Source organism: Ranitomeya imitator, chromosome 3 (genome assembly GCF_032444005.1).
Source record: "Ranitomeya imitator isolate aRanImi1 chromosome 3, aRanImi1.pri, whole genome shotgun sequence".
Taxonomy (NCBI): Eukaryota; Metazoa; Chordata; class Amphibia; order Anura; family Dendrobatidae; genus Ranitomeya; species Ranitomeya imitator.
Window position 1 is genome coordinate 714,541,576 of NC_091284.1, and position 144,179 is coordinate 714,685,754.

Below are 144,179 nucleotides of genomic sequence, written 5' to 3' on the forward strand. Positions count from 1 at the left end.
ATCCTGGTATATATATGTCCCTTATCCTGGGTCCCATCCTGGTATATATGTCCCTTATCCTGGGTCCCATCCTGGTATATATGTCCATTATCCTGGGTCCCATCCTGGCATATATATGTCCCTTATCCTGGGTCCCATCCTGGTATATATGTCCCTTATCCTGAGTCCCATCCTGGTATATATGTCCATTATCCTGGGTCCCATCCTGGTATATATGTCCCTTATCCTGGTTCCCATCCTGGTATATATGTCCCTTATCCTGGTTCCCATCCTGGTATATATGTCCCTTATCCTGGTTCCCATCCTGGTATATATGTCCCTTATCCTGGGTCCCATCCTGGTATATATGTCCCTTATCCTGGTTCCCATCCTAGTATACATGTCCCTTGTCCTGGGTCCCATCCTGGTATATATGTCCCTTATCCTGGATCCCATCCTGGTATATATGTCCCTTATCCTGGGTCCCATCCTGGTATATATGTCCCTTATCCTGGTTCCCATCCTGGTATACATGTCCCTTATCCTGGTTCCCATCCTGGTATACATGTTCCTTATCCTGGGTCCCATCCTGGTATACATGTCCCTTATCCTGGGTCCCATCCTGGTATACATGTCCCTTATCCTGGGTCCCATCCTGGTATACATGTTCCTTATCCTGGGTCCCATCCTGGTATACATGTCCCTTATCCTGGGTCTCATCCTGGTATACATGTCCCTTATCCTTGGTCCCATCCTGGTATACATGTTCCTTATACTGGGTCCCATCCTGGTATACATGTTCCTTATCCTGGGTCCCATCCTGGTATACATGTTCCTTATCCTGGGTCCCATCCTGGTATATATGTCCCTTATCCTGGGTCCCATCCTGGTATACATGTTCCTTATCCTGGGTCCCATCCTGGTATACATGTTCCTTATACTGGGTCCCATCCTGGTATATATGTCCCTTATCCTGGGTCCCATCCTGGTATATATGTCCCTTATCCTGGTTCCCATCCTGGTATGCATGTCCTTTATCCTGAGTCCCATTCTGGCATACATGTTCCTTATCCTGGATCCCATCCTGGTATATATGTCCCTTATCCTGGGTCCCATCCTGGTATACATGTCCCTTATCCTGGGTCCCATCCTGGTATATATGTCCCTTATCCTGGGTCCCATCCTGGTATATATGTCCTTTATCCTGGGTCCCATCCTGGTATACATGTCCCTTATCCTGGGTCCCATCCTGGTATGCATGTCCCTTATCCTGGTTCCCACCCTGGTATGCATGTCCTTTATCCTGAGTCCCATTCTGGTATACATGTTCCTTATCCTGGATCCCATCCTGGTATATATGTCCCTTATCCTGGGTCCCATCCTGGTATACATGTCCCTTATCCTGGGTCCCATCCTGGTATATATGTCCCTTATCCTGGGTCCCATCCTGGTATACATGTCCCTTATCCTGGGTCCCATCCTGGTATGCATGTCCTTTATCCTGAGTCCCATCCTGGTATACATGTTCCTTATCCTGAGTCCCATCCTGATATGTATGTTCATTATCCTGGGTCCCATCCTGATATGTATGTTCATTATCCTGGGTCCCATCCTGATATTTATGTCCCTTATCCTGAGTCCCATCCTGGTATATATGTTCCTTATCCTGAGTCCCATCCTGATATGTATGTTCATTATCCTGGGTCCCATCCTGATATGTATGTTCATTATCCTGAGTCCCATCCTGATATGTATGTTCATTATCCTGGGTCCCATCCTGATATTTATGTCCCTTATCCTGGGTCCCATCCTGGTATACATGTTCCTTATCCTGAGTCCCATCCTGATATGTATGTTCCTTATCCTGAGTCCCATCCTGATATGTATGTTCATTATCCTGAGTCCCATCCTGATATGTATGTTCATTATCCTGGGTCCCATCCTGATATTTATGTCCCTTATCCTGGGTCCCATCCTGGTATACATGTTCCTTATCCTGAGTCCCATTCTGGTATACATGTTCCTTATCCTGGGGTCCCATCCTGGTATACATGTTCCTTATCCTGAGTCCCATCCTGATATGTATGTTCATTATCCTGGGTCCCATCCTGATATGTATGTTCATTATCCTGGGTCCCATCCTGATATTTATGTCCCTTATCCTGAGTCCCATCCTGGTATATATGTTCCTTATCCTGAGTCCCATCCTGATATGTATGTTCATTATCCTGGGTCCCATCCTGATATGTATGTTCATTATCCTGAGTCCCATCCTGATATGTATGTTCATTATCCTGGGTCCCATCCTGATATTTATGTCCCTTATCCTGGGTCCCATCCTGGTATACATGTTCCTTATCCTGAGTCCCATCCTGATATGTATGTTCCTTATCCTGAGTCCCATCCTGATATGTATGTTCATTATCCTGAGTCCCATCCTGATATGTATGTTCATTATCCTGGGTCCCATCCTGATATTTATGTCCCTTATCCTGGGTCCCATCCTGGTATACATGTTCCTTATCCTGAGTCCCATTCTGGTATACATGTTCCTTATCCTGGGTCCCATCCTGGTATATATGTCCCTTATCCTGAGTCCCATCCTGGTATACATGTTCCTTATCCTGAGTCCCATTCTGGTATACATGTTCCTTATCCTGGGGTCCCATCCTGGTATACATGTTCCTTATCCTGAGTCCCATCCTGATATGTATGTTCCTTATCCTGAGTCCCATCCTGATATGTATGTTCCTTATCCTGAGTCCCATCCTGATATGTATGTTCCTTATCCTGGGTCCCATCCTGATATGTATGTTCATTATCCTGGGTCCCATCCTGATATGTATGTTCATTATCCTGGGTCCCATCCTGATATTTATGTCCCTTATCCTGAGTCCCATCCTGGTATATATGTTCCTTATCCTGGGTCCCATCCTGGTATATATGTCCCTTATCCTGGGTCCCATCCTGGTATATATGTCCCTTATCCTGGATCCCATCCTGGTATATATGGCTTTTATATATATATCCCATCCTGTTATGTATTTTCCCCATCCTGGTATATATATATCCCCCATTCTGGTAGATGTCCCTGCCGCTGTTGGAAAACAGAAAAAGACAGAAAAGAAAACAATAGACAGTCCCTAGTTCACCAATTTATTACCCAAAATGTTGCTCTGAAACTCGCATGTAGTCCACATTCCCCGATGTCTCCAGTGACTGTGATTAGCAGTAAATGACTGCTATTCACAGGCAGAGGGTAGGGATGACAGCGCTCATCAGCATGGCCGTGTCCACCATGGGTCTTCTCACTTCCCCCAATGGCACTACAGCCTATGGTGCAGCAGTCAGGTGTCATCTACACCAGAAAGAGAGTCTCCTTCCCTCTCTTCCAGCAGGGGAAATATTCTGAGGACATATTATTGTTTGTTTTGCTCAACATGTCATTTTTGGGACTTTATCATAGGTTTATTTTCAGTCTGAACACAAATTACATGAAAAAAGCTGATTCCCTAAACTTCACATCCCTTAGACTAATAACTCACTCACAGAGAATCATACTGAGCCAACTATAGAAGAGAACTGTTTAATATCACTTAACTTAGCAAACACTGTACACCTCCATGTTCTTTAGGAGTCTATTACTGCAAAACTTAGCAGATCAACAATGTCCAGGGTTGAGTTAACGAATGTCCTACATGAGTGCTCTCAACACACAAAAGAGGTGCGGCATCCTGTGTGCTGCCACATGATGCTCCATACAGCACCATAATATAGACATGTTCTCCCATAGAATCAGTGCTTCATCAATATGATATTTGATAGCATATGTTGCAAGAAAAATTTCTGTAAGCCTCAGGATGCATCGGTTGTATACCTTGCCCCCCAACTTCCCTGGATCCAATGGGATAGTCCTGGGTTTCTGGAAAGGTCCTGGGTTTGTGGAAAGGTCCTGATTTCCAGGATAGTTGTTGTTATGTCCCACTTTTAATTGTTTCTGCATCTTTAAGGCTCAGATATTAGAGTAGAATGAGGAGCTTTAGTTCCCCACTCCACCATTCAAGGCCAGTGCTATGGGGTAGTTATGGGGCAAACTTGTCAGCAATCACTCATCAAATGTTCACAATGCTCATTGGTCGGGTGATTGGATCTTTTATGCAGGAACAAATATCCTCAGCCCTGGGGGCACGTTGCTTGGTGTAAACAGGAGATATGTTGCTGATAAAATGATACGTGTGGGGACAGTATAATACATTAGTGATCATCTTCTGCATCATTGTTCATCAGCTTGTATAAAAAGGCCATTAAGCAAGCACTGAATGACTTGAATATAGTCGATCAGCACCTGTTTAATGGTCTGAGATCATCTCTTATAAATGCATCTCAAATGTATGTAGCAGAATTGCTGACTTGCTATTAGTGCCGAGCACAAGGTGGCGCTCATAACAATCCGGCAGTGACCACCATAGAGGTCTGCTAGAGACCTCTGGTTGTCATGCCAACCCAACGGCAACCGACGGTCATGTGACACGGTCGCCGAAAGGCGGGATTTTCCGGCGCCCTTGCCAGAAGCGCGTATTAACTGCCGCTGTCAGTTTGACATGTGCCAGAAAATATGTGGGTTCACTGCCGGAGCCCACATCAAAGGGAGGGAGTCCAACATCGGTGTATTATTATGCCCAATGTCAGAAAGGGGTGAATGGGCAAACCTAAAAGGAGTCCATCAGCACAATTTACTACACTAAACCTCTTACACAACTTCAAGTTTAAACAAATCTATGCTGCTGTGTTGCAGCAGAAAAAAGATAAAGACCCTGATTCATCAAACCAGAGATTTTCATGCCAGTTTTGATGATGGAATGTGCTGGATTCTTTCTGCTGGCCTCTGTGCGCCTCGATACAAATCTTACTCCAGTCCAGGGACTAAAGTATGTTTTCTGGAGTAAGGAATGCTATAGCTCTTCATAAATTAGATGAGCTGTGGCATTGCACCACCACAGTACACTTTTGTCTACCTCAGCTTCCCCCATTTTGGGTTGTGAAAGAATTGTGGCGTAAATGTTTTGATGAATCGGGGTCAAAGTTTCTTTCCATTTCAGGGGGTCAGACTATACAGTATTGGAGGGTGAAGAAGCGTACAGTGCGGGGAGGATTAGGTCAGTGGATAGGGAGATCCATGTATTATAAAAAGTGAACACAAATGTGCTCACAAAATTTAAGGAATTGCCATCTCTGACGGTAACTGGGGGAAAATAAATGGAAACCTACAGTGGTGTTCATAAATCCCAGGAGTCTAACAATCAAAATCAGAGAGCCTGAAGCCTTGGTAATGGAGGAAATTATTGATGTAGTTTTTATTCCGAAATATGGTTGGACACTTTACTCGATTGGGCTGTAAATGTTCCTGGTTTTGGAACTTTCGAAAAGACAGGGCAAATAGGAAAGGAGGAGTATGGCTACCGTCACACTATACGATTTACCAACGATCACGACCGGCGATACAACCTGGCCGTGATCGTTGGTAAGTCGTAGTGTGGTCGCTGGAGAGCTGTCACACAGACAGCTCTCCAGCGACCAACGATGCCGAGGTCCCCGGGTAACCATCGGGTACGCATCGCTAGATCGGTGTCACACACACCGATCTAGCGATGATAGCGGGAGATCCAGCGACGAAAGAATGTTCCAAACGATCTGCTACGACGTACGATTCTCAGCAGGATCCCTGATCGCTGCTGCGTGTCAGACACAGCGATATCGTATGGATATCGCTGGAACGTAACGAATCGTACCGTCGTAGCGACAAAAGTGCCACTGTGTGACGGTACCCTTAGTCTGTATGTGAGGAGTGATATGAAGGCGATGGTGATAGAGGCAATAGAAGAGAAGGTTGTGAGGAAATTGAAACCTTGTAGGGCCGCGGCAATACGTTTTTGTAGGATCCTTGTGCCATACATCACCCCCTCATATCTTCCCCTTGACATAAATGGTTACACCAATTTCCTTAGGAATGTTATTTTCAAGTATTGGTGGATGTTTTATGATTTATTGTCTAACAGATCATTTTTAATTGTCAGAATATTATTTGTAAAATGTAAAATGGTTTGTACGACCATTCTAAAATGTAGCATAGGCTGTAGCGATGTACTTCTTGCCATTGTTATAGGAGGTCTTGGTCCATTCGTACGTTTGTATGGCTATTTCATGTCCTCCCATGCTGATGGTACATCTGCAGAGGAATGGAAGAGAAGTTAGTTGATTTTTAGACCATTTCATAGTGTGTGATATTGTATGAATTTAATTACTAGGATATTATGTCATTATAAGACCTCATACCACAGGGGTGCAGTTGTTCTACACAACCTTCAATTTGAGGAGCTGTAATATGGTATCCATGGACTTACTTTAGACCCTACTGTACCTCTGTACGTCTTGGATTTCATACAGAGAAATGTTTTATCTGATATGTGTCCTTTTCAGAGGTATTTAGAATTTAAAAAATACTAAAAATACTTAAATAGAAATAATGTATATCTGCATGTAAGATCTATCTACATTACTTTTATTTTCTTTACTAAGGCTGGTGTTGATTAATAGCCACAGAATTCTAGAACTAGGCCATGAATTTGGTATTGGATAGTTGGACCAGTTACACCCATTGCCATTGTCACCCCCACTCCTCTTTAAGGCTACTTTAACACTAGCGTCAGGCTCGGCCCGTCGCAGTGCGTCAGGCCGAGGTTACCGACGCTAGCGTTGTTTGCGCCGCACAACGGGTGCAGCGGATGCAGATTTTCATCGCATCCGCTGCCCCATTGTGAGGTGCGGGGAGGTGGGGGAGGAGTTCCGGCCGTGCATGCGCGGTCGGAAAAAGCGGTCCGTCGGCTGCAAAAAAGTTACATTTAACGTTTTTTGCTCCCGGAGGTCCGCCACAACACGGCGCAACCGTCGTATAAAAGCGCCGAAATATAAAAAAATGATATAAATGAGGTATCGCTGTAATCGTTCTGACCCAAAGAATAAAACTGCTTTATCAATTTTACCAAACATGGAATGGTATAAACGCCCCCCCCAAAAGAAATTCATGAATAGCTGGTTTTTGGTCATTCTGCCTCACAAAAATCAGAATAAAAAGCGATCAAAAAGTTTCACGTGCCCGAAAATGATACCAATAAAAACGGCAACTTGTCTTGCAAAAAACAAGACCTCACATGACTCTGTGGACGAAAATTTGGAAAAATTATAGCTCTCAAAATGTGGAGACGCAAAAACTATTTTTTTTGCAATAAACAGCATATTTTAGTGTGTGACAGCTGCCAATCATAAAAATCCACTAAAATACCCACTATAAATAATAAATCAAATCCCCATTCATCACCCCCTTAGTTAGAGAAAAATAATAAAATGTAATTATTTCCATTTTCCCATTAGGGCTAGGGTTAGGGCTAGGGCTAGGGTTAGGGTTAGGGTTGGGGCTAAAGTTAGGGTTAGGGTTGGGGCTAAAGTTAGGGTCAGGGCTGGGGCAAAGTTAGGGTTAGGGTTGGGGCTAAAGTTAGGGTTAGGGCTACAGTTAGGATTGAGGTTAAAGTTAGGATTTGGATTACATTTACAGTTGGGATTAGGGTTAGGGGTATGTCAGGGTTAGGGGTGTGGTTAAGGTTATGTTTGGGATTAGGGTTAGGGGTGTGTTAGAGTTAGGGGTGTGGTTAGGGTTGCGATTAGGGTTAGGGGTGTGTTGGGGCTAGGGGTGTGGTTGGGGCTAGGGGTGTGGTTGGGGTTAGGGGTGTGGTTGGGGTTAGGGGTGTGGTTGGGATTAGGGTTAGGGGTGTGTTTGGGTTAGGGTTTCAGTTAGAATTGGTGGTTTCCACTGTTTAGGCACATCAAGGCTCTCCAAACATGACATGGCGTCTGATCTCAATTCCATCCAATTCTGCATTGAAAAAGTAAAACAGTGCTCCTTCCCTTCAGAACGCTCCCTTGTGCCCAAACAGGGGTTTACCCAAACATATAGGGTATCAGCGTACTCAGGACAAATTGGACAACAACTTTTGGGGTCCAATTTCTCTTATTATCCTTGAGAAAATAAAAATTTGGGGGGCTAAAAAACATTTTTGTGGGAAAAAATGATTTTTTATTTTCACGGCTCTGCATTATAAACTGTAGTGAAACACCTGGGGGTTCAAAGTTCTCACAACACATCTAGATAAATTCATTGGGGGGTCTAGTTTCCAATATGGGGTCACTTGTGGGGGGTTTCTACTGTTTAGGTACATTAGGGGCTCTGCAAACGCAATGTGACGCCTGCAGACCATTCCATATACCGTAAGTCTGCATTCCAAATGGCGCTCCTTCCCTTCCGAGCTCTGCCATGCGCCCAAACAGTGGTTCCCCCCACATATGGGGTATCAGCGTATTCAGGACAAATTGGACAACAGCCTTAGTCATCCAATTTCTCCTGTTACACTTGGGAAAATACAAAACTGGGGGCTAAAAAATATTTTTTGTGGATAAAAAAAGAATTTTTATTTTCACGGTTCTGCGTTATAAACTGTAGTGAAACACTTGGGGGTTCAAAGCTCTCACAACACATCTAGATAAGTTCCTTAGGGGGTCTACTTTCCAAAATGGTGTCACTTGTGGGGGGTTTCAATGTTTAGGCACATCAGTGGCTCTCCAAACGCAACATGGCGTCCCATCTCAATTCCAGTTAATTTTGCTTTGAAAAGTCAAATCGCGCTCCTTGCCTTCCGAGCTCTGCCATGCGTCCAAACAGTGGTTTATCCCCACATATGGGGTATCAGAGTACTCAGGACAAATTGCATAACAACTTTTGGGTCTAATTTCTTCTATTACCCTTGGGAAAATAAAAAAATTGGGGGAGAAAAGATCATTTTTGTGAAAAAATATGATTTTTTATTTTTACGGCTCTGCATTATAAACTTCTGTGAAGCACTTGGTGGGTCAAAGTGCTCACCACACATCTAGATAAGTTCCTTAGGGGGTCTACTTTCCAAAATGGTCTCACTTGTGGGGGGTTTCAATATTTAGGCATATCAGGGGCTCTCCAAACGCAACATGGCATCCCATCTCAATTCCTGTCAATTTTGCATTGAAAAGTCAAACGGTGCTCCTTCCCTTCCGACCTCTGCCATGCGCCCAAACAGTGGTTTACCTCCACATATGGGGTATCAGCATACTCAGGACAAATTGTACAACAACATTTGGGGTCCATTTTCGCCTGATACCCTTGGTAAAATAAAACAAATTGAAGCTGAAGTAATTTTTTTGTGAAAGAAAGTTAAATGCCTGCAGACTGTGAGCCCTCGCGGGCAGGGTCCTCCCTCCTTATGTACTCGTGTGCCTTGTTATCTGCTCATGTTTAATGTATTTGTCTATATTTGCCCCGTATTCACATGTAAAGCGCCATGGAATAAATGGCGCTATAAAAATGTATAATAATAATAATAATAATAATAATAAAATGTTCATTTTTTTTAAACATTCCAAAAATTCCTGTGAAACACCTGAAGGGTTAATAAACTTCTTGAATGTGGTTTTGATCACCTTGAGGGGTGCAGTTTTTAGAATGGTGTCACACTTGGTTATTTTCTATCCTATAGACCCCTCAAAATGACTTCAAATGTGATGTGAGCCCTAAAAAAAATGGTGTTGTAAAAATGAGAAATTGCTGGTCAACTTTTAACCCTTATAACTCCCTAACAAAAAAAAATTTTGGTTCCAAAATTGGGCTGATGTAAAGTAGACATGTGGAAAATGTTGCTTATTAAGTATTTTGTGTGACATATCTCTGTGATTTAAGGGCATACAAATTCAAATTTGGAAATTGTTTTTCACAATTAAACGCAGGAAATATCAAATAAATTTTACCACTATCATGAAGTATAATATGTCATGAGAAAACAGTGTCAGAATCATCAGGATCCGTTCCAGAGTTATAACCTCATAAATGGACAGTGGTCAGAATTGTAAAAATTGGCCCGGTCATTAACGTGCAAACCACCCTTGGGGCTTAAGGGGTTAATGGTTAAGATTTGGGAGGCTTGGGAGACGTTACCGACTTCCATTATGAAATTTACAGTGAACACTAATATTACAAAGGCTACACATATACGGCCAGGGTTGGACTGGCCCACCAGAGAACCGGAGAATCGTCCGGTGGGCCCTGGCTTCTTCTTCAGGAGAGTTCATAGTGCAAACCTTGCAGCTGCTATGGGTGATCTTGAGTGGGGGAGAAAGGTGGGCCCTCAGAATCAAATACTCTGCTGGGCCCAATATTCTTCAGTCTGACACTGTATACGGCTGTATATCAGCACACATTGTACCTACGACTGTGTGCGACAGAGACATCTGTAGTCGAGGTGTTTAAAAATTATTTTTATTAGGGGATTTTTACAATATATGGGATAATGGGTTAGGAAAGTAATGAAGGGAAAGGAATGAATGCATACAAAGGAAAAGAGGAGAGGGGTTAGGGAGGAAGAGGAGAGAAGGAAAATGAAGGGAAATGAAGATCATATTAACATAGTTGCACCATAACAATATATCAGGTGCAAAAAGAACATACCGTAACATAAAGTATAGATTAAAAATTTTCTGGCAATGTAATAAGACGTCAAATAAAGAGGCTTTTCTTGCTTGGAGAAAAAATTACGTTCCAAGAGGACCATTTTGAATTATATTTAGGTAGAGAGTTATTCCTTAAAGCTAAGGACATTTCAAAGGAGTTATGAGAGAACATAATATTAGGGTTGAGCGAAACAGATCGGTCATTTTCAGAAGTCGCCGACTTTTGGCAAAGTCGGGTTTCATGAAACCCGACCCAATCCCTGTGTGGGGTCGGCCATGAGGTCGGCGATCTTCTTATCGGGTATCGGAATTCCCAATCACAAGCCGCGACGTCATCGAAGGTCCTTCACTTGCTCATTCTTAGGAAGGAAGGCTGCCGGCTAGAACCAGGGCGCGTCCGAGGGTGAGTATATCCCTATTTTTTATTTTTATTCTTTATTTTACACATTAATATGGATCCCGATACCGATTCCCGATATCGCAAAAATATCCTCTCCTTCAGACCCTGGGAACCATTAGTATCCCATTGCATTGCATTGGGTTTCGTGTTTCGGCCGACCCCGACCCCGACTTTTCTATAGGATCGGCCGATTTCGCTCGACCCGACTTTTGAGAAAGTCGGGTTTCGTGAAACCTAACTCGACCCTATAAAAATAAAAGTCGCTCAACCCTACATAATATCAATTATATCAGAAATAGAGGGAGTATCCATCAATTTCCTCTTTGATGCAATACAGGTTTTTATGACAGAAAAAATATGTAGTAAAGAAACTTGTCTAGTTTTTTGAGGGGGGTCTTCAGCCTCCAGAAAAAGGAGAGCCAATTGGAGAAATTTTAACGGGAGACTCATTTATTTTATTCAATAGTAAAGACAAATCTTTCCTAAGTATTGAAAGTTTGGGAGATTCCCAGAATATGTGAAGAAGATAATGATTACTTCTTTGACCACAATTCCTCCAGCATAAATTTGATTGATCGGGAAATGTGTTTTGAAGTCTAGCAGGATGTCTTCCTGGAGCAGAACAATATTGTATCATACAATTATTAGGTTCTGTAGAAGGACGTAGATCTGGGTATTTATTATGATGGAATATAGGCTGAACTGGATGGACAAATGTCTTTTTTCGGCCTTACTAACTATGTTATGTTAGGAGTGTAGAACCACCGAGATAACATTTTTAAATTTTCATGTAAGATTTGTACGCTAGTTTCACCGATTTTTCCCATTTATCTAGGAGAAAATTATTATTGAGATATTTTTCCCATCTCCACATATAATTCAGTTTTTGAAAAGAGACATCAGAGTTAAAAATCGAATAGATATTCCTCATATTCCAAATCGAGTTATTCATAGGATTCTCTAAAAGAGTAACAATTTCTCTTGAAAGGGTCAAAGGTAAAGTGAATTTATTTCTAATATACTTCCTTAACTCTAGAAAGTTATAGAATTCTTCGTCAGGAAGATTGTAAAGGGTTTTCAATGACTGAAAGTCTAATTTAGGCCCCGTTACAAGTGAAGAACAGTCTATAATTCCAAACTTTTCCCATTTTTTACATGGAAAATTTGGTAGAGCTGTATGAAAAATTGAGATAGGAAGTTTGTTGGGATTAATGTTACATTTATTAGTTTTTGAGATATTATATGGCTTTTTCCAAAGTGAGATAGAAGATTTTATCAAAGAGTGATTAGGTAAAGGAAGAGATGGATCCAATAAATGGGATATTATCAATGATGATAAAGAGGAATTATTATTAGAAGCTTTTTCAAGTTCTGTCCAGCTAGGTTTGCCAGATTCAAGGAACCACTATCTACTTTGAATAATGATACTAGAAGCATGGTAGGCATAGATATTAGGTAGGCCGATTCCACTATTTTTCTTATGTTTAAACAGTGAAAGTTCTGAGATCCTTGCAGGTTTAAATTGACATATAAAATTGGATAACTGTTTCTGCAATTTATTAATCCAATGGTCAGGTATTTGGATGGGGATAGTACGAAATATGTATTGGAGCTTAGGAAGGATCATCATCTTAAAAAGAATAATCCTGCCTAACCAAGATGTATTGCATTTATCAAAGTTGTCAAGGTCATCATGTATGGAGTTCTGAATATTACGTAGATTTTCATCTAAGATTTTGTAGCTTGGATTAGTAATTTTTATCCCTAAATAAGGAATACAAAATGTCTCCCATGAGTAAAGAAATTTGTAGTCGAGGTGTTGTCACATGCGCTGCACTGCATGAATTATAAAGTTATTCCCATAGAAGCAATGCATCTAGGGGCGAATGGCTGCACAATACAGGATGTGATTGAGCGCTCCACAAGTTTCTAACTGATATAGTATGAATTTGGCTTTGAAGGTTTTATCATTGCCCTGCACCTCAGTGGTTGTAAAGTTCCAGAATTTGGCAGTATTCTTGATGTAATGTAAGTTTAATTGGAACATATACTTACTTTTTACCAGGACGACTGATGAAACACAGGCTATAAACTGCAAAGTCAAACTCAGGACTTGAGCCAATTATTTGGGTGCCAACTTCTTTATGGAAACCTTCCCAATTAAACTGCTTCCCCAACACATCTGGGTAATTAGTCCACTGTCAAGATAAAAATAATGATAAAAAAAAAAAAGAACACTGTATTATGCTTCATGATATAGTACTGTCCATTGAGACTATTTTCTTAGAACTTGTTGCTTGGATTATATTAGAAATAGTAGAGGCTGGAGATGTGTAAATATACTTGAGAGGAATTGAATTCTCTGAAATGTACAAAAATCTGTGCTATCTATATTCATTCCTTGTGGATTTAGCAAAATAGTGGCTAGCTCTTTGTCACTATTACCTTTTCACATTTTTCCGTCTTGCACATCTTTTTGGTCCAGCTTCACACTGGGCAATGGCTATCGGCTCCACTAGTTCTCTGTGTGCCACACTGTGGTGATATGAATCCCTCAATGTGTTGACTAGGCCTCGGGCAATTAACTTCATATAGCCATGATGTCACAATGTGCACCACGATGGCATGATGCACAGAGAAGTCAGAGGCCTAGTCACACTGGAAGCCGTGGCCCAGAATGAAGCAGGCCAAAGAAGATTTACGCTATGGTGGAAGGTGAACGGAAGAGGTGCCGTGAACTACACAGCAGCTTGTGAGGGTGGAAAGGCAAGTGAGTGGTGAGGTGAATAGTATTTTATTGTTTTTACATCCTATGTTTACTATGCTATGGAGTCTGGGGAGATAAAAAAGTGTGATTTGCTGACTTCAGATCTCTGCAGATTCAATCATCTCTAGTAGAAGCCAATCAATCATACACTTCCCTTCTTCAATAAAATGGTTAAATAGATAAAGCATAAAAGGCTGGTGGGTGAGCATTGAGGGTATGGGGGAGGATTTCATTGATGACCCCAGTTCAGCCCCCTGCAGCTGGTCAGGCATGTTGTCCTGTGACAATGATCGCAGTCTATGTAACCTAATTTGTCCTGCCAAATGACCATATCTGAAGTGTCAACAAGGCAAGGCGCCGGAGGTTCATAATTAGATTGTGTCTCCACAATTCGGGTCTAAATTCAATTGTCTTGTTTGCTCTGCTGCCATTCTCGGGGATATAGGAATAGTTTGTAGTGAAAGGAATTTGTAAGAGTTAATATCATTATGTAAAGTAGAAAAGACTGCGGGTTCTCTGCGTGACTCATGAGGAGGATACAACCATCATCTGAATAACTGATCGCCAATGAGGACTGGACGCACAGGGTGAGACCGAGCATAATTGTAGAGGCAAACAGAACAGATTATTGATAAGATAATGGATGTCACTAGCCGTTCCTTTACAAAGTCTGTCCAAATGCCCATTACATCCCCTCCCTGGATGACAGGTCTGTATCTCTCCTTTTCATCCTGTATCTCTTGTATACACTTTGCTGGATCACATGTATGATTAAGTATAAAACTCACCGGACCATCATAATTATGGCTGTGATAATTGATCATTCCTTTCTTTTCTAAGAGGTAGAAACAGATCCAACTGTGGAAACCAGATACTTTGCCTTTCTTCACTTCACCTGGACAAGAGGAATTGGTTTCATTTGTAAAAACTTTTATATAATAGTAGATAATAGCTTTACTGTATCTGGGTACAATAAAATACCTATTTTTATAACAAGCTAACCTAAAGATTTATTGTAACTAAGTAAGAGGCAGGCCACTGACATTGCTCGTTTTGTGAATGATCCTCATCTGGCATTACACATCATTCACAATTACAGTGGCGTGTAAAGGTTTGGGCACCCTGGTCACAATTACTGTTATTGTGAACAGTTAACAAGTCAAAGATGAAAATGATCTCTTAAAGTTAAATATGACACATTTCCCTTGAATTTAGGCAAATATATTTTCATATTTTACACTTTAAAACTTACAAAAAGGTTAATGGGTCAATGCAAAAGTTTGGGCATCCTGCATGGTTAGTACCTAGTAGCACCCACTTTTGAAAGTATCACAACTTGTAAATGATTTTTGTAGTCGGCCAACAGACTTTCAGTTCTTGTTTGAGGGATTTTCATCCATTCTGCTTTGGAATATTATTCTGTGAGATTCCTGGGTTGTCTTGCATGCACTGCTATTTTGAGGTCTAGCCACAGATTTTCAATAATGTTCAGATCAGGGGAATGTGAGGGCCATTGTAAAACCTTCAGCTTGCGACTTTTTGAAGTAGTCTATAGTGGATTTTGTGTTTAGAGTCATTACCCATTTGTAGAAGCCATCCACTTTTCAACTTCAGCTTTTTTTTACAGATGGTGTTATGTTTGTATCAAGAATTTCATTGAATCTATTCTTCCCTGTACCCATGAAATGTTCCCCGTGCCATTGGCTGTAACACAACGCAAAGCATGATTGACCCACCCACATGCTTAATGGTTGGCGAGATGTTCTTTTCCTGAAATTCTGTGCCCTTTTTTCTCCACCCATACAGTGGCATGTAAAAGTTTGGGCACCTCTGGTCAAAATTATTGCTATTGTGAACAGTTAAGCAAGTTGAAGATGAAATGATCTCAAAAAGACCTAAAGTTAAAGATGACACATTTTGTTTGTATTTTAAGCAAAAAATATATTTTTTTATTTTTTACATATTAAAAATTGCAAAAAGGAAAAAAAGCTGATTCTAAAGTTTGGGCACCTTTGGAGATTTATATGCTCTGATAACTTTTAACAAGGTTTAGGGTTATGGCTTGTTCACTATCATCGTTGAGAAAGGCCAAATGATGCAAATTTCCCAGCTTTATAAAAAACCCAGCCACCTCCAACCTTGTGACCAAAAATAGCAGCTATGGTTTCTTCTAAGCAGCTGCCTGGCACTCTGAAGATGAAAATGGCAGAGACCCACAAAGTAGGAGAAGGCTATAAGAGAGCAAAGCATTTTCAAGTTGATCTTTCCTCAGTTCAAAATGTAATTGAGAAATGACAGTTAACAGGAACAGTGGAGGTCAAGATGAGGACTGGAAGACCAAGCAAATACTCAGTGAGAGCTGATCATGGAATTGCTAGAGAGACAAAACAAAACCCCTGCTTGACTGCAAATGACCTACAAAAATATTTGTCAGACTCTGGAGTTGTAGTACATTGTTTTACTGTTCAGAGACACCTGCCTTCATGGAACAGTCATCAGAAGAAACCCTCTGATGTGTCCTCAACATAAAATTCAGCATCAGAAGTATGCAAAAGAACATCTAAACAAGCTTGATGCATTTTGGAAACAAGTTTTGTGGACCAGTGAGGTTAAAACAGAACAACAATAATCAAAGTAATGTGTGGAGAAAATTCAGGGCACAGAAATTCAGGAAAAGAACATCTCGCCAACCATTGAACATGTGCGTAGATCAATCAGGCTTTGGGGTTGAGTTACAGCCAAAGGCATGGGGGAAGAATGGATTAAATGAAATTTCAGCAATTTCCTTTTTGTAATTTTTAAAATGTAAAAGAAGAAAATACATACCGTAAATTTTTTTTTTACTAAAATAGAAAGGAAATGTGTAATCTTTAACTTTAGGTGTTTTAGAGATCATTTAATCTTCAAATTGCAGTTAAGATGACAATAACATTAATCTAACCAAGGGTGACCAAATGGTTACATGCCACTGTAATTGAAATTTTACAGACCCAGCACATAGACAAGGGTCAAGTACACTTAAGGTGGGAGTTAGGATTTAAAAAATGGTCATGGTTTAAATGTGTCAACTTGTGGCAGCAATGCTTCACAATTGAGGTGTAAAATATCGGCATAAACTAACCCACACAATAGGTGGAATAAAAAGAGAAAAGATGCCCTAATTTATCATCCAGCATGAGCCATTGTGATAAATGTGACACATGTTGTGTAGTCTAACATTATATGATCTGTAAATAAGGGTATAATGTAAGAGCAGTCATGGTGAATGATAATTATAAATATATTCTATGTGGTTATGGAAAAAAATATTGTTTCCAATCTTGGACAGCAACATTATTTTTCTGTTAATTTGTAATCGATTTCACAATAGACAACTCAATGTCTTCTTCTCCCTTCTCTGTACCATATATTTTTATATGTACATATTCCTTTTTTGGAAAATAGATCATACATACCTACAAACACATGTTCAAAGCCACAGGAGTCTTGCTCCCCTGAAGATCTTGAGTAAAGCCCAAACCACATCTTCTTCAGGTCATCAACAAACTCCTGCTCCTTACTGTACATTCCTACAGATATTATAAAATATACAGGCTCTTAAATATTGGTAATATACAGTATATACAATAAAATACTTGTTGATGCAGTGGAACTACTAGCAGATCTTTAAATGCATTTCTTCTTCATTGATTCTCCAAAATGTGAATCATTTTTATTCACTGCAATTATTAAGCCAATTTCACACACCCGTCATTCTTGTTCTGAGTAGTGATGAGTGAGTGTACTCGTCGCTCAGATGGTCTCCGAGTATTTGTTTCTGAGATTTAGTTTTCATCACTGCAGCTGAATGATTTACAGCTACTAGCCTACTTGATTACATGTAGGGATTCCCTAGCAACCAGGCAACCCCCACATGTACTCAGCCTGTCTAGTAGCTGTAAATCATTCAGCTGTATAACAAATACTTGGAGATCATCCGAGCGTGCTAGGGAAAACCCAAGCAACGAGTATACTTGCTCATAACTAGTTCTGAGTACAGACTGTGATCTCAGGAGCCTCATACATAGTAAATACATGTTGTATGAAACTGTCCTTAAACTGGGGCATCTTTGATCTCTAATTGCAATCTGTCTTTTTTGTATTGCAGGGTGTAGAAGAAAAACATGGAACCATTGAATACTGCTAGAAAAAAGGTGGCTCATGGGTAGAAGTACAATAGAGAGGGTCTCAATAACGTGACCGAACCTCTACCCATGAGCCATCTTTTTATAGTGACTTGTTATTCTTCTACATTGTGCATAACTGGCAAAAGGAGAATCAGCGGCGTGTCCAGTCTTTACAAATTCTCAGAAAGAGTTGTGCCTGTTGTAAACACATCTCACCAAGGTGAGCAGTTCCTCTTAAGGTACCGTCACATTTAGCGACGCTCCAGCGATAAAGACAACGATCCGACCTAAACTAGATCGCTGGAGCGTCGCTGTTAGGTCGCTGTAGAGATGTCAAACACAGCAACTCCAGAACGATGCAGGAGCGATCCAGTGACATACTTATCGTTCTCGCTGGTTGTTAGCTCCGTGAAAAAACATTGCTGGCATCGTTGCTTTTGCTGTCAAACATGACGAATCACGCCGACCTGACGACCAAATAAAGTTCTGGACTTTCAGCTCCGACCAGCGATGTCACAGCAGGATCCTGATCGCTGCTGCATGTCAAACACAACGAGATCGCTATCCAGGACGCTGCAACATCACGGATCGTTGTCGTTCTCGTTGTAAAGTTGCTCAGTGTGAAGGTACCTTTACTCTCAGAGTCACTGCATTTCCCAAAACGTCTACAGTATGGAGTGCCAGAAGAGAAGACCTGTATTTTGTCAATGTTTCCACAGAGCAACGGTCACCGCAAAGAAAAAACCTGTGTGACTGTACAGTTACAGCAGCAATGTCCTCTCCATCTCCTCCCCATGCCCATCGATATGATCAGTGCATAGAAAGAAAAGGATGCTGAAAAATCAGACTCATGTATAAGCCAAAATAACACTGGAAACTGGAGGGGTGAGTAACCCACTTGATTCAAGGTTTGAAGACCTAAACTGCCCTATGCAGCGCCCCAGAGTCCTGGTCGTTGCAGTAATGTCGTTCTTCCACCAGGGGGGAGTGATGTTACGTCTGATGGCACCAAAGGAGTTCACCTTACCTTATCACAGCCACACACACACTTCACACGCCAGTCCACCATGGGGAGCTAAGGGTTCTATCCACTAGGCCAGGGGTCCCCAACTCCAGTCCTCAAGGCCCACCAACAGGTCATGTTTTCAGGATTTCCTTTGCATTGCACAGGTGATGCAATTATTACCTGGGCAAGACTAAGGAAATCCTGAAAACATGACCTGTTGGTGGGCCTTGAGGACTGGAGTTGGGGACCCCTGCACTAGGCCACTCCTCACATAGGGCAAAACTGGTGGGTTGGTTAGAAAGTTAGTCAGAAAGTGGGGAGAGAGTTCCTGGCTGGAGGCCGACGAGGAAAGGTCTCCAGGTCGAGCTGGCTGGAGTGATCTCCAGTCAGATCCAGACTGCGGTCTGAGGAGGATAGAAAGTACACGGAGCTGCGCTCGCAACCCATGCGGCAGCATCCTAAGAAAGGACACAAAAGGAATTGTGTTGTAGGGAGTGAGCCACAAAGTCACAGCAAAAGGAGAACAAAAACCAGAAGGAGTCCTGTCCAAAGAGGGGCTGCCTCCTTCTGGAGCGCGGGCTGGTGGCCGGAACACCGAGGGAGTAATAGACTCTACGCTTTACTTCAGAGACCGGCAGGGCAGTCAATTCCAAGTTGGCTGTCTGACCTAAACACCTAAGCAGACACGGTGGCAATTGTGGAGGAGGGGTGTCTCTAGGGTCCCTATAAAATAGCCTCAGGCCATCACCATCATACGGGTTTGTCCTATCCTTTTGGGGGACAGAGAGAGAGAAAAACATAACATCCACAAAAGTTGTGAGGACATTACCGAGTTGCTCAGCAGGGGGGTACTACAGCGCAGAGCGCTTGAAGGAATGCTACTGATTTCCACCTGGATAAGGGGACTCTGGAATTGCCATTAGACTGGCCGGACTCTGCCTACCCTGTCATCCGGCACTCTAGACTTTGGATGCTGAAGCCTTCAGTAAAGGTAAAGAGACTGCACCCATTGTGTCCTCGTTATTCGCCGCGCCTTACATCATCCACCATCATCATCTACACTTCTGGGAAGCCCTGGGGAACTACTTCACCTGTGGGAAGGTATACCACCTAGCTGCCATAACATCACCCCAGCGGACCCCACAAGCAGCGTCGGTCACCCTGACCAAATACCACAGGTGGCATCACGAACATTACCGTTATCTACGAACTCTGTCTTTTATTGAGCACCCCTCATAGGGCCACGGTCCGGGTCGGGCCACCGTGACATCCCCGCTGAGGGAACTGAAGGACCCGGTACCGAGTACCCCATTGCCCTTACGTGGGGGCAACTCACCCTATGTCACCAGGAAAATGGAAAATAACCCTTCCTCTGCCCTGCACCAGAACGGGTACAGGTATTTATTTTTTCTTTGCACTACAGTATATCACCAGGTCTGGCCTTATAGGGGATTTATCATCATCTTAAATGAATAAAACTTTGCAATTAGCTTGTTAATAAAAATCCTCTTCATTTTCAAGAACAGAGATATTTTAAATGTAATAGTTTTCTGCTTATTGCATAGGTCAAGGACCACTTACTCTCTTAGTGGTGGCTGGTCTCCTATGCAACAAGTGCAGCACTTAACACTCTTGTCTATAGAGCTTGTAAGTGCTGCTATGAAGCTGGATGGATCTGCCCAACTTCCGTGCCCCTGTGTTCTGTGTGCATACCAGTTTCCAATTTCCTTTACCTGTATAGCTTTCTTGGCTGTTATGTAAGGAGATAGATCGGACTGCGGGTACCTGCATGCCGGGTCAGGAACTCAAAGGGCTGCATCCTCTGTTCCCGGGGGAAGCCTGAGTGGGGTTTACCTTCCACTAGAGCCTGGGGGAAGCCATAGTGAGACGGAGCTTCTTGCTGTCCCAAGAGGGTGGGGAGAGCCAAGAAAGGGTGCTCAGCAGCAGAGGGATAAAAAGAAAAAGCGCGTGCAGGAGGGGAGCTTGGTGCCAGGGCAGAGCAGCGTGCAGTCGGGTGAGCAGCGCGCTTCGATCCCCACCCTGAGACAAAGTACCGGTGCTGTGATGGACTGTGCTGCAGTTGGACAAGGGGTCCTGGAAACCATTCTGCAGAGAGAGCGGAGCAGAGCCGTGCAAGACAGAGGTGTGCAGAGCCGTGCACACAGAGCAGAGCCGGGTATCACAGTAGACATTGAGAGGAGTGCTCCGGCCGGAAGCACTAGCGCCAAACCGGAGTACCAGGGAGTACCAGGTGCTGTACACGACGTAACTGTGAGTACCGCACATGCGTTGCCCAAAGAGATCACACATAGGACTGACACTCGCACCCTGATGTGGACACACAAGAGTTGTCCTGACCGTCTGTTACCTGACTATCTCCAGCTAATATAGTTAAAGAGCCATGTTGGGCTCGCAGCGGACTGTGGCCCGTGCCTTTAATAGCCACATTAGTACAGTATATGGACAAGTGGCAGTGGGAGGTACCAGAGACCGACCATTGCCGCCACAAGATGGAACCAGTGACCTACAATATCATCTAGGAGGAGGCATTGTGCCCACCGTTGCCAGCGCTATTTAATGTGCAGTAGGATTTGCAGTGTGAGGACTACCTTATACTCTTGCCACCTAATTATTGTGTTTTGAACTGTTGCATTTTGCTGTACCTTTAACTCTTTACCTCCCTGCGTGGAGTATCACCCCTGTAAACAAACCTGTTAACCCTTGCTCTGCCTCCAGACCATCGTTGCATCCCGCGTTCCTGCTAGAACCTTACAGTTGCTCCAGTGACCCAGTGACATCAGATACCTTTGCATACGACACTACAACCAGTAACCCCGAAACAGCTGTCTGTGGATGGATACCATGCTTGGCATAGGTGGCTTTCCTTCATAGGATGCTGCCTTTCCCGTGGTTGTTCCTTCCCGGGGAAAGCCTGGCTATTCACTGCTTGCGTCGAGAAACACGTGATGGTGTCTCCGCAGCTTCTTTACATGCATCTGCATATTTCCCATAAGGGATGGGGGCAGTGTTCTGGAATCACTGCGTTGAGAAACACGTGATGGTGTCTCCGCGGTGTTGGATGTTTTGGTCTCCCCGAGGCCAATCATCTGTGCCTTTATAGCCTTTTTACTAGGCACTGCTCCTAATAGCCAGATTCCTACTCCACACTGATGAGGGGCAAAAACCCCGAAACAGCTGTCTGTGGATGGATACCATACTTGGTATAGGTGGCTTTCCTTCATAGGATGCTGCCCTTCCCGTGGTTGTTCCTTCCCGGGGAAAGGCCTGGCTATTCACTGCTTGCGTCGAGAAACACGTGATGGTGTCTCCGCAGCTTCTTTACATGCATCTGCATATTTCCCATAAGGGATGGGGGCAGTGTTCTGGAATCACTGCGTTGAGAAACACGTGATGGTGTCTCCGCGGTGTTGGATGTTTTGGTCTCCCCGAGGCCAATCATCTGTGCCTTTATATACTACAACCAGTAACAGCATTTAGTTACTTATTACAACCTTCAGCAATTTCCTCAATATTCCAACAAATGACTTCCATACCAGAGATTGCAAGAAGGAAAGACGCAAACTCGTCTCGTACAATCTGCAGTGTACCATCCTTTCAGAACACCATCCACAGAACAAAATCACCAGGAAACTAAGGAGTCACCTGCAACCTACTATTCTCTTTGACTACTGGGAATACTGTGAGAAGTTTCAGAAATTCCTCAATAAATGCTCTTTGGACATCATCATACTCATGGTGGAATTCCTTCAAGTCATTGCCAAGTCACAGCAAAAATTCTCTGTCATTGAGTTGCAACTCTCTCCTATTCTAGCCTCCACTGAGTGGACCATTCTGAAGTGACCGACTGCATCCTGCAGGAACAGAATTCTGCAATACACTGTGTGCAGAATTATTAAGCAAGTTGTATTTTGATCACATGATACTTTTTATACATGTTGTCCTACTCCAAGCTGTTCAGGCTTGAGAGCCAACTACCAATTAATTAAATCAGGTGATGTGCATCTCTGAAATGAGGAGGGATGTTGTCTAATGGCATCAAAGCTATATATTAGGTGTGCTTAATTATTAGGCAAATTCCTTTCCTTTGGCAAAATGGTTCAGAAGAGAGATTTGACGGGCTCTGAAAAGTCCAAAATTGTGAGATGTCTTGCAGAGGGATGCAGCAGTCTTGAAATTGCCAAACTTTTGAAGCGTGATCACCGAACAATCAAGCGTTTCATGGCAAATAACCAACAGGGTCGCAAGAAGCGTGTTGGACAAAATAACTGCCCATGAATTGAGGAAAGTCAAGCGTGAAGCTGCCAAGATGCCATTTGCCACCAGTTTTGCCATATTTCAGAGCTGTAACGTTACTGGAGTAACAAAAAGCACAAGGTGTGCAATACTCAGGGACATTGCCAAGGTAAGGAAGGCTGAAAAACGACCACCTTTGAACAAGAAACATAAGATAAAACGTCAAGACTGGGCCAAGAAATATCTTAAGACTGACTTTTCAAAGGTTTTATGGACTGATGAAATGAGAGTGACTCTTGATGGGCCAAAGGCTGGATCAGTAAAGGGCAGAGAGCTCCACTCCGACTCAGATGCCAGCAAGGTGGAGGTGGGGTACTGGTATGGGCTGGTATCATCAAAGATGAACTTGTGGGACCTTTTCGGGTTGAAGATGGAGTGAAGCTCAACTCCCAGACCTACTGCCAGTTTCTGGAAGACAACTTCTTCAAGCAGTGGTACAGGAAGAAGTCGGTATCGTTCAAGAAAAACATGATTTTCATGCAGGACAATGCTCTATCACATGCCTCCAACTACTCCACAGCATGGCTGGCCAGTAAGGGTCTCGAAGAAGAAAAAATAATGACATGGCCCCCTTGTTCACCTGATCTGAGCCCCATAGAGAACCTGTGGTCCCTCATAAAATGTGAGATCTACAGGGAGGGAAAACAGTACACCTCTCGGAACAGTGACTGGGAGGCTGTGGTGGCTGCTGCACGCAATGTTGATCGTACACAGATCAAGCAACTGACAGAATCTATGGATGGAAGGCTGTTGAGTGTCATCATAAAGAAATGTGGCTATATTGGTCACTAATTTTTGGGGGTTTTGTTTTTGCATGTCAGAAATGTTTATTTCTACATTTTGTGCAGTTATATTGGTTTACCTGGTGAAAATAAACAAGTGAGATGGGAATATATTTGGTTTTTATTACGTTGCCTAATAATTCTGCACAGTAATAGTTACCTGCACAAACAGATATGCTCCTAAGATAGCCAAATCTAAAAAAAAACCACTCCAACTTCCAAAAATATTTAGCTTTGATATTTATGAGTTTTTTGGGTTGATTGGGAACATAGTTGTTGATCAATAATACAAATAAATCCTCTAAAATACAAGTTGCCTAATAATTCTGCACACAATGTAAAGAAAGAGACAAAAATTCCAGAGGGACACGAAGGACTACATCCACAACAGAGTATATATTTTTCTCCACCACAGAGAGTTGGAGACAAAACCCTGGTTCAAGACAACAGGGCTCGTTCAACTCAAGAAGTGATTCATCAGTTGGTCAACACAGCAGAACCCATTTTAAAATAGACGTCCTTACGATAGTGGTGATACCAATTATGTTTACTCTTTTTGTCTGTCTGGTTATTGTTTTTATAATAAAGCATGATTTGGTAGATAGAAAATGATTTTGACCAGGGCCGGACTGACCATCTGGCAATTCTGGCAAATGCCAGAAGGGCTTGTCTGTTCGTGGGCCACCTTGTCTGCTTTCCTCCATCCAGGGTAATATTAGTAATACTGTATATCCCATCTGGTGCTTGGGGAAGAAGACAGCATGGGCCTGTGTGATTTCAAATGCCAGGGCTGAATTTCAGCCCCAGTCCGTACCTGATTTTGACCGACTGCAGATTTTGAAATTTCATCCACAAGTTAAGAAGAACAACAATGGCATGTGGATTTATACTGGAGTATTTGTACAGCACTTCACTGTATCTAACATTTGGCACCATAACATACAGTACATTTTCACTTCAGAAGATCCAACCCTTACAAACGTACCCTCACAATTTGGCGTTTTCTGACTTTCATATTGCATAGTACACTGAGCACGTTAGATTAGATCACTAACCCCTGATGGAAACTCTCTTATGCGTTGATAAATGAGGGACATTTGGCTATTGATTTAGGCACCAGTTCTGATTCCCTACAGGTATCAACAGTTTATTCCAATTTCATTCTAGTTGTTAGAGCTTTTTCTGCACACAAATTTTCCAATATAAATATATTAATCTTGTTAATTATTTTGATCTTCGGAATTACGGTACCTTTCTTGTGGAAAAACGTAAACAATTCCTTCATAACATTTGTTTTCATAATCTCTTGGAAGAATATATCCTGCTCCTCAATTTCTTTCTCTGTGAATGTTTCATCAGTTCCAGTCTTTCTGTTATAATTGTCCAGCAGGGCGATAAAAGCTTTGTATGTTGGCCTTTCAAAAATATTTTCATTGACAAATTGGTACAATCTGATAAAATCAAAGACTCTGTGTTATGAAACATCATCATCAACCACCAAAGGAGAAGTTGATTTGTCTTTTTTTCTTGTCAGTAGTTATTAGCAAAATAAAGCCTTAGAAGTAACTACAAAATATGGACTATCAGTGGCATATCCACCATCACCAGCAAGGGCTCAGCAAAAGGAGCAGTGATAGCAGTTGTATCTGGTAACTCATGGAACCCAATAGCCCAACTACCATCAATGTCATGTGATAGATGGGCAGCCCATCAGGCTTGGTTCACATGTATTAATTGGGCATGGTCACAACAGATGGCCTTTTGTGCATACCAGTTGAGACTCACATGACATCACTGGACACAAAACTATACAAACTAATAGAATCAATTTTGTTATTTTTCTTTGGTCTGTTTTCACTATACCTGTCATGGTACTGTTGCCATATATCCCAGAGTTAGGGGCTCCTTCCCCATCCCTAAAGCTAGGGGTGCCTTAGCTATCTCTGCTCCTCAGATTACTTCTAATGGTGAAGATGCCAGGGCCACATGGCTTGCTGAGCTCCTATAATAGCTTTAATCTTTCCCTCCCACACCCAGGGAAGTGAGGAGTTGTAGTGTAGAAGAAAACACAAACCAGGCTAACAAAGGAAAATGTACAGGGATAAGTGAAAATAACATTTTTTTTTTGCAAAAACAAGGTTTTGCATTGTCAGATTTCGAGCGCTATAATTTTTCTATATGTTTGCCAACAAAGTCTTACTACGGTTTGCTTTTTGCAGTACGAGTTGATGTTTTTACTGGTACCATTTTCAGGCACATAACATTTTTTGATCGCTTTCTACTTCGATTTTTGGGAGGCAGAATGAACCAAAACCAGCAGTTAAGGAATTATTATTATTTTTTTATGCAGTTTACCGTATGGTAAAAGTGATAAGGCATATTTATTCTTCGGGTCAGTACGATTACAGCGATACCAAATTTATATAATGTTTTTGATGTTTTATAGAAAAAAGAATTGTTTTGTGCTGCTCTATTCTGAGTGCTATAGCTTTTTTATTTCTCCGCTAATAGAGCTGTATGATTTCTTATTTTTTACGGGACAAGATGACGTTTTCAGCTATACTATTTATTTCCATTCAACATTTTGATCATGTTTTATTACACTTTTTATTTGGCACTATGATGAAAAAAGCATTGTTTTTTTTGTTCAGGTTTTCTATTTCTTTTTTTACAGTGTTCACTGAAGGTGTTTAACTAGTGTGATAGTTTTATAGGTCGAGTCGTTCTAAACCCATTGATAGCAAATATGTGTACTTTTTATTGTTTATTTTTGTTTTTGCGCAGATATACCAATGTATTGGTATAATATTATTTTCAGTATTTTATTTATTTATTTTGTGATATTTTTCCAAAGTATTTTTACAATTTCTTTTCACCTTTTATTTCAATTTCTTTAGTTAGTTCCTCTATGGGACTTGAACTGTTATTAGTTTGATTGCTGACATCGTGCATTGCAATGAACCAGCACTGCAGTGTATTGTACCTTTAAGTACTGCAGTGACTGAAGCCTCTTACACCACACTCCATGCGTCACAAGTTGGAAACCCCTACCCGACCATGAAGTTTGGATATGTCAAAGGTCATGAAGGGGTTAAAGTGTGACCATCGTTTTAACTTTTATTTCATAAATCAATATTACATGTAAAAAAAAACGCAACTTTGTAATAGATCTTTTTAGTGAAATCTATTTCTTTCTCCTCCAGGACTGATGTTTCAAAATTCTCAATTTACAGGTAAAATCTGTATTCAGTGAAGACAGATTGTTACATTACTAAGATGGAAGATGGGTGCCATGTCTCCAGCACCAACTGAAGCGTGGTAAGTTCCAACCATCCTCTTTTCTCCACCTTGAGGGGAGGATAGAAGAGTTAGAGACAGAGTTCCTCCTTCTCCCGTGTGCACCAGCTGCCATCTCCTATCTCAGTAATGTAACAATCTGTCTTCGCTGAATACAGATTTCACCTGTAAATTGAGAATTTTTAAAATGAATGATCTTCCAGGAGGAGAAATAAGCAGATTTCTCTGATAAAACATATTACAAAGTTTCTTTTTTTCTCATGTATTATATATTTATGAAATAGAAATTAAAACAATGGCTACTCTTGAAAGGTTTAGTCCCATGTTTTCTGTTCAGGAGTGTAGTAAAAAATGTTACTGTAATTATCAAGGAAATGGAGCAGAATTTTGATAATCAGTTGAGTGCAAAAGTGCCTGTGCTTTTCCAAGCCCTTTCCTATTAATGAAGATTGGACCTCTTTAAGATGCCCATAGACATTAAATCAAAATGTGCCCAATTCTGTAATTTTGGTGGCAAAGGCAAATTATCTTGTCTTTATTGAGCCTTCAACCAAACCAAAAGGAAAAAAAATCCGCACTGAACAGCTGCTGAAACACTGGTATAGGGTATACAAAGCTTGCTATGCGTTAAACAAGCCAGTTCATAGGATTCGGGTGCTCATTGAAAAAAGCCAAAGTCCAACACGATATGCAAAAACAAAAAGCAAAAAAAAGCACTCAGCATCCAAATGAACTCTTAGTCTTTATTGTGGCATTAAAATAACAGCAGGGTCCCACAGGGAGAACAGTAGTGTCAGGAGACGACGGCCGTTTCGCGCTGCCGCGCTTCTACGGGTCAGACCCACGGGGCAGCGCGAAACGGCCGTTGTCTCCCAACACTACTGTTCTCCCTGTGGGACCCTGCTGTTATTTTAATGCCACAATAAAGACTAAGAATTCATTTGGATGGTGAGTGCTCTTTTTTTGCTTTTTGTTTATTGAGCCTTCCCTAACAGATGATGTTGAGCAAAAGACGGATCAGGCATGAAGAATTTCAACGCTCAAATCTTTTGTTTGCTAGGTCAGACAAGCTGCCACCCGAGGCACCCGGCAGCAGTTTACACCACAAAATTCTGCTTGATCTGCTCATTTCTAGATGCATTACTAGGTGTGAATGAGCGGCTCGGGAGGCGACTATTTTTTTAAAATAATTTTTTAATATCCTGCAGAGAGCGCAGGGGTTAGTTTCTTGATGAACAGTCCCATCTTGGCTGGTGGGCAGGTGAAGTCACACTTGGTCATTGGGGTGGGACTTGGTAACATTTTGCCATAGTGCAGACAGGACGCATCACGGAGGCTTCTTCTGCAGTTGGTTGTCTTACAGTCACACACAAGAAGGTGAGAAGGAGGAGGAGGACATGGCCTAGCGCCTGAGATACATAGATAAGATTTATTTATATATCTCTCAGCTTTAATTCTAATATGAGACAAAGTAGGATCATAGAAAAGGAGAAGATTAAAATTAAGTGCTGGTTTTTCTTTTATGCATTTTCTATGGTTTGCGCTAAACCTTCATGGCCTACAAGTGTTGGACATAGTTTCATGATAACTACCCCCTACTCCCCTGATGATGATAGGACTTACGGCTTATCACACAGATCTTCTTTTTCTTTGGTATTTTGCGACATTTCTTGTTTATGTAACGTAATATCCGATTCTGCTGCTTTGTTCACGTCTGCCTTATACAAGATCTCAGACAGAGCCTTTATTTCATCTTTGCTGATATCGTTTCCTAGAAAGAGAAAATAAAAAATTAAACGTATTTGTATCAAAATGATCATATTTTGTAAATTTCTTGATTTGACACTTCACGCCATAGAGGCTCAAAGATTCCTCGATTTTTTTTTTTGTTAAGAATTGTGCTTCATGAAATGTCATTATTTCTATCAAGAGCAAAAAAGCCTCAGTGGAAACTGATACAATAGAAGCCATGGTTCCTCAGGCACTGGTGGTACTTGGAAGAATGACACTCTGCCATGGCCACTATCATATATGAGATGTGCAGTCTGGACCTTCTGACCCCTGCCTTCCTATAGTGTGAGAAGTATGTAGTCTCTCCATTGCTGATCCTAGTCTTTCTTTACTTAGCATCGTTTGAGAACACAAAAACACCAGAAATTAAAAATAAATTATATTAATAAATATACAAATAATCTAATATATAATTGCCTAGAATACTACTTCCTGCAATTTGTGCCAACTTCCGTGGCTTTGTCCGGAGCTAATGTCCGGAGCTAATGTCCGGAGCTAATGTCCGGAGAATAATTGCCTAGAATACTACTTCCTGCAATTTGTGCCAACTTCCGTTGCTTTGTCCGGAGCTAATGTCCGGAGCTAATGTCCGGAGCTAATGTGCGGAGATAATGTCCGGAGCTAATGTCCGGACCTAATGTCCGGAGCTAATGTCCGGAGATAAGTGACGTCAACAGTGTCCAGTGTCTGATTGGTTGCTGCCTGCTGCGAGCGACCAATCAGAAACGTGCCGTACTGTGACACACTCTGCCCGCCATTTTGGTGTGATTTTTGAATTTTTACCTCACAGCAAGTTTCTACTGCGTGGAGGCGGGCCCAGTGACGTTGCTCTTCAAGCTCCTGCCGAATTTCGTCAAAAAAATGATAATACCATTTACCAAAACTATATATATTTAGTTGTGAAGTGGTTCAGTGACATTTTCACACCAATTTTGAACTTTTGTTTGGTGTTTTCTCCATATACTGCCTATTATTCACTGACTGTTATACTGAGAGACTGCCGTTTATTAACCTCTTCTTTGCCACATTGGGTATATTGCTCTATTATTTGCCACATAAGGACATTGTCCATTATTGCCCAGCAATTTCTCTGCAATATAAACTGCCTATTTATTAATATCTGCATTCCTGCAAAGAACTATTGCCTATTATTAACTGGCTATTTTCCTACTACCTGACACTGCCTCTTATTAACCTGTTGTTTGCCACCACCACGCTTAAAGCTGTTTAGCTTAGCCAACATGAGCTCTAATAGTAAGGATACTAATGACACAGAGCCCAAAGCTGCTGATGGCGCACGTAAGATTAGGTCTGATAGAAAGTATACTAATAATGCAGAGCAAAAAGACGCCGATGCCGCACGTAAGCGCAAACAGCGTGCTAACAAGAGTACAGAGGATAGATGCAAGCGCATGGACACTGTTAAGTATACTAATGACACAGAGTCCAAAGCTTATGATGGCGCACGTAAGATCAGGTCTGATATAAAGTATGGTAATGATGCAGAGCGAAAAGCCGCCGATGCCGGACGTAAGCGCAAACAGCGTGTTAACAAGAGTACAGAGGATAGATGCAAGTGCCTGGATACTGTTAAGTATACTAATGACACAGAGCCCAAAGCTGCTGATGGCGCACGTAAGATCAGGTCTGATATAAAGTATGGTAATGATGCAGAGCGAAAAGCCGCCGATGCCGCACGTAAGCACAAACAGCGTGCTAACAAGAGTACAGAGGAGAGATGCAAGCGCCTGGACACTGTTAAGTATACTAATGACACAGAGCCCAAAGCTGCTGATGGCGCACGTAACATCAGGTCTGATAATAAGTATACCAATGACGCTGAGCGAAAAGCCGCCGATGCCGCACGTAAGCACAAACAGCGTGCTAACGAGACTACAGAGGACAGACATAAGCGCCTGGACACTGTTAATGCTGCTTGCAATAAACGCATTACTAATGAGTCTTTTGAGGACAAAACTAATCGATTAAGTAATAAAGCTGCTGCTGCACGCTCTCAACGTTGCAAACATAATATTTCCACGTCCTCAGTCATAGATTCTGCCCACAATACAGCTTCTTTGGTGCCAAGTGTGGAAGTTGTATTGTTTTTAACATTACTTCTGCAAATATCAGAAACATGCAGATGTGAAAGAGGTCTGAGTATTAAGAAATAGGAATCAGTTAGTTAGGACCCATCAGTTCAAAGGCTACCGTGATGTGGTTGATGGGCATGCTTATATTAGCCCATCGGTGTACTATGAACGTTGATTTCTTAAATTATACACTTCTGTAAAAATAAACACAAAAAATGTGGGTACACAAAAAGGCTTTTATTTCTGTTGTACCTATTAGAATTATTTAAAATGAAGGCTTAGCTAAGCCCAAGAGATGATTAAAAACGTTTCATACCAACCCATCAGATGTAAAATTACTGTGAAAATACCTGATGGGCACACAAGTATGCGCCAGTATGGGTACTAAGAGCCTTTCCACATAATAATGAAATATTTTAAAATGTCATAGAACATACCAATATACATAGTTATTGATACATATTATTTATTATTTACATTATTGTTCTTAAGCAAAGAACCGTTGTTGTGGCATTTGCCACAACACGCAAAGTTGTCGTCTGATGTCTTTCATCCCTCCCCTCATAAGCATGTTCATGGATCCTGTGTAACTGTACCTTAAATAACAAGAATTGTCAAGAGCTGGTGAGTGCAGCCATTTTTTGTTCTTTCTTACTATTATTTATTAATTGTATTATTCTTACATTTGAATAAATAAAGTATATATGGATTCTAGACTCCCGATTCTTTAGAATCGGGCTGCCATCTAGTTATTAATAAAGTGCTAATGGTGTATTGTGAAAGAGTAGTGACTAAACACTAGAAATAGAGAACCAGCCACAACTAAAACATGAACAGCAGAGAAAGTGTACCCACGCAAAAGATAATTATCAAATAGCCTTTATTTGCGGTGACAAGTGGCACAATAAAACAATAAATCAGTACGTGAATTATGACAGGACAATAAAAAAATATATGTATAAAATCAATCAGATATAAATAGGTGACCTCAAAAAATATATTTAAAGTAGTTCTTGCAGTTTATTGCCAAACTTAATGGTCGGGATAATTTAATAATAAAAAACTACCTAATATAAATAGATAAAAAAATATATATATAATAATAAAGTGCACGAGCAAAAAATCCACTGATTAAAAAAATAATTCCGTGAGAAAATAGTGCAAAACCAGTTAGGATATGTGCAACACCACAGGGCACATAAAATAAGACCTGCAGGCCGATGAATAATGCAAATAAAGTGCAAAGTGCAAAAGAAACCCGCAAATATCTGTAATCACTCACGGGACACACTGCAGATATAATTGGCCGTTTTGATTATATGGTCGCAACTTTTTGCACACCGCACTTTATGGGTGTTTCTTCACTGAACCGCTGGGATTATTCAGTGTGTCCCGTGAGTGATTACAGATATTTGCGGGTTTCTTTTGCACTTTGCACTTTATTTGCATTATTCATCGGCCTGCAGGTCTTATTTTATGTGCCCTGTGGTGTTGCACATATCCTAACTGGTTTTGCACTATTTTCTCATGGAATTCTTTTTTTAATCAGTGGATTTTTTGCTTGTGCACTTTATTATTCTATATATATGTATTTTTTTATCTATTTATTTTTGGTAGTTTTTTATTATTAAATTATCCTGACCATTAAGTTTGGCAATAAACTGCAAGAACTACTTTAAATATATTTTTTGAGGTCACCTATTTATATCTGATTGATTTTATACATATATTTTTTTTATTGTCCTGTCATAATTCGCGTACTGATTTATTGTTTTATTGTGCCACTTGTCACCGCAAATAAAGGCTATTTGATAATTATCTTTTGCGTGGGTACACTTTCTCTGCTGTTCATGTTTTAGTTGTGGCTGGTTCTTTACTTCGCATCGGCAGAGGCTGCACATCCGGCCACTCACATGGCTCAGCAGCCATACCGATGCAGGTGGAGTGAGAAAGTGGAGCCTAGAGTTTGGCTGCAGCGGTCACTACTGCAGCCATGTAAACCAACACAGAGGCCGCACTGGAGTAAGGCGGATTGTGTAGTTTGTACACAGGGCATTCCTGCAAATTTAAAAAAGTTAAAGGTGGAAAAGTCCTAATCAAATATTTACCTACCCTGTAACTTGAATTGAACATTTTTTTATAATGATTTTATGATAAATGAATTGTGTGATCAGCCACATGCATTTTATGGGAACAGGGAACCTGTCTGTGGATTCACAAACAGCAGGAATCAGACCCTAGTGGCACAGGTCTTACCCTATGTACAGACATAGGACAGGCTTGTCAAGCAAAGGGATTGGAGCAGGGAGAAGCCGACAATGCATCGGACTAGTCAGGTCTCTACTTTTGGTTCCTGGTCTTCAAATTATGCTTTCTTTGAAACACAACAGCTATCTATCTATCTATCTATCTATCTATCTATCTATCTCTCTATTAGAAGAAACATGAGCCCTCTGGAAAATTAGTGCAGGATGTGCAACATGTGCCATTAATGAGGAGAGGCTGCCCAATCTGCTGGCCAGCCAAAAACAAGCGGAACCAAAGTGTGCTGGAAGATTTGCAGAGGGACTGATGGACCTTGTGTGTAGGACTGGATCAGGTGACCATCTGTAAGAACTTCCCTGATATAAAAGTCCTGCACACCAAACCACTAGGAGATTTGGCGCCAGGGAAGAGAGTGGGGCAGACGTGCTTCAGAGACTCCGCTGAAACCAACGTGACAGGCCTCAGCGGGGAGTCTGTGCTACCCGGGTGTAGGTCACCACCTGGCAAGGTGCGGATCACCCGGAAGATATCGCCAAGTACAGCTTACGCTGGTCAGAGCCGTAATCTGCGCCCTGCGCTGGTCAAGCCTCCAAGGTCCGACTACGCCTGTCAAGAGTTGTCAAGAGTTGAGGCTCGGTCCTCTCCGCCTTCGAGCCTAAGAGACTTTCACCGACGGTCAAGCCGAGAAGAGCCGTGCAGCGACTGCGACACAAAAGGCATGCTTGTGAGAGAGGAGGAACAGTGCAAGTGAGTAGCACCATCACTTCCAGCTATCACCTGCGGTAACAGGGTTGGCTGGAACTAGGATCACAGGTTGGAGGGGACCGATTGGTGCGGGGGAAGCTCAACGGGATTTAACCCCTTAAACCCCAGAGCTTTTTTTGGTTTTGCGTTTTTGTTTTTCGCTCCCCTCCTTCCCAGAGACATAACTTTTATTTTTCGGTCAATATGGCCATGTGAGGGCTTTTTGCAGGACGAGTTGTACTTTTGGACGACACCATTGGTTTTATCATGTTGTGAACTAGAAAATGGGAAAATTCCAAGTGCAGTGAAATTGCAAAAAAAGTGCAATCCCACACTTGTTTTTTGTTTGGCTTTTTTTGCTAGGTTCACTAAATGCTAAAACTGACCTGTGATTATAATTCTCCAGGTCATTACGAGTTCATAAACACCAAACATGTCTAGGTTATTTTTTATCTAAGTGGTAAAAAAAATTCCAAACTCTACAGAAATGGTAAAAAAAAGAAAAAATTGCTCAATTTTCCAAGACCCGTAGCGTCTCCATTTTTTGAAATCTCGGGTCAGTTGAGGGCTTATTTTTTTGTGCATCGAGATGACGTTTTTAATTGTACCATTTTGGTGCAGATACATTCTTTTGATCGCCCGTTATTGTATTTTAATACAATGTTGCAGCGACCCAAAAAACGTAATTCTGGCGTTTGGAATTTTTTTCTCGCTATGCCGTTAAGCGATCAGGTTAATTCTTTTTTTATAGATTGGGCGATTTTGAACATGGCAATACCAAATATGTGTAGGTTTCATTTTTTTATTGTTTAATTTTGATTGGGGCGAAACTTTTATATATTTTTTTATTGTTTTCATATTTATTTATTTTTTTTACTTTTGCTATGCTTCAATAGCCTCCATGAGAGGCGAGAAGCTGGCATAGCCTGATCGGCTCTGCTACATAGGAGCGATGCTCAGATCGCTCCTATTTAGCAGATTTACTGCATTGCTATGAGCGCCGACCACAGGGTGGCGCTCACAGCAATCTGGCATCAACAACCATAGAGGTCTTTAGGAGACCTCTGGCTGTTATGACAAGGCACCAATGAACCCCGATCCGGGGTCACCAGTATGCGCATATCCAGCCGCATGGCTGGAAGCGCTTGTTAAATGCCGCTGTCAGCGTTTGACAGTGGCATTTAACTAGTTAATAGCGGCGGGTGGAATCGCAATGATATGTCCTGGCTTTGATATGGGCTCACTGCCGGAGCCCGCATCAAAGCAGGGCATCTGCCATCGGACGTACTATTCTGTCCAATGGCAGAAAGGGGTTAATACACTACGTCAGGAAGAGACTTGTGGCCTAGTGGTGATCCCTGCTAGGGCCAGAGCTTCAAGTGAGATCTCAGGTGATAACTCCCAAGACTGGGCGCACTACACTGGGTTCCAAATTATTATGCAAATTGGATTTAAGTGTCAAAAAGATTTAATTGTTTTGATTTTTCAAATAAACTCGTGGATGGTATTGTGTCTCAAGGCTCAATGGATCACTGAAATCAATCTTAAACACATGTGATAATTAGTTTTCAAGGTGATTCTAATTAAAGTAAAACTACTTAAGCATGATGTTCCACATTATTAAGCAGGCCACAGGTTTCAAGCAGTATAGGAAATAAAAAGGATCTCTGTGCTGCTGAAAAGAGTTAAATAGTGCAATGCCTTGGACAAGGTATGAAAACATTAGATATTTCACGAAAACTTAAGAGTGATCATCATACTGTGAAGAGATTTGTGACTGAAGCAGAGCACAGACAGTGTTCATGCAGATTAAGGCATAATGAGGAAGGTTTCTGCCAGACAAATTAATTGGATTAAGAGAGCAGCTGCCAAAATATCATTACAAAGCAGGACAGGAAGTGCTTTTCATTTACGGTGGTGAGTGGCTGACGCATGCGCTGATGTACCTCTTTGGGCTTCCGCTTTTCTTGCCCTCCACACTTTCGGCACTTCCCATTGGCTACTACCCTAGTTAAATAAACCCTCCTCACCTCCATAGTCACGCCCCCGGAAGAAGCAGAGGGCGAAACGCGCGTCGGGGCGCCAGAGGAGGACATCCACTAGACGGGCACTTTCCTGGTAAGATGCGCACGGCTTTATATATCATCTTGGGCTGTTAATACACCGTAGTTTAGGCACATGTTATGATCCCCGTCGGTCCAGTACTATGGAGATGCAGTTTTCTGCACTCATTATAGATTAAGTACCGATGGGCATGGTATGCTTATATGTATAGGTGCTTCGGCCTGTGTTTACCATATGTGATCGCTTTCTTTCCAGTAGATCTACAGACTATTCTTGTGTATATTTAGATGTGTATTGGCTTGTGGGTGGATGTTCCCCTCTGATATGGGGTTATTGTTTGTGTCCTTATATGTGGCCTTTTGGATCTTTTTAAATATTCCTTAATAAATGTTACATTTTAATAAGTAATTTTTGATTGGTGAGCTTCATTGAGTTGACCATATTTTACGGTCGCTCAGGTGTGTTTTGTATTGAGAAGTACCAATATCTCTATGTAGTAGGACATTTGTGGTGATTTATAACGTGTAACTTGGCCTGTTAGGAGGTTTTGGAGTTAAATAGCTTTTTTGTTCAGTGAATGTGACCTCCTAATGCTGCAAATTCCACAAATGAGCATTTTCAGTTCTATAAAACATAGCAAATGTTTAGAAATTCTACTGTGCCTAATAATTTGGAACAGTGCATTTTGAGTTTTTGTTCATTTTGGAGATTATACCGTTATCATTGGGAGGTTTCTTCAATAAAATTCGATGTATAATCTAACGGGTGATGACTTTTATTAGACTGACTGTCATTTGCACCGACCATTTAGGAAAATCCGAGAAAAATGTCATTTGCATAATAATTTGGAACATGGTGTACTAACGATAAGTACTGAGAGACTTTCCAGCTTGCTCATAACCATGCATATTTACTAACCCTAAGGCTATGTGCACACGTTCAGGATTTCTTGCAGAAATTTCCTGAGAAAAACCTGAAATTTTCTGCAAGAAATCAGCACAAAATCTGCATGCGTTTTTTGCGCGTTTTTACCGCGTTTTGGTGCGTTTTTTGTGCATTTTTTTTTGCTGATTTTTTCATACATTTCCCAATGCGTTATATAGTGGGAAATCCGCAACAAATCTGCAAAATTAATGAACATGCTGCATTTTTTTTTCGCGGAAAAAAACGCATCAGGTGCACAAAAATTGCAGAATTCATTCTAAATGATGGGATGCATAATGTATGCTGTTTTTTGCGGTTTTATAGCGTTTTTATAGCGAAAAAAACACGAAAACTCAGCAACGTGTGCACACATCTATCTATCTATCTCTGTTCTGTAGTTCAGCTTTATTACACATGTATCCGGTATATGACAAATCTTTTTTGCCTGCATCTGAAACAGTCCCATTAATTTGAGCAATGAGCTCACTAATATACATATGAATATGAGCTAATTAATTCTACATGAGACCACCCCATACTCCGAACTAGAATCCCACCTGTTTGGTGCTTGCTCTCACAGTTGCCTCCTACCACTTTGTTACTGGCGCCTCCACCACACACTTTATTGTAGTCATTGCAGCAATTTTCGAACTTTTCACATTTTCGGTTACAATGACAGGGATCTTTCTTGTTAAATCTTCCGCCACATCTTCCTTGACAGGACGTATCTGCAATGACGGCAAGGAGAGAAGTAGTCACTATTTATACCGCACCATAGGACTGCACACTGCTGTACATGGATATACATGAAATATCTGATTTCAATCGCGTGCCACTGACTTTGAATGTGACAGGCCTCATGCTCCATCTCAGTCGCATTTTATTTCCTTATAGCCAAAGTATTGTGATGTCTTTAATGAGTCGCCCCACCAGGGCAGGGGTACTCGGTACCGGGTCAGGTCTTAAAGGGGATGTCACGGTGGCTGCAACCCGGTCCGTGGCCCTAGGCGTCCAAGTAAAGGGAAAGGTCTTTAAGGGGATTTGTAATGTCTATTGTTGGTGATGCCACCTGTGGTATTCGGTCAGTAGGGACCAACGCTGCTTAAAGGGGTCCTCTGGGGTGATGTTGTTGCAGCAAGATGGTAACGCTTCCCATAGGTGAAGCGGGGTCCCCAGGACTTCCCAGATGTATGACAAGATGGTGTAAGCCAACGAATAAGTGGAGGACACAGAGTTTGCAATCTTTTACCTGGTTTACTGATGGTAGCAGTCCTCAGTCCAGGGTACCAGGTGTAGGGTAGTTGTAGTCCGGCCGGCTTGGAGGCAATAGGAGATCCCTCTCCCAGGTGAGGTCCATTAACCTTTCCTACTTGTGCCAAATGGCGAGGTCCCTGCGGCCTAAAGCTTGCTGACAGGGTCCCCTCTCTCCTGTCCTAAGACTGACATCTGTACGATAGGCAGTTTGAGCCTGTTTATAGGATCTCTTAGATGACCCAGCTCCTAGAGTTACTGCTTCACCTCATTCCTATGCCCTCCGGTTCTGCCACGCGTCCTGGAGAACAACACGACCTCGGGGTCCAGGTACCTGGCTTCTGCGCTCTGACTCTGAGGCTGTCCTTCCGCTGTTCCCCTCCTGAGCCCTTTCCTCCACTGTGCTTCTTCTCTCTCAGCTCCTTCACAATTCAACTCTCCTTCTGCTTCTCACTCTTTCCAGGGGTAGCAGCTCCCTCATGGCTGCTCGGCCCCCTACGTCTGCTCCAGACGTTCTTCTGTCCTCCTGGAGACCAACTGTCTCCCTAAGACTCACTACTAACTACCTGGCTCCTCCTCCAGACCAGGATACATATAGCTAAGTGACGCTCCCCTGAATCCGGGTCCTGAGCTCCCCCTCCTGGCCTAGACTCGGATGTGTTGAATGTAAGTGCCTTACCTGATAGAAAGAATCTCCCTTGCCTCCAAGTGTGACATTACCCTCCCCCAAGGGAAAGCAACATCACTGCAGCAAATGGCTATCTGGGGTGCTGCATTTAACCCCTTAACCCTCAGGCGATTTCCCGTTTTACATATTTCCTCACCTTCTTCCAAGGGGCGTTATTTTTTTTAATTTTCCCTGCCAAATAACCACAGATACCAAACATGTATAGTTTCTTCTTTATTTAAGTAGTGAAAAAAAAATCTGAAATCTTTGCCGCCATTTTCTGAGACCTGTAGTGTCTCCATTTTTCGTGATCTGGGGCTGGGTGAGGGCTTATTTTTTAACCCTGACCTGACATTCTTACTGATTGAATTATGGGGTAAATATGATGTTTTGATCGCCTCTTATTGCATTTTATTGTAATGTTGCAGCGACCCCAAAAAATGTAATTCTGGAGCTTTGATTGTTTTCTTGTTACGCAGTTTACCGATTGGATTATTTTGCTTTATATTTTGATAGATCGGACATTTCTGAATGCAGTGATACCAAATATGTGTATTTTTATCTGCTTAACTGTTTTATTTTTAATGGGGCAAAAGGAGGGGTGATGTGAACTTTTCTGTTTTTTTATTTTTTTTATATTTTTTCTACTTTTTACTGTATTTAATAGTCCTCATAGGAAACTTGAATCTGCGATCGTCCGATCACGTGTGCTATACATACCAGGGCTTCAGCACTACTATGTATAGCAGAAATCATAATCTCCTATGAACATTGGTCACGGGCCGGCGTTCACAGGAGATTCACAATGACAGTCACGGGGGTCTTCTGCAGACCCAGGGCAATCATGACAACCCATCGGTGCCAGGGATCACATGGCAGGCATGCTGATGGGCGGAATCAATGATGTGATTCTTTCCTGTCATGTTAAATACCACTGTCAGTCACTGACAGCGGCATTTAACTGGTTAACAGCTGTTAGTGGATCTCCGACCCACCGGCTCAGCATGTGAGCCCGCATCAAAGGCAGGCACACAGCCGATGACGTACATGTACGTCAATGGTCGTGAAGGGGATAGTCTGGTATTGTAAAGGTGCCCTGTGTGCCACTAATAAATTCTGATAGATTGGAGCATGGACTCCACAAAATCTTTGATGGTTTCTTCTTATATCTGGCACCAAGACATCAGCAGCAGATTCTATGGGTCATGTAAATTGTCTCGTGCAGTCTCCATAGATCAGACTTGATTTTCCAGCACATGCACAGATGCCTAATTAGATTATAAATGGATCCTGTCATGTCTCCAATTACTATTAGCCTGCAGATATAGGGTTAACCTGCAGGTACTGAAAGCGCAGTGAACTTTATTCCTCCAGGGAGCTGCCAGCTTTTAGTCATAAAGGTGTGTCCAGAGCGGCTACCACTCGGCGCACAGTGAGCGGCCACTGTAAGTTTGATTGGCTGCCATCTCTGTACCACTGCTATGCACACTGAGCTGTCAGACTGCCGGTGTGTGCTGACAGCGGCCGCTCACTGTGCGCTGAGCAGTAGTCACTCCAAACACACCTTTATGACTAAAAGCTGGCAACTCCCTGGAGGATTCAAGCTTATGTTCACTTTCGGTAAGGCAGCCGGATAGCATTGGTAGGTGGTATGTGCCAGCACCCAAGGTTACACAGCGCTATATTGCCCAGCGTATGACACTACCTTCACCTGCTGGAATTATTCCCATAGTGAATACTGGGGCCATCTCCTAGTTTCCAAGTAACAAACTTTGTTCCATTGCTCCATGGTCCTGATATGATGCTTATGTGCCCGGCTCCAGCATTGTACAGCGCTCAAGATATGGGCACCCTGGTCTATGGCTGTGCATTGCAATACACCACGCTGTGTGTTCTGATATCTTTCTATCATGACCACCATGGGCTTTAGCAGCAGTTTGTGTTACACTAGCTCTTATGTGAAATTGGACCGTATGGACTGGAATTTGCTGCCCACATGCATCACTGAGACCTGGGCACCCATAACATCATACAGTGTTAACAAGTCAGGAGGCAGCAGTACCTGATTTATCATTATTCTTATCAGTCTTGTGTAACTTAGAATCGGTATCTGTTGAAATAAAATGGCAAAAAAAAATGGAGCAAATATTTAATAAAATATATATGTAATATAAACAATCAATTTAGCTCAAGTAACCCAAGACCAGAAACACAGAATAGAAAAGTCATTGTGAGCAGGAATACAGCACTACCTGGACCGTCATCTATCTATCTATCTATCTCTGTTCTGTAGTTCAGCTTTATTACACACTAGCTGAAGAGCCCGGCGTTGCCTGGGCATAGTAAATATCTGTGGTTAGTTATAGCACGTCACTTCTCTTATTTTCCCATCACTCCTCTCATTTTCCCAATCACATCTTTAATTTTCCCCCTCACATCTCTCATTTTCTCCCTCACACCTCTCATTTTCTCCCTCACTCCTCATTCCCGCCTAACACTTGTCATTTCGACCTCACAGCTGTCATTTTCCGATCACTACACTATTTTCCCTCACTCCTCTCATTTTGCACTCACACCTTTTCATTTTCACCTCACACCTCTCATTTTCACCTCAGTATATACATGTTTGTCATCTCCCTTATATATAGTATACACCTGTATGTCATCTCCTGTATATAGTATATACCTGTATGTCATCTCCCCTGTATATAGTATATACCTGCTGTGTGTCATCTCCCCTGTATATAGTATATACCTGTATGTCATCTCCTCCTATATATAGTAAATACCTGTATGTCATCTCCTCTTATATATAGTATATACCTGTATGTCCTCTCCTCCTATATATAGTATATACCTGTATGTCATCTCCTTCTATATATAGTATATACCTGTGTGTCATCTCCTCCTGTATATAGTATATACCTGTGTGTCATCTCCCCTGTGTATAGTATATATCTGTGTGTCATCTCCTCCTGTATATAGTATATACCTGTATGTCATCTTCTATATATAGCATATACCTGTATGTCATCTCCTCCTGTATATAGTATATATCTGTGTGTCATCTCCCCTGTATATAGTATATACCTGTGTGTCATCTCCCCTGTATATAGTATATGCCTGTGTGATCTCCTGTATTAGACCTCGTTAATTATTTGCTCAGTATTTTTACCTCAGTATTTGTAAGATAAATTGGCAGCCTGATAAATCCCCAGCCAACAGGAAGCCCTCCCCCTGGCAGTATATATTAGCTCACACATACACATAATAGACAGGTCATGTGACTGACAGCTGCTGTATTTCCTATATGGTACATTTGTTGCTCTTGTAGTTTGTCTGCTTATTAATCAGATTTTTATTTTTGAAGGCTAATACCAGACTTGTGTGTGTTTTAGGGCGAGTTTCGTCTGTCAAGTTGTGTGTGTTGAGTTGTGTGTGGCGACATGCATGTAGCGACTTTTGTGAGATGAGTTTTGTGTGGCAACATGCGTGTAGCAACTTTTTGTGTGTCGAGTTGCATGTGACAGGTTAGTGTAGCAAGTTGTGTGCAGCAAGTTTTGCGCATGGCGAGTTTTGCACGTGGTGAGTTTTATGTCTGGTGTCTTTTGAGTATGTGCAAGTTTTGTGTGAGGCAACTTTTGCATGTGTTGCAAATTTTGTGCATGTGGCAATTTTTCCGCGTGTGCAAGTTTTGCGTGTGGCGAGTTTTCCATGAGGTGAGTTTTGCACTTGTGGCAAGTTTTGCGTGAGCCTAGTTTTTGCATGTGGCGAGTTTTGCGCGTGGTGAGTTTTGAGCGGCGACTTTTGTGTTTCGACTTTTATGTGGCGAGGTTGGTGTATGTGTGGTGAAATGTGTGCTGAGGGTGGTATATGTGTTCAAGGACGTGGTAGTGTGTGGCGCATTTTGTGTGTGTGTTCATATCCCCATGTGTGGTGAGTATCTCATGTCGGGGCCCCACCTTAGCAACTGATCGATATATACTCTTTGGCGCCATCGCTCTCATTCTTTAAGTCCCCCTTGTTCACATCTGGCAGCTGTCAATTTGCCTCCAACACTTTTCCTTTCACTTTTCCCCATTATGTAGATAGGGGAAAAATAGTTTGGTGAATTGGAAAGCGCGGGGTTAAAATTTCACCTCACAACGTAGCCTATGACGCTCTCAGGGTCCAGACGTGTGACTGTGCAAAATTTTGTTTCTGTAGCTGCGACGCCTCCAACACTTTTCCTTTCACTTTTTTCCCCATTATGTAGATAGGGGCAAAATTATTTGGTGAATTGGAAAGCGCGGGGTTAAAATTTCACCTCACAACGTAGCCTATGACGCTCTCGGGGTCCAGACGTGTGACTGTGCAAAATTTTGTGGCTGTAGCTGCGACGGTGCAGATGCCAATCCCGGACATACACACACACACACACACACATACACACACACACATACACACATTCAGCTTTATATAGTAGACTAGCTGAAGAGCCCGGCGTTGCCTGGGCATAGTAAATATCTGTGGTTAGTTATTGCACCTCACTTCTCTTATTTTCCCATCACGCCTCTCATTTTCCCAATCACATCTTTCATTTTCGCTCTCACATCTCTCATTTTCTCCCTCACACCTCTCATTTTCTCCCTCACTCCTCTCATTCCCCCCTAACACTTGTCATTTCAACCTCACATCTGTCATTTTCTGATCACTCCACTATTTTTCCTCACTCCTCTCATTTGCACTCACACCTTTTCATTTTCACCTCACACCTCTCATTTTCACCTCATCACCTCAGTATATACATGTTTGTCATCTCCCTTATATATAGTATACATCTGTATGTCATCTCCTGTATATAGTATATACCTGTATGTCATCTCCCCTATATATAGTATATACCTGCTGTGTGTCATCTCCCCTATATATAGTATATACCTGAATATCTGAGTGTCATCTCCTCCTGCATATAGTATATACCTGCATGTCATCTTCTATATATAGCATATACCTGTATGTCATCTCCTCCTGTATATAGTATATACCTGTGTGTCATCTCCCCTGTATATAGTATATATGAGTGTCATCTCCTCCTGCATATAGTATATACCTGCATGTCATCTTCTATATATAGCATATACCTGTATGTCATCTCCTCCTGTATATAGTATATACCTGTGTGTCATCTCCACTGTATATAGTATATATCTGAGTGTCATCTCCTCCTGTATATAGTATATACCTGTATGTCATCTCCTCCTGTATATATATGTACCTATATGTCATCTCCTCCTCTATATAGTATATACCTGTGTGTCATCTCTCCTGTATATAGTATATATCTGTGTGTCATCTCCCCTGTATATAGTATATACCTGTGTGTCATCTCCTCCTGTATTAAACCTCGTTCACACGTTATTTGCTCAGTATTTTTACCTCAGTATTTGTAAGCTAAATTGGCAGCCTGATAAATCCCCAGCCAACAGGAAGCCCTCCCCCTGGCAGTATATATTAGCTCACACATACACATAATAGACAGGTCATGTGACTGACAGCTGCCGTATTTCCTATATGGTACATTTGTTGCTCTTGTAGTTTGTCTGCTTATTAATCAGATTTTTATTTTTGAAGGATAATACCAGACTTGTGTGTGTTTTAGGGCAAGTTTCGTTTGTCAAGTTGTGTGTGTTGAGTTGCGTGTGGCGACATGCATGTAGCGACTTTTGTGAGATGAGTTTTGTGTAGCAACATGCGTGTAGCAACTTTTTGTGTGTCGAGTTGCATGTGACAGGTTAGTGTAGCAAGTTGTGTGCAGCAAGTTTTGCGCATGGCAAGTTTTGCGCGTTGCGAGTATTATGTGTGGTGCCTTTTGAGTATGTGCAAGTTTTGTGTGAGGCAACTTTTGCATGTGTTGCAACTTTTGTGCATGTGGCAATTTTTCCGCATGTGCAAGTTTTGCGTGTGGCGAGTTTTTCATGAGGAGAATTTTGCACTTGTTGCGAGTTTTGCAAGAGCCTAGTTTTTGCATGTGGCGAGTTCTGCGCGTGGTGAGTTTTGAGTGGCGACTTTTGTGTTTTGACTTTTATGTGGCGAGGTTGGTGTATTTGTGGTGAAATGTGTGCTGAGGGTAATACAGTGGGGCAAAAAAGTATTTAGTCAGTCAACAATAGTGCAAGTTCCACCTCTTAAAAAGATGAGAGGCGTCTGTAATTTACATCATAGGTAGACCTCAACTATGGGAGACAAACTGAGAAAAAAAAATCCAGAAAATCACATTGTCTGTTTTTTTAACATTTTATTTGCATATTATGGTGGAAAATAAGTATTTGGTCGGAAACAAAATTTCATCTCAATACTTTGTAATATATCCTTTGTTGGCAATGACAGAGGTCAAACGTTTTCTGTAAGTCTTCACAAGGTTGCCACACACTGTTGTTGGTATGTTGGCCCATTCCTCCATGCAGATCTACTCTAGAGCAGTGATGTTTTTGGCTTTTCGCTTGGCAACACGGACTTTCAACTCCCTCCAAAGGTTTTCTATAGGGTTGAGATCTGGAGACTGGCTAGGCCACTCCAGGACCTTGAAATGCTTCTTACGAAGCCACTCCTTCGTTGCCCTGGCGGTGTGCTTTGGATCATTGTCATGTTGAAAGACCCAGCCACGTTTCATCTTCAATGCCCTTGCTGATGGAAGGAGGTTTGCACTCAAAATCTCACTATACATGGCCCCATTCATTCTTTCATGTACCCGGATCAGTCGTCCTGGCCCCTTTGCAGAGAAACAGCCCCAAAGCATGATGTTTCCACCACCATGCTTTATAGTAGGTATGGTGTTTGATGGATGTAACTCAGTATTCTTTTTCCTCCAAACACGACAAGTTGTGTTTCTACCAAACAGTTCCAGTTTGGTTTCATCAGACCATAGGACATTCTCCCAAAACTCCTCTGGATCATCCAAATGCTCTCTAGCAAACTTCAGACGGGCCCAGACATGTACTGGCTTAAGCAGTGGGACACGTCTGGCACTGCAGGATCTGAGTCCATGGTGGCGTAGTGTGTTACTTATGGTAGGCCTTGTTACATTGGTCCCAGCTCTCTGCAGTTCATTCACTAGGTCCCCCCGCGTGGTTCTGGGATTTTTGCAGTTCAAATTTCGTGTTTTCAAGTTTGCATGTTTTGGCGCTGCAGTGTGCTGCCCTATTTACTTTACTATATACGAGTTGGCGACTCTGGGTTCAGCACCTGGTCACACTCAGTCTATGTTTGGATGTGCAGGTCAGGTTTTTGAAATGTATTCTTTAGCCTTCTGATCGTGCACTCCCCGCCTCCTAGCTTCAGGTGTTTTAATTATAGTAGGTCTAATACCCCTCCACAGAGAGAGAGAATTTGAGTCCAAGAAGAGGTTTCACATGTACCCATTCAGATGGAGACGTTTATTCTCAGCGAGGTAGGTCAAGCGTAGGACCTCGTATAAGAGAGATGCCGTAAAGTGGCTACGAGGTACACATAAATATGGCCATTTTTATGCGCTAAAAGCTCTCATTTTTCATATTTCTAGTGCAGTAGTGCAGTTCAAATTTCGTGTTTTCAAGTTTGCATGTTTTGGCGCTGCAGTGTGCTGCCCTATTTACTTTACTATATACGAGTTGGCGACTCTGGGTTCAGCACCTGGTCACACTCAGTCTATGTTTGGATGTGCAGGTCAGGTTTTTGAAATGTATTCTTTAGCCTTCTGATCGTGCACTCCCCGCCTCCTAGCTTCAGGTGTTTTAATTATAGTAGGTCTAATACCCCTCCACAGAGAGAGAGAATTTGAGTCCAAGAAGAGGTTTCACATGTACCCATTCAGATGGAGACGTTTATTCTCAGCGAGGTAGGTCAAGCGTAGGACCTCGTATAAGAGAGATGCCGTAAAGTGGCTACGAGGTACACATAAATATGGCCATTTTTATGCGCTAAAAGCTCTCATTTTTCATATTTCTAGTGCAGTAGTGCAGTTCAAATTTCGTGTTTTCAAGTTTGCATGTTTTGGCGCTGCAGTGTGCTGCCCTATTTACTTTACTATATACGAGTTGGCGACTCTGGGTTCAGCACCTGGTCACACTCAGTCTATGTTTGGATGTGCAGGTCAGGTTTTTGAAATGTGCAAAATTTTGTGGCTGTAGCTGCGACGGTGCAGATGCCAATCCCGGACATACACACATACACACACACACACACACACACATTCAGCTTTATATAGTAGATGTCTCAGGTATATGACAAATCTTCTTTGCCTGCATCTGAAACAGTCCCATTAATTTGAGCAATGAGCTCACTAATATACATATGAATATGAGCTAATTAATTCTACATGAGACCACCCCATACTCCGAAGGATCCCACCTGTTTGGTGCTTGCTCTCACTGTTGCCTCCTACCACTTTGTTACTGGCGCCTCCACCACACACTTTATTGTAGTCACTGCAGCAATTTTCGAACTTTTCACATTTTCTGTTACAATGACAGGGATCTTTCTTGTTAAATCTTCCGCCACATCTTCCTTGACAGGACGTATCTGCAATGACGGCAAGGAGAGAAGTAGTCACTATTTATACCGCACCATAAGACTGCACACTGCTGTACATGTAGACAAGGAAAATGGTGTGCACTCAGGTCCCACTAGGTGTCTAACGGCCCTCACCACCCAGATTCTGTGCTCCCAGGACACTTCTGCCCGGACTGGCTTTATTATAAGGTACAGCAAATGTTTACTCTGTCCCATGTGTTGCTAGTTTCAAATGCTCTTGTGGTTCCCCTTTATGGTACTTTATCCCAGTACCCTACACCTATCAGTTCTATGGCTGGACTAACTCTATTATCTCCTATCTGCCTGTTTGGGCCCCCATAGCATTATGATTCCTCTCCTATCTCTATATCCTAACACTACTCTCTAATATATGCCACACTGAAAACACTTGTCTGGATCCCACCCTCCTCCGTTAGGCTCTATCGACATTCCCTACTCTTCATTCCTATTTAATTATTATGTCATCTTGCCACTATGACAGGTTGTGCCTTCACAAGGGATCGGTCATACACCCCCTACCACTGCCACTATTATGCATCTATGTCAAAGGACTTGAGGTAATACACTGTACAGTTCATTACCATGCTTCTCTATTATTATACCTTGTTTATTATTATACCCTGTTACTAGAACCTTTTGTTGTTCCTGACCATACTACCTCGCCTTCTAGGTTGCTTTGTACATAATAGTTCTTTTCGTTCTCTTATTGGTGTTTTATTATTGCATGTACTGTTTTGTTTTCTTGTTTTGTTCTCCTCTTGTAATTTTCTCCCCCCCCCCCCCTTTTTTTTTTTTTCTTTCTATAATGTTGCTCTATGTAAAACATTGTCTTTTACAGTTTCTTTGCCTTTCAGTAACCCCATGAGTAAGACCCGGGAGGGTCGAAACGTCGGGTTTTTGTCTATTTCAAATGAATATGAATGTGGCAACCAGTTCTTTTTTGTTTTGTTTTCTTCAATAAAATTGGCATACACCTTTTGCATCTTATCAGTCTTGAGTGTGCGGTAATCTTTTTTGAATCAGTGCTGTACATGGATATACATGAAACTAGCTATTGAACCCATTCTACGCCCGGGTGGCGAGTATTTATATTGGTATATGGTCTCCATCCTGGTATGTGCTGCTCCCATCTTGCTCCCCCATCCTGTCATGTGCTGTTCCCATCCTGCGTCCCCATCCTGTCATGTGCTGCTCCATCCTGCGCCCCCATCCTGTCATGTGCTGCTCCATCCTGCGTCCCCATCCTGTCGTGTGCTGCTCCAACTTGCATCCCCATCCTGTCATGTGCTCCCATCCTGCGCCCCCGTCTTGTCATGTGCTGCTCCCATCCTGCCCCCATCCTGTCATGTGGTGCTCCCATCGTGCGCAACCATTCTGTCATGTGCTGTTCCCATCCTGTGCCCCCATTCTGTTGTAATGTGCTGCTCCTATTCTGCCTGTTCCTGTATCCATTTTGCCATATGTTGCTCCCATCTTTCTCTCTCCGGCTGTACTGCCCGAGTGTGGCTGTGCTGAGTGGGACTGTGCTGAGTGGGACTGTGCTGAGTGGGACTGTGCTGAGTGGGACTGTGCTGAGTGGGACTGTGCTGAGCGTGGCTACACTGCCTGAGTGCGGCTATACTGAGAGTGGTTGTACTGCCTGAGTGCAGCTACACTGAGCGCGGCTGTACTGCCTGAGTGCGGCTATATTGAGCGCGGCCGTACTGCCTGAGTGCGGCTATACTGAGCGCGGCCGTACTGCCTGAGTGCGGCTGAGTGTGGCTGTACTGCCTGAGTTCGGCTATAATGAGCGTGGCTGTACTGCATGAGTTCGACTATACTGAGCGCGGCCATACTGCCTGAGTGTGGCTATACTGAGTGTGGCTGTACTGCGTGAGTGCGGCTGAGTGTGGCTGTAATGCGTGAGTGTGGCTCTACTGCGCGAGTGCGGCTGAATGTGGCTCTACTGCGCGAGTGCAGCTGAGTGTGGCTCTACTGCGCGAGTGCGGCTGAGTGTGGCTCTACTGCGTGAGTGCGGCTGAGTGTGGATCTACTGCGCGAGTGCGGCTGAGTGTGGCTGTACTGCGCGAGTGTGGCTGAGTGTGGCTGTACTGCGCGAGTGCGGCCATACTGCATGAGTGCGGCTGAGTGTGGCTGTACTGAGTGAGTGTGGCTGAGTGTTGCTGTACTGCGTGAGTGTGGCTGTACTGCGTGAGTGTGGTTGTACTGCGCGAGTGCGGCTGTACTGTGTGAGTGCGGCTGCATGTGGCTGTACTGTGTGAGTGCAGCTGAGTGTGGCTGTACTGCGTGAGTGTGGCTGTACTGCGTGAGTGTGGCTGTACTGCGTGAGTGTGGCTGTACTGTGTGAGTAGCTGTACTGCGTGAGAGTGGCTGTACTGCGTGAGTGTGGCTGTACTCTGTGAGTGTGGCTGTACTGCGTGAGTGTGGCTGTATTGTGTGAGTGGCTGTACTGTGTGAGTGGCTGTACTGTGTGAGTGTGGCTGTACTGCGTGAGTGTGGCTGTACTGTGTGAGTGCGGCTGTACTGTGTTAGTGCGGCTGCGTGTGGCTGTACTGCGTGAGTGTGGCTGTACTGTGTGAGTGCGGCTGAGTGTGGCTCAACTGTGCGAGTGTGACTGTACTGTGTGAGTGTGGCTGTACTGCGTGTGGTTGAACTGTGTGAGTGCGGCTGAGTGTGGCTGTACTGCGTGAGTGCGGCTGAGTGTGGCTGTACTGCATGCGTGTGGCTGCACTGTGTGAGTGCAGCTGATTGTGGCTGTACTGTGTGAGTGTGGCTGTACTGTGTGGCTGTACTGTGTGAGTGCGGCTGAGTGTGGCTGTACTGCGTGAGTGCGGCTGAGTGTGGCTGTACTGTGAGAGTGCGACTGAGTGTGGCTGTACTGTGTGAGTGTGGCTGTACTGTGTGAGTGTGGCTGAGTGTGGCTGTACTGTGAGAGTGTGGCTGAGTGTGGCTGTACTGTGTGAGTGTGGCTGTACTGTGTGAGTGTGGCTGTACTGTGTGAGTGTGGCTGAGTGTGGCTGTACTGTGTGAGTGTGGCTGTACTGTGTGAGTGCGGCTGAGTGTGGCTGTACTGCGTGAGTGCGACTGAGTGTGGCTGTACTGCGTGAGTGTGGCTGAGTGTGGCTGTACTGCGTGAGTGTGGCTGAGTGTGGCTGTACTGCGTGAGTACGGCTGAGTGTGGCTCCACTGCATGAGTGCGGCTGAGTGTGATTCTACTGTGCGAGTGTGGCTCTACTGTGTGAGTGTGGCTCTACTGTGTGAGTGTGGCTGTACTGTGTGAGTGTGGCTGAGTGTGTCTGTACTGTGTGAGTGTGGCTGTACTGTGTGAGTGCGGCTGAGTGTGGCTGTACTGTGTGAGCGTGGCTGTACTGTGTGAGTGTGGCTGTACTGTGTGAGTGTGGCTAAGCGTGGCTGTACTGTGTGAGTGTGGTTGAGTGTGGCTGTACTGTGTGAGTGCGGCTGAGAGTGGCTGTACTGTGTGAGTGTGGCTGTACTGTGTGAGTGTGGCTGTACTTACTGCCTGAGTGCGGCGCTGGCTATAATGGATACAGCACCCCTGCAGCCAGCACAATGAGGGCTGACTCCGCCCACTCGCGTCACTGGTCACATGCTGGTGACATCATCGAAGGTCCTGGAGCTCCGCTGGGCTCTACATCTACCCTGATCGAAGCTGCAGAGCACGGAGCCCCCACGGCCGCTATATTATGGGGGATACACGGGTGTGTGGAGCCCCCATGGCCAGTATATTGGGGGGATAAGTAAGTTCGGCTGGGTCACTCTGGTCCAGACTGCGCAGGCACGGTGTGTCGCGCTTGCGCAGTCTATGAAGGCTTCGGACAGAGTGACGCTCCCACCGTTATATTATAGATATCAGATTTCCATCGCGTGCCACTGACTTTGAATGTGACAGGCCTCATGCTCCATCTCAGCCGCATTTTATTTCCTTATAGCCAACGTATTGTGATGTCTTTAATGAGTCGCCCCGCGAGGACACGGGGGTTCTCGGTACCGGGTCAGGTCTTAAAGGGGATGTCACGGTGGCTGCAACCCGGTCCGTGGCCCTAGGCGTCCAAGTAAAGGGAAAGGTCTTTAAGGGGATTTGTAATGTCTATTGTTCGTGACGCCACCTGTAGTATTCGGTCAGTAGGGAACGATGCTGCTTAAAGGGGTCCTCTGGGGTGATGTTGTTGCAGCAATATGGTAACGCTTCCCATAGGTGAAGCAGGGTCCCCAGGACTTCCCAGATGTATGACAAGATGGTGTAAGCCGACGAATAAGTGGAGGACACAGAGTTTGCAATCTTTTACCTGGTTTACTGATGGTAGCAGTCCTCAGTCCAGGGTACCAGGTGTAGGGTAGTTGTAGTCCGGCCGGCTTGGAGGCAATAGGAGATCCCTCTCCCGGGTGAGGTCCATAAACCTTTCCTACTTGTGCCAAATGGCGAGGTCCCTGCGGCCTAAAACTTGCTGACAGGGTCCCCTCTCTCCTGTCCTAAGACTGACATCTGTACGATAGGCAGTTTGAGCCTGTTTATAGGATCTCTTAGATGACCCAGCTCCTAGAGTTACTGCTTCACCTCAGACTTGTTAGAGGCAATCGACATATAGTCCTATGCCCTCCGGTTGTATCGCGCATCCTGGAGAACAACACAACCTCGGGCTCCAGGTACCCGGCTTCTGCGCTCTGACTCTGAGGCTGTCCTTCCGCTGTTCCCCTCCTGAGCCCTTTCCTCCACTGTGCTTCTTCCCTCTCAGCTCCTTCACAATTCAACTCTCCTTCTGCTTCTCACTCTTTCCTGGGGTAGCAGCTCCCTCATGGCTGCTCGGCCCCCTACGTCTGCTCTAGACGTTCATCTGTCCCCCTGGAGACCAATTGTCTCCCTAAGACTCACTACTACTCGGGCAGGGTCCTCACTCCTCCTGTACCAGTTATGACTTGTATTGTTTAAGATTATTGTACTTGTTTTTATTATGTATACCCCTCCTCACATGTAAAGCGCCATGGAATAAATGGCGCTATAACAATAAATAATAATAATAATAATACTAACTTCCTGGCTCCTCCTCCAGACCATGATACATATAGCTAAGGGATGCTCCCCTGAATCCGGGTCCTGAGCTCCCCCTCCTGGCCTAGACTCGGATGTGTTGAATGTAAGTGCCTTACCTGATAGAAAGAATCTCCCTTGCCTCCAAGTGTGACATCACCCTCCCCGAATGGAAAGCAACATCACTGCAGCAACCGGCCACCTGGGGTGCTGCATTTAACCCCTTAACCCCAAGTGATTTCCCGTTTTAAATATTTCCTCACCTTCTTCCAGGAGGCGTTATTTTTTTTAATTTTCCCTGCCATATAACCACAGATACCAAACATGTATAGTTTCTACTTGGTGAAAAAAAATCTGAAATCTTTGCCGCCATTTTCTGAGACCTGTAGTGTCTCCATTTTTCGCGATCTGGGGCTGGGTGAGGGCTTATTTTTTTAACCCTGACCTGACATTTTTACTGATTGCATTATGGGGTAAATATGATGTTTTGATCGCCTCTTATTGCATTTTATTGTAATGTTGCAGCGACTCAAAAAAATGTAATTCTGGAGCTTTGATTTTTTTTCTAGTTACGCAGTTTATCAATTGGATTAATTTGCTTTATATTTTGATAGATCGGACATTTCTGAATGCAGTGATACCAAATATGTGTATTTTTATCTGTTTAACTGTTTTATTTTTAATGGGGCAAAAGGAGGGGTGATGTGAACTTTTCTGTTTTTTTATTTTTTTAAATATTTTTTCTACTTTTTACTGTATTTAATAGTCCTCATAGGAAACTTGAATCTGCGATCGTCTGATCACGTGTGCTATACATACCAGGGCTTCAGCACTACTTTGTATAGCAGAAATCATAATCTCCTATGAACATTTGTCACGGGCCGGCGTTCACAGGAGATTCACAGCAGACCCAGGGCTGTCATGACAACCCATCGGTGCCAGGGATCACATGGCAGGCATGCTGATGGGCGGAATCAATGATGTGATTCTTTCCTGTCATGTTAAATACCACTGTCAGTCACTGATTGGGGCCATGTCCTAGTTTCCAAGTAACAAACTTTGTTCCATTGCTCCATGGTCCTGATATGATGCTTATGTGCCCGGCTCCAGCATTGTACAGCGCTCAAGATATGGGCACCCTGGTCTATGGCTGTGCATTGCAATACACCACGCTGTGTGTTCTGATATCTTTCTATCATGACCACCATGGGCTTTAGCAGCAGTTTGTGTTACACTAGCTCTTATGTGAAATTGGACCGTATGGACTGGAATTTGCTGCCCACATGCATCACTGAGACCTGGGCACCCATAACATCATACAGTGTTAACAAGTCAGGAGGCAGCAGTACCTGATTTATCATTATTCTTATCAGTCTTGTGTAACTTATAATCGGTATCTGTTGAAATAAAATGGCAAAAAAAATGGAGCAAATATTTAATAAAATATATCTACTATATAAAGCTGAATGTGTGTGTGTATGTGTGTGTGTGTGTGTGTGTATGTCCGGGATTGGCATCTGCACCGTCGCAGCTACAGCCACAAAATTTTGCACAGTCACACATCTGGACCCCGAGAGCGTCATAGGCTATATTGTGAGGCGAAATTTTAACCCCGCGCGTTCCAATTCACCGAACAATTTTGCCCCTATCTACATAATGGGGAAAAAAGTGAAAGGAAAAGTGTTGGAAGCGTCGCAGCTACAGCAACAAAATTTTGCACAGTCACACGTCTGGACCCCGAGAGCGTCATAGGCTATATTGTGAGGTGAAATTTTAACCCAGCGCTTTCCAATTCACCAAACAATTTTGCCCCTATCTACATAATGGGGAAAAACGTGAAAGGAAAAGTGTTGGAGGCGTCGCAGCTACAGAAACAAAATTTTGCACAGTCACACGTCTGGACCCTAAGAGCATCATAGGCTATGTTGTGAGGTGAAATTTTAACTCCGCGCTTTCCAATTCACCAAACTATTTTTCCCCTATCTACATAATGGGGAAAAGTGAAAGGAAAAGTGTTGGAGGCAAATTGACAGCTGCCAGATGTGAACAAGGGGGACTTAAAGAATGAGAGCGATGGCGCCAAAGAGTATATACCGTACAGTTGCTAAGGTGGGACCCCGACATGGGATACTCACCACACACGGGAATATGAACACACACACAAAATGCCCCACACACTACCACGTGCTTGAACACATATTACCCTCAGCACACATTTCACCACACATACACCAACCTCGCCACATAAAAGTCGAAACACAAAAGTCGCCGCTCAAAACTCACCACGCGCAAAACTCGCCACATGCAAAAAATAGGCTCACGCAAAACTCGCCACAAGTGCAAAACTCACCTCATGGAAAACTCGCCACACGCAAAACTTGCACATGCGGAAAAATTGCCACATGCACAAAATTTGCAACACATGCAAAAGTTATATATAAAAATATATGAAGCGGCGCTGGTGGTGTAGGGTAAAAAATACCTGCAGCAGATTTAAACAATCACCACAAAATTGTAGAAAAGAAGGCATAAAATACAAAAGAAAATCGCGCTGGTAAAACCCAAGATACGTCTTTGAGCCAAAAAAAGACAATATTAAGAGGGAAGGCACAGAGACCAGTGTATTTAGGTGTAATGCCTACCACATAGTACGTGCTCAAATAATAAGATGTGTCATAGCACCAGATACACACTTGTACCTACTCTATATATAAAACTAGAGTGCGCCACTAATGTTGCTGAGAAACGTGAACTAAATGAGCTAGAGGTAAATACCTATATGAATCCAGATGAATCGCCCGTAGTTCTGTCCGAAAATCTTCAGTTACGCTGTGTGGTACAGATGGAGTCTTTGGAATCTACGACGGTAAATGTTCCGGAGAGCTGCCCCGGCCGGTGGCAGCTGCTCCGAGTACCGAAATCCAAGAGGGGACAGAGATGCACCGTCTCAGGACAGCAGCGCCGTGTGTGCGATCAAAGTGCACGGCGTGTCTAGGACCTGTGTGACGTGGTGAATCAGGTGACCGTCCCACGTGACTAAGGAATTCAGTACGGATCGCGGTAAGGACCAGAAAAAACCGACGCGTTTCGAAAACCACTGTTTTCTTCCTCAGGACTGGTCCTTCCCTTGTTTCCAGGTCCTTTATATACCTTCCGCGATCCACTTATGCTAATGAAAACCGAACAGTTCCACTCCACAGTTCAATCCTAGGGGTCAGTGTGTCTAATAGAAAAATCCATTTGCTTTCGGTCCTGGACATAGCTTTGATATAGTTCCCCCCTCTCCAATGTGGATGTACAATTTCCATACCAAAAGCTTCCATTGTTTGAACAATACCTCCATGTACCTCAATAAAATGTTTGGAAAGTGGATGACCAGTAAATTTTTTCTTTATGTTACGTATATGTTCGTTTAGTCTAATTTTCAACGGTCTTTTTGTGCGCCCGACATACATTTTCTTGCAGGGACATTTAATAATATAAATGACTCCAGTAGTAGAACAGGTTATGAAGTCATTTATCTTATAGTTGGAATCCCCTTTTTCAATACTCATGGTGTTGTGAGTGCTGATTTGCTTGCACGTATTGCATCTGCGACATGGAAAAAAGCCTCTTAGTGTGTTATGGAAAAAGGAGATATTAGCGGGAGGAGATTTGTTCTGAATTGTAGGGGCAACCATATTTCCCAGGTTAACCGCCTTCTTGTATATAAATCTAGGACCAGTGGATATCTTATCTCCAATAATTTTGTCGTCCTTTAGGAGATGCCAATGTTTATTAACTATATTGCGTAACAAATGCGAGTTAGTGTTGTATTGCGTAATTATGGGGATGGCTTCATTATTTGCCCTCTGTGCTCCAGTAGGGTCAATCAAATCCTGGCGTGATTTAATAAGGGCATTATTTTTAGCTGTATTCAAAATATCCTGTTTATAACCCTTCTGCACGAATTTGTTTGTCAATGCTTCAGCCTCAATGCTGAAGTCTTCAATTCTTGAGCAATTCCGATGTATACGCATAAATTGGCTTTTAGGTATATTAAGTAGCCATATAGGGAGATGGCAGCTGTCTAGGGGGATAAAGCTATTGGTGTCAGTTGGTTTGTAAAAAGTCCGAGTTTGTATTGCACCGTTTTCAATAAAGATTTGTAAATCTAAAAAATTTATGACCTTGGTACTAATATTCGCGGTAAATTTTAAAAAGAATTCATTTTTATTTAAATTACTTAAAAAACTATTAAGAGAATTGGGTCCATCTGACCAAATAAAAACAATATCGTCAATAAAACGCTGCCAGAGGACCAGGCCCGCCCTAAGTCGCCCCCCGGGGTAGATGGTACTCTCTTCCCACCTACCCACATAGAGGTTAGCGTAACTCGGTGCGAACCTGGTCCCCATGGCAGTACCCCACTGCTGGGAGTAGTAGTCCTTATTGTATATAAAATAATTATGGCTTAAAATAAATTGCATAGAATCATATAAAAATTCAATTTGTTCACTAGGAATCATAGAAGACTGATTCAAAAAATGTTTAGCAGCATTACACCCTTTATTATGATCTATAATAGTGTATAGAGAAGTGATGTCCAACGTGCCAAGTATAAAATGGTCTTGCCACTGTATATTCTGCAATAATTTTAAAATATGGGCACTATCTTTTAGGTAAGATGGTAATGCTGGTACAATTTTTTGCAGGTGGCAGTCCACATATCTGGACAAATTTGCAGTTAGACACTGAATGCCGGATATGATTGGTCTACCTGGTGGGTTGATCTGGTTTTTGTGCACTTTAGGTAGATAGTAAAACACAGCCAGTCTCGGGGTGGGGTTATTAATAAACTCATATTCTTGTTTATTTAGTATTCCCCTATCAAACCCTTTGTTAGTTAATTCTTTCATCTCTTTAATGTACTCCTCAGTGGGATCTTTCCTGAGTTTTTTATAAGTACTTGGATCGTTAAGGAGACGCATAGCTTCTGTAGGGTATGCTTCTTGATCCAATATGACGATACCCCCCCCCCCCTTGTCGGCCGGACGTATAACTATTTCTTTGTTATGCTGAAGCAGTTGGATGGCCTTTTTTTCTCTCATGGTTAGGTTATATTTATACTTGTGACATTTTTTGTCCTTTAATTGTCGAATTTCATCTATTACATTCTTTTGGAACGTTTCCATTTGTTCCGAATATTCATTAATGGGATGAAATTTAGATTTATTTCTCAAATCTGTGTGCACATATATATTAGATGAGAGTTCTTCAGAATTTTTTAAAATGGGATTTTTTATACAGTGCTTTTTGATGGCGAGTTTCCTCATGAAAAGCTTAATGCCTATAAAGGCATCAAACTTGTTAAAACGACTGGCTGGAGCATATTTGAGACCTTTTTGTAGTAAAGATGTTTCATCCGGATTGAGAACATGCTTACTTAAATTAAAGATCTTTTGGGAATTCATTTGTAGATCTTTTTCTAATGTTTTCTTCTTTTTTGTGAGTTTCCTGCCTCGACAACCCCTTTTGCATGTTTTTTTGTACCCACTTGAAAAAAAGGATGTCTGATGTTAGTAGTATTCCGAATCTGTGGTACATTTGAATTCCTCATTTTCCCTTTCTTATTATTGGTTTTATTACCTGAAGTTACTCTGTTAGTGGGTGGGCCGTATGTGTCCGAATTCGGCTCACTAGGAGTCTCTACAGTTGGGCTAGTTAAAACCTGAAAGCGATTATGGGTATTTGTCGAGGTAGAAGGGAGGGCCACAGGTGACTGGCACTGGCTGTGTCTATTCTCAATGGGAGTACTCGGTAGATTCACAATCACTTCTTCTATGGGGGACTGTGCCGTTCCAAGTGATGGTGAGGGGGTTGCATGTATGGAGAATATCTCCGAAGTACTGCCATCAATATGATCGATGGTTTCAAAATCGGGTTCAAGTAATAGAGAATCTTTAAATGTGCATTCGGGAACGGCATCTCTACCAAATTTTTTCTTTTTCTTTTCGATTATTTCTTGTTCTTTATTATAGATTCTATTACGGATGCTACCAGATAATTTAATAATGTCAGGATGTTCTTTAAAGGGTCTAATAATGTCAAATAATTTCGAGATCTTCTCCTTACTCACCACTAATTGTTTCCTCCTTTTCTCTATAATGAAATCCACCGCTTGTTTAGAAAAAGAACGGAACATAGCGTTCCATTGTAGTAATGTGTCAGGGTCCCCAATATCTCCTGAAAGACTTTTATGAACTGTGAGACCTTTGGGGATACAGTCATATGAAATATATCTTTCTAATGTTGCCACCTCCCACATGTCTATAATGTTGCCACCTTCCACATGTCTTTAATGTTGCCACTTCCCACATGTCTTTAATGTTGCCACCTCCCACATGTCTCATGTGATTGTTTAAATCTGCTGCAGGTATTTTTTACCCTACACCACCAGCGCCGCTTCATATATTTTTATATATAGATTCTCACTATACCACATCGTAAGCAGGCTGCGGGGTTTCTTCTTTGTGCCGAACTTTCAATATGGGGGATTTATGGACTGATAGGAAAGACCGTATTAACAATATACACAGATTTTTTAATTTATCCCACCAGCCTAACTCCCCAAATACCAACAGGGAGGATATCTCACATATCAAAGAATCATTAAAGACATTAGAGCAATTGTTGATTAAAGAAATGCGAGACATGTGGGAGGTGGCAACATTAGAAAGATATATTTCATATGACTGTATCCCCAAAGGTCTCACAGTTCATAAAAGTCTTTCAGGAGATATTGGGGACCCTGACACATTACTACAATGGAACGCTATGTTCCGTTCTTTTTCTAAACAAGCGGTGGATTTCATTATAGAGAAAAGGAGGAAACAATTAGTGGTGAGTAAGGAGAAGATCTCGAAATTATTTGACATTATTAGACCCTTTAAAGAACATCCTGACATTATTAAATTATCTGGTAGCATCCGTAATAGAATCTATAATAAAGAACAAGAAATAATCGAAAAGAAAAAGAAAAAATTTGGTAGAGATGCCGTTCCCGAATGCACATTTAAAGATTCTCTATTACTTGAACCCGATTTTGAAACCATCGATCATATTGATGGCAGTACTTCGGAGATATTCTCCATACATGCAACCCCCTCACCATCACTTGGAACGGCACAGTCCCCCATAGAAGAAGTGATTGTGAATCTACCGAGTACTCCCATTGAGAATAGACACAGCCAGTGCCAGTCACCTGTGGCCCTCCCTTCTACCTCGACAAATACCCATAATCGCTTTCAGGTTTTAACTAGCCCAACTGTAGAGACTCCTAGTGAGCCGAATTCGGACACATACGGCCCACCCACTAACAGAGTAACTTCAGGTAATAAAACCAATAATAAGAAAGGGAAAATGAGGAATTCAAATGTACCACAGATTCGGAATACTACTAACATCAGACATCCTTTTTTTCAAGTGGGTACAAAAAAACATGCAAAAGGGGTTGTCGAGGCAGGAAACTCACCAAAAAGAAGAAAACATTAGAAAAAGATCTACAAATGAATTCCCAAAAGATCTTTAATTTAAGTAAGCATGTTCTCAATCCGGATGAAACATCTTTACTACAAAAAGGTCTCAAATATGCTCCAGCCAGTCGTTTTAACAAGTTTGATGCCTTTATAGGCATTAAGCTTTTCATGAGGAAACTCGCCATCAAAAAGCACTATATAAAAAATCCCATTTTAAAAAATTCTGAAGAACTCTCATCTAATATATATGTGCACACAGATTTGAGAAATAAATCTAAATTTCATCCCATTAATGAATATTCGGAACAAATGGAAACGTTCCAAAAGAATGTAATAGATGAAATTCGACAATTAAAGGACAAAAAATGTCACAAGTATAAATATAACCTAACCATGAGAGAAAAAAAGGCCATCCAACTGCTTCAGCATAACAAAGAAATAGTTATACGTCCGGCCGACAAGGGGGGGGGTATCGTCATATTGGATCAAGAAGCATACCATACAGAAGCTATGCGTCTCCTTAACGATCCAAGTACTTATAAAAAACTCAGGAAAGATCCCACTGAGGAGTACATTAAAGAGATGAAAGAATTAACTAACAAAGGGTTTGATAGGGGAATACTAAATAAACAGGAATATGAGTTTATTAATAACCCCACCCCGAGACTGGCTGTGTTTTACTATTTACCTAAAGTGCACAAAAACCAGATCAACCCACCAGGTAGACCAATCATATCCGGCATTCAGTGTCTAACTGCAAATTTGTCCAGATATGTGGACTGCCACCTGCAAAAAATTGTACCAGCATTACCATCTTACCTAAAAGATAGTGCCCATATTTTAAAATTATTGCAGAATATACAGTGGCAAGACCATTTTATACTTGGCACGTTGGACATCACTTCTCTATACACTATTATAGATCATAATAAAGGGTGTAATGCTGCTAACCATTTTTTGAATCAGTCTTCTATGATTCCTAGTGAACAAATTGAATTTTTATATGATTCTATGCAATTTATTTTAAGCCATAATTATTTTATATACAATAAGGACTACTACTCCCAGCAGTGGGGTACTGCCATGGGGACCAGGTTCGCACCGAGTTACGCTAACCTCTATGTGGGTAGGTGGGAAGAGAGTACCATCTACCCCGGGGGGCGACTTAGGGCGGGCCTGGTCATCTGGCAGCGTTTTATTGACGATATTGTTTTTATTTGGTCAGATGGACCCAATTCTCTTAATAGTTTTTTAAGTAATTTAAATAAAAATGAATTCTTTTTAAAATTTACCGCGAATATTAGTACCAAGGTCATAAATTTTTTAGATTTACAAATCTTTATTGAAAACGGTGCAATACAAACTCGGACTTTTTACAAACCAACTGACACCAATAGCTTTATCCCCCTGGACAGTTGCCATCTCCATATATGGCTACTTAATATACCTAAAAGCCAATTTATGCGTATACATCGGAATTGCTCAAGAATTGAAGACTTCAGCATTGAGGCTGAAGCATTGACAAACAAATTCGTGCAGAAGGGTTATAAACAGGATATTTTGAATACAGCTAAAAATAATGCCCTTATTAAATCACGCCAGGATTTGATTGACCCTACTGGATCACAGAGGGCAAATAATGAAGCCATCCCCATAATTACGCAATACAACACTAACTCGCATTTGTTACGCAAAATAGTTAATAAACATTGGCATCTCCTAAAGGACGACAAAATTATTGGAGATAAGATATCCACTGGTCCTAGATTTATATACAAGAAGGCGGTTAACCTGGGAAATATGGTTGCCCCTACAATTCAGAACAAATCTCCTCCCGCTAATATCTCCTTTTTCCATAACACACTAAGAGGCTTTTTTCCATGTCGCAGATGCAATACGTGCAAGCAAATCAGCACTCACAACACCATGAGTATTGAAAAAGGGGATTCCAACTATAAGATAAATGACTTCATAACCTGTTCTACTACTGGAGTCATTTATATTACTAAATGTCCCTGCAAGAAAATGTATGTCGGGCGCACTAAAAGACCGTTGAAAATTAGACTAAACGAACATATACGTAACATAAAGAAAAAATTTACTGGTCATCCACTTTCCAAACATTTTATTGAGGTACATGGAGGTATTGTTCAAACAATGGAAGCTTTTGGTATGGAAATTGTACATCCACATTGGAGAGGGGGGAACTATATCAAAGCTATGTCCAGGACCGAAAGCAAATGGATTTTTCTATTAGACACACTGACCCCTAGAGGATTGAACTGTGGAGTGGAACTGTTCGGTTTTCATTAGCATAAGTGGATCGCGGAAGGTATATAAAGGACCTGGAAACAAGGGAAGGACCAGCCCTGAGGAAGAAAACAGTGGTTTTCGAAACGCGTCGGTTTTTTCTGGTCCTTACCGCGATCCGTACTGAATTCCTTAGTCACGTGGGACGGTCACCTGATTCACCACGTCACACAGGTCCTAGACGCGCCGTGCACTTTGATCGCACACACGGCGCTGCTGTCCTGAGACGGTGCATCTCCGTCCCCTCTTGGATTTCGGTACTCGGAGCAGCTGCCACCGGCCGGGGCAGCTCTCCGGAACATTTACCGTCGTAGATTCCAAAGACTCCATCTATACCACACAGCGTCACTGAAGATTTTCGGACAGAACTACGGGCGATTCATCTGGATTCATATAGGTATTTACCTCTAGCTCATTTAGTTCACGTTTCTCAGCAACATTAGTGGCGCACTCTAGTTTTATATATAGAGTAGGTACAAGTGTGTATCTGGTGCTATGACACATCTTATTATTTGAGCACGTACTATGTGGTAGGCATTACACCTAAATACACTGGTCTCTGTGCCTTCCCTCTTAATATTGTCTTTTTTTGGCTCAAAGACGTATCTTGGGTTTTACCAGCGCAATTTTCTTTTGTATATTACATGCAAAAGTTGCCTCACACAAAACTTGCACATACTCAAAAGGCACCAGACATAAAACTCACCACGCGCAAAACTCGCCATGCGCAAAACTTGCTGCACACAACTTGCTACACTAACCTGTCACATGCAACTCGACACACAAAAAGTTGCTACACGCATGTTGCCACACAAAACTCATCTCACAAAAGTCGCTACATGCATGTCGCCACACACAACTCAACACACACAACTTGACAAACGAAACTCGCCCTAAAACACACACAAGTCTGGTATTAGCCTTCAAAAATAAAAATCCGATTAATAAGCAGACAAACTACAAGAGCAACAAATGTACCATATAGGAAATACGGCAGCTGTCAGTCACATGACCTGTCTATTATGTGTATGTGTGAGCTAATATATACTGCCAGAGGGAGGGCTTCCTGTTGGCTGGGGATTTATCAGGCTGCCAATTTATCTTACAAATACTGAGGTAAAAATACTGAGCAAATAACATGTTAACGAGGTCTAATACAGGAGATCACACAGGTATATACTATATACAGGGGAGATGACACACAGATATATACTATATACAGGAGAGATGACACACAGGTATATACTATATAAAGGAGGAGATGACATACAGGTACATACTATATACAGGAGGAGATGACATACAGGTATATACTATATACAGGAGCAGATTACCTACAGGTATATACTATATACAGGAGGAGATGACATACAGGTATATGCTATATATAGAAGATGACATACAGGTATATACTATATACAGGAGGAGATGACACACACATATATACTATATACAGGGGAGATGACACACAGGTATATACTATATACAGGAGGACATGACATACAGGTATATACTATATATAGAAGGAGATGACATACAGGTATATACTATATATAGGAGGAGATGACATACAGGTATATACTATATACAGGGGAGATGACACACAGCAGGTATATACTATATACAGGGGAGATGACATACAGGTATATACTATATACAGGAGATGACATACAGGTGTATACTATATATAAGGGAGATGACAAACATGTATATACTGAGGTGAAAATGAGAGGTGTGAGGTGAAAATGAAAAGGTGTGAGTGCAAAATGAGAGGAGTGAGGGAAAATAGTGTAGTGATCGGAAAATGACAGATGTGAGGTCGAAATGACAAGTGTTAGGCGGGAATGAGAGGAGTGAGGGAGAAAATGAGAGGTGTGAGGGAGAAAATGAGAGATGTGAAGGGGAAAATTAAAGATGTGATTGGGAAAATGAGAGGCGTGATGGGAAAATAAGAGAAGTGACGTGCTATAACTAACCACAGATATTTACTATGCCCAGGCAACGCCGGGCTCATCAGCTAGTATGTAATATAAACAATCAATTTAGCTCAAGTAACCCAAGACCAGAAACACAGAATAGAAAAGAATTTGTGAGCAGGAATACAGCACTACCTGGACCGTCATCATGAGTAACTTCATTCAGGTGAGGATCAATGTCTGTTAAAGATAAAATAAGCAGTAAATCAGTAAGTGTTTTATTACATATACGGTCATGAAAGACTGCTATTATAAAATATACACACAACTATCTCTTTTTTGCAGCATGTCATAGTATTATGCCGAGAACATAAGAGCTGTGATTGTGGCATCCATAGTGGGTGCTCGCTGTAACATACAACTGACTCCCTGCAGCCTTCTAACAATCCCAATGCTGTCGTTAAAGGGGATATCCGAGCCTTAGAAAAAAAGTCATGTAAATGCTAACCGAGGCAACTACCTGCCTGTTGTATCCGTTGCCATTCATTGACCGCTCCTGCCAGAGATTCAGCTACCTGTCGACAGAGCAGCACTTTCTCCTCCTGTTGACAGGGCGGGACTACTGGTGTCATGCTGATGGACAGCTGGTTTCCCCCAATTAGGCAGCAGGAGTCAGCTGTCAATCAGCATGACACCGGTAGCCCTGTTCTGTCAACAGGAAAAGAACCTCTGTTGACAGGTAGCTGAAACTCTGGCAGGAGCGATCAATGACCAGTGCCAGATACGACAGACAGGTAGCTGCCTCTGTTAGCATTTACATGCCGTTTTTTCTATAGTCCCGGGTATCCCCTTTAATAATGGCAGTAATACTAACATGGTATTGCAGATTGGGTAGACTCGCTCTGTAAGCCCATAAATGCCAAATCCTGATGCGATTGCAGTAGACTCCTGATTTGCCAAAATGTCTCTCTGAGAGATAAGAACCCCTTAGAATGTGCCAGGCCCCAGTTATAGAGCCGTCTGTCATGTTACACTGTCTAGGACAGGAGACAAAATGGGGCTCTTTGGGGATGATTCATTAAAGTATTTTTTTCCAAAATTACTGCAATTTTTCAACTTTTGGCATTTTTATTCCAGTTTGAAGCAGCTCCCCAAAATGGGAGGATCTTGGGAGGACAGTGTGTTGCTATACCCACCCTAGAACACTAGAAATTCAAACCTAGTACATTCAAGGAATGTTATGGGTTTATGTCAGGAGGCATATTCAGATGGGATGGGGGTGGGGTATTCCCTTGCAGGATAAATTACATTTCCTTTTTAGCCAACAACAATGTTGTTCAGTATGTACTGGTAATAGGGTGCAATATATTGTTAGATGGGGTTGTAAAAAATGCCGGGATGAAAGCCACAGATCACCTACAGTATAAAAAAAAATGTAGTTTCATTCAAAAAGATTAATGATAAAAAGCTGAAACGAAATGAGGACGAAACAGTAATCTGGCCGTGGATCAGCTCAAAGATTAGGTGACAATTAGTTTATAAAATAGAAAAATGCTTGTAGTTCCTACTTCTGTCCACTAGAGGGAGGGCGACTCCTTGAGTAACTGAATTGGATGTTTCTGCAAAGTCACTTCTTGTACAATCTCATCAATTTTCATTTCACAGCAAAGAAAAAGAACGTGAAGGCAGAAAACAATAACCTGCCATTGTCAACTCTATTTCCCTTTGGGAACTTTTCATCTTATGGGCATCCTCTACTCTTGGATGAAATCATGGGATTGTTAAAGGGAATCTTTCTGCAAGTTTTTGCTATGTGATCTGACAGCAGCATGATGTAGGGGCAGAGAACCTGATTTCAGTAATGTATTATTTTGTTTACTGTGTGCAGCAGTTATGATTGAATCAGTTTTCTCTCCTGCAGATGTAGTAGAGCTCAAAGTGCTAAACTGTGTTTAACTCTGCCCACAGAGCACTGATTGGCAGCTGTATATTGACAGAAAGCTGCTAATCAGTGCTGGGCCATGGCTGGACCAGCAGGCACGAGACACCTAGTCCTGTAGTGATAATCTCCTGCTGATGAAACACCGATTTAGTTAAAGCAGCAAATCATAACCCAGTAAGTGACACATGACTGGAATTAGGGGCTCTGCTCCTACACCATGCTGCTTTATTATATTGAAAAAGCCTGATGACAAATTCCCTTTAAAGGGAACCTGTCACCCCGTTTTTTTATATGAGATAAAGATATGGTTCAATAGGGCCTGATCTCTGCTTTACATCAGCACCTTTCATATCCCCCGATTCCCCACCTTTGCTAAGAAAATACCTTAGTAATCTCTTCATTTTCGTATGTCAATCACCCCGGTCCGATGGGCAGGGCCTAATCTCCATTTCTTCCCACCTCCTGCCTTGCTCTACGCATTAATTTATTTTCTGCGTTGCCGTTGTTTTCTGCGCCTGCGCATTGGCCTCTTGCGCGTGCGCAGTATGTTTTGGGCACAGAGCATTGGGTCAAAAGCCGGCGCATGTGCAATAATGATTTCATACTTTGACCACAGTTGGTCAAAGAATACTGCGCAGGCGCTAGAGGCCAATTCAATGCGCACGTGCAGAAACTGAACGGCATGTGTGCTATTCACAGATCTAGTTACGTCAAACACCCCGAGGAGCGTGGGGAGAGATGGCGATTCGGCTCCGCCCATCAGACCGGGGTGATTGACATACGAAAACGGAGAGATTACTAAACTATTTTCTAAGCAAAGGTGGGGAATCGGGATATGAAAGGTACTGAAGTAAAGGAGAGCTCAGGCCCTACTGAACCATATTTTTATCTCATATCGAAAAAACGGGGCGACAGGTTCCCTTTAAAACTTGGTAATTATGAATTGTATAACACTTATTAACTTAGTTGCATCCAAGTCTGGTAACACACGGATCTCTACTTTCACACATCAGGTTTTTGCCATCAGGCACAATACGGCAAGTTTTGAAAAAAAACTGACCTATTTTTTTCCTGCCGGATCCGTTTTTTTTTCTCATAGAGTTGGATTAGCGCCGCATTGCACCTGATGGCCTCACGTTTCATCCGTTTTTTGCCGGATCCATCTAAAAACAATTTGCGGCGGCAGGAGAAAACGTTCATAGTAACGCTTTTTCTGTCCGGTGAAAAAACACCCAGCGACGGTTCCAGCGATTAACAGATGAAAGTGACATCTGAACTGATGAATCCGGCCTCCGAATCCAGTTTTCCATGCACTCTCCATACAATCATGCAAAATTTCCGTTTTGGGGTCTGTCTCTCTCTCTCCCCCAGTATCAGTGCAGACATGGATATTTCGTGTTTCGTTTTTACTTACAGGAGCAGATGGAGTAGTCGTCGCAGCAGTCTCCGAACCTCTCGCAGTGAACATTACATTGGCAGCTGTATGACTTGTCTAGTTTGTCTCCGCAGCGATTTTTACACGAATGCTCACATCCTTAACATTGATAAACAAAAGGAAATAAATATTAGTTTTGTTCAAGAACATAAATTATGATTTCCAAAAGCCAATAGCTCAGGGATTCCTAAATATGGAAATTGGCCTGATTGCCATGTTGTTCTATAGCTTTTACCATAATGTCCTCAGCCCAATATGGGGCATCTATATTGTGCTTGTCAGTGGTTCTTCATCAGGACACCACCTTCCATGGATTCCTCTGACACATGACATTGTGCAGCACATGGCAGCATATATCACCCCTGGCTTCCATACTACAAACATATACTACATATTATGTGTAATTGTACTACATGACTTCATACAGAATACAATTGTCAGCTACTCTTTTTATAAGTGTTTAAGGTGGATTTGTCACAAGCTTTCACCACACAAACTGTATAGTTTATTAACTATGTCTCTTAAACCTGTTGAGGCCAAAATACTTATTTTGAAAATGTGTGTGGGAATGGCTGTACAATATGCAATGAAAGTTTCCCTGTCTAATATTAAAATGAGCTTTTTATGAGTCCAGATCTAGCTAGATTCATAAAATAAATGTAAGACTGCAGCCATTCTGACCTGGACTTTCAAAGTAAATACATCAGTCTCATCAGATCTAAGATATCTATTTAACATTGTAAAATATAGTCAGATCTTCTATAATTCAACATTTCTCTATCAACCCTACCCCGCTTTCAAAATACATATAATCAGCAAATCAGACTCATATTTACTCTCCAACCTTTCTGAAATTAGGTGAAAAATATAATATTAGAATGTTCTATTTATAGAAGTATTGTTACTTCTCTATAATGATTTTTTTTCCTAGTTACCCTTTAGTGTTCCAATAGCTTTTATTTTATTGTACCAGTATTTTACCAGTTGAATTCCTCTGCCACTCCAGAGCTTCCTCCCTGCTGCCCTAGTGCTCCCTCCCTGCTGCCCTAGTGCTTCCTCCCTGCTGCTGTAGCTCCCTCTCTCTGCTCGTGCTCCGTCCCGGCTGCGGCAGACTCCTTGTCTGCTGCTCCCTCCCTACTGCTCAAGAGCTAACTCCCTGCTGCTGCAGAGCTCCTTGGCTGCTACTCCAGATCTCCCTCACTGCTGCTCCAGAGCTTCCTCCCTGCTGCTGCAGAGCTCCCTACCTGCTGCTCCAGAGTTCCCTCCCTGTTGTCCAGAGCTTCTTCCCTGCTGCTGTAGAGCTCCCTTGCTGCAGCTCCAGAGCTTCCTCCCTACTGTTGCAAAGCTCCTTGTCTGCTGCTCCAGAGCTCCCTCCCTGCTGCTGCAGAGCTCCTTGGCTGCTGCTCCAGATCTCCCTCCTTGCTGCACCAGAGCTCCCTCCCTGTTGTCCAGAGCTTCCTCTCTGCTGCATCACAGCTCCCTCTCTGCTGCTCTAGGCTTCTTCCTTGCTGCTCCAGAGCTCCCTCCCTGTTATCCAGAGCTTTCTCCCTGCTGCTGTAGAGCTCCTTTGCTGCTGCTCCGGAGCTCCCTCCCTGATGCTGCAGAGCTCCTTGGCTGCTGCTCCAGAGCTCCCTCCCTGTTGTCTAGATCTCCCTCCATGCTGCTCCAGAGCTCCCTCCCTTTTGTCCAGAGCTTCCTCTCTGCTGCTGTAGAGCTCCCTCCCTGCTGCTCCAGAGCTTCCTCCTTGCTGCTCCAGACTTTCCTCCCTTCTGCTCCAGTGGTTCCTTCTTGCTTCTTTATCCCAATCTTTGTTGACAGGGATGGAATAGTTATATTCATTCTACAGTACATGGCCGCTACATCCAGTCTCTGAACTTAGTAGTAGATATCTCGGCATTACTGCTGAGCTCAGAAGCTGCAGAAGTCACATGTTGTAGATGGGACTGTAACACTGCATCATTGTAAGCAAAGACCATCAGCAAGCAGAGGTGGCGCTGGAGTGGCAGGGACTTTCAAAAGTAATATTTAATGTTCCCCATTTTTCAGTGAAATTGCACAACCCCTTAATACAAAGGAGCAAAACTTACAAAGGTTTGGCCAGTGAAAAGCAATGATCATATATTTACAAAATAGGTCATAACTGTTAAAATACTGGGCCCCCATCAATTTCCAGAGGGGGTCACATACATCTCAATTAGAATGAATTGGCAGTGCATATGCTCGACCGCTGCTCCATTCATTCTCTATGGGACTGTCGCGGGCTGTGCACGGGTTTATACGGCGGTCCATGAAGAGATGATTCAGATGGGGTTGAATCAACATGGAAGCACATTTCTATGCAATAGACAAGCCCTCTGCAACCAGTAATGTAACCGGGTCCTACAGGGTCTGATGAGATAACAGCAAAGGCAACAATTTGTCACTAGTGTCCTTAAAGATCACACGTTCCCCATGACACAAGCATGCTGAATGCAATATTAACATTCGTCAGGTATCACCCAACTGTTAAGTATAAGAAATATTATGCTAAGAGAATGAAGATTAGACAGCCCTTCCATCAAGTCTTATCCTTCCATATTGGAAATCCAGGCCAGTCTTTCGATCAATGAAAACATGTTGAATATCTGCATATTTCTTTGGGTCTTGTGAAGTATAATTACCCAGATATGGAGTTATTCGACCAGACTGACTTGTTTCTTTCATAGATCTAATCTGAAGGGAGGTGCATAAATTTGCTCCAATTAATTTCAAGTCCTGAAAAGTTACCCAACATTTCAATAGAAAGCAGAAGACAAACTCTTGTTTCGTTTGTATCATCTAGGAAAAACCTATTGCTCTTGTAGGGGTTGTACTCGCTCAGGTGCGGCGGATGACACTCTGGAGGCACGTTTCATAAAAAGTTCACAGGTTTATTGCTCCATAAACCACATAGCAACAGGAATAACAGGTAAACAGTCTTACTTCAGACAGTTGAATCCTCAATGTCCATATTAGAGCTCCGCTCTCTCTCAGACCTGTAGGCACACAGGCTGTGCTATGTCCAGCACGTAGGCTCTCCAGCCTAAATATGGTCTCTGTGTGCTGTTCAGGACGTCTGTCCCCACGTGGAACCGTCCAACACAGGCCACTCTGCAGTGTCCGGCCAGGACACATGGAAGTCTGTCCACTCTTGCAGACTCCCAAACACACTCCATGTGCTACACACACACCTCTTTACATAGGTGTAACCACACCCAGGAACCCATCACATGATTAGACATGTGGTTCTGACATCACCACAGGTCCTGAAACAAACATAGATAGGCCCCTTACCCAGGGGTGAGGTATATGGGTAGCCAGACCCTCCCATCTCTCATAGCTACCCGTAACCCGGACCCAAATATATTAAACAATTCCTTATTGCTTTATGTGTATTAAAGAAAACACTCCGGGTTACATCACAGCGACAAGCCTTCTCTGTGATACATACCTCCCGTCGACTATACAACCTTTAGCCACGCTACATACCTCCCCCCTCTGCCTAAAGCCGTGGGGCTTGGCACTTGTCCTAAACTGACTAGAGACCCCTCTCAGTCGTCTGTCTAAGTCAGGGCCTGTTATTGAACCCTTTTGTCGGCATTCGTCATCCCTTTCCGTCACATCCTTTGATAATGATGACCCCTTGTCATCTCGTCTGCTACAGGATCTCCCGCTTAAGTCTCTGAGCCCTGAGCTAACTGAGGAGTCACTATTTCTAGCTCTTCTACCTGACCACCTTTGGTTCTCTCTCGGTCGTTGATCTCTCCTATTGTCTTTCTTCGGAGAGCAGCTCTTCTCTTTACATCTATATCCTCTGTTAACTTCAGCTTGAGGACTTCCAGGCTTTAGAGCACCTCTTCGCCTCTCTAGCAGCTGTTTATTAAGTTGCAGTCTCTCAAGTCTCAGCTGCTCTACCTCCCTTAGGTATGCCATGCGATATTCCAGGAGCATGCGGATATTCCTAAGACTCTCTGGATCCGACAACCAGGAACGGAACCATCCCATCTTCACCCATGACCTGGACCTCTTCATCAGCGGGTATCCTCAGTCTCTTCAGACCGGATTTATCCACCATCTCCTGCATCACTCTCCCAAGTTTCCCAATTACTTTCGCCACCAGACCTTTAGGTACTTGGACTGTGTCTTCCACTAAGCCCAGCTTTCCTTTCACGCTCCAAACGTCGAACGGCTTCATCATTCTTCAAAATGATCTTCTGCTTTGTACGGAGGCAGTGTAGGTGCATATCCCTCAAGACAGCCACCCGCTTCACTGTGACTTCCCTAGTCGACAGTATGACCAATTGCTGAGTCTCAGGCGCCCAGTGCACACTACAAGCCTCTACTGCCTTTCTAAATGCTTCATGCACACCCTTCCTGGCGCACGCTTCTCGCATGTCTTCGGGTACTTCTATTATGCTCTTGAAAAGCGGGGTCTCATCTTCACGGACATCTGCCACAACCGGGTGACTATCTTGTTCCACCTTAAGCACTAACTCTTCCCCAGTCTTTTCTTCCGCTTGAGCCTTCGCCAAGATAGGCATTGGCAACTCCTCTGCCAGGCAGCGACGTTCCTCCACTCTCTGGAGAAGCTCCTGCTGATGCTTTTCTTGAGCCATTCTGAGCACATCCATATCTTTCAATATAGCCCTATTCATGGCCTGACATGCTGATAGGTGACCTCTGAGTTCAACGACCTCCTTCTCTAGGTCACCCACTTTGTGCTCAATTGCTTGCCTCAGGACCCTTTCTTGTTCAACAGTTTCTTTAAGCAGCTCTATGTTATGGTCCTGCTCTCTTTTGGCCAGCCATAATTATTTGGGCACCGCTCAGTTTTTGGGACTCCACCCACTTTTTAGGGACACCACCCCACTCTGGGGTACACCCTGTGGACTTCCCACAGTACTCTCAGGCCCCAGTTTGCACAGCACACCAATGTGACTCTGGCCCTTTAAGAGTCTGCACACTCTAAACCAGCAATGTCTTTTTTTTTTTTTTTCTTTGCTGCAACTGCACTTCGCAAGGCTCTGCACCGCGGACTTCGTGGACCCGCCGATCGACAGCAAACTTCGTAACCCCGCCGAGTTACCCCCAGACGCCTTCAGTCTTTGTGGCCTCGCCGAGTCACAGCAAGTCGATCACAGAAGAAAAAAAAGAAATACATATACTCACCGGTCCACAGCAAGCACTTGCACACGTGCTTGTAGAAAAAGAACCACAGTCTCTCACTGACCCTGGTCAGATTAGCACAGACTACGGTCTGTTACACACCCGGCTTGAACATAGCCCAAAACAGTTTTTTCACTGACCCCGGTCAGTACAATACACGGTTTTCGGACCGTCACCCATTGGCAACTTCACGGGTTTCTGGACACCCCTCAGCCTCAGAGATGCCCAGATGCACTGTCTCTGTTTCCTTCCACTCTGACCCCGGTCAGTACACACGTTACCTGTTGGTGCCGGCCACACAGGTTCCCGGATCCCTCTTCTCCTCAGAGGTATCCCATAAACAACAATTCTTACTGACCCCGGTCAGAATACCACAGACACCTGTCTGTTACCTGCCGGCCACACAGGTTCCCGGATCCCTCTTCTCCTCAGAGGTATCCATAAACTGCAGTTCTCACTGACCCCGGTCAGTATTACTCACGGTTGTCAAGACCGTCCACTCTTCTGGCTCAGACCAGCCATCGCTGCAACATGTGCTCCTTGGATCTTTGCCCGCATTCGAAACACCAATTGTAGGGGTTGTACTCGCTCAGGTGCGGCGGATGACACTCTGGAGGCACGTTTCATTAAAAGTTCACAGGTTTATTGCTCCATAAACCACATAGCAACAGGAATAACAGGTAAACAGTCTTACTTCAGACAGTTGAATCCTCAATGTCCATATTAGAGCTCCGCTCTCTCTCAGACCTGTAGGCACACAGACTGTGCTATGTCCAGCACGTAGGCTCTCCAGCCTAAATATGGTCTCTGTGTGCTGTTCAGGACGTCTGTCCCCATGTGGAACCGTCCAACACAGGCCACTCTGCAGTGTCTGGCCAGGACACATGGAAGTCTGTCCACTCTTGCAGACTCCCAAACACACTCCATGTGCTACACACACACCTCTTTACATAGGTGTAACCACACCCAGGAACCCATCACATGATTAGACATGTGGTTCTGACATCACCACAGGTCCTGAAACAAACATAGATAGGCACGGTTATGCCCCTTACCCAGGGGTGAGGTATATGGGTAGCCAGACCCTCCTGTTGTGAATTCTGTGGCTGAATTCACTCCTGTGGTCACAAGTGGTATTGCAGCCTCTGGGCTTCCTCCCTCAGGTGTTTTGGTGAGCTCGTTGGCTGCTTTGCTATTTAACTCCACCTGAGTCTGTCTTCCTTGCTCCTTGTCAATGTTCCAGTGTTGGATCTGAGCTACTGCATCTTTCCTGTGGCCTGCTGCTCTGCTAGATAAGTGTTAGGGTACGTTCACATTTGCGGTTTGCGCCGCAGCGTCGCCGCCGCAACAAAACGCATGCGTCGTGCGGCCCTATCTTTAACATTGGGGCCGCATGTGCATGCGTTGTGTTGCGTTTTGTTGCGTTTTACGCCGCATGCGGCGTTAGGGCGCACCTGCCTGGGCGCGTCAAACGCAACATGTTGCATTTTTCGGGCGGCGCCGACCTTTTCAAAAACGCATGCGTCGTGCGGCCCTATCTTTTAACATTGGCGCCGCATGGGCCGCATGTGCATGCGTTTTGCTGCGTTTTTGTTTGCGTTGTGCGTTGCGGCGACGACGCTGCGGCGCACAACGCAAATGTGAACTTAGACTTACTTTGTTTTTGTTTCCGTTTTTTCTGTCCAGCTGTGCTATTCTCTTTTGCTGGAAGCTCTGAGACGCAAAGGGTGCACCGCCGTGCCGTTAGTTCGGCACGGTGGGTCTTTTTGCCCCCCTTTGCGTGGTTCTGCTTTAGGGTTTTTTGTAGACTGCATAGTTCTCTTTGCTATCCTCGCTCTGTCTAGAATATCGGGCCTCACTTTGCTGAATCTATTTCATTCCTACATTTTGTCTTTTCATCTTGCTAACAGTCATTATATGTGGGGGGCTGCCTATTCCTTTGGGGTATTTCTCTGAGGCAAGTCAGGCTTGTATTACTATCTTCAGGCTAGTCAGCTCCTCAGGCAGTGCCGAGTTGCATAGGTAGTGTTAGGCGCAATCCACTGCTGCTTTTAGTTGTGTGAGGATAGGTTTAGGTATTGCAGTCTGCAGAGATTCCACGTCTCAGAGCTTGTTCTATTGTTTTTGGGTTATTGCCATATCACTGTATGTGCGCTGATTACTGCACACTGTGTTGCCTGATAGCACAGCATAACAGTACAAGGAGCCAAACCAATGATTCTCAGTAGAGGGAAAAAAGAAGTCCTGACATCATTTTTTTTTTTTTTTCCTCAGCTCTGTCTTCAGTTTTTTTTTTTTTCCCCCTAGACATTAGAGTGCTTCAGGACACAGCTGTGGACATGGATATTCAGGCTCTGTGCTCCTCAATGGATAATCTCGTTATAAATGTACAAAAGATTCAAGATACAATTGATCAGAAATCTATGCTAGAACCAAGAATTCCTATTCCTGATTTGTTTTTTGGTGACAGAACTAAGTTCCTGAGCTTCAAAAATAATTGTAAGCTATTTCTGGCCTTGAAACCTCATTCTTCTGGTAATCCTATTCAACAGGTTTTGATTATTATTTCTTTTTTGCGCGGCGACCCACAGGACTGGGCGTTTTCTCTTGCGCCAGGAGACCCTGCATTGAGTAATGTTGATGCGTTTTTCCAGGCGCTTGGATTGCTTTACGATGAGCCTAATTCAGTGGATCAGGCTGAGAAAAATTTGCTGGCTTTATGCCAGGGTCAGGATGATGTAGAAGTATATTGTCAGAAATTTAGGAAGTGGTCAGTACTCACTCTGTGGAATGAATCTGCACTGGCGGCTTGGTTCAGAAAGGGTCTCTCTGAAGCTCTTAAGGATGTCATGGTGGGATTTCCTATGCCTGCTGGTTTGAATGAGTCTATGTCCTTGGCCATTCAGATCGGTCGTCGCTTGCGCGAGCGTAAATCTGTGCACCATTTGGCGGTACTGCCTGAGGTTAAACCTGAGCCTATGCAGTGCGACAGGACTATGACTAAAGTTGAACGGCAAGAACACAGACGTCTGAACAGGCTGTGTTTCTACTGTGGTGACTCCACTCATGCTATTTCTAATTGTCCTAAGCGCACTAGGCGGTTCGATAGCTCTGCTGTCATTGGTACTGTACAGTCCAAATTCCTTCTGTCCATTACCTTGATATGCTCTTTGTCATCGTATTCTGTCATGGCGTTTGTGGATTCAGGCGCTGCCCTGAATCTGATGGATTTGGATTATGCTAAACGTTGTGGATTTTTCTTGGAGCCTTTGCGGTTTCCTATTCCGTTGAGAGGAATTGATGCTACACCTTTGGCCAAGAATAAACCTCAGTACTGGGCCCAGCTGACCATGTGCATGGCTCCTGCACATCAGGAAGTTATTCGCTTTCTGGTACTGCATAATCTGCATGATGTGGTCGTGTTGGGGTTGCCATGGCTACAAACCCATAATCCAGTATTAGATTGGAACTCTATGTCGGTAACCAGCTGGGGTTGTCAGGAGTACATGGTGATGTTCCATTTTTGTCTATTTCGTCATCCATTCCTTCTGACATCCCAGAGTTCTTGTCTGACTTTCAGGATGTATTTGAAGAGCCCAAGTCTGATGCCCTACCTCCGCATAGGGATTGTGATTGTGCTATCAATTTGATTCCTGGTAGTAAATTCCCTAAGGGTCGTTTATTTAATTTGTCCGTGCCTGAACACACCGCTATGCGCAGTTATGTGAAAGAATCCCTGGAGAAGGGACATATTCGCCCATCGTCATCACCATTGGGAGCAGGGTTCTTTTTTGTAGCCAAAAAGGATGGTTCGCTAAGACCGTGTATTGATTACCGCCTTCTTAATAAGATCACTGTTAAGTTTCAGTATCCCTTGCCATTGATATCTGACTTGTTTGCTCGGATTAAGGGGGCTAGTTGGTTTACTAAGATTGATCTTCGTGGTGCGTATAATCTGGTGAGAATCAGGCAAGGAGATGAATGGAAAACGGCATTTAATACGCCCGAGGGTCATTTTGAGTATCTGGTGATGCCGTTCGGACTTGCCAATGCTCCATCTGTTTTTCAGTCTTTTATGCATGACATCTTCCGTGAGTATCTGGATAAATTCCTGATTGTTTACTTGGATGACATTTTGATCTTCTCTGATGATTGGGAGTCTCATGTGAAGCAAGTCAGAATGGTTTTCCAGGTACTGCGTGCTAATTCCTTGTTCGTGAAGGGATCAAAGTGTCTCTTCGGTGTGCAGAAAGTTTCATTTTTGGGGTTCATCTTTTCCCCTTCTACTATCGAGATGGATCCGGTTAAGGTCCAGGCCATCCAGGATTGGACTCAGCCGACATCTCTGAAAAGTCTGCAGAAATTCCTGGGCTTTGCTAATTTTTATCGTCGCTTCATCTGTAATTTTTCTAGCATTGCCAGACCATTGACCGATTTGACCAAGAAGGGTGCTGATTTGGTTAATTGGTCTTCTGCTGCCGTGGAAGCTTTTCAGGAGTTGAAGCGTCGTTTTTGCTGTGCCCCTGTGTTGTGTCAACCAGATGTTTCTCTTCCGTTCCAGGTCGAGGTTGATGCTTCTGAGATTGGAGCAGGGGCGGTTTTGTCACAGAGAGGTTCTGGTTGCTCAGTGTTGAAACCATGTGCTTTCTTTTCCAGGAAATTTTCTGCTGCTGAGCGTAATTATGATGTGGGCAACCGAGAGTTGCTGGCCATGAAGTGGGCATTCGAGGAGTGGCGTCATTGGCTTGAGGGAGCTAAGCATCGCGTGGTGGTATTGACTGATCATAAGAATCTTACTTATCTCGAGTCTGCCAAGCGCTTGAATCCTAGACAGGCCCGTTGGTCGTTATTTTTTGCTCGTTTTGATTTTGTGATTTCGTACCTTCCGGGCTCTAAAAATGTGAAGGCGGATGCTCTGTCTAGGAGTTTTGTGCCCGACTCTCCGGGGTTATCTGAGCCGGCGAGTATCCTCAAGGAAGGAGTCATTGTGTCTGCCATCTCTCCTGATTTGCGGAGAGTGTTGCAGAAATTTCAGGCTAATAAACCTGATCGTTGTCCGGCCGAGAAACTGTTCGTCCCTGATAGGTGGACTAGTAAAGTTATCTCTGAACTTCATTGTTCGGTGCTGGCTGGTCATCCAGGAATCTTTGGTACCAGAGAGTTAGTGGCTAGATCCTTCTGGTGGCCATCTCTGTCACGGGATGTGCGTGCTTTTGTGCAGTCCTGTGGGATTTGTGCTAGGGCTAAGCCCTGCTGTTCACGTGCCAGTGGGTTGCTTTTGCCCTTGCCGGTCCCGAAGAGGCCTTGGACACATATTTCGATGGATTTCATTTCTGACCTTCCCGTTTCTCAAAAGATGTCGGTCATTTGGGTGGTCTGTGATCGCTTTTCTAAAATGGTCCATCTGGTGCCCTTGGTTAAATTGCCTTCCTCCTCTGATTTGGTGCCTTTGTTCTTCCAGCATGTGGTTCGTTTGCATGGCATTCCTGAGAATATTGTTTCTGACAGAGGTTCCCAGTTTGTCTCGAGGTTCTGGCGAGCCTTTTGTGGTAGGATGGGCATTGACCTATCTTTTTCCTCGGCCTTCCATCCTCAGACTAATGGCCAGACCGAACGAACCAATCAGACCTTGGAAACATATCTGAGATGTTTTGTTTCTGCTGACCAGGATGATTGGGTGTCATTTTTGCCGTTGGCTGAGTTCGCCCTTAATAATCGGGCCAGCTCGGCTACCTTGGTCTCTCCATTTTTCTGCAATTCTGGGTTCCATCCTCGTTTCTCTTCAGGACAGGTTGAGTCTTCGGACTGTCCTGGTGTGGATTCTGTGGTGGACAGGTTGCAGCAGATCTGGACTCAGGTAGTGGACAATTTGACCTTGTCCCAGGAGAAGGCTCAGCTTTTCGCTAATCGTAGACGCCGTGTGGGTCCCCGACTTCGTGTTGGGGATCTGGTTTGGTTATCTTCTCGTCATATTCCTATGAAGGTTTCCTCTCCTAAATTTAAACCTCGTTTTATTGGTCCGTATAGGATTTCTGAGATTCTCAATCCGGTGTCTTTTCGTCTGACCCTCCCAGACTCCTTTTCCATACATAATGTATTCCATAGGTCGTTGTTGAGAAGATACGTGGCACCTATGGTTCCATCTGTGGAGCCTCCTGCCCCTGTTTTGGTGGAGGGGGAATTGGAGTATATTGTGGAGAAAATTTTGGATTCTCGTGTCTCTAGACGGAAACTCCAGTATCTGGTCAAATGGAAGGGTTATGCTCAGGAGGATAATTCCTGGGTTTTTGCCTCTGATGTCCATGCCCCAGATCTTGTTCGTGCCTTTCATGTGGCTCATCCTGGTCGGCCTGGGGGTTCTGGTGAGGGTTCAGTGACCCCTCCTCAAGGGGGGGGTACTGTTGTGAATTCTGTGGCTGAATTCACTCCTGTGGTCACAAGTGGTATTGCAGCCTCTGGGCTTCCTCCCTCAGGTGTTTTGGTGAGCTCGTTGGCTGCTTTGCTATTTAACTCCACCTGAGTCTGTCTTCCTTGCTCCTTGTCAATGTTCCAGTGTTGGATCTGAGCTACTGCATCTTTCCTGTGGCCTGCTGCTCTGCTAGATAAGTGTTACTTTGTTTTTGTTTCCGTTTTTTCTGTCCAGCTGTGCTATTCTCTTTTGCTGGAAGCTCTGAGACGCAAAGGGTGCACCGCCATGCCGTTAGTTCGGCACGGTGGGTCTTTTTGCCCCCCTTTGCGTGGTTCTGCTTTAGGGTTTTTTGTAGACTGCATAGTTCTCTTTGCTATCCTCGCTCTGTCTAGAATATCGGGCCTCACTTTGCTGAATCTATTTCATTCCTACGTTTTGTCTTTTCATCTTGCTAACAGTCATTATATGTGGGGGGCTGCCTATTCCTTTGGGGTATTTCTCTGAGGCAAGTCAGGCTTGTATTTCTATCTTCAGGCTAGTCAGCTCCTCAGGCAGTGCCGAGTTGCATAGGTAGTGTTAGGCGCAATCCACTGTTGCTTTTAGTTGTGTGAGGATAGGTTTAGGTATTGCAGTCTGCAGAGATTCCACGTCTCAGAGCTTGTTCTATTGTTTTTGGGTTATTGCCATATCACTGTATGTGCGCTGATTACTGCACACTGTGTTGCCTGATAGCACAGCATAACACCCTCCCATCTCTCATAGCTACCCGTAACCCAGACCCAAATATATTAAACAATTCCTTATTGCTTTATGTGTATTAAAGAAAACACTCCGGGTTACATCACAGCGACAAGCCTTCTCTGTGATACATACCTCCCGTCGACTATACAACCTTTAGCCACGCTACACTCTTCACAGCAGTTCAGTCATGTATACAGTGCAAGATGCCTCTATACAATACTGTAGTCGTACAGTGCACAACAGATATAAGGCCGATACCAGTCTAGTGGAGGCCATATGGAGGACACTATGGTGTGAACAGGGGGCAACAGATCATTTACAGATACATGCTGAGAACTTTGGGAATGTAATTAGAAAGTCAATTAGCCTGTCACCTCTAGGGATAAGCTTATGTCCAATTTTTAGGAACTTGGTGAACCCAGGGTCACGGTTTCACATGTGACTGTGGCCTAGGGACGCTGTGAGTGACAGCCCAGTCACCCTATGGGATCCGTGGTGTGCTGGACTGTCGGTTTTGTGAGTGACAGTCCAGTCATCCAATCTGATCCCAGGGCATGCTGGGCTTGTCAGCATGTTGACTGAAAGCCCTGCTGTTTCATCTGGTTTACACTGCGGGTGTATCCTCAGGTGCCTCCCATCCTCAAATGATTTGCAGGGTATTTAGCTGGCTTGCTGTGAGCAGCAGATTGTCAGTTGTAGATTTGCTATAGTTAGATGTGTATGCTTGCTCTGTATCTGACTTCGATCTTGTTGATCACCCTGGATTTTGTAGTGTCTACTCTTGTGGATTATCCCTTCTGCTTTTGACCCTCTCTGACTTTAGGTATCTGACCCTGGACTTGGCCTCTGACTATCCGTTTTTTTGTACTCCCTGGTTTTTACATACTCTTCTGACATTTAACTCCAAACTGTTACCTGACAACATCTTTGTCTCACCCCTCTCACTACGAGCCCTCCTGGTATATGACCTCAGCCTCCTGAGTACCTTGTCTCATGGCTTGCCTGTGAGTAGTGACGCAGCATCACACCCAGCAAATTTTAGCCCCTTAATCCCCAGAGCTTTTTTCGGTTTTGCGTTTTCGGTTTTCACTCCCCTCCTTCCCAGAGCCATAACTTTTTTGTTTTTCCGTCAATATGGCCATGTGAGAGCTTATGTTTTGCCGGGCGAGTTGTAATTTTGAACAACATCATTGGTTTTACCATGTCATGTACTAGAAAATGGGAAAAAAATTCCAAGTTCGGTGAAATTGCAAAAAAATTGCAATCCCACACTTGTTTTTTGCTTGTTTTTTTTTGCTAGGTTCACTAAATGCTTAACCTGACCTGCCATTATGATTCTCCAGGTCATTAAGAGTTCATAGACACCAAACATGTCTAAGTTATTCTTTATGTAAGTGGTGAAAAAAATTCCAAACTTTGCTAAAAAAAAAATGAACTGTTAAGATGTATGGACCTGACACTGAGCTCCCTGAGAATCTGCCTCCAGAGATTGTTATAAATGAAAGGTGGCATTACAAGTGTAGATCAGGAGAGCATTACTTGTCTCACATTTGTAATGTTCCCTGTCATTTATTACAACCTCTTGAGGCAGACTCTCATACAGATCAGTATTCGACCCATAGTCCTGAACAGCTAATTTACATATAAAAAAAAGTGGATTTCTCTGGAATAAGACATCGGATTGCAGATATCAGGGTATCATTTTATTCAGCTTCCTATGACCTACATGCCCATATAGACGGCTTTGGAAGGTTGATCCTACTGACAGATTCCCTTTAAATATCTCTATCTTAGGAAGGAAATATCTTACTTCCTAGGTTTCAAAGTCCTTGCACCCAGGTAATTGGTATCCTACTGGTTCTGTATTTACAGATGGAACAAATACATCAAACATTGTGAAACATTTAAAAAAATTGGCATCAGTAACATAACCACAGTCAAAACTAACCACAAAAACACCTCTTGTGATACATTTCGACGATAATTATTGTGCCTCTCTGTGAATGCCATGAAGTGCGTAGTGCTGACTAATATGCTCCTGTGTCTCTTCTGAGAAATGTTTTCTTGCATTTATGAGCGGTCTTTGTACCCAGTTGCCTGGCACATTACCTATTTCACATGGCTGCACAACATTACGGCTTCTGTATTCTGAAACGCTCTCTTTCGGATTCATTGAGTGTCATTAGGATCTGTTGGGTTTTCTATACTTCACTCACTAGTGGTCGTCTGTCATCTGCCATGTTTCTGTCTTTTTCTATCTATCACTCTACGCTACGAGCAATGAAGATCCCAATAAAGATGTGAAAAAAACCCTGTAACTAGTAAAGACTAGAAGTGAAATGTCACTCATAACAAGCAGTGCCCATTGTGAATTATGACAGAGGAGACCATCAAGGATAATAAATCTCAGTGCACAGGGGGACGCTAACTGCTGCTGCATAACGCACAGGGAGACCCCAGGCCCCATCTGCCAGAACAGCTGGACGGACACGTCTGGGGATCTGTGCTGTGCAGCAATGTAGGGCAGCGCTCAGTCAGCGAGTCCTCTCAGGGCACGGCTCCGGATTTGGCTGCGTGCCCATACATGAAACATTCTGACACTCTACCTGGGATTGGCAGGGGAGCCTGCGCGCTCCACATGTGCGTTTCCCAGTACATTGTTCTCTAAGGGAACACAGTTAGTTAATGAACATGCAGCTATGCTCTTCTGTTGCTTTTTGCCATAATACGGAATAATTATAGACTGATGCATTCAGGCTACAAACAATACTAGATCCAGTATAACAAGGCGTGCCATCCTTTATCACTCAAATAAAAGCAGAGAGACAATTTTTAAGGCACACTGTCACAAACATATTATCTCATGCCTTTAAATCTCAGGTTCCATATTAAGATAGACGGGAAAGGCAACACTTGATAGACACGTTCCCTATGTTACTCTGCAACAGTTCAGAAGGACATAGGTTTGCTCCATGTGCTGTACTTGTGCACAGCGGACAACCCGCGGGCAATGTAAGCGAATGAGCCGGTTCACATAGTAACATAGTTAGTAAGGCCGAAAAAAGACATTTGTCCATCCAGTTTAGCCTATATTCCATCATAATAAATCCCCAGATCTACGTCCTTCTACAGAACCTAATAATTGTATGATACAATATTGTTCTGCTCCAGGAAGACATCCAGGCCTCTCTTGAACCCCTCGACTGAGTTCGCCATCACCACCTCCTCAGGCAAGCAATTCCAGATTCTCACTGCCCTAACAGTAAAGAATCCTCTTCTATGTTGGTGGAAAAACCTTCTCTCCTCCAGACGCAAAGAATGCCCCCTTGTGCCCGTCACCTTCCTTGGTATAAACAGATCCTCAGCGAGATATTTGTATTGTCCCCTTATATACTTATACATGGTTATTAGATCGCCCCTCAGTCGTCTTTTTTCTAGACTAAATAATCCTAATTTCGCTAATCTATCTGGGTATTGTAGTTCTCCCATCCCCTTTATTAATTTTGTTGCCCTCCTTTGTACTCTCTCTAGTTCCATTATATCCTTCCTGAGCACCGGTGCCCAAAACTGGACACAGTACTCCATGTGCGGTCTAACTAGGGATTTGTACAGAGGCAGTATAATGCTCTCATCATGTGTATCCAGACCTCTTTTAATGCACCCCATGATCCTGTTTGCCTTGGCAGCTGCTGCCTGGCACTGGCTGCTCCAGGTAAGTTTATCATTAACTAGGATCCCCAAGTCCTTCTCCCTGTCAGATTTACCCAGTGGTTTCCCATTCAGTGTGTAATTGTGATATTGATTCCTTCTTCCCATGTGTATAACCTTACATTTATCATTGTTAAACCTCATCTGCCACCTTTCAGCCCAAGTTTCCAACTTATCCAGATCCATCTGTAGCAGAATACTATCTTCTTTTGTATTAACTGCTTTACATAGTTTTGTATCATCTGCAAATATCGATATTTTACATGAGGTCTGAAGATGGCACAGTACTAGCTAAAGTTGTTGCAGGGTATATATACTAGATTCCTTGATAGGGCGTTGATCCAGGGAACTAGTCTGATTGCCGTATGTGGAGTCGGGAAGGATTTTTTTTCCCCAAAGTGGAGCTTACTCTTTGCCGCATGGGTTTTTTTTGCCTTCCTCTGGATCAACATGTTAGGGCATGTTAGGTTAGGCTATGGGTTGAACTAGATGGACTTAGTCTTCCTTCAACCTTAATAACTATGTTACTATGTTACATAGTTTGCCATAGCGAGCTTGTTAGTTTAAGGTCTTATTCACACGTCAGTATTTGGTCAGTATTTTGCATCAGTGCTCGTATGTAGAGTTGAGCACATTTTTCAAAATCTTGTCCTGATTATGATCGGCGGTGAATATTGTATTTGCAATAATCACCGAACACAGCCGAACGTCACTGGAGTCAATGGGAGTAGAAATGAACGAATATGTTGGGAATCGATCATCAAACATAAATTCAGCACAAATAGGGTACCAATATGGCACGAATATGGCAAATTCAGGTTTGGCAACCGATTCTGAACATATTCGCTCAAATCTACTCGTATGTCAAGACCAGAAGTGGAACTTACCAAGAAAAACTATAATTGAACGACTGACACCTGTTGTGTTTTTTGGACACCCTCCTGGTTTTGGCGTAGAAATGCTGATGAGATACTGATATGTGAATAAAGCCTAATAGTAGCCTCTGTATGTAAGTAGTGCAATGTAAAAAGAAGTGTAGCCAAAGGGAAATCAAATCCTTAGCACCTTGTATTGCTTACAGGATTTAGACAAATGCATTTGTGTTTGAGGCTAAAGTTAAAAAATATATTCTTGTAATTGGGTTTTATTAAACATTTTGCAGCATTTGATTTTTGAAGTTGCTTGTTTCCCTGAATATTGCTGGCTGTAGAATAAGATTAAGCCAAGTTCAGACAAGAGTATGTAAAATCATCTTTTCATCCAGAAAAACCTAATGATTATTTTATCCATATCGTCATCTGTATAACATCTGGTAAATACAGTTTTCTATGTTAAGAGGTGCAATGGGATCCTTTTAAAACCGATGCCTTGCCGATGATCGGTGTCAGATTTACCATAAGGCCAACCTAGGCCATGGCCTAGGGCGCAGCAGTCAGGGGTGGGGGACGTACATACAGAAGAAATAACAGCAAAATATTTACACATTTTTCAGTATTATTTTGAAAAGGCCATATAAAAGGCTGTTTATTAAATCTACATCCATATATATTAAATAAATTGAGCGATACATTTATGTTTCCCATCTCTGTAGCTTGCTTAGTCACAGTCAAAAAGCATTTGCTTTTTCTCTCTCAGCGCAGATTCTTTACTGTAAGAGCAGTGAAACTATGAAACTTTCTGCCACATGATGCTGTAATGGTTGATTTACTACTAAAATTCAAGAGGGGCCTGGATGTCTTTGTTGATAAATATAATATTACAGGTTATGGGCACCAGATTATATGATGGGACATTGATCCAGCCTTCCTCTGGATCAGCATGTTAGGCTATAGGTTGAACTCGATGGACTTAAGTCTACCGTTAACCTCAAAACATTGAAACTATGAAACAAAGTCAGTGTAAACCAACATTAAAGGAAAATTCCAGATTTGGTGTTACAATAGTGGTTCCACGTGATGCATTATGCTCATATCGTGTGACTTCTACATATCTACTGCCATCATAGATGCTCCAAAATATATCAAAAGTGCCAAAGCCCAAAAGTCAGGAACTCGAGCAGAAGCTAGGGATGTACTCATCAAGCTGCGAAGACTTAAAACAGCGTTCATGGCACAGTTTTGGGGAACGGTACTGCTCAGATTACACCAAGTGAACAAGTATGTGCAAATCTTGGTAATTGATATTTTGGAAGTTGTCAAAGTTTTCCAATCACTAGAAAAGTTCCTCACAGAGCTGCGAGAACAGTTTCATTAATATGAGGAAAAAGCTCTCAAAATATCTAAAAGAAAGTATATAAGCGTGATGAAACACGTTCGATCCTCAGGAAACCTCAGTCTGATAAGACACGTGATGGTGAAGTATCAACTTTTTAATCAATACATTTCTAGTCGACTTTTTGATGTTAGAGCGCAGAATTATGTGCTTTGTCCTAGTGCATAGAAATGTGTAAATCCAGCCCTGCTGATGATGTCAGTATCAGATCTGTTTTTTTATTCAATCATTGCGTTTAATGCATACATTTTATCTGAATAAGGGATCAGACTAGTGCAAGCTTCGGTTTATATGTAATAACATTCTACTGAACTACCCCATTCACTTAAATTGATTTTTGGTTTTAAGTGTGCAGTCTCTTTGGCAAACAGACCGAGAATATGCTTGTGTGAATAAGCCCTAAGAATATGTCAGTGAGCTAATTCTGTAGCTCTTTTATCTGCCGGTTTGTAATGGTTAACTATATGTCGAAACCAGGCAAATCTGAATAGGGTCTCAGTGGACACATTTTACACAAGTTAGCAAGCACCAGAGGAACCCCAGCCTTCATCCTCAAACCCCTAGATGGAGATCAGTATTTACAAGACAGTTGCATCCTAGAAGAAGCTGAAGAAGCTGAAAGCCTGTAGAACGAGCAATGAGCTGGTACAAAAACATTGACTTTGTGGGAAAAAAACAGAAAGGGCAGATACATGATGAAATCAGTAGGCAGAGAGGAAGTCAGGAGTTCGCAAGCTCAGAACCTGGAGGACGGGGTTAGAGTCAGAATCGTCAGGCAGGCGAAAGGTAAAGTCAGTCCAGGGCCGGCAACGAATACCAGCAACCGGATCAGGTAAACAATCACAAGTATCAATACAAAATATAGCTGGCATCTCCCTGCAGTATGCTTGGAGATAAGTAATGGGTGGTACTCCCCCATTGGCCACGGTCGCCACTTCCATTATCATCTTGTTCTGTCTGCTTTAGATTTCTTTTACTTGCACTTTTTTTATATATATTTCATGCTTGGCCAATCTTTTTGCATCAACTCGGATCAAATCTTTGACTACAGTCACCAACTTTTCATGCCAATCTAGAACCTCATAGTCTTGCCTTCAAACCCGTACCAGTATTATGGATTGAAACGTTTTCTTGCCTCTTTCTGAATTTCATTTGGTACGGCAAAGTGTGTTCTGCTAAATACTTCACGATTACTAATTTTGGCTTGGTACAGTTTTAAGTACTTATTTGAAAAATAATTTTTATTTGTTTTTTAATCCATTGAAAAACTCAAAAAGTTTGACCCCTTCCCGACCTCCGCCGTACTATTACTGCGGAGGTCGGTCCCCTGCTTTGATGTGGGCTCCGGCGCTGAGCCCACCTCAAAGCTGGGACATGTCAGCTGTTTTAAACTCGTAATGACCTGGAGAATCATAATGTCTGGTCAGTTTTAGAATTTAGTGAACCTAGCAAAAAAGCCAAACAGAAAACAAGTGTGGGATTGCACTTTTTTTTGCAATTTCACCGCACTTGGAATTTTGTTCCTGTTTTCTAGTACACAACATGCTAAAACCAATGATGTCCTTGAAAAGTGCAACTTGTCCCACAAAAAACAAGCCCTCACATGGCCATATTGACAGAAAAATAAAAAAAAGTTATGGCTCTGTGAAGGAAAGGAGCGAAAAACGAGAATGCAAAAACGAAAAAGGGCAAGGTCGTGAAGGGGTTAATATATATGGAAGCCATCACTTTGGTTAATTGGGTACATAAAGGGGTTGGCCTCTAACTTTATTTTAACAAATAGTGTTGGGGGCATGATTTTGTGGCACTTACTAATATATAAATTACATGATGGACTATTGAGAGATCACAACTTCTACTCACCTCCCAGCAGCGGTCATAGGATCACGTCCTCTCACCCAGATTGTTTTGACAACAGGTGTTAGTTGTCCACCAAACTAGGCTAGCTAAGATCAGTCAATATTGTCAAGCGCCAGTGGGTCTGATATTTGATTTTCATATATAAATTAGTATTCCAGCTTCTCTACATGAGTTTGCTAGTGCATCCATCCTCACCGACTACACAGACTACTCCTTTTCTCAAAATGGCTCCTGGTGGAGTGACTTATGACCAGAGCCCGCCCCTCATCGTGCTCAAATTAAAAAACACTGCACATAGAAAAGCTGCTTTTAATTGAAGGTGGCTGATGGACACATCTGGTCACATGCTCCTACATCAGTAGACATACATGTGCCCAGGGTTTTTATCAAAAAAACATGTAGTTTATTGTCCATAATAAATGTTATATACCTAAAACAAAAACAACCTCTCTTCAGTATCAATGCATAACATAAAAAGTCCTTTTCTTCAGGCAGAATTAAATAGCATAAATGTATCTGCCTCGCCAACCTCTGTATTCCCAGCAGCAGCTCACGTTTGTATTAAATGTGTTCACCAAACTAACACCTCTCTGATTGGCTTCAGCACACCTCACTTAGCAGAGTAAACTAACCAGCAGCTCTGCCTTTCTTCACTCTCAACACACTCCACACTGTTGAACTAACGGAGCTGCTTTTATTAGTCCTGTGAACCCCGCATGGGATCAGAGGATCGACTTTTCCCAGCCAAGCTCTTTTGGATATTCTAAAACCCAGACCCACTGCAGTCACATTAAACCCTCTCAGTAACCTAGTGTTACTGGTGCAGCGTACATTACCAACACATCTACCATCCATACTAATATTATTATAAATATTGTAGCATGGCTAAAGGGTGTGTAGTCGACGGGAGGTATGTGTCACATAGGTGGCTTGTCGCTGTGATGTAGCCCGGAGTGTTTTCTTTATTGCACATAACCATGTATATATATGTGTTTCAGGACCTGTGGTGATGTCAAACCACAAGTCTAATCATGTGATGGGTTCCTGGGTGTGGTTAGCTCCATATAAGACAGGCTAATGCTTTACACAGGAGATATGTGTGGAGGTGAAACCCTCCTGAGTGTGTTAAGGCTCCAGGACTGAGCCTGAAGGACTGGACACTTGTTTTCTTTCCCTGAGCCAAAGGCTATTTGTTTTCTGTTATTTTGCCATGTGGTTTATGAAGCAATAAACCCTGTGAACTTTTAAAGGAACGTGCCTCCTGAGTGTCAGCCGTCACACCTGAGTGAGTGAAATCCCTACAATATATATATATATATATATATATACATATATATATATGTATATATATATATATATATATATATATATATATATAATATACAGTGGGTACGGAAAGTATTCAGACCCCTTTAAATTTTTCACTCTTTGTTTCATTGCAGCCATTTGTTAAATTAAAAAAAGTTCATTTTTTTCTCATTAATGTACACACTGCACAACATCTTGACTGAAAAAAAAACAGTAATGTAGAATTTTTTATGAATAATGGTCATAAGTATTCAGACCCTTTGTTCAGTAGTGAGTAGAAACACCCTTTTGAGCTAGTACAGCCATGAGTCTTGGGAATAATGCAACAAGTTTTTCACACCTCAATTTGGGGATCCTCTGCCATTCTTCCTTGCAGATCCTCTCCAGTTCCGTCAGGTTGGATGGTGAATGTTGGTGGACAGCCATTTTCAGATCTCTCCAGAGATGCTCAACTGGGTTTAGGTCAGGGCTCTGGCTGGGCCACTCCTTTGTTCTGAAGCCACTCCTTTGATATTTTAGCTGTGTGCTTAGGGTCATTGTCTTGTTGGAAGGTGAACCTTTGGCCAAGTGTGAGGTCCAGAGCACTCTAGAAGAGATTTTCATCCAGGATATCTCTGTACTTGGCCGCATTCATGTTTCCTTCAATGGCAACCAATCGTACTGTTACTGCAGCTGAAAAACACCCCCATAGCATGATGCTGCCACTACCATGTTTCACTTTTGCGATCACACATACCACTTAGAATTATCACCAAAAAGGTCTGTTTTAGCCTCAGACAAGAGAATATTATTTCTCATAGTCTGGAAGTCCTTCTTGTGATTTTTAGCAAACTCTATTCAGTTTTTCATATGTCTTGCACTAAGGAGAGGCCATTCTGCCATAAAGGCCCAACGGGTGGAGGGCTGCAGTGAAAGTTGACTTTGTGGAACTTTCTCCCATCTCCCTACTACATATTTGGAGCTCAGCCACAGTGATTTGGGTTTTTTTTTGTTTACCTCTTTCACAAAGGCTCTTCTCCCACGATTGCTCAGTTTGGCTGGACGGCCAGGTCTAGAAAGACTTCTGGTAGTCCTAAACTTCTCCCATTTAAGGATTGTGGAGGCCACTGTGCTCTTAGGAACCTTGAGTATTGTAGAAATTCTTTTGCAACTTGGCCAGATCTGTGCCTTGCCACAATTCTGTCTCTGAGCTCCTTGTCCAGTTCCTTTGACCTCATGATTCTCATTTGGTCTGACATGCACTGTGAGCTGTTAGACAGGTGTGTGCCTTTCCAAATCAAGTTCTATCAGTTTAAACACAGCTGGACTCCAATGAAGGAGTAGAACCATTTCAAGGAGGATCACAAGGAAATGGACAGCATGAGGCTTAAATATGAATGTCTGAGCAAAGGGTCTGAATACTTATGACCATGTGATATTCCAGTTTTTCTTTTTTAATAAATATGCAAACATTTCTACATTTTTGTTTTTTTGAGTCAAGATGGGGTGCAGAGTGTACATTAATGAGAAAAAATGGCTAACACGGTACCAAGATATATATCTTTCCTGTGAGAAAGATCCTACTGTATGGATATATGAGTATGGAATACAAATATGAATTAATAGTTGATGTCCACTGACTCATTCTAGGAATCTAGGTAGTACTGTATTATCCTTCTTTTACCTGTCAGCTCACTATATAAGGATGAATCTATCCATTAATATCTCACTTAAGCCTTTCATCTTCCCACTTGTAGCTTTGTTAAAACATGAGCCAAAATGTTTTACTATTGAGACATATTGGACAATGAAAGCTCTGACACAAATGACAACAGACTCTAAATCCCTACTGTTGACATAATTTAACCTTACTAGATAGTTACTAGTATTTGTTATACTGCTTGTTGAAAAACTGAATATATTAGGGGATTAAGCAATAAAAGTGATCTTAACTGTAATAGGGTGGCTTTTCCAAAGCTTACAAATTGAGATACTTTTTAAAACAAATGAGCAAAGTTTATTCTAATCATTTAATCTTCTCATTTTCCAAAATTGTAAATAATGTTGAGCAGAGGTGTCAAACTGCAATCCTCAAGGGCTGCAAACAGGTCATGCTTTCAGGATTTCCTTGTACTGCACAGGTGATAATTTAATCACCTACACACATCATGATTACAGCACCTTGTGCAATGCTAAGGAAATCTTGAAAACTCGCATGGTTTGCGGCCCTCGAGGAATGCAGTTTGACACCCCTGATGTTGAGTATGACATCTTGAAGGTTGTCATCTCTTAAATATCATAATTACTGAATACTGTACATAGAGGAGAGGGGCATCAGAGCACATAATAAAATCAGCTTTGTTGTCTCCTGTTGTAAAGCAGTGCCTAGCATGATCTTTTGTTGGATACCTTGAGAATGTGGCCTCTGAACCAATTTCTTTTCTTTTCCTAAGTGCCCTAACAATGTTATTCTTCAGGACGGAGAGCTCTGAACATATGTACAAAAAACGGATTTACGGTAAGGCCACAGTCGTCTGAACAGAAGCTGTATGAATTTCCTGAGCTTCTGGGTCCCCTGGGACAGCATTTAAAGAAGCACTCCCATCTTATTATTAAGCACTGTGTACTTACAATTGCTCACTTTGTTTTTCTACCCAGCTAATTCTTCTCTTTTCCATTAGGTCTATGACATCACGTGATTAAAAACTGACTAGCCAAATCGTTCTAAGCTCTATGTAGTAACAAGAAGTCTCTTTTCTCTGCATGAGTCATCATTGGAACAATTACACATCACTGTAAAGTCCCTGAAAGCCCAGTTCTACCGCCTCTTCAACTTTTGTCCCAGCTGCTCCACTTTTCTTCCTTGCCAAGGACTTTGCAATGAGTAGAATTGTAGCTCTAATGATGACTTGTGCAGGGAAAAGAGACTTCCTGTTTTTACATAGAGTTTAGAGTGATTCAGCTAGTCTGTTTGTAATCACGTGAAGTCGTACACCTAATGAAAAAGAGAAGAATTATCTGTGTAGATGGGCAAAATGAGCAATAGTAAGTACACAGTGCTATATACTAGGATTATTTTAATATATTAAGAGCATAAAAAAACTTTGATGGGAGTGCTTCATTAATTCATCGGACTTGTATGATGACCATGTACCGGGGTTGCGAGAAGCAATCTGCTCATCTCTACTCCTGACTCTTAACAGATAATATTAAGGGAAAGAAGAATTGGGTATATTGAATTTCAACATATCTAATCCTCTGTTCTCTTTGGAGAATATGGCAGCATCTTATCCCCCCCTCCACTGAGCACATGTGTATGGAGTGGGGGATGCAACAAGAAAAGTATCTTACATTAGGCCAAAAGATTTTGGAGGTGTTTAGAGCTAAAGTTGTCTATACCCAGTGCATTCAAGCTCAACAAACAAGATAGATGAATAGTGAGACTCATTATTTCCCTGGAACCACACATCTCCTTAATGAAATAAACATTCACATTCGGGTTATGTGATAAAATCTAATAATGATATGCATGAAAACATTTATCACATGACTCGTCACATGATAATAACCATAAAGCATTATTTGCTGATGAAATATTTATGTGCTGACCTAGAACATTGTGTGACAAGTAGTGATGAGTGAGAATACTTGTTGCTTGGGTTTTCCTGAGCACACTCGGGTGGTCTCCGAGTATTTATGACTGCTCGGAGATTTAATTTTCATCACGGCATTTGAATGATTTACAGCTACTAGCCAGGCTGAGTACATGTGGGGGTTGCCTGGTTGCTAGAAAATCCCCACATGTAATCAAGCAGGCTAAGAGCTGTAAATTATTCAGCTGTCGCGATGAAAACTAAATCTCCGAGCAGTCATAAATACTCGGAGGTCACCCGAGCGTGCTCAGGAAAACCCGAGCAACGAGTACACTCGCTCATCACTAGTGTCAAGGGCTAATAAATTGTGCCCAGATTGTGGGTTCAATCGTAAATCCTGCTGAGATTGATAGAATCAAAACATAAAGGGGAAAATTTGCTCAAATCGACGAAGGTTTAACTTTTTTTTGCTCCCATCTCAACAGTTCTGAAAATTATCCATAAAAATGTTTTGGCTAACAATGTTTTTTTTTAACTGTACATGTAAGGAAATAAATTGTGTCTTTCATACTGAGCGAGTTGTCCCCCCAAAACATCTGTTACTATTTATGTGGGGCCCTTTGGTCGACCTCTGCATCCTTCTTATATATCTATGTCATTAGAAATTCGGCTAGCTAGTAAATCAGTGGCATTGTGATTTCTTGTATCATTATTATAAAAATAATATAATAAATAAGAAAATGTTTTTACAGTAGACATATAATTAGTACTACTAAAATTTCCAATAACTAATGAATATCATTATTACAATTTATTATATTTGAGTCAGTGATATTACAATACCCAGTGTTTTTTTATTTTGCACCATTTATAAAGTCCTGTATTTTTGCAAAAATAATTCAATTTAACTTCAATTTTCGAAAAAAAAATATTCTTTGTGTTATGTATTAATTACCTTGTACTATAGAACAAAACTACTGTAAATGTTCACATCTGGACACAATAGTTTGCAATAAGACAGGACCACAGTAAAGCGAGCCTGAAATTAACCTGTCTACTTACTGTGACTGGAGCAGGTATCGAAGGCGTGAAGGACTACAATTCCATGCAGCAGAAGGGCAATGAGCAGCGTCTTCATGGTGGATGACAAGACTGTACCAGTCTTCTTCTGATTCCGAGTTATAGTGAGAGGATCATTATAAGGTCGGGTGTGTCTGCTATGCTAATTTGTCGAAGAGGAGAGACTCTGAAGGTTATAATCAAGACATGACCTGTATAGGTTCTTCCTTCCTGCATTTCTTCTTCTGGCTGTAATGAAAATTGAGAGCAAGTAGGATGGTGTCCAGTACATACACCATATTCCTGAGGATGATTACCATTATCATACTGATGGGTCAATTGGCTTCTTATGGAATTGCCCCTAGTGTATGTATAACGTAAGGGAAATACCGTAGACTCTGAGCAACACTGGGAACAAGGGCTGATGAGAATGGTGCCAATCTTTGTACAGTGCTGCAGGATAAATTAGCTCTACAAAAGCAACAGGAAATTATAGTAATCAACAATTCACATAAAAGGGTAAAATGACTATTTCCAAATGAAGAGGAATTTAATTGACCTGATTATGCTGCAGTGCATAGATCGGAGGTTATAATTTGTTTAACGTGCTTGGTTAATAAAAATAAAACTTGCTCATTTATGATGTTGGTCTAAAACTAAAATTTATTTCAGCTCTAAATCTTTATCTATTTAATGTCATAATCTATAGTGATGAGCGAGTATGCTCGCCACTGCTCGATATTCGGGCATACTCGTTACTCGCTCAAGTATTGCGGGTGCTCCAGCGCCATGCTCGAGTCCCCGGCCCACATAATTAGAAGCTGGGAGACAGCCAATAAACATACGGGGATAGTCCGCCATACAGGAAGAGATGCTATAGGAGGAGAGCTTAGATTAGCGTCTACCTCCCACCAATAAATATTATAAAGTTGCACCCTTTAGTGCCTTTCATGTGGTGATTTTAACCTTTTTTAAACCTGTGAAATAGTTTAAAAAAAACAATGTGGGGTCCCACCTATTTTGGATAACGAGCCATGATAAAGCAGACAGCTGGGGGCTTATATTATCAGGCTGGGAAGGTCCATGTATATTAGCCCTTTCCCAGCCTAAAAATACCAGCCCACAGTCACCCCAGAATTGGTGCATCACATTAGTTGCGCCAATTCTGGCACTTTGCCCAGCTCTTCCGGATTGCCTTGGTGCATTGGCAATCAGGGTAATATTTTTTTTACCTGTAAATGTATTAGAAAATGGATTAGATTATCAAATATACTCGTGTATAAGCAGTTTTTCTGCACATTTTCTTGCGCTGAAAACACCCCCCTCGGCTAATACCCGAGTCAATTGTCCCAGAAAGACAGCGGGGGAGGGGGAGCAGCAGGTCACAGAGGCAGGACCTGGCGGCTGTGGCTAAAGCCTTTGTTGCTGCTAAAGAGAAATAAATATTCACTGCGCTGGCAGTGAATATTTATTTCTCTTATAGCGCGCAGTTACAGACCCAGCTTCCAGCACAAAACATATCCTACGTACCTTCCCTGCGTGCCCTCGCTGCATCTCGTTTGTTCCAGCACCAGCATCTCTTCTGGTCGAGCGATCACGTGGCTCTGCTCGTTAAGGTAATGAATATTCACACCTCTCCACTCCCATAGGCGTGGAGTTAATATTCATTACCTTAATGAGCGTGGCCATGTGATCACTCAGCAGGAAGAGCTGCTGGGGTTGGAACGAGATAAAGCGAGTGCACGCAGGCAAAGTAATTAGGATGTTTTTTTTTTTTTTTATATAGGAGCCATGTATACAGGGATAGGGGATAAGCAGCAATGCATATGTAAGAGGAAGAACCAGAACGGGGGGTACCTTTCTCACGCCGGTTCCGAAACTGCCGGGGCTATCACCCATGTTGCAGGGGGGAAGACTTTCATTCCTGGACGAACCCTTGCATGTGACTGTAGTAGTTGGGGCCAAGATAGATAGCGCTGTGTGCAGGAAAAGAGCAAGAGCCAGAGCCTGGGTGGGAAAGCTGAGTGATGAAACGTGTGCTGTGTCCGCTGTGAGGGCAGAGCAATCAGTTCGGACAGGCCGACTCGACAGTACCCCTGCATACAGGTCCACCTCTGGTGGACGACTAACCGGCAATCCCCTGCTATCCTCCGAGCCTGGATGTGATTCATACTTGATGCTGGAGACTGCACCGGGTGTGTGACACCGTGAGAGACAGATGGCTAGACCAGTGCTCTGCTACCCAGGATTCGTGTACACCACGGAGGGAAGTCTTGTTCCTGCAGTCTCACACATTGGAATCAGTACCATGCCAGACCCGCGTGGGCATGGGAAAGTTACTCTTTCCTCAAGACATCACGCGCCGCTGTTGTCTGTGCCACCGTTGGATCACCATCCACCACAGACTTCATTGAGACGTCATGTGCCGCTGTTGTCGGTGCCACCGTTGGAACCCTGAGACGCTCCACACAAGAATACTACAGTCTGATAAGTTTCACCTCTTTAATTACTGAACTATCGTTCGCCCCTGTCCTAACCTTCCACTCTCCCAGTTCTGTCCCATTCCCTATCACTACCCTGCAACCTATTACTCCCTGCATGGAGTGCACTTATTGTTAAATAAAACTTTTAACTCTTGATCTGCCTCCTGTCCGTGATGACATCCTGCATTCCTGCGATTTCTACAAATACAAGGATAGGGGATAAGGAGCCATGCATACAAGGACAGGGACCGGGGAGCCATGCATACAAGGATGGCATGGGGAAGCCAGGCATACAAGGACAGCGATGGGGGAGCAATGCATACAGGGACTGGGGAGCCATGCATACAAGGACAGGGACCTGGAAGTCATGAATACAAGGACAGGGACCGGGGAGCCATGCATACAAGGGCCGGGACGGGTGAGCCATGCATACCAGGATAGGGATGAAGGGACAATACATACCCGGCTTATACTCGAGTCAATACGTTTACCCAGTTTTTCGTGGCAAAATTAGGTGCCTCGGCTTATACTCGGGTCGGCATATACTTGATTATATAAGGTATGCAATTAAATAGATAAAGATTTAGGAATAAAATAAATTTTTGTTTCTGAGCACCACTTCAATGAAACATTGAAGCGTGCCAGTCTTTTCACCCAAAACTAGAAAATGCATGGTCCTGTCTGTCTCAATCCCCACAACAAATGAAAAGCTGTTTTGTTCACATAACAGTCTGCTATATGCAGGAGCTGTCCTGAATCTCATGCTCAGTGACTTCCCATCTCCTCTTTTAGTGAGTGGATTCTCTTCATTAATGTTCTGCCAACACCATAGGTGCTGAATCTACCATGCCCTTTCTTCACAGCATGCATTGCGCTTACCATTGTCCGAGGCTTTGCCTAGTTAGAACTGAAAGCACAGAAACAGGAGGAGAGCAGGAACTGAGAAACAAAGACAAAACTCATTTCCTGTCATCCATCTTAGCATCTCCGTTGATAGTGACGGATTATACTTGACAACAGGCAGTGGACAGCAAGTTGCACAAAGGGGAGACACTTTATGGTCCGCACTTTAGTGTGATTTTTCAGAGGTAAGACAACATACAGTGGAGGCTAAAACTTTTGAGACCATTAAAAATAAACTTTGGCACTCAACTTTAGTATGTCGTAAATTTTATTAGCAGCCACTCGTACAGACGTTTCGGTCAGTGTTATTGACATTCTTCAGTGTACTTATAGTCAAAGGTAGCAAGAGTGTGGCTCAAAATGTAGATAAGGTCCTAGTGTAAGTTTACAGGGAAGGTCCTAATGTAGATCCCAGGATCGGCAGTAGCTAAATATGGACCAAACAAGTGTGTTGTATGGATCTAACAGGTGGACCAAAGAACACCTCTTGCCCAGAATCGGTAGTAGCTATATGCGGACCATAGAAATGGAGCAGGAATATGTTCCTGTTCCAGGACGGATGATGGTGAGGAACGCGGTGTCCACCGCTAGTTCTGTGTGGTGGACACCGCGTTCCTCACCATCATCCTCATATACTTTATGAGCCACACTCTTGCTACCTTTGACTATAAGTACACTGAAGAAGGTCAATAACACTGACCGAAACGTCTGTACGAGTGGCTGCTAATAAAATTTACGACATACTAAAGTTGAGTGCCAAAGTTTATTTTTAATAGTTACTGGTTTGGGAACCTTCTTTGTGCACCTCACAGCTGTGCCACGTTGCTCCATAATATAAAAACTTTTGAGACCGACCCAAATTTTGTTGTTTACCAAGTTTGCAGCTTCCGTGATCAGTATAAGCATTTCATCAGCATTTAGTAAGATTAAAAGCATTTCAAAGTCATGTTTTGAAACTTTTATAGACAAATACTTCACATTTATACAAAGACTCTATATCTTGGGAGTCTATCTCAAGTTTTGTGTTTTTGTTTTTATATCCACTTTTTGAAGTTCTAAATGGAACTGAAATCTGGGGACTTTCCAGGTCTTAAACCGAAAATTTCAATTTTTGTTCATCAAGTCACTTTGTTATCATTTTTTCCTTGTGACATGTTACTCCATCATGCTGGAAAAAGCATTTTTTATAATCAAACTGATCTTGAATCTTTGGAAGAAATTGCTCTTGGAGGATGCTAAAATACCATTCTTTATTCATGGCTGTGTTCTTAGGCAAAATTTTGATGAAAAGCAACCCCACACATGAATAGTCTCAGGATGTTTTACTATTGGCATGACACAGGACTTACAGTAGTGCTCACTTTTACTTCTCCTGATAATCATTCTACTAGGTGTTCCAAACATTCTGAAGGGGGTTTCCTAGAAAATAACTTTACCCCACTCCTCTGAAGTCCTATCATTGTACTTTTTACAGAGTTATTGCAGTCTTATTTTAGCTTTGTAGTAATTTTGTGTATTTTTGCTTTTTTTTCTGCTCCTGGGTCCTAAGAAAATGAACAGTGATAGTGCTGAGCAGAAAAGAAAATTGCTTCACACCACCACTGAGCAAAAAAACTAACAGGCAAATTAGCGAGTGGTATACGCAATACTGATCTTGCTAGAGAATACGTTATGTCTAGTACAATGGTCTCAACCATCATTAAAAATCAAAAGGCAAAAAAAAGACAGAAGTTGTGAAAGTGTTTAAAGCAGTAATAAAGCAGCATTCTCAAACACTCAAGTTGAAAAGCTGTCAATTTGGGCAAATGAAAGGCAGTTAGCTGAAGCCATGATATGTGATAAAGCGAAAGAGTTGCATGCCAATCTTTGGAAAAACAAACTGGGATTGAGTGATGAGAGTTTTGAAGTTTTAAGGCCAGACATAGATAGTTTGATCATTTTAAAAGGAGGACCAGTAGTATTGTGAGTCATGTCCTGGCACTGAGTGCTAATAAAACGACTGCTGATGAATTTGCCAGTAAATTTAAAGACTACGAAGTTTTGTTAAAGTTTTGAGGGTTTTGTTAAAGTTTTAAACTATCGGTGTGGAGGTCGATGTTGCTGATGTTGAAGCGTTAGTGTAGTTAGGTTCTATTCATCTATCCTTGGAGTTTTAACTTCATCTAATAAATGTGAAGCTTTAGTGTAGAGCTCCTCTGTCTGGACATTCTTTTCACGTACCTATGATCAATGAAGACACCTTGGCTGGTCTATACAAAGTCTCCTGCTGCAGCTGATTGCAGATAACGCGCCTGGTGAGCTGACACCTTTCCTTGTGTACGACCATAAGCCTGCAGGTACAGAGGTTACGGATGTGCAGGATATTATGTCTTTTACCCAATCCATTGGTATGGAGGTTGATGTTGCTGATGTTGAAGGGTTATTATTAGTGATGAGTAGGGTTGAGCGAAACGGGTCGGTCATTTTCATAAGTCGCCGACTTTTGGCAAAGTCGGGTTTCATGAAACCCGACCCGATCCCTGTGTGGGGTCGGCCATGCAGTACGCGACTTTCGCGCCAAAGTCGCGTTTCAATGACGCGAAAAGCGCCATTTCTCAGCCAATGAAGGTGGATGCAGAGTGTGGGCAGCGTGATGACATAGGTCTCAGTCCCCACCATCTTAGAGAAGGGCATTGCAGTGATTGGCTTGCTTTCTGCGGCGTCACAGGGGCTATAAAGGGGCGTTCCCGCAGACCGCCATCTTACTGCTGCTGATCTGAGCATAGGGAGAGGTTGCTGCCGCTTCGTCAGAAGCAGGGATAGCGTTAGGCAGGGTACATTAACCCCCAAACCGCTTGTGCTGTAGCGATTTCCACTGTCCAACACCACCTTTTGTTTGCAGGGACAGTGGAGGCTACTTTTTTTTTTCCTCAGCACTATAGCTGATTGGGCTGCCCTAGAAGGCTCCCTGATAGCTGCATTGCTGTTTGTACACCGCTGTGCAAACCAACTGCTTTTTTCAAAGCACAAATCCTGTTGCTGCTTCCTTTCTGCACAGCTATCTTGTTTGTTTGTCCACACTTTTGACTTTTTTGTGCAGCAGTCCACTCCTTGTTATTGCTGCCTGCCATATTTTGCTGAGATTACTGCAGGGAGATAGTAATTGTAGGACAGTCCCTTTTTTTTGTTTGTTTCGTTATATCTCTTCAAGCCACTTTCTGCCACAGAAAATATACTCTAATACAGTGGCCCAGATTTATTCACTAGTGTCCCTGAAGAAAAAAAAAAGGGTGCAGATTAAAATTGGCAAATCTGTATCAGTGGCAGTCCTGTGTGTGGCATCTGTGTCTCATTTTCTGGCACAGAAAACATACAGTATAACAGTGGGCCTGATTTCTTGACAATTCTCCAATAAATAAAAAAAATAGTGGGAGATTAAGATTGGCAATTTTGCCTCAGTGCCAGTGCTGTGTGTGGCATCTGTCTCTAATTTTGTGCCACATTAAACCTAGTGTGTAATACTGGGCCAGATTTCTTTTCAATTCTCCCTGAAAAAAAAAACAGTGGGAGATTAAGATTGGCATTTCTGCTTCAGTGCCACTCCTGTGTGTGCCACCTGTCTCAAATTTTGTGCCACATTAAACCTAGAGTGTAATACTGGGCCAGATTTCTTTTAAATTCTCCCTGAAAAAAAAAATAGTGGGAGATTAAGATTGGCATTTCTGCTTCAGTGCCAGTCCTGTGTGTGCCACCTGTCTCAAATTTTGTGCCACATTAAACCTAGTGTGTAAAACTGGGCCAGCTTTTTTTTAAAATTCTCCCTGAAAAAATAAAAATAGTGGGAGATTAAGATTGACATTTATGCCTCATTGCCAGTGCTGTGTGTGCTATCTGTCTCAAATTTTGTGCCACATTAAACCTAGTGTGTAATACTGGGCCAGATTTCTTTTCAATTCTCCCTGAAAAAATAAAAATAGTGGGAGATTAAAATTGGCATTTCTGCCTCATTGCCAGTGCTGTGTGTGCCACCTGTCTCAAATTTTGTGCCACATTAAACCTAGTGTGTAATACTGGGCAAGATTTCTTTTAAATTCTCCCTGAAAAAAAAAACAGTGGGAGATTAAGATTGGCATTTCTGCTTCAGTGCCACTCCTGTGTGTGCCACCTGTCTCAAATTTTGTGCCACATTAAACCTAGTGTGTAATACTGGGCCAGATTTCTTTTCAATTCTCCCTGAAAAAATAAAAATAGTGGGAGATTAAAATTGGCATTTCTGCCTCATTGCCAGTGCTGTGTGTGCCACCTGTCTCAAATTTTGTGCCACATTAAACCTAGTGTGTAATACTGGGCAAGATTTCTTTTAAATTCTCCCTGAAAAAAAAACAGTGGGAGATTAAGATTGGCATTTCTGCTTCAGTGCCACTCCTGTGTGTGCCACCTGTCTCAAATTTTGTGCCACATTAAACCTAGTGTGTAATACTGGGCAAGATTTCTTTTAAATTCTCCCTGAAAAAAAAAGATAGTGGGAGATTAAGATTGGCATTTCTGCTTCAGTGCCAGTCCTGTGTGTGCTACCTGTCTCAAATTTTGTGCCACATTAAACCTAGTGTGTAAAACTGTGTTAGGACTGGCGGAACGCACCAAGACAGATGGTATAGATACGTTCGCAGTCCGGGGTCCACCGTGCAGATGAAAACCTGCTGCTAGCAATTAGCAGACTATATGGCGGTACACTAAAGTATACACGCGTGGGTTAACCTCACCCAGCGTGAAAGAAACAATCCTGTTAAGGCACAGGACCGCGGTACTGCACCTAAAGTGCGAGCAAGTAGTCAGCGAACTCAACCCCAACTAGGATTGAAGTCCGATTAGACCCTTGCTGGCACAACACCGCAACTGGGTGTGTAAGGAGACTGAAGAGCAATATTAAAGCACAAGAGTGCCTGCAGTGCCGCACTGACGAACGCCACTAACCACCCAGGCTTGGGTAAGGAAAGCACAGAGGAAGTGCACGGCGCCGTACTGGCGGTCACAGCAACTGGACGCTATAATGTGTGACTAGTGCTGTAGGATAAGTCGGGCGCTAGGTAGCAGCCATACACCTTCCGCGAACAGTCATTCAATAGGGTAGGGGTATCCAAGGACGACTTGCACTCACAACATACACACATAGCGATTGAAAGGCAATACTAGCGCATGGCCGTGCGGTCATGCGCAGTTTATATAGCAGCAGCACAGGAAGTGGCCACAGCACCTTTGCCCTTCCAAGACCTGCCAAGAGGACCAATGGAATGTGCTGCAGAGCCTGAGCACATGACCCTCGATCTCCAACGGGAGATCTTACCCTGGGCATGCTCAGTACATGCAGACAAGGACTTAGTCCCAGAGAAGTCTGCTCGCTGCTGACCAGCACTGACTTTAATGGCAGAGACTGGAGAAGCAGCAGTAACTCTCAGAACAGAGTGAGAATGAGCAAGACGCTGGGACCGACGTCTTTGCTGAGCAGACTCCACTGCGGCTGGACAAGAATGGGAGACCGCAGCGGAGGTGGCTCGAGATTCCCCCTGTGCAGAAGTGGGAACTCGACCCCTAACAATACCCCCCCTCCTAGGGCCCCCCCCTCCTTGGGCCTCGCTACGTTCGAAGGCAGCAATGAGCTGCGGAGCCCGAATGTGCTCAGCAGGCTCTCAGGGCCGTAACCCTTCCAGTCCACCAAAAAAAATTTTTTGACACGTACCACCTTGCACCCCAAGATAGCGTTCACCTCGAAATCGTCCGTAGACGAACCCGATGTCCCGGCAGATGACTCAGAAAACCGGGACATGTATACGGGCTTAAGGAGGGACACATGAAAGGTGTCGGTGATACCAAGGCGTGGAGGAAGGGCCAGACGGTAGACCACAGGATTAACCTGTTCGAGGACCTTGAAGGGACCCAAGTAGCGAGGAGCAAATTTAGTGGACTCAACTCGCAGCCTGATGTTACGGGTGGAGAGCCACACCAAGTTGCCAGGAGCAAAGGTCGGAGCGGGGCGCCGATGAGCATCGGCGGAGGACCTCATTCTCTCCTTAGAGGCCAGAATGGCATCCTGAGTGCGGTCCCAAATATCCCGTGCCTCCACAGCCCAGTCTGCCACCCTGGAGTCTGCGGAAGACACGGGCATAGGCACAGGTACCCGTGGATGCTGACCATAGTTGAGGAGGAATGGGGTTTGTCCAGTGGAGTCGGCTACGGCATTGTTCAGCGCAAACTCTGCCCATGATAGCAAGGATGCCCAGTCATCCTGCCTGGCTGAAACAAAATGTCGCAGGTATGTGACCAAGGTCTGGTTGGCCCTCTCTACCAACCCATTCGTCTCGGGATGATAAGCGGAAGAGAGATTCAACTCAATACTGAGAAGACGACATAGCTCTCTCCAGAACCGAGACGCAAACTGGGGACCCCGGTCACTGACAATTTTGTCAGGCATACCATGTAGGCGTAAGATGTGCTTAATGAACAACGCAGCCAAGGCCCGTGCAGAAGGTAACCGTGGTAGCGGCACCAAATGCACCATTTTCGAGAAATGATCGGTGATGACCCAGATGATGGTACAGCCGCGAGACTTGGGCAAACCCACGACAAAGTCCATCCCGACCATCTCCCAGGGCCTATCTGCCACCGGCAAGGGATAGAGCAACCCAGCTGGCCTTTGACGCGGAGATTTATTTTTGGCGCAGGAGACACACGCCAGAATATAATCCCTGACGTCCCGGACCATATGCGGCCACCAGTACGTCCTCGCCAGTAGCTCAGATGTCCTCTTTGTCCCAAAGTGTCCGCCCACTCTGGATGAATGAGCCCAAGAGGGAACCTCCGGTCGCAAATTAATGGGCACAAAAGTCTTGCCCGGAGGCACAGACTCAAGCGAAACCGGCGCTATGGTTCTCAGGCTCTCAGAAGGAACAATAAGCCGAGGCTCCTCTTCCTCCTCTTCAGTTGACATAAGGGAGCGAGAGAGAGCATCAGCACGAATATTCTTCTCCCCGGCGAGAAAATGAAGAGAAAAGTGGAACCGGGAAAAGAACAAGGACCATCTGGCTTGGCGAGAATTTAGCCGCTGGGCTGTTTGTAAGTAGACCAAATTTTTGTGGTCGGTGTAAACCTGGAAGGGAAACCGCGCACCTTCCAAAAGATGTCTCCACTCTGAAAAGGCCAACTTCATTGCTAGCAGCTCCCTATCCCCGATGGAGTAGTTTCTCTCCGCTGGCGAGAAGGTCTTAGAGAAGAAGAAGCATGGATGCTTCCGACCTTGAGCATCCTTCTGATAGAGGACTGCTCCAGCACCAACGGATGAGGCATCCACCTCCATTAGGAATGGCTTATCCACATCGGGACGATGTAAGATGGGAGCGCTACCAAAGTGGGACTTAATAGAAGTGAAGGCCTTGGAGACCTCTTCCGACCACAATTTAGGATTCGCTCCCTTCTTGGTGAGGGCTACCAAGGGAGCTACCAGAGTTGAGAAGTGGGGAATGAACTGGCGGTAATAGTTAATGAACCCCATAAAGCGCTGCACCGCTTTAAGAGAATGGGGCTCTTGCCAGTCCATCACAGCCTGTAGTTTGGCAGGATCCATAGCCAATCCCTGGGCGGAGTTGATATAGCCCAGGAACGGCAAAGACTCCTGCTCAAACATACACTTCTCCAACTTAGCGTAAAGAGAGTTTGCCCGTAGGAGGTCGAAGACTCTGCCAACATCTCTCCGGTGGGAGTCAATATCTGGAGAAAAGATGAGAATATCATCCAGATAGACTACAACTGAGGTGGAAAGCATATCCCGGAAGATGTCGTTGACAAAGTCTTGAAAAACGGCTGGGGCATTACAGAGCCCGAAGGGCATCACCAGATACTCATAGTGCCCATCTCTGGTGTTAAACGCCGTTTTCCATTCGTCCCCCTCACGGATGCGAATCAGGTTGTAAGCACCCCGCAGATCTAATTTAGTAAACACTCTAGCTCCCCGAAGCCTATCGAAGAGCTCGGATATCAAGGGCAAAGGATACTTGTTCTTAACGGTGATAGCGTTAAGACCCCTGTAGTCTATGCATGGACGTAGTTCCCCATTCTTCTTCTGCACGAAAAAGAACCCTGCCCCAGCAGGTGACACTGACTTCCTGATAAACCCTCTTGCCAGATTCTCTTGAATGTACTGAGACATGGCCTCCGTCTCCGGGAGAGATAATGGATAAACTCGACCCCGGGGAGGCTCCGCACCAGGCAAGAGATCGATAGGACAGTCATAGGGGCGATGGGGCGGAAGGGTCTCCGCCGCCTTTTTGGAGAACACGTCTGCGTAAGACCAATATTGCTTGGGGAGAGAGGATAGATCTGCGGGTACCTCAGTAGTAGCAACCTGAACGCACTCTCGGTGACACCTACCCCCACATGATTCACCCCATCCCAGAATTCTGCCTGAGGACCACTCGATGTGAGGAGAGTGGTACCGTAGCCAAGGTATCCCCAACAGGACCTCATCAATACCCTCAGGAATGATGAGCAGAGAAATAATCTCCTGATGGGATGGCGACATGGACAGAGTAACAGGGATGGTCTGATGTGTTATCTGTGCGGGGAGTGTCGACCCATTCACCACTCGTACCGTTACTGGTTGAGATAGCATAACCAGGGGTATTGCGTGACGTTGGGCGAAGGCAGAAGACATAAAATTGCCCTCCGCCCCAGAATCCACACAGAGGTCTACCGAGTGGGAGGATGAGCCAAAGGTAATTGTCCCCTTAAAGGACAATTTGGAGGCAAACGTCGCAGTGTCTAGTGCACCTCCACCTACTACCACTAGACGCTGACGTTTCCTCGACCGCTGATGACATCTGGTGGCAAGATGTCCTGACTGTTGGCATACATGGCAACCCTGGAGTGCACGAGCGGTCTGGGACTTAGATCCCGCTCGTGACACCACCTTAGGTTCCTGGAACTCAGGAGCCTGGACTGGAGATTCCAAAGGTTTGGCGAAGGTGGGAGCCAGCCGAAACCTCTGCCTACACTGGGCTCGCTCTAACCTCCGCTCGTGAAAACGGAGGTCGATGCGAGTAGATACTGTTATTAACTCTTCCAGTGTGGCGGGAATCTCCCTAGTGGCCAGAGCATCCTTAACGTGGTCAGCCAGCCCCCTCCAAAATATAGGGATAAGGGCTTTATCTGACCACTCCAGCTCAGATGCTAGAGTGCGGAAATGGACGGCAAAAAGGCTGACCAAGGATGAGCCCTGAGTCAGTGCCAACAGTTGGAGCGCCGTGTCATGGGTGACACGAGGTCCTAGAAAGACCTGTTTCAGAGTGCTCAGGAATAACGGAGCACTCTGCACCACATGATCGCCACGCTCCCACAGCGACGTAGCCCACTCCAACGCCCTGTCCGACAATAAGGAAATTATAAAGCCCACCTTAGCCCGCTCTGTAGGGAAACGAGAGGCCAGAAGCTCAAGATGTATTGAGCACTGACTCACGAAACCCCTACAGGACTTACTGTCACCAGAAAATTTCTCTGGTAGCGGGAGGCGAGATAGCGTCGGTACAGGGGCGGCAGTGGACAAGGTAGCTGCAGCCACACTTGCAGCCTGAACAGCGACAGCAGTAACATCCACAGCTGAGGTTGAATGCTCAAGAGCCGCCAACCTTCCCTCCAGCTGCTGGATGTACCGCTGTAAATGCTGGTCGTCCGCCATTTTACTAGCCAGACCCTGGCGCTAGTATTCTGTTAGGACTGGCGGAACGCACCAAGACAGATGGTATAGATACGTTCGCAGTCCGGGGTCCACCGTGCGGGTGAAAACCTGCTGCTAGCAATTAGCAGACTATATGGCGGTACACTAAAGTATACACGCGTGGGTTAACCTCACCCAGCGTGAAAGAAACAATCCTGTTAAGGCACAGGACCGCAGTACCGCACCTAAAGCGCGAGCAAGTAGTCAGCGAACTCAACCCCAACTAGGATTGAAGTCCGATTAGACCCTTGCTGGCACAACACCGCAACTGGGTGTGTAAGGAGACTGAAGAGCAATATTAAGGCACAAGAGTGCCTGCAGTGCCGCACTGACGAATGCCACTAACCACCCAGGCTTGGGTAAGGAAAGCACAGAGGAAGTGCACGGCGCCGTACTGGCGGTCACAGCAACTGGACGCTATAATGTGTGACTAGTGCTGTAGGATAAGTCGGGCGCTAGGTAGCAGCCGTACACCTTCCGCGAACAGTCATTCAATAGGGTAGGGGTATCCAAGGACGACTTGCACTCACAACATACACACATAGCGATTGAAAGACAATACTAGCGCATGGCCGTGCGGTCATGCGCAGTTTATATAGCAGCAGCACAGGAAGTGGCCACAGCACCTTTGCCCTTCCAAGACCTGCCAAGAGGACCAATGGAATGTGCTGCAGAGCCTGAGCACATGACCCTCGATCTCCAACGGGAGATCTTACCCTGGGCATGCTCAGTACGTGCAGACAAGGACTTAGTCCCAGAGAAGTCTGCTCGCTGCTGACCAGCACTGACTTTAATGGCAGAGACTGGAGAAGCAGCAGTAACTCTCAGAACAGAGTGAGAATGAGCAAGACGCTGGGACCGACGTCTTTGCTGAGCAGACTCCACTGCGGCTGGACAAGAATGGGAGACCGCAGCGGAGGTGGATCGAGATTACCCCTGTGCAGAAGCGGGAACTCGACCCCTAACAAACTGGGCCAGCTTTTCTTTTAATTCTCCCTGAAAAAATAAAAATAGTGGGAGAGTAAGATTGGCATTTCTGCTTCAGTGCCAGTCCTGTGTGTGCCACCTGTCTCAAATTTTATGCCACATTAAACCTAGTGTGTAATACTGGGCCAGATTTCTTTTAAATTCTCCCTGAAAAAAAATAAAAATAGTGGGAGATTAAGATTTGCATTTCTGCCTCATTGCCAGTGCTGTGTGTGCCACCTGTCTCAAATTTTGTGCCACATTAAACCTAGTGTGTAATACTGGTCCATATTTCTTTTAAATTCTCCGTGAAAAAAAAAATAGTGGGAGATTAAGATTGGCATTTCTGCTTCAGTGCCACTCCTGTGTGTGCCACCTGTCTCAAATTTTGTGCCACATTAAACCTAGTGTGTAATACTGGGCCAGATTTCTTTTAAATTCTCCCTGAAAAAATAAAAATAGTGGGAGATTAAAATTGGCATTTCTGCCTCATTGCTAGTGCTGTGTGTGCCACCTGTCTCAAATTTTGTGCCACATTAAACCTAGTGTGTAATACTGGGCCAGATTTCTTTTAAATTCTCCCTGAAAAAAAATAGTGGGAGATTAAGATTGGCATTTCTGCTTCAGTGCCACTCCTGTGTGTGCCACCTTTCTCAAATTTTGTGCCACATTAAACCTAGTGTGTAATACTTGGCCAGATTTCTTTTCAATTCTCCTTGAAAAAATAAAAATAGTGGGAGATTAAGATTGGCATTTCTGCCTCATTGCCAGTGCTGTGTGTGCCACCTGTCTCAAATTTTGTGCCACATTAAACCTAGTGTGTAATACTTGGCCAGATTTCTTTTCAATTCTCCTTGAAAAAATAAAAATAGTGGGAGATTAAGATTGGCATTTCTGCCTCATTGCCAGTGCTGTGTGTGCCACCTGTCTCAAATTTTGTGCCACATTAAACCTAGTGTGTAATACTGGGCCAGATTTCTTTTAAATTCTCCCTGAAAAAAAAAATAGTGGGAGATTAAGATTGGCATTTCTGCTTCAGTGCCACTCCTGTGTGTGCCACCTGTCTCAAATTTTGTGCCACATTAAACCTAGTGTGTAATACTGGGCCAGATTTCTTTTAAATTCTCCCTGAAAAAAAAAACAGTGGGAGATTAAGATTGGCATTTCTGCTTCAGTGCCACTCCTGTGTGTGCCACGTGTCTCAAATTTTGTGCCACATTAAACCTAGTGGGTAATACTGGGCCAGATTTCTTTTAAATTCTCCCTGAAAAAATAAAAGTAGTGGGAGATTAAGATTGGCAATTCTGCCTCATTGCCAGTGCTGTGTGTGGCATCTGTCTCTAATTTTGTGCCACAGAACATATACTGTATAAGAGTGGGCCACATTTCTTCAATATTCTCCTAGAAAAAATAAAAAGGGGGAGATTTTTATTGGTAGTGTCTGCATCAGCGTCAGTCCTGTTAGTGGCATATCTGTCTGCCACTGAAGCTGTGTACTGTTATACATTGGGCCTGATTTACCCTGCAGTCTCACCCACCTATAAAGGGATATATGAATCCAACAGAAGTTTGAGTTCACCTTGTAACAGTAACAAATACCGTTAGTTTGGTTACGTTTTTCAAACAATGAGGAAGTCTGGTGGAAGAGGTCGTGGCCGTGGGCAGTCATTGCCAGCTGGTAATGATCGTAGTGGTGGTGGAGCATCAGGTGGTCGTGGGAAAAGCAATATAGCACCTAAGTCTCGAGATGTTGAGCCAGGTTCGTCGTCTGGCTACACAAGGCCTCGAATGCTCCCTTTTCTGGGAGTAGGAAAAACGCTTTTAAAGCTGGAGCAGCAAGATCAAGTTTTGGCTTTCCTTGCTGACTCAGCCTCTAGCTCTTTCGCCTCCTCTTCTGAAACTGCTAAATGTAAAAGCAGCGCATCGTTAGTGGATGTTCGCAGTCAGGGACAAGTCGCTTCCTTGTCGTCTTCACCAAGAACAACAGAGAAGGATGCGTCAGGCGACACAACGGGTTACTCCATGGAGCTCTTTACACATACCGTTCCTGGGTTAGAAAGTGAAACAGTTAACAGGCCATGCCCATTACAAGTTGAATCGGACATGGAGTGCACAGATGCACAGCCACAGCCAGATTACTATGCTGTTCCTTTGACTCAGACCAGAACATTGCCCTCGCAGTGTACTGATCCAGAATCAGACCCTGATGAGACTATGGTGCCCCATCACGAACGCTATACCACTGGCTTACACGGTGACACAGACGAAGTTGCACACGAGATAGAAGAGGAGGTCATAGATGACCCAGTTGTTGACCCCGATTGACATCCATTGGGGGAACAGGGTGCAGGCGGCAGTAGCTCTGAAGCGGCGGAGGTCCATCTGCCAGGCCCGTATCTGGCCAAAAACGCGTGGCAAAACCAAAACCAGTTGTAGGACAGCGTGGCCATTCGGTTAAAGAAGCTCAGTCTGCAATGCCTGAAAAGGTATCCGATAGTAGAAAGAGTGCAGTCTGGCATTTTTTTAAACAACATCCAAATGATCAGCGCAAAGTCATCTGTCAAAAATGTTCAACTACCTTAAGCAGAGGTCAGAATCTTAAAAGTCTAAATACAAGTTGCATGCATAGACATTTAACCACCATGCATTTGCAAGCCTGGACTCACTACCAAACATCCCTTAAGGTTGTAGCACCCTCGGCCAATGAAGCTAGTCAGCAACGCTACATCCCTTCCCTCACTGTAAGCCCACCATTTCCCGCACCACCTGCAGTAAATGTGCAGGTTTCATCACCAGGCCAAAGCAGTCAGGGAATCACCAGTTTCGTAGTAGGAAACACTGCATGTAGGGCACCAGCAAGAATACCATCTCCAACCCTCTCTCAGTCTGCCATGTCCACCGGCACCCCCGCTAGTTCCACCATCTGCAGCTCTCCAGTCCAGCTCATTCTACATGATACTCTCGTTAGGAAAAGGAAGTACTCATCCTCGCATCCGCGTACACAGGGTTTGAATGCCCACATTGCTAGACTAATCTCATTAAAGATGATGCCCTACCGGTTAGTTGAAAGCGAAGCTTTCAAAGCCCTGATGGACTACGCTGTACCACGCTACGAGCTACCCAGTCAACACTTCTTTTCGAGAAAAGCCATCCCAGCCCTCCACCAGCATGTAAAAGACCGCATCGTCCATGCACTCAGGCAATCTGTGAGTACAAAGGTGCACCTGACAACAGATGCATGGACCAGTAGGCATGGCCAGGGACGTTACGTGTCCATCATGGCACACTGGGTTAATGTGGTGGATGCAGGGTCCACAGGGGACAGCAATATTGGGACAGTTCTGCCTAGCCCACGGTCTAGGAAACAGTTGGCTGTAGGCATTCGCCGCCCCCCCTCCTCCTCCTCCTCCTCGTCCTCCTGCAGAAGTGAGAGCTCGTCCACAGACCGCAGTCGCACAACCACTCCATCCGCAGCTGCCACTGTTGCACACGAGGTGTCCCATTATGGGGCAGCTAGTGGCAAGTGTCAGCAGGCTGTATTGGCAATGAAGTGTTTGGGCGACAACTGACACACCGCGGAAGTTCTGTCCGAGTTCTTGCAGAAAGAAACTGTCATGGCTGGGCACTGTACATCTTGAGGCAGGCAAGGTAGTGAGTGATAACGGAAGGAATTTTATGGCTGCCATAGCCCTTTCCCAACTGAAACACATTCCTTGCCTGGCTCACACCTTAAACCTGGTGGTGCAGTGCTTCCTGAAAAGTTATCCGGGGTTATCCGACCTGCTCCTCAAAGTGCGCAGACTTTGCACGCATATCTGTTATGATCTGGTGGCCTAGGAGCAGCATGAGACGGACTCTGGGGAAGGTGGTCCCTGTACTGACCGCAAACCCTGAACCTAGCAGCGCAACTAGAAGTAGCCGTGGGGGGTACCTAACACTCCCTAGACCCCTCGGCACAGCCTAAGATCTAACTACCCCTAAAGACAGAAACAGGAAACCTATCTTGCCTCAGAGAAAATCCCCAAAGGATAGATAGCCCCCCACCAATATTGACTGTGAGAGGAGAGGGAAATAACATACGCAGATATGAAATCAGATTTTAGCATAGGAGGCCATACTAGCCAAAAAGAAAGAATAGAACAGAGTACTATGCGGTCAGTATAAAAACACTAGAAAATATCCACCGCAGGAAATACGGATCACCACATCTGACTAAAGACATGGGGGGCATATCTGCATCTCCAGAGAAATAGCTAGGCTGCAAAAAATCCTTCACAGACTAAGCTGGACAAGACAAAAACATGAAAAAGCACAGAACTATAAGGTCCACAGCAGGTGGACAGCAAAAACAAAGCCAGGACTTATCTTTTTAGAAAAGCACAGCAAACTGGAGAGACCAGCAGGGAAGTGAATCCTCCCAGAACAATGGACAACTGGCACTGACTAAAGGATCCTGCAAAGCTATATACCCCAGTCAGTTTTGCAATTAGTAGATACACCTGTCCACTCCTGCAGTCCAGGCACAACTGCATTACCCTCTACAACCACCGGAGGGAGCCCAAAAGCTGAATTCACAACACATATCCGCCGTTCGCCCGTACACTCCAGCCGTATGCAGAACCATCAGTGGTCTTTGAACCTTCCCCAGCATTGCCTAATCATCGACGTTGCAACAAGGCGTGCTGTTATGTATTTGTGGGAGGATACACATACACGGGCAGGCAGTTGGATGGCAGACATGGAGTTGTCAGGTGTGCAGTGGTCGAAGGTACAAGACCTGTGTCAAGTCCTTCAGTGTTTTGAGGAATGCACACGGCTGGTTAGTGCAGACAACGCCATAATAAGCATGAGCATCCCCCTAATGCGTCTGCTGATGCAAAGTTTGACGCACATAAAGGAGCAGGCGTCTGCAGCCGAGGAAGAGGATAGCCTTGATGACAGTCAGCCATTGTCTGGTCAGGTTAATCTTCAGGACGAGGTAGCGGGCGAAGAGGAGGAGGACGAGGAGGATAATGGGGATGAGTATTTTTTGAATTAGGAAGCTTCTTCGGGGCCAATAGAAACTGGTGGCGTTGCAAGGCCGGGTTCAGGTTTTTTGAGGGAGACAAGTGACATAGATTTGCCTGAAACTGCCCCTCAACCCAGCACAACCGCAGATTTGACAACTGGAACTTTGGCCCACATGGCAGATTATGCCTTACGTATCCTCTAAAGGGACCCACGCATTATTAAAATGATGACCGATGATGATTACTGGTTGGCCTGCCTCCTTGATCCTCGCTATAAAGGCAAATTGCAAAATATCATGCCACATGAGAACCTCGAACAAATATTAGCAACCAAACAAGCAACTCTGGTACACTGTTTTATTCAGGCATTCCCAGCACACAGCGCCGGTGATGGTTCTCACACGAGCTGCAGGGGGCAACAGGGCAGAGGTTTTAGAGGTGCACAAATCAGAAGTGGCATTGGACAGAGGGGTTTTCTGACCAGGTTGTGGAGTGATTTCGCAATGACCGCAGACAGGACAGGTACTGCAGCATCAATTCAAAGTGACAGGAGACAACATTTGTCCAGTATGGTTACTAACTATTTTTCATCCCTTATCGATGTTCTCCCTCAGCCGTCATTCCCATTTGATTACTGGGCATCCAAAATAGACACCTGGCCTGAATTGGCAGAATATGCATTGCAGGAGCTTGCTTGCCCAGCAGCTAGTATGCTATCAGAAAGAGTATTCAGTGCTGTTGGTTCAATATTGACCGAAAAAAGGACTCGTCTGGCTACCCAAAATGTTGATGATCTAACCTTCATTAAAATGAACCACTTATGGATTTTGAATTATTTTGCCCCACCTTTCCCGGCTGACACCTAGCTTTCCTATAAAAAGGTCTCGCTTGTGGACTGGTCTTACTGACTGTTCCAATCTCTTAATTTGCAGCAGCTGTTTGTCCAGCATACGACATGTTTACACCTCCCTAAATAGGCTAACTCCCCCCACGGGGCTGTGGTCTCGCCACTTGGCGCAAGCACCCGTGAGAGTGCCGTTTGTCTGAAGAGGTGGGTGTGCCCGTTTTTGGTCGACGGCACTGCCACTGGGTCCCTCATAGTACAATAAAGTCTCTCTGGCGGTGGTGGCGCGCAACCAACGTCAGACACACCGTTGTAACATGAGGGGCCCTGGGCCTGTACCGCCGGCCACAAGAGAGTTTCCCCCCCCAGCCCAAACACTGTTCTACCACTTGCAAAATTATCTCTCACAGCTCCACCAATGTTTAGTCTATGCGATGACATCCTTCAATGCCTGGCACTGACAATACCAATTTGTTGACATGTATGATGCTAGTTAAAATAGTCAGGGTCAGTGTCCTATATTGACACCATTAAATACTTAGCGCCAAATTACTTTGTCTGAAACTCAGCAGAGGAGCCCACCCCTCTACCTAAGTATGCCACCCTTTTGTTTTTTGGTTTTGTTGTTTTGCGAGACATTAACATCTATTTATATTTTGGGAGTACTAACTGTGTCAGGCACTCCTTCCAATCGTCCTCCGCTGACCACACCAATGCTGCCTGTGTACCCCTGCAAGATAATTCAAACTGCTTTGAGCCTATTTTTTTAAATTTTAGGCCTACTAAGTCTGTCTGCAGTCCCTCCTTCCATTTGTCCTCTGCTGAGCACACCAATGCCGAACGTGTACCCATGAAACTTTTTTTCATCCTGTAGTGAGCCTACTTTGCAGTGTAAGGCCTACTAGCAGTCTCTGTCTGCGCCACTTAATACAGCTGTCCTCCTCCTTTAAAAAAAAATTAAAAAAAGGCTGATTTTCAGCTTGTCAGAATTATAAAACTGCATTGGGGCCACAAGTTTCGTTGTGGTCTACAAACTTAGTCTTCCGCTCCAAGGTGTTCTCTCTGTTGCCTCTCCCTCGCTTCTATCTTGAAGCTCTTGTTAAGTAGTTGCTGAAACAACACTGCATTAGGCCTACAAGTTGGGTCTGGGTTGTAGAGACGGTGTCTGCCGCTCCAAGGTGTTCTCCTGGTTGCCTTTCCTGAGCTTCAATCTTCAGGCTCTTGTTAAATAGTTTTTTAATCAAACAACTGCAGTGGGGCTACTAGTTTGGTTGGGGCCTACTAACAGTGTCTGCTGCTCCAAGGTGTTCCCCTGGTTGCCTTTCCAGAGCTTCAATCTTCAGGCTCTTGTTAAATAGTTTTTTAATCGAACAACTGCAGTGGGGCTACTAGTTTTGTTGGGGCCTACTAACAGTGTCTGCCGCTCCAAGGTGTTCTCCTGGTTGCCTTTCCTGAGCTTCAATCTTCAGGCTCTTGTTAAATAGTTTTTTAATCGAACAACTGCAGTGGGGCTACTAGTTTGGTTGGGGCCTACTAACAGTGTCTGCCGCTCCAAGGTGTTCTCCTGGTTGCCTTTCCTGAGCTTCAATCTTCAGGCTCTTGTTAAATAGTTTTTTAATCAAACAACTGCAGTGGGGCTACTAGTTTGGTTGGGGCCTACTAACAGTGTCTGCCGCTCCAAGGTGTTCTCCTGGTTGCCTTTCCTGAGCTTCAATCTTCAGGCTCTTGTTAAATAGTTTTTTAATCGAACAACTGCAGTGGGGCTACTAGTTTGGTTGGGGCCTACTAACGGTGTATGCCACTCCGTGCTGTTCTCCAGGTTTCTTGTCCTGAAATTCCATTTTCAGGCTCTCGTTAAGTAGTTGTTGAAACAACACTGCATTAATAAATAATAATAATAATCTTTATTTTTATATAGCGCTAAGATATTCCGCAGCGCTTTACAGGTTGTACACATTATCATCACTGTCCCCGATTGGGCTCACAATCTGGAATTCCTATCAGTATGTCTTTGGAATGTGGGAGGAAACCGGAGTGCCCGGAGGAAACCCACGCAAACACGGAGAGAACATACAAACTCTTTGCAGATGTTGTCCTGGGTGGGATTAGAACCCAGGACCCCAGCGCTGCAAGGCTGCTGTGCTAACCACTGCGCCACCGTGCTGCCCACGGCCTACAAGTTGGGTCTGGGTTCTACAAACGGTGTCTTACGCTCCAAGGTGTTCTCCAGGTTGCCTTTCCCTAGCTTCTATCTTCAGGCTCTTGTTAAATTGTTTTTAATATAACACTGCATTTGGCCTACTTGTTTTGTTGGCCCTACTAACGGTGTCTGCCGCTCCTTGATGTTCTCCTACACTGAGCAAACCAGTGCCGCCTTTTTACTTCTGTTACCAATTTTGAACTGCATTTAGCCTACTTAGTGATTTGGGCCTACTCACTGTGTCATCCTCTCATTACAGTTGTACTCCACTGAACAAAGCAATGCCCCCTGGTTAGTCCTGTTACCAATTTTGAACTGCATTTAGCCCACTTTATTATTTGGGCCTATATCTGTGTTTCCTCCTCATCCTGCCCATTGCCCAGCCAGTAATAGATGAGTCTGCTGGTACATTGACTCAGAACGCTACATTCCCCGTGCACGCTACACAGCCAGAATGTGACTCTGCTGAAAGTCAGGTTCCCCTTCCCGCATACCATACCACCTTACACAGGGACAAAGAGGAAGGTGCAGATGAAAGTGCAGGTTCCTTCATCAGGTGAGGGGATACTCATTGGCGACGTCACTGGCACAGGGCCCCTCATAGTACGCAAAAGTGTCGCTGCCGGTGGGAGGCGCCCCCCGCCGTGCAAACACACCGCCGTACTTTGAGGGGCCCTGTGCCAGTGCCAATGCCAACGAGTGGGCCCCCCCTGCTTGCTCAGGATCACAGCACTTGCAAAGTTTAAATACTTACCTCTCCCTGCTCCACTGCCGTGACGTGGTCCAGATTTCCTGAGCCCACTAAATACTTGAACCAGCCCTACCCCCCACAACTTTAGCCAAATGACCCCCAATTTCCAATGCCTTACTATTATTATAAGGTAAATTAAGATTGACAAGCTTCAGTAACAAGAATGGATGTTTTTGCCATTAAAATGGGCACTGTAGGTGTTTTCCTGGCCTCCACTCACTGCCGACTATGCTCCCCCATTGACTTGCATTGGGTTTCGTGTTTCGGTCGATCCCCGACTTTTCGCGATATAATCGGCCGATTCCACTCGACTCGACTTTTGAGATAGTCGGGTTTCGCGAAACCCGACTTGACCCTAAAAAACGAAAAGTATTTTTTAGTGCTCGGAGATTTAGTTTTTATTGCCGCAGCTGAATGATTTACATCTGTTAGCCAGCATAAGTACATGTGGGGATTCCCTAGCAACCAGGCAACCCCCACATGTACTTATGCTGGCTAACAGATGTAAATCATTCAGCTGCGGCAATAAAAACTAAATTTCCGAGCACTAAAAAATACTCGGAGGACACCCGAGCGTGCTCGGGAAATTTCGAGTAACGACTATATTCACTCATCACTAGTTAATGTAGTTAGGTTCTATTCATCTATCCTTGGAGTTTTAACTGCATCTAATTAATGTGAAGTTTTATTGTAGAGCTCCTCTTGCTGGATATTCTTTTCAAGTACCCATGTTCAATGAAGCTACCTTGGCTGGTCTATGCAAAGTCTTCTTCTGCAGCTAATTGCAGATACCACGCCTGGTGAGCTGACACCCTTCATTGTCTACAACCATAAGCCTGAAGGAACAGAGGTCACAGATGTGACATTGTATCTCTTAGCCAATCCATTGGTGGAGGTTGATGCTGATGATGTTGAGGAGTTCGTAGAGGAACGTTATGAAGAGCTCAGTACTATCTGCCAGAACTACAGAAGGAATAGCAACAAGAGGTTGCTGAAGAGATTCCTTCAGGTGAGGAGATAAGAGCACCTTAATAAAAGAAATGTCTGCAAATTGGCAGAGGTTCAAACCCTTATAGAGAGGTACAATCTGTACAAAGCTCTGAAAAACAGAAATATGAACTTATTGAATAACCAATTTAATACTTTTGAGGAATTATGAAAAGAAACAGAAGCAGCCCTCACTTTTTAGTGAAGGTGAGAAAGTGCATCAGGGCCTGTGTCGCAAATTGAAAAATGGCAGAAAAGAGAAAGAATAGCTGAAGTGCAAGTGTCCGATGTTCCTATTGGAGGAGGAGTAACACTCCTTGTAACTGCTCCTTGTCACCACTTTCCTGCCAACATCCCATTAGGACATGGACTCTTCTCAGTATAGGTAAAGTAACGTTTAAAATTGGATTTATTCTAAGCACTTATAAATGTTTATTTCTCAAGTAATGATATACAATTCTATCTGTATATATTGCCTTAAAATATTCATTATCTTTGGTTTGATAGCTCATTACATTTCTTTACATTATTCCTTATTAGAAAATTGTTTGATTCTTGTAATTTTTGGTACATGTCACACCTCCCAGAACCAATTAACGATGAGTGCTGAGGCATCGCTGACATTTTTAAATAAGGTAAATTGTTAATTGTCTATGTATCACATTATCTTTTGCATGAGATCAAATTTTCTGAAAGTAAAGTGACCAATTAACCTCCATGCAAACAATAGAACTCTACAAAACATCTCTGCTCCACCTTGATGTTACATTTTAGGCCCCTAACAATGAATTGTCAAATATGATTCATACACAGAATTTCTGTCTTTGAGGTATTTTAGCTGCATCATGCAAGATTAATTAGACTTCCACATAGAGACTGTGCAGATGACATGTTGACAGCAGGTTACTAGGCAGTTACCATAGTATATAATTCCTAGCCAACTCACCTGATCTTATTCTGACAACAATCAGCCTTCGGATGTCTTAAGACAAACCCACACACATCAAATTCAATGAGCATCTGTTTACGTGAACAAACTTGTTAAATGACTATAGCCAAACACACTGATTGCATCAGGATAAGCCAACAATCAAATATACTATGAGGTTTATTAATCATGACTTTTGGATATGGGACGGACCCCCCACTCCATCTTAAAACAACAATAACTACAGTAAACCTAGACACTGGAATAAATACACAAAACACATTATTTTGGTTGTCAAAATGGCCACAGCTTTATTTAATCACAAGATTAAAACAATCACAGTAGGAGTCAGGTGAAGGGCTAGCACATTGGGATTCAAAAGTACTGTGATATCCCCAGCTGTCTGACATATAGCACCAGGACAGACAGCCGTAAAGGAGTGGCAAGCACTGGGGGTCATTCAAGCAGAGCCAGTAAACTTTCCTGGCTCCAGTGACCCTATTATCATCACTCTTGTGCTTAACCACCATGCCCTCCCCTAATTGACGTTACCATTACAATGTCTTTGAGGCTGGCCTCCAAAGCTGAGCCTGTTCACCACCATGCGGTTTTCCTCTGTTAGTTAAAGCAAATCTACCTTAACTTGTCCGCAACTTCCACCTGACTCCTAAGCCACGAATTTGTGATGGGTCACATTTGACACTTTTAGCGATTTTTTATTTATTTATTTTTTTATACATCGCTTTAGTAAACCTATAACGTAGAAGTCACTGCAAAACAATTAAGGAGACTAAACTTGGCAAACCTCTGACTCACAAAGAGTGCTCAGAAGAGGAAAAAAAAACCTTGTGGAAGAAACCTCTAGAGGTTTTTTTTAGCAACCTCACGTTGAGCAAAAAAAAATGTGACTATTCCAAGCTTCTCTTCAGTAGCAATCTGGCAAAAAGCTTTGAATCGCCCCTTATAAGTAATCTGTTCCACTCTCCCCCCTTAAATTGACAATGGTACTCTGGAGCGTTCATGTATATGTGAGGAGATGAAGGGCTCGTTCAGACATGAGGTTTTCACATACAAGTTCTATCCATGTTTTTCACAGATAGAATATGTAACGATTTATGAGGCTGTTCACATGTCTGTGTTTTTTGTGGACCAAGTGGTCTGCACAAAAACAAGGAGAAATGTCAGATTTTGATCTAACTCACAGACCAAACTCATCAATTCAAGTGTATGGGTCTGTGAAAAAAATGCCATCTGTGTGCTGTCTAATTTTTCACGGAATGTTTGATAAGAGAAGTTTGAGAAACTTTCATCATTTTTTTTCATACAAAAAACTAATGAAACACTGATGGTAAAAACTGACTCACTGATCAAACTCTGATGAAAATTATATATCACACAAAAAGCCACGCAAACAAAATTATGACACGTGGCTCATGGAATGCAAAGATATACCAATTTTTATTCATAAATTCTTAAACATAAAATAATAACACCAGAGTACCTCATAATGCAACAAGAACACATCAAGGCTAGGGCATAATAAGCAGTTAGTCAATACTGCGTCACACTCCTATTGACCCTGTAAGGCAGTGACCGGTGTCATTTGCGAGGGTCGCTATGTATCCCCCAGGATGTGCTTAGAAGCATATTAGATCCGCTGGAGTGCCCTGTGCTCACAGCAGATTGCCTGTGAGACACAGGGAAGAATAAAAGTGAGTGTGAACTGGATCAAGTTATTTGACCCAGAAATTATTCAGGAAAACCTGGTATGGGCTTTTATTTTTGAAACGGACTGCAGGAAGGTAGTGGGGCCGGTCCGTTTCCTCCAGCCCAGATCTTATGGTGGCCCATGGCCATAGAATCTGGAGGAAAGAAAAAAAAACCCTGCAAGAGAGTTTGGGTTTGTCAGTGTTGGTCTGGGAGTCAGACCTAGCAGGAGGCTTTTGAGGAGCTCTTTCCGTGTGGAGCAACACGGGCCAGGCAGAGCCTAAAAAGCCTGACACCCCAGCGTACACGGTGGTGTAATACGTACACGGTGACAGATTGTGGACTGTCTTTACTTTTCCCGGCTGCATACCGAAGGACTTGTTTGCTTATGTTTCGGTTTGTGAGTATGCTATGAAATAAACAAGGCTTATTTTGAACTTTATATGGGTCACTGCCTACTCACTGCATAGCAAGGACCTCGCTGCATCACAACCCATATATTGAACATAAACTGATACTCAATACAGTGAGCCTTGAAAACAGCGTCACATAAACCAACTGGACCTAAATGGAAAGCGCGCTAGAGGGACACTTTGGTACCTTTACATATATACATAGAGCCAAATAAGAGCAAAAATCCGTAATGCATGAGGGAATATAAATATATTATCAGTGGCGTGCCTTGCCTGGATGAACGTCGCTATGGGAGCGTAGCGATCATGTGGTGCAGAGTGCTCCGTTGTTTCTGAGCACTCTGAAACAGGTCTTTTTGGGACCTCGTGTTACCCATGATACGGCGCTCCAATTGTTGGCATTGACTCAGGGCTCGTCCTTGGTCAGTCATTTTGCCGTCCACTTCCGCACCTTAGCATCTGAGCTGGAGTGGTCGGATAAAGCCCTCATTCCAATATTTTGGAGGGGGCTGGCTGACCACGTTAAGGACGCCCTGGCCACTAGGGAGATTCCCGCCACACTGGAGGAATTAATTACTCTATCCACTCGTATTGATCTCCGTTTTCACGAGCGGAGGTTAGAGCGAGCCCAGTGTAGGCAGAGGTTTCGGCTGGCTCCCACCTTCGCCAAACCTTTGGAATCTCCAGACCAGGCTCCTGAGCCCCATGAGCCTGTGGTAGAGTCTCGAGCAGGATCTAAGTCCCGGACCGCTCGTGCACTCCAGATTTGTCATCTTTGCCAACAGTCTGGACATCTTGCCTCCAGATGTCTCCAGCGGTCGAGGAAACGTCAGCGTCTAGTGGTAGTTGGTGGAGGTGCACTAGACACGGCGACGTTTGCCTCCAAATTGTCCTTTAAGGGGACAATAACATTGGGCTCATCCTCTCACTCGGTGGAACTCTGCGTGGATTCTGGGGCGGAGGGCAATTTTATGTCTTCAGCCTTCGCCCAGCGTCACGCAATTCCTCTGGTCATGCTATCTCAACCAGTAACGGTACGAGTGGTGAATGGGTCGACACTGCCCACACAGATTACACATCAAACTATCCCTTTTACTCTGTCCATGTCACCATCTCATCAGGAGATTATATCTCTACTCGTCATTCCTGAGGGAATTGATGAGGTTCTCTTGGGGATACCTTGGTTACAGTACCACTCTCCTCACATCGAGTGGTCCTCAGGCAGAATTCTGGGATGGGGTGAATCTTGTGGGAACAGGTGTCATCGAGAGTGCGTTCAGGTTACTACTACAGAGGTACCCGCAGATCTCTCCTCTCTCCCCAAGCAATATTGGTCTTATGCAGACGTGTTCTCCAAAAAGGCAGACTCTTCCGCCCCATCGCCCCTATGACTGTCCTATTGATCTCTTGCCTGGTGCTGAGCCTCCCCGGGGTCGAGTCTATCCATTATCTCTCCCGGAAACGGAGGCAATGTCTCAGTACATACAAGAGAATCTGGCAAGAGGGTTCATCAGGAAGTCAGTGTCACCTGCTGGGGCAGGGTTCTTTTTCGTGCAGAAGAAGAATGGAGAACTACGTCCATGCATAGACTACAGGGGTCTTAATGCTATCACAGTTAAGAACAAGTACCCTTTGCCATTGATATCTGAGCTTTTTGATAGGCTTCGGGGAGCTAGAGTGTTTACTAAACTAGATCTGCGGGGTGCTTATAACCTGATTCGCATCCGTGAGGGGGACGAGTAGAAAACGGCATTTAACACCAGAGATGGGCACTATGAGTATCTGGTGATGCCCTTCGGGCTCTGTAATGCACCTGCCGTTTTCCAAGACTTTGTCAACGACATCTTCCGGGATATGCTTTCCACCTCGGTTGTAGTCTATCTGGATGATATTCTCATCTTTTCTCCAGATATTGACTCCCACCGGAGAGATGTTGGCAGAGTCTTCGACCTCCTACGGGCAAACTCTCTTTATGCAAAGTTGGAGAAGTGTGTGTTTGAGCAGGAGTCCTTACCTTTCCTGGGCTATATCATCTCCGCCCAGGGATTGGCTATGGATCCTGCCAAACTACAGGCTGTGATGGACTGGCAAGAGCCCCATTCTCTTAAAGCGGTGCAGCGCTTTATGGGGTTCATTAACTATTACCGCCAGTTCATTCCCCACTTCTCAACTCTGGTAGCTCCCTTGGTAGCCCTCACCAAGAAGGGAGCGAATACCAAATTGTGGTCGGAAGAGGTCTCCAAGGCCTTCACTTCTATTAAGTCCCACTTTGCTAGCGCTCCCATCTTACATCGTCCCGATGTGGATAAGCCATTCCTAATGGAGGTGGATGCCTCGTCCGTTGGTGCTGGAGCAGTCCTCTACCAAAAGGATGCTCAAGGTCGGAAGCATCCATGCTTCTTCTTCTCCAAGACCTTTTCGCCAGCGGAGAGGAACTACTCCATCGGGGACAGGGAGTTGCTAGCAATGAAGTTGGCCTTTTCGGAGTGGAGACACCTTCTGGAAGGTGCGCGGTTTCCCTTCCAAGTTTACACAGACCACAAAAATTTGGTCTATTTGCAGACAGCCCAGCGGCTAAATTCTCGCCAGGCCAGATGAACCCTGTTCTTCTCCCGGTTCCACTTCTCCCTTCATTATCTCGCCGGGGAGAAGAATATCCGTGCTGACGCTCTCTCTCGCTCCCTTATGTCAACTGAGGAGGAGGAAGAGGAGCCTCGGCTTATTGTCCCTTCCGAGAGCCTGAGAACCGTGGCGCCGGTTTCGCTAGAGTCTGTGCCTCTGGGCAAGACTTTTGTGCCCATTAATTTGCGACCGGAGGTTCTCTCTTGGGCTCATTCGTCCAGGGTGGGTGGACACTTTGGGACAAAGAGGACATCTGAGCTACTGGCGAGGACGTACTGGTGGCCGCATATGGTCCGGGATGTCAGGGATTATGTTCTGGCGTGTGTTTCCTGCGCCAAAAATAAATCTCCGCGTCAAAGGCCAGCTGGTTTGCTCTATCCCTTGCCGGTGGCAGATAGGCCCTGGGAGATGGTCGGGATGGACTTTGTTGTGGGTTTGCCCAAGTCTCGCGGCTGTACCATCATTTGGGTCATCACTGATCATTTCTCAAAAATGGTACATTTGGTGCCGCTGCCGCGGTTACCTTCTGCACGGGCCTTGGCAGCGTTGTTCATTAGACATATCTTCCGCCTGCATGGTATGCCAGACAAAATTGTCAGTGACCGGGGTCCCCAGTTTGCGTCTCGGTTCTGGAGAGAGCTCTGTCGTCTTCTCAGTATTGAGTTGAATCTCTCTTCCGCTTATCATCCCGAGACGAATGGGTTGGTAGAGAGGGCCAACCAGACCTTGGTCACATACCTGTGACATTTTGTTTCAGCCAGGCAGGATGACTGGGCATCCTTGCTATCATGGGCAGAGTTTGCACTGAACAACGCCGTAGCCGACTCCACTGGACAAAACCCATTCCTCCTCAACTATGGTCAGCATCCACGGGTGCCTGTGCCTATGCCCGTGTCTTCCGCCGACTCCAGGGTGGCAGACTGGGCTGTGGAGGCACGGGATATTTGGGACCGCACTCAGGATGCCATTCGGGCCTCTAAGGAGAGAATGAGGTCCTCCGCCGATGCTCATCGGCGCCCCGCTCTGACCTTTGCTCCTGGCGACTTAGTGTGGCTCTCCGCCCGTAACATCAGGCTGCGAGTTGAGTCCACTAAATTTGCTCCTCGCTACTTGGGCCCATTCAAGGTCCTCGAGCAGGTTAATCCTGTGGTCTATCGATTGGCGCTTCCGCCACGCCTGGGTATCACCGACACCTTTCATGTGTCCCTCTTGAAACCCGTGTATATGTCCCGGTTTTCCGAGTCATCTGCTGGGACATCGGGTTCGTCTACGGACGATTATGAGGTGAACGCTATCTTGGGGTGCAAGGTGGTGCGTGGTAAAAAATTTTATTTGGTAGACTGGAAGGGTTATTGCCCCGAGGACAGGTCCTGGGAGCCTGTTGAGCACATTCGGGCTCCGCAGCTCATTGCTGCCTTCGAACGTAGCGAGGCCCAAGGAGGGGGGGCCCTAGGAGGGGGGGTAATGTTAGGAGTCGAGTTTCCTCTGCTGCACAGGGGGAATCTCGATCCGTCTCCGCTGCGGTCTCCCATTCTCCTCCAGCCACAGTGGAGTCTGCTCAGCAGGGACGTCGATCCCAGCGTCTCGCTCAGTCTGACTCTGTGCGAAGAGTTCCTGCTGCTTCTCCAGTCTCTGCCATTAAAGTCAGTGCTGGTCAGCAGCGAGCGGACTTCTCTGGGACTAAGTCCTTGTCTGCACGTACTTACTGAGCATGCCCAGGGTAAGATCTCCCGTTGGAGATCGAGGGTCATGTGCTCAGGCTCTGCAGCACATTCCATTGGTCCTCTTGGCAGGTCTTGGAAGGGCAAAAGTGCTGTAGCCACTTCCTGTGCTGCAACTATATAAACTGCGCATGACCGCACGGCCATGCGCTAGTATTGTCTCATAATGTTATATGTGTGTGTGTAGATGAATGTATGTCGATGGATGAAAGCTCCTAAATATCCCTCCCTAGAGTTGTTGTCTGCTCGCGGATGTTGGTAGCTATCTAGCGCCCGACTAATCATCTGCACGATACACACATTACAGCGTCCTCTTGCCGTGTCTGCCTGTACGGCGCCGTGCGCTTGCCTTGCGCTTTCCATACTCAAGCCAGTGTGGTTAGTGGCGTCCGTCAGTGCGGCATTGCTCGCACTCCTGTGCATTTATATATTTATACTTAGTTTCCTTACACACCCAGTTGAGGTGTAGTGCCAGCGAGGGTCTAATCGGACTTCAATCGCAGTTGGGGTTAAGTACGCTGACTATTCGCTCGCGCTTTAGGTGCGGTACCACGATCCTGTGACGCAACAGGATTGCTCCCTTCACGCTGGGTGAGGTTGAACCCACGTGTATATACTTTAGTGTACCGCCATATAGTCTGTATTTACTAGCAGCAGGTTTTCACCTGCACGGTGGACCCCGGACTGCGAACGCATCTATATCACCTTTCTTGGTGCGTTTCGCCAGTCTTAACAACACTCAGCTTGGTTAACAACGGTATCCAAGCAATGAATTCAGCCAATCAACAGTCGATGTTGTTAACAACGGTAACTATGGGTCCTTAGCGTGAATCACAAGGCTGGGTGTGACGGCGCATCCGGGGCTTGGTCTATCTCCAAACAGGAACGTCCAAGCACCGGTCAATGTGTTCTGAAAAGCAGAACGCCCAGCGGAAGTCCGACATCATCATGTGAGACCAGAGCAGGACGCTCCGGAGCGATCCAAGCCACGCATGCGCACCACCCTGCCAAGTGTAGATGCCGTGAAACGTGCGCGTGCGTAAAGTGAACAGAGATACAGTGCGCAAATTTTAGACATGATCAATAAAAATATATGTAAAATGCGTGGTGCATAATTGGTAGCAATTAGATACTATTACAGAAATCCTGTCATATCCAGACGTGAACAATACTGGGCTACAACCATTAGCCCCCAATTATTGGGATAATAATTAACCCCTTATTAGATCAAACATGAATATAAATCTGAACAACTGTGCAAAATATGCAATAATATAATTGTGTAAATGTACAAAAAATACCAATATTAAAAATGCATATACATAAAACACAACGCCAAGGGCACATATATACCACAAGATGACCACCGTATAGACCCCGTGGTCTGTGCCGCCCAAGACTACTATATATACAGCATTAACAAAACCCATTTATTATACGCAAATATTGTTATGCTTGGAGTTTTCATCCACTTGCTTATCTCCTCTCAGTTCTTCATCTTGCGTAGCACTTCTTCCATGGAGCTATTAGGTGTTATGATCTGGTGGCCTAGGAGCAGCATGAGACGGACTCTGGAGAAGGTGGTCCCTGTACTGACCGCAAACCCTGAACCTAGCAGCGCAACTAGAAGTAGCCGTGGGGGGTACCTAACACTCCCTAGACCCCTCGGCACAGCCTAAGATCTAACTACCCCTAAAGACAGAAACAGGAAACCTATCTTGCCTCAGAGAAAATCCCCAAAGGATAGATAGCTGTTGTGAATTCTGCTCTTGGGCTCCCTCCGATGGTTCTAAGTGGCACTTTTGTGAGTTCTGCTCTTGGGCTCCCTCTTGTGGTTTCTAGTGGTATGGCTGCTCCTTGGAGTTAGCTGTCATCAGCTGCCTCCACTTATCGTCTCTTCTGCTCCGCTATTTAAGTCTGGCTCTTTCTTCAGCCTGTGCCACTTGTCAATGTTTCCTGGCTGGATTCACATCTCTGCTTGTATTCTCCTGGTTTCCTGACAAGTTCTGCAAAGATAAGTTCTGGCTTTGCTCATTTCAGTCCACATTTTGTGGACTTATTGTTCTGTGCATTCTATATTTGTCCAGCTTGTCAGTATGGATTATTTCTGTTAGCTGGAAGCTCTGGGAAGCAGATTTACCCTCCACACATGAAACAGGAAACCTATCTTGCCTCAGAGAAAATCCCCAAAGGATAGATAGCCCCCCACAAATATTGACTGTGAGAGGAGAGGGAAATAACATCCGCAGATATGAAATCAGATTTTAGCATAGGAGGCAAACTAGCTAAAAAGAAAGAATAGAACAGAGTACTATGTGGTCAGTATAAAAACACTAGAAAATATCCACCGCAGAAAATACGGATCACCACATCTGACTAAAGACATGGGGGGTATATCTGCATCTCCAGAGCTAGGCTGCAAAAAATCCTTCACAAACTAAGCTGGACAAGACAAAAACATGAAAATGCACAGAACTATAAGGTCCACAGCAGGTGGACAGCAAAAACAAAGCCAGGACTTATCTTTGTAGAAAAGCACAGCAAACTGGAGAGACCAGCAGGGAAGTGAATCCTTCAAGAACAATGGACAACTGGCACTGACTAAAGGATCCTGCAAAGCTATATACCCCAGTCAGTTTTGCAATCAGTAGATACACCTGTCCACTCCTGCAGTCCAGGCACAACTGCACTACCCTCCACAACCACCGGAGGGAGCCCAAAAGCTGAATTCACAACAATTAGGGGTATAATTGAGTCTTGATGAAAAAACACCACCACCGGACAATGGAGACCGCGACAGAAACAATTCTAGAAAATAAAAATACTGTGAGTACATAAACAACAACAAACATACAATAAACAAAAAAACTCTCCCATAAAAGACTTCATATCTGTATAAAGGAATCTACACTAACTTTTTACGAACTTCTTACATAAATGCCCCAAAGCCAAAGCTTTCATTGAGACCCTGTGGCGCAATCGTACCCAACCGGTAGATCCACCGACTCTCTATTTGTGCAAGCAATTTGCCCATGTTGCCCCCTCTAAATCCCAGGGATACCAAGTCTATACCCTTCACTCTCAAACCGTGCGGATTGCACTGATGGTACTGTCTAAAGTGCCTCAGTATAATTTTTAGTGTCGATATTTCCTGAGCAGTTTTAGCACTCATTATATCCCTGCAATGTTCTCGCGTCCGAATCTTCAATTCACGTGTAGTCAGCCCTATGTAAACCTTGTTACAATGGCACGTGGTGTGGTACACCACGCCATGAGAGGCACACGTGATTCTTTTCCTGATGGTAAACGTTTTCGCGCCATTGAAATTAGAAAAGGTTTTGGCTTTGGTGTGATTTCCACAAGCCTTGCACAAGCCACACGGGTAAAAACCAGTTTCGGTTGCCCCAGTGGGAATCACACCTCTCCCAGGATTGTAAAGACTATGTACCAGAATGTCACGTAAATTTTTTGTTCTTTTAGCCACTATCATGGGTCTCTCAGGCAGAATTCTCCTCAAAACCGGGTCAGACTGCAATACATTCCAATGTTTATAAAGGATTTCCTTAAATTGATGCCATTTGTTGTGGTAAGTGGTGATAAAACATACCGTATTCGATCTCTCGGACTGTTCGGGTGGATTTCGTTTGTACAGAAGGTCATTCCTGTCAGTCCTTAATGCTCTTTGATATCCTCTCCTTATATTTTTCCTGCTATAACCTCGTTCTTGAAAACGCCTACTGAGATCCGCAGCTTGTCGTTCAAAATCTTCAGGATTTGTACAGATTCTCTTTGTGCGTAAAAATTGTCCTGTTGGAATCCCTCTAATTGTCGCTGGAGGGTGTGCAGAGGTAGCATGGAGAAAGGCGTTTGTGGATGTAGGCTTTCTATACAAATCTGTGAACAGAAAGCCTTTATCATCAACCTTAATAGACAGGTCCAAAAATTCAACACTTCTGCCATATTGGAAGGTGAGCTTGATGTTTAAGTCATTGTTGTTTAATGCCTCCATACAGGTTGACAATTCTCCCATAGGCCGAGAAACAAATTGGCATACGATGGGGCACAACTGGCCCCCATTGCAGTGCCCTGGCATTGCTTATATACAACACCTTTAAAAACAAAAATGTTATGAGTGAGTACATACTCCAGCAGCTGCAGTAATAGAGCAACAAGATCACCATCCAAATTAGTGCTTTTAGATACCAGGATACCGCCCTTAGACCATCCTGGTGTCGTATAGATGTATATAGGGCCTCTATATCAGCCGTCACCATGGTCGCTCCATCACTTAAATGTACATTATCCAATCTGCGTAATGCAGAATTGGTGTCCTTGATGTATGACGCAAATCACTCACCAGTGGTTTGAGATAGTGATCGATAACCATGGTGACTACCTCACAGAGACCCCCATTACCAGACACTATAGGTCTTCCAGGTGGGTTCAAGGCATTTTTGTCAACCTTTGGGATCAGATATAGTGTGGGGAGGCAGGGATGCATTTCTTTCACTGTTTCCACCATTTTTGGGGGAATTATCCCCTTTTCAAAAGCCTCCTCCAAGATCCCAATTAGTTCCCCATGAAATGTATGAAGAGGGTTAGATGGCAGTTTCCGATAACAGTTCTTATCATTCAATAACTTGAATGCCTGTTTCTCATACATTTCATTGAGCCATACTACTAGGTTCCCCCCTTTATCTGAGGGCTTAAAAACAACATCATTCAAATTTTGTAAACTGAAGATGGCCTTCCGTTCCTCTTTACTACAGTTGCTGGCCCCATACCCACTGTGGCACAATTTTTCGATATCTTCCATAACCAATCTGGTGTATACCTCCACTGCTGGACAAATACTCAATGGAGGGAATTTTTTTGATTAATTTACAAGGGACAAAGGAAAGCTTTGGTTTGCCACGGGATACTCAATCTCTTCCGCCAATGCCTCAAGATTGTCCAAGGCCTCCCTTTCCATATCAGATAAAGATGTTTCTTCAATACCAGATTTAGAATGTAACCTCTGCAAAATCACTTTCCTTGAAAAAAGATTTAAGTCCTTGATGGATATAAAGGGGTCTGGATATTTAGAAGGAGAAAAAGTTAGACCTTTCTCAAGAACTGCAATTTGAATATCAGATAGCTCATGTTTTGACAGATTTATTACCTTAAGATGGTCATTTTTTCCTTTCTTGAAACCCTTTGTAAAGAAATCAGCCGGTTTCATATTTTCACCATTACGTGTGTTGTAGAGTTGAGCGACCTTGACCTTTTTAGAGTCGAGCCGGGTTTCGCGAAACCCGACTATCTCAAAAGTCGGGTCGAGTGAAATCGGCCGATTATGACGTAAAGTCGGGATCGACCGAAACACGAAACCCAATGCAAGTCAATGGGGCAGCATAGTCGGCAGTGAGTGGGGGCCAGGAAAACACCTAGAGTGCCCATTTTAATGTCAAAACCATCCATTCTTCTTAATGAAGCTTGTCAAGCGTAATTTACCTTATAATAATTGGAAGGCATTTGAAATTGGGGGTCATTTGGCTAAAGTTGTGGTGGGTAGGGCTGGTTCAAGTAATTAGTGGGCCCAGGAAATCTGGACCACGTCACGGCAGTGGAGCAGGGAGAGGTAAGTATTTCAACTTTGCAAGTGCTGTGAACCTGAGCAAGCAGGGGGGGCCCACTCGTTGGCATTGGCACTGGCACAGGACCCCTCAAAGTACAGCGGTGTGTTTGCACGGCGGGGGCGCCTCCCACCGGCAGCAACACTTTTGCGTACTATGAGAGGCCCTGTGCCAGTGACGTCGCCAACTAGTATTCCTCCCCCCACCTGATGAAGGAACCTGCACTTTCATCTGCACCTTCCTCTTTGTCCCCGTGTAAGGTGGTATGGTATGCGGGAAGAGCAACCTGACTTTCAGCAGGGTCACAATGTTGTTGTGTAGCGTGCACGGGGAATGTTGCGTTATGGGTCAATGTACCAGCCGACTCATCTATCACTGGCTGGGCAATGGGCAGGATGAGGAGGAAACACAGATATAGGCCCAAAGAATAAAGTTGGCTAAATGCAGTTCAAAATTGGTAACACAGGAATAACCAGGGGGCATTGCAGTGGAGGACAACTGGAATGAGAGGCTGACACAGAGAGTAGGCCCAAATCAGTAAGTAGTCGAAATGCAGTTCAAAATTGGCAACCGTAGTAAACAGGCGGCACAGCTTTGTTCAGTGGAGGAGAACAGCAAGGAGTGGCAGACACCGATAGTAGGCCCCAACCCAACTAGTAGGCCAAATGCAGTCTAACATTAACAACTACTTAACGAGCGCCTGAAAACGGAATTTCAGGACAGGAAACCAGGAGAACAGCAAGGAGCGGCAGACACTGTTAGTAGGCCCCAAACCAACTAGTACGCCAAATGCAGTTGTTCCATTTAACCACAATTTAACGAGAGCCTGAAGATAGAAGCTCAGGAAAGGCAACCTGGAGAACACCTTGGAGTGGAACACACCATCTCTCTCCACCCCATACCCATTTTGTAGGCCTAATGCAGTGTAGTTTTCTACAACTACTAAACGAGAGTCGGAACACCGAAGCAATGGCAAGGAAACCTGGGGAACACCTTGGAGTGTAACACACCATCTCTCTCCACCCGATACCCATTTTGTAGGCCTAATGCAGTGTAGTTTTCTACAACTACTAAACGAGAGTCGGAAGACCGAAGCAATGGCAAGGAAACCTGGGGAACACCTTGGAGTGTAACACACCATCTCTCTCCACCCGATACCCATTTTGTAGGCCTAATGCAGTGTAGTTTTCTACAACTACTAAACGAGAGTCTGAAGACCGAAGCAATGGCAAGGAAACCTGGGGAACACCTTGGAGTGTAACACACCATCTCTCTCCACCCGATACCCATTTTGTAGGCCTAATGCAGTGTAGTTTTCTACAACTACTAAACGAGAGTCGGAAGACCGAAGCAATGGCAAGGAAACCTGGGGAACACCTTGGAGTGTAACACACCATCTCTCTCCACCCGATACCCATTTTGTAGGCCTAATGCAGTGTAGTTTTCTACAACTACTAAACGAGAGTCGGAAGACCGAAGCAATGGCAAGGAAACCTGGGGAACACCTTGGAGTGTAACACACCATCTCTCTCCACCCCATACCCAATTTGTAGGCCTAATGCAGCCTACTTTCCGACAACTACTAAACGAGAGCATGAAGATCGACGCTCAGGAAAGGCAACCTGGGGAACACCTTGGAGTGTAACACACCCTCTCTCTACACCACGGAAGGGCTGATTCTTAGGAAGGAAGGCTGTCGGAAAGAAGCAGGGCGCGTCCGAGGGTGATTATATTCTTATTAGGTATATACTAACTCTCGGACGCGCCCTGCTTCTTTATTTGTAATGAATGTTTATTTGCAATGTGGTTTTGACTTACTCTATTTTTTTGGTAAATAATGATTTTATTATTTTCATTGTTTTGCATCTTCTTGGCAATAATATAAAGAAGACGCGACAGGACAACACTCGGTGGATGCCATATCTGTGTTTTAAATTGAAAATAACTTTCAGTTAACTACTTGCAGGAGAAAGTTATTGTAGCTGGTGGCCATTTTTAGTACTGTACCAGATTTTTGTTGTATGTGTTTGTTTTTAATGTTAAAATGTCTGCATTTGATATCTCTCCAGTATTTTCTTTTTTATAAGCAAAATACTTATTTTTATATTTTCTGATGTTGGTTCAAGGGGTACACGGGCAGCAGTAGACAGGTCAGTGGAGGCCTAGTGGAAGGAGGGACCGCAGACAGGCTTCGAAGGCCTAACATAATAAATTGGGCTGGCTGTAGGCAATTTAAAATTGGTTCCAGGGGAACACGGGCAGCAGTGGCCTGGTCTGTGTAGTAGTAGTGGAAAGAACGGGCCGCAGACAGGCTTCGAAGGCCTAACATAACAAAAATTGGGCTGTAGGCAATTTACAATTGGTTCCAGGGGAACACGGACAGCAGTAGACAGGTCAGTGGAGGCCTAGTGGAAGGAGGGACCGCAGACAGGCTTCGAAGGCCTAACATAATAAATTGGGCTTGCTGTCGGCAATTTTAAATTGGTTCCAGGGGAACACGGGCGGCAGTAGCCAGGTCAGTGTAGTAGTAGTGGAAAGAACGGGCCGCAGACAGGCTTCGAAGGCCTAACATAACAAAAATTGGGCTGTAGGCAATTTAAAATTGGTTCCAGGGGAACACGGGCAGCAGTAGACAGGTCAGTGGAGGCCTAGTGGAAGGAGTGACCGCAGACAGGCTTCGAAGGCCTAACATAATAAATTGGGCTTGCTGTTGGCAATTTTAAATTGGTTCCAGGGGAATACGGGCGGCAGTAGCCAGGTCAGTGTAGTAGTAGTGGAAAGAACGGGCCGCAGACAGGCTTCGAAGGCCTAACATAACAAAAATTGGGATGTAGGCAATTTAAAATTGGTTCCAGGGGAACACGGGCAGCAGTAGACAGGTCAGTGGAGGCCTAGTGGAAGGAGGGACCGCAGACAGGCTTCGAAGCCCTAACATAATAAATTGGGCTTGCTGTCGGCAATTTTAAATTGCTTCCAGGGGAACACGGGCAGCAGTGGCCTGGTCAGTGTAGTAGTAGTGGAAAGAACGGGCCGCAGACAGGCTTCGAAGGCCTAACATAACAAAAATTGGGATGTAGGCAATTTACAATTGGTTCCAGGGGAACACGGACAGCAGTAGACAGGTCAGTGGAGGCCTAGTGGAAGGAGGGACCGCAGACAGGCTTCGAAGGCCTAACATAATAAATTGGGCTGGCTGTAGGCAATTTAAAATTGGTTCCAGGGGAACACGGGCAGCAGTGGCCTGGTCAGTGTAGTAGTAGTGGAAAGAATGGGCCGCAGACAGGCTTCGAAGGCCTAACATAACAAAAATTGGGCTGTAGGCAATTTAAAATTGGTTCCAGGGGAACACGGGCAGCAGTAGACAGGTCAGTGGAGGCCTAGTGGAAGGAGGGACCGCAGACAGGCTTCGAAGGCCTAACATAATAAATTGGGCTGGCTGTAGGCAATTTAAAATTGGTTCCAGGGGAACACGGGCAGCAGTGGCCTGGTCAGTGTAGTAGTAGTGGAAAGAACGGGCCGCAGACAGGCTTCGAAGGCCTAACATAACAAAAATTGGGCTGTAGGCAATTTAAAATTGGTTCCAGGGGAACACGGGCAGCAGTAGACAGGTCAGTGGAGGCCTAGTGGAAGGAGTGACCGCAGACAGGCTTCGAAGGCCTAACATAAGAAAAATGTCAATACAATGGTATTGACAGTGCCAGGCATTGAAGGATGTCAGCGCATAGACTAAACATTGGTGGAGCTGTGAGAGAAAATTTTGCAAGTGGTAGAGCACGGTTTGAGCTGGGGGGGGGACTGTCTTGTGGCCGGCGGTACAGGCCCAGGGCCCCTCATATTACAACGGTGTGTCTGACGTTGGGTGCGCACCACCACCGCCAGACACTTTATTGTACTATGAGGGACCTAGTGGCAATGCTGTCAACCAAAAGCGGGCACACCCACCTCCTCAGACAAACAGTACTCTCACGGGTGCTGGCGCCAAGTGGCGATACCACGGCCCCGTGTGGGGACTTTGGCCATTTAGGGAGGTGTTAACATGTCGGATGCTGGACAATCAGGTGCTGCAAATTACGAGATTGGAAAAGTCGTTCAGAATAGTCCACAGGCAAGACCTTTACATAGGAAAGCTAGGTGTCAGCCGGGCAAGGTGGGGCAAAAGATTTCGAAATCCAGTTGTGGTTCATTTTAATGAAGGTTAGATCATCTACATTTTGGGTAGCCAGACGAGTCCTTTTTTCTGTTAGTATTGAACCTGCAGCAATGAATACTCTTTCTGATAGGACACTAGCTGCCGGGCAAGCAAGCTCCTGCAATGCATATTTTGCCAATTCTGGCCAGGTGTCTAATTTTGATGCCCAGTAATCAAATGGGAATGACGGTTGAGGGAGAACGTCGATAAGGGATGAAAAATAGTTAGTAACCATACTGGAGAAATGTTGTCTCCTGTCACTTTGAATTGATGCTGCAGTACCTGTCCTGTCTGCGGTCATAGCAAAATCACTCCACAACCTGGTCAGAAAACCCCTCTGGCCAACGCCACTTCTGATTTCTGCCCCTCTAACACCTCTGGTCTGCTGGCCCCTGCAGCTCGTGTTAGAACGATCACGGGCGCTGTGTGCAGGGAATGCCAGAAGCAAACGGTCAACAAGAGTTGATTGTTTGGTTGCTAATATTAGTTCCAAGTTCTCATGTGGCATTATATTTTGCAATTTGCCTTTATAGCGAGGATCAAGGAGGCAGGCCAACCAGTAATCGTCATCGTTCATCATTTTTGTTATGCGTGTGTCCCTTTTGAGGATACATAAGGCATAATCCGCCATGTGGCCCAAAGTTCCAGTTCTCAAATCTGTGGTTGTGCTTGGTTGAGGGGCAGTTTCAGGCAAATCCACGTCACTTGTGTCCCTCCAAAAACCAGAACCCGGCCTTGCCGCGCCAACAATTTCCACTGGCCCCGGAAAAGCTTCCTCATTAAAAATATAATCATCCCCATCATCCTCCTCGTCCTCCTCCTCCTGTTCGCCCGCTACCTCGTCCTGTACACTGCCCTGGCCAGACAATGGCTGACTGTCATCAAGGCTTTCCTCTTCCTCAGCTGCAGACGCCTGATCCTTTATGTGTGTCAAACTTTGCATCAGCAGACGCATTAGGGGGATGCTCATGCTTATTATGGCGTTGTCTGCACTAACCAGCCGTGTGCATTCCTCAAAACACTGAAGGACTTGACACATGTCTTGAATCTTCGACCACTGCACACCTGACAACTCCATGTCTGCCATCCTACTGCCTGCCCGTGTATGTGTATCCTCCCACAAAAACATAACAGCCCGCCTCTGTTCACACAGTCTCTGAAGCATGTGCAGTGTTGAGTTCCACCTTGTTGCAACGTCTATGATTAGGCGATGCTGGGGAAGGTTCAAAGAACGCTGATAGGTCTGCATACGGCTGGAGTGTATGGGCGAACGGCGGATATGTGAGCAAAGTCCACGCACTTTGAGGAGCAGGTCGGATAACCCCGGATAACTTTTCAGGAAGCACTGCACCACTAGGTTTAAGGTGTGAGCCAGGCAAGGAATGTGTTTCAGTTGGGAAAGGGAGATGGCAGCCATGAAATTCCTTCCGTTACCACTCACTACCTTGCCTGCCTCAAGATCTACAGTGCCCAGCCACGACTGCGTTTCTTTCTGCAAGAACTCGGACAGAACTTCAGCGGTGTGTCTGTTGTCGCCCAAACACTTCATAGCCAATACAGCCTGCTGACGTTTGCCAGTAGCTGCCCCATAATGGGAGACCTGGTGTGCAACAGTGGCAGCTGCGGATGGAGTGGTTGTGTGACTGCGGTCTGTGGACGAGGTCTCGCTTCTGCAGGAGGACGAGGAGGAGGAGGAGGGGGTGCGAACGGCTACAGCCAACTGTTTCCTAGACCGTGGGCTAGGCAGAACTGTCCCAAACTTGCTGTCCCCTGTGGACCCTGCATCCACCACATTTACCCAGTGTGCCGTGATGGACACGTAACGTCCCTGGCCATGCCTACTGGTCCATGCATCTGTTGTCAGGTGCACCTTTGTGCTCACAGATTGCCTGAGTGCATGGACGATGCGCTCTTTAACATGCTGGTGGAGGGCTGGGATGGCTTTTCTGGAAAAAAAGTGTCGACTGGGTAGCTCGTAGCGTGGTACAGCGTAGTCCATCAGGGCTTTGAAAGCTTCGCTTTCAACTAACCGGTAGGGCATCATCTCTAACGAGATTAGTCTAGCTATGTGGGCGTTCAAACCCTGTGTACGCGGATGCGAGGCTAAGTACTTCCTTTTTCTAACCATAGTCTCATGTAGGGTGAGCTGGACTGGAGAGCTGGAGATCGTGGAACTAGCGGGGGTGCCGGTGGACATGGCAGACTGAGAGACGGTGGGAGATGGTATTGTTGCCACCGGTGCCCTAGATGCAGTGTTTCCTACTACGAAACTGGTGATTCCCTGACCCTGACTGCTTTGGCCTGGCAAAGAAACCTGCACAGATACTGCAGGTGGTGCAGAAAATGGTGGCCCTACACTGCCGGAAGGGATGTTGCGTTGATGACTAGCTTCATTGGCCGAGGGTGCTACAACCTTAAGGGACGTTTGGTAGTTAGTCCAAGCTTGCAAATGCATGGTGGTTAAATGTCTATGCATGCAACTTGTATTGAGACTTTTCAGATTCTGCCCTCTGCTTAAGGTAGTTGAACATTTTTGACAGATGACTTTGCGCTGATCAATTGGATGTTGTTTAAAAAAATGCCAGACTGCACTCTTTCTAGCATCGGATACCTTTTCAGGCATTGCAGACTGAGCTTTAACCGGATGGCCACGCTGTCCTCCAACAGGTTTTGACTTTGCCACGCGTTTTGGGCAAGATACGGGCCCGGCAGATGGAACCTGTTGCGATGTTTATGCCTGCTGCGGCCCCTCCTCCTCCGCTTCAGAACTGCTGCCGCCTGCACCCTGTTCCCCCAATGGCTGCCAATCGGGGTCAAGAACTGGGTCATCTATTACCTCTTCTTGTAGCTCGTGTGCAACTTCGTCTGTGTCACCGTGTCGGTCGGTGGTATAGCGTTCGTGATGGGGCAACATAGTCTCATCAGGGTCTGATTCTTGATCAGCACCCTGCGAGGGCAATGTTGTGGTCTGAGTCAAAGGACCAGCATAGTAGTCTGGCTGTGGCTGTGCATCAGTGCACTCCATGTCAGATTCAACTTGTAATGGGCATGGACTGTTAACTGCTTCACTTTCTAAGCCAGGGACGGTATGTGTAAAGAGCTCCATGGAGTAACCCGTTGTGTCGCCTGCTGCATTCTTCTCTGTTGTTGTTTTTGCTGAAGAGGACAAGGAAGCGACTTGTCCCTGACCGTGAACATCCACTAACGACGCGCTGCTCTTACTTTTACCAGTTTCACGAGAGGAGGCAAAAGAGCTAGAGGCTGAGTCAGCAAGATAAGCCAAAACTTGCTCTTGCTGCTCCGGCTTTAAAAGCGGTTTTCCTACTCCCAGAAAAGGGAGCGTTCGAGGCCTTGTGTAGCCAGACGACGAACCTGGCTCCACAGCTCCAGACTTAGGTGCAATATTTTTTTTCCCACGACCACCTGATGCTCCACCACTACCACTACCCTCATTACCAGCTGACAATGAACGCCCCCGGCCACGACCTCTTCCACCAGACTTCCTCATTGTTTTAAAAATGTTACCAAACTAACGGTATTTGTTGCTGTCACACAACTTACACGGTGAGCTATAACTTCAGTATGATTTAGCTACCCCTTTACAGGTGGGTGAGACCACAACGAAAATCAGGCACAATGTTACACACTCTGTTGTTGGTGGCAACAAATGAGAGAGATGCTACACACGCAGGACTGTCACTGAAGCGCAAATGTAAATATTAATCTCCCACTGATTTGTTTGTTTTTTTTTAAAAGGGAGACTTTAGAAAAAAAAAAATAATAAAAAAAAATGATTTTTTAAGGAAGAATTTATAAACCAAATAAAATGAAATGATTGTATCAGGGAGAATTTAGAAAACAAATTAAAAAAAAATAGGCTTTCTATGGCCCACTGAGTGAGAGAGGACGCACACAGGAGTCAGGAGTGGCACACAAGCCCAGAGGCCAATATTTATCTCCCACTGATTGATTTAGTGATTTTTTCAGGTAGATTTTGGAACCCAAATCAAGCAAAAAAATAAATAGGCTTTCTATGGCCCACAATTGGAGAGAGAGAGAGAGATGGCACACCCAGGAGTCAAGACTGGCACACAAGCAGAAAGGGCAATATTAATCTCCCACTGATTTGATTTTTTTTTTTTTTTCAGGGAGACTTTAGAAAAAAAAAATACAAAAAAATGAATTTTTCAGGAAGAATTTAGAAACCAAATGAAATGAAATGATTGTTTCAGGGAGAATTTAGAAAACAAATTAAAAAAAAATAGGCTTTCTATGGCCCACTGAGTGAGAGAGGACGCACACAGGAGTCAGGAGTGGCACACAAGCCCAGAGGCCAATATTTATCTCCCACTGATTGATTTAGTGATTTTTTCAGGTAGATTTTGGAACCCAAATCAAGCAAAAAAATTAATAGGCTTTCTATGGCCCACAATTGGAGAGAGAGAGATGGCACACCCAGGAGTCAAGACTGGCACACAAGCAAAAAGGGCAATATTAATCTCCCACTGATTTGATGTTTTTTTTTTTTCAGGGAGACTTTAGAAAAAAAAAATACAAAAAAAATGATTTTTTTCAGGAATAATTTAGAAACCAAATAAAATAAAATGATTTTTTCAGGGAGAATTTAGAAAACAAATAAAACAAAAAATAGGCTTTCTAGGGCCCACTGAGTGAGAGATGACGCACACAGGAGTCAGGAGTGGCACACAAGCCCAGAGGCCAATATTTATCTCCCACTGATTGATTTAGTGATTTTTTCAGGTAGATTTTGGAACCCAAATCAAGCAAAAAAATAAATAGGCTTTCTATGGCCCACAATTGGAGAGAGAGAGAGAGATGGCACACCCAGGAGTCAAGACTGGCACACAAGCAGAAAGGGCAATATTAATCTCCCACTGATTTGATTTTTTTTTTTTTTCAGGGAGACTTTAGAAAAAAAAATACAAAAAAATGAATTTTTCAGGAAGAATTTAGAAACAAAATAAAATAAAATGATTGTTTCAGGGAGAATTTAGAAAACAAATAAAAAAAAAATAGGCTTTGTAGGGCCCACTGAGTGAGAGAGGACGCACACAGGAGTCAGGAGTGGCACACAAGCCCAGAGGCCAATATTTATCTCCCACTGATTGATTTAGTGATTTTTTCAGGTAGATTTTGGAACCCAAATCAAGCAAAAAAATTAATAGGCTTTCTATGGCCCACAATTGGAGAGAGAGAGATGGCACACCCAGGAGTCAAGACTGGCACACAAGCAGAAAGGGCAATATTAATCTCCCACTGATTTGATTTTTTTTTTTTTTTCAGGGAGACTTTAGAAAAAAAAAATACAAAAAAATGAATTTTTCAGGAAGAATTTAGAAACAAAATAAAATAAAATGATTGTTTCAGGGAGAATTTAGAAAACAAATAAAAAAAAATAGGCTTTGTAGGGCCCACTGAGTGAGAGAGGACGCACACAGGAGTCAGGAGTGGCACACAAGCCCAGAGGCCAATATTTATCTCCCACTGATTGATTTAGTGATTTTTTCAGGTAGATTTTGGAACCCAAATCAAGCAAAAAAATTAATAGGCTTTCTATGGCCCACAATTGGAGAGAGAGAGATGGCACACCCAGGAGTCAAGACTGGCACACAAGCAGAAAGGGCAATATTAATCTCCCACTGATTTGTTTTTTTGTTTTTTTTTCAGGGAGACTTTAGAAAAAAAAAATACAAAAAAAATGATTTTTTCAGGAATAATTTAGAAACCAAATAAAATAAAATGATTGTTTCAGGGAGAATTTAGAAAACAAGTAAAAAAAAAATAGGCTTTGTAGGGCCCACTGAGTGAGAGAGGACGCACACAGGAGTCAGGAGTGGCACACAAGCCCAGAGGCCAATATTTATCTCCCACTGATTGATTTATTGATTTTTTCAGGTAGAATTTAGAACCCAAATCAACCAAAAAAATAAATAGGCTTTCTATGGCCCACTATTTGTGAGAGAGATGGCACGCTCAGGACTGGCACACAAGCCCAGAGGCCAATATTAATCTCCCACTTTTTTTTTTTTTTTCCAGGGAAAATTTATAAACCCAATAAAAAAAATAATAAATAGGCTTTCTATGGCCCACTATCTGAGAGAGAGAGATGGCACGCTTAGGACTGGCACACAAGCCCAAAGGCCAATATTAATCTCCCACTGATTGATTTATTGATTTTTTCAGGTAGAATTTAGAACCCAAATCAACCAAAAAAATAAATAGGCTTTCTATGGCCCACTATTTGTGAGAGAGATGGCACGCTCAGGACTGGCACACAAGCCCAGAAGCCAATATTAATCCCCCACTTTTTTTTTATTTTTCCAGGGAAAATTTATAAACCCAATAAAAAAAATAATAAATAGGCTTTCTATGGCCCACTATCTGAGAGAGAGAGATGGCACGCTTAGGACTGGCACACAAGCCCAAAGGCCAATATTAATCTCCCACTGATTGATTTATTGATTTTTTCAGGTAGAATTTAGAACCCAAATCAAGCAAAAAAATTAATAGGCTTTCTATGGCCCACTGAGTGAGAGATGGCACACACAGGAGTCAGGAGTGGCACACAAGCCCTGAGGCCAATATTTTTCTCCCACTGATTGATGTAGTGATTTTTTCAGGTAGATTTTAGAACCCAAATCAAGCAAAAAAATAAATAGGCTTTCTATGGCCCACTGAGTGAGAGATGACACAGACAGGGATGGCACTCTAGCAGAAATGCCAATCTTAATCTCCCACAAAAAAAAAAAAAAGGAACTGTCCTTCAATTACTATCTCCCTGCAGTAGTCTCAGCCAGGTATGGCAGGCAGCAATAAGGAGTGGACTGATGCACAAATTAAATAAAAAGTGTGGACAAACAAACAAGATAGCTGTGCAGAAAGGAAGGAACAAGAGGATTTGTGCTTTGAAAAAAGCAGTTGGTTTGCACAGCGGCGTACACACAGCAATGCAGCTATCAGGGAGCCTTCTAGGGCAGCCCAATGAGCTACAGCGCTGAGGAAAAAAAAAAAATGTAGCTTCCACTGTCCCTGCACACCGAAGGTGGTGTTGGGCTGTGGAAATCGCTACAGCACAAGCGGTTTGGTGGTTAATGGACCCTGCCTAACGCTATCCCTGCTTCTGACGAAGCGGCAGCAACCTCTCCCTAAGCTCAGATCAGCAGCAGTAACATGGCGGTCGGCGGGAACGCCCCTTTATAGCCCCTGTGACGCCGCGGACAGCAAGCCAATCACTGCAATGCCCTTCTCTAAGATGGTGGGGACCAGGACCTATGTCATCACGCTGCCCACACTCTGCGTTTACCTTCATTGGCTGAGAAATGGCGCTTTTCGCGTCATTGAAACGCGACTTTGGCGCGAAAGTCGCGTACCGCATGGCCGACCCCGCACAGGGGTCGGATCGGGTTTCATGAAACCCGACTTTGCCAAAAGTCGGCGACTTTTGAAAATGAACGACCCGTTTCGCTCAACCCTAGTCCCTGGGTACGTTCATGCGGTTGCGATTCGGTTACATTCCATTTCAGCTGGGTTTCTATCCATTTCATTGATTTTTCGCGCCTGCTACCCCCAGACATTGTGGCAGGGTATGCCAGAAAAGAATCCATTTCGCATTGACTTCCATTATGCTCGTTACTCGAAACAAGCACCCAAACATTACGAACTGCTCGATGTAAGTATCGAGCTCCCTGAGCATTAGGAACTGCTCGATGTAAGTATCGAGCACCCTGAGCATTACGAACTGCTCGATGTAAGTATCGAGCACCCTGAGCATTACGAACTGCTCGATGTAAGTATCGAGCACCCTGAGCATTACGAACTGCTCAATGTAAGTATCGAGCACCCTGAGCATTACGAACTGCTCGATGTAAGTATCGAGCACCCTGAGCATTTTAGTGCTCTCCGTTCACTAGTTATATGGCGTTGGATGAAACATGGCATGATTACTGTGCGATCCGGATCCTGCCAGGTGCTGCTGAGCTCAACTTAAAGCATCAAACGAATGTGGTTTTAGGTGCTATCAGTTCAGTTCCAGTAGAAACAAGTCTGATCTTTAAACTATAGAGAATAAATGGAAGATTCACTCATTTCTATTCCCCAAATTAGGTTTAGAACCGTTGAATGTGATAAGCAATCTAATGTTAAATGTCTGAATGTTTCAGATCCTCAAACAACACCATTAAGATGTGACTATTTCATGTATCATTGTCATGTCAGGTGTCCATAATTAAACGGTATGATGAGCAATATGACATAGGGTATACGTGAGTTCCGTGACCTGGAAAAAATTACCCCAACCCCCTTAAACAGATCTCTTAACAATCTAAAGAATAAACTTCTAACGTACTCAAAACAGCAGACGGAGACATATGTTGGATTTAATTGGCCACAGCAGCCATTTTATTAAATAAAAGATAACAGAACTTTTATGACAACCCAGAATAGGAGGGGCGGTCCTCGAAGCCCCAAAGTTATAAAAAACTCAGTATCCCAAAAACTCCACAATGTTCAGCCCAGGATGAGTCTTACCCCCAGCCGTAAAGCACCAGCTCAGGGATAGATAACAACCAATCCTGGTCCACCGAACCCACCCCCATGCCAGGGGTCCATAAATCCACCTCACGCGGAATAACCGTACCGCGCCTTGTTAAATTCTCTCATGGGGTGTCCAGGACCTCTCAAGATCCCCACCCCATTGAACCACGATTTACCATTTCCACCGACTTCGAGGACCTCCACCCCCGCCAACTGCCGTGACAATACCCTGACAGCATTCACATAACAAAATAAATACATTTAGACGCCTCTTAAAACAATACTCCAAAAGCCCACATATGCCGACTTCACCCCCCCCATTACCCTAACCAAAAAAGGGAGGGTGGGCGGGAGATTCCTCACTTGTCACGCAGGCACCTAAAATGGATGCCTGCGTGAGGAGCGTGCCCCTTTTTATGTGCCCCCTCCCCACAGTCCCCTAGTTCCACCCCTTATTTTCAAAAAATGCCCCTAAAGCCACCCCTCAAGTTCACAGTTAACCCCTTACCACCGTATCCCTTCTAACTGCTCCAGCTCCCCAGGTCCCACGTAACCCCGTCATGGCGGCCTCCCTTTACGTGCCGTGGGCCCCCAGTACGGCCTTTCTTGACATAGGGTATACG

At 44.0% G+C, this 144,179-nt stretch overlaps 1 protein-coding gene across 3 annotated transcripts; it reads right to left on the reverse strand.

Moving 5' to 3' along the window:
* Positions 1-6,006: 6,006 nt before the first annotated feature.
* On the reverse strand, positions 6,007-94,077 carry ENDOU (endonuclease, poly(U) specific). 3 transcript variants are annotated; one of them, XM_069758692.1, is made up of 13 exons: positions 93,927-94,077; positions 67,791-67,910; positions 64,630-64,674; positions 54,041-54,088; positions 47,462-47,632; positions 41,157-41,204; positions 37,734-37,904; positions 28,919-29,066; positions 25,250-25,449; positions 17,186-17,299; positions 14,519-14,625; positions 13,019-13,161; positions 6,007-6,205 (listed from the first exon to the last, which is right to left on the reverse strand). In XM_069758692.1, exons 1-13 carry the CDS (start codon positions 94,000-94,002, stop codon positions 6,094-6,096), a joined length of 1,503 nt encoding a protein of 500 aa, XP_069614793.1. In that variant the 5' UTR covers positions 94,003-94,077; the 3' UTR covers positions 6,007-6,093. The 3 variants fall into 3 exon arrangements, with proteins under 3 accessions (XP_069614793.1, XP_069614794.1, XP_069614796.1); XM_069758693.1 differs by lacking the exon at positions 54,041-54,088; XM_069758695.1 differs by lacking the exons at positions 47,462-47,632; positions 54,041-54,088.
* Positions 94,078-144,179: the final 50,102 nt, after the last annotated feature.

Coding starts and splice junctions, on each gene's coding strand:
- ENDOU (XM_069758692.1), bottom strand. CDS start 94,002: ATGAAGACGCTGCTCATTGCCCTTCTGCTGCATGGAATTGTAGTCCTT. Junction 37,905..41,156: donor TAAGAATAATGATAAATCAG/GTACTGCTGCCT, acceptor CCGTCATTGCAG/ATACGTCCTGTCAAGGAAGA. Junction 29,067..37,733: donor TGAGAGCAAGCACCAAACAG/GTGGGATTCTAG, acceptor TTCTCTTTCTAG/GAAACGATATCAGCAAAGAT.